This window comes from Heloderma suspectum, chromosome 5, assembly GCF_057233095.1.
Source record: "Heloderma suspectum isolate Gila_16-S chromosome 5, 16-S_ref, whole genome shotgun sequence".
Classification (NCBI taxonomy): domain Eukaryota; kingdom Metazoa; phylum Chordata; class Lepidosauria; order Squamata; family Helodermatidae; genus Heloderma; species Heloderma suspectum.
Genome location: NC_139462.1, coordinates 50,457,884 through 50,602,062, shown reverse-complemented (window position 1 = coordinate 50,602,062; position 144,179 = coordinate 50,457,884). Strand labels below are relative to the sequence as shown.

At 43.6% G+C, this 144,179-nt stretch overlaps 1 long non-coding RNA gene across 1 annotated transcript; it reads left to right on the top strand.

Annotated features, from left to right (window-relative positions):
• Positions 1–32,056: 32,056 nt before the first annotated feature.
• On the top strand, positions 32,057–77,079 carry LOC146343870 (uncharacterized). The gene is made up of 5 exons (XR_014792570.1): positions 32,057–32,209; positions 54,591–55,315; positions 69,505–69,555; positions 70,516–70,550; positions 76,475–77,079. It is a non-coding gene; the product is annotated as an uncharacterized LOC146343870 (long non-coding RNA).
• The last annotated feature ends 67,100 nt before the right edge of the window (positions 77,080–144,179 follow it).

The following is a 144,179-nucleotide window of genomic DNA, read 5'->3' as shown; positions in this document are numbered from 1 at the left end:
TCTACTCAGTAGAGGTTAAAAGCAGAGTCCCACTGGTGTGAAAGTGTGAGTTACAAGACAAATAAATGGAAAAAAGTTAGTTAATAATAATAATAATAATAATAAAATGTTAGGGGCCTCCCCCTTGACCTCCCCTGCTGAACTCCCCTGGCCAACTCCTGTTTGCTCCCCCTGTTTGCTCGCTCTGTTTGCTCGCTCTCTGGGAGCTTGCTTGCTTCTGTAGTCCCTGGACCAGCTGGAGCATCTTGCTGTGCTCTGCTCTGCTCAGCTGGGAGGCGGGAAACAGACTTCACAACAGACACAACAGAAACAGACATAAGAAACAGGTTCTTATGCTCGTACAGATGTACACGTGTAGGTGTGCCATGCAGCTGGGAACCCTAGTTGCACAAGGTTCCCAACTGTGTAGAACACTAACACACATCCAGCTGTATGTAAGTAGACATAGGTGCCCCTTTTAGATCTTTATCTCTATATGCAGGACCAGTCGAGTCTGAGGACATCAGGAGCAAAGCAATGTTGGAAGTGGGGACAGCAGCAGGGGATCCCGCTCCCCCCTTTACACATGAAGTGAATGCCTGGAAGAGAGGATCTGAAAGAGGCTGAAACCAATGTGCACATGCGTCTGCTTCCATCAGCAATCTGTGCACATTATTTGTGCTGGGACCACAATGTTTACATGGTTTTGCCACCAACACTAGGCCATGCCTCAATTCAGACAACCCTCCATTTGTGCCCCTTATCTTTCTCTGCTGGCATTATCCTTTCCATGGCTTTTAATGGTTGACGTTAGAGCACATCAGTTTGATTCCTAAAACAACTTCTTGCAGCATTAAGCAAATAGGTGCTTTCTCTAGGAAAGAGATAGAAGTGAGTTTCATACAATGTCAGTGAAGCTTTAATGTATGGTCAAAGTTGTCACTATATTCAGACAAATTAAAACAAACAGGAATACAAACTGTCTGGACCATTGTAAATCAAAGCAATTCATCAGTTTTCAGTGAACAGATTTAAATCTATAACACCTTAGCTGATCTTAGGGCTCAATCCAATCTGATCCACCCTGAGTGCTTGTACGCATCTGAACTCAGAGGCTTATGAATATCCAATGAAGAGCGGGAGGCGCCTTGTGTCTCCCACTTTGCGTTAGCTAGACGGCTGTTTCTACCTGTCTAGCGGAGGCTTTGGGGAGGGGGAGGGAAGGAGGCTGGGGACAGCTGGGGATACCTCCTATCTTCACATCCCCAGGCTCCTTCCCTCCCCTCCACTAGGAATGCCCCCTTTCACCCCCTACAAGCTCACATTTGTGAGGTTGTAGCAGCAGCCAGCACAGTTCTCTCCACCCTGGCTGTGAGGGGGTGAGGGAGGAGGTGGGGAGCACGGTTTCCTGGCACTGAGCTCAGAGCCCTGTGTCTGAGCTCAGAGCCAGGAAACCAAAATACTAGACACTGTCTAGGGAGCATAGGATTGCTCTCTTAGCAGCTTTTAAAGCAAACTGCACAACCTTAAAACTAGCACATCTATCACCATCATTTCAGGGAAAAAAAGTTCAAACATCCGGTGAGGTGGCCAGCTCTGCATCCTGTCAAACGAAGGGCCTAACAACTCACTTCTAGGGTTTTATACACAGTGGTGCCACTAAGGCTGGTCCTTGGGGCCAAAGTCCATGACCTCCAGCCCAGAGGGCCCCCAAATGACCACCCAGAGAGCAGCGGATGCAAAAGTAAACTCCATTTATTCCTGTAGTCATAATGGTTCTACAATTGAAGTGAGTTTAGAATGCACAAGCTCCGAGTTGTTGTTGTTTTTGTAAAATCAGGTTTGGCGAACAGTTTTCTTGTTCTTGTTCTAACATAACAGAAATGTAGAAGTTAGTCTCTTCCAGCTGGGTGAGCAGGGAGGACTTAGTCTCCCCCAGCTATGCCCATTGGGTATTTGGTATGGTCAGGGCTTGCTGTGGTCTATAGGAATTCCATCTCTCTCTCCAGGCTCCCTGTCCATCTGACTGCTGGTCTGGAATGTTAGCTCCTTGTGTTGGGCCAGCGGGACTGGGGATACTGTTGATGACTGGGTACTGATACCCAGTCAACAGACTGGGGATACTGTTGGTGTACCACCCACCCTACTGCCCAACAGTATCCCTACCTGAGGTGGCGTAGGTGGCGTCAGATATCCTGTTGAGATCCTCCAGACTGTTTGTTCTGGGAAATGTCAACTTTCATGCCAAGGGCACCTTGTCTGGGGGTGGTTCAGAATTTCATGGTCTTCATGATCCCTGGGACTATGCCAACATGTAGCAGGGCATACTCCAATTGTTGTTGTTTTGGCTGACCATGGAGATAGTGAACTGTAGGTGAGAGACTTTGAATCAGTCCCTTTGTCATGATCAGATCATTTCCTGCTGAGGTTTAGACTTTTGGCAGCTCTTCCCCTCTCCAAGGGTGGGGAATCTTTTAAAATGATCTGCCCCAAGAGGCTAACAGATCTGGATGTTTTCCAGAGGGTTATAGGTCCCCCCCCCCTGCTGATATGGCTGACTCTGTTGAAACCATGGTCAATCAGTGGAATGTAGAAATGACCTGAGCAGTTGACATGATTGCTTCTGAGCACCCTCTCTGGAGAACAGCTTGTATGGCTCCATGGTATACCCTGAGCTGAGAATGATGAAAAAAATGGTAGATGGCTTGAGCATAGATGATTGAATCTTGTAGAAAGGGAACAGCCAGTTTGGCCAGAGAGGTGATCAATGTCTCCTTGTGAAAGTGAGTGTTTCCAGGTTGCCTGAAAGAGGGGGCAGTGAGATGACTCCTAAAGAAATCCTCCCTGGACCTGGAAGATCTCAATAACTTTAAGCTGGTGGCAACTGTTCCTCTTCTGGCAAGGTCCTTGAGTGGGTGGTTGCCAATCCATTCCAGATGCTCTTGATGACACCAGTTATTGGATCTATTTCATTTGGGGTTCAGGCTGGTTTTTTTCAGGAAACAGCCTTGGCTATTGTATGTAATGACCTGTGTCAAGACAGAGGTGTGTGTGTGTGTGTGTGACCCTGTTGATTCTCCTTGATCTCTCAGCAGCTTTTAATACCATCGACTATAGTATCCTTCTGGGGCCATTGCCTGAGTTGGGAGTGGGAGGTACTTCAGTACAGTGGTTTCACTCCTACCTGGATGGTCGGGTCCAGCAGGTGGGGCTTGGGGGATATTGCTCAGCCTGTGAATTCTCCAGTATGTGGTTCTGCAGGGGGCAGTTTTGTCCCCCATGCTATTTAACATCTAGAATGAAATGGTTGATGGCTTCACTCAACAATTTCATGCAGACCCTACATGAAACCGTTGAATGGGGTCTTCAGGAGTTTGGGAGTTTTTTGTCCTAGCTGGTGTAAATGTATTGGGGTAAAAATGTCCTATGAGGTTTTTTTCAAATAAAATCTGATCCAGAAAACCAGACTTAAGTGCCTTCTTTTGATAGAACACACATGGCTTTGTTCTGGGAAATTTATAGCCCCAAGATATATTGGAATTTGGCTTGGGGTAGAAAAATGTCTCCCAAATCATCTGTGCAATTTTTTTATTCCTGTTTAATAATTAAAAAGGGGGTAAATAAAAAAGTCCCGTGAGGGTCCCCCCTCAAAAAAAAGCTGATCCGGGGAACCAGATATAAGTGTCCTTCTTTTGATATCACACACATGGGTTTGTTTTGGGATATTTTATAGCCCCAAGATATATTGGAATTTGGCTTGGGGTAGAAAAATGTCCCGGAAAGCATTTGTGTATATTTTTAAATAGTTTTGGTTTATAATTAAACATATATAGTAATTTTATAGAGCCATAAAGCAATCTTAGCCCCCCAAAGTATTTTTCTGCCCTATGCCATCAAGGCATAACATTCTTCCTCTCCAGAGAACTGATGTAGAGACAAAAGTAATGGAGTTGGTGCATGATGAGGGAAACAGAGCAAGGCTGGCTTCTCCAGAGAGCCCCACGGGCCACTCTTACTGTGGCAAATGCCACTGCAAGGATAATGGCTGGCAGGATTCTCTAGAGCACCCACTGGAGGTGGCGGGGCAGCATGGGTGGGTGGGAGTGGTGCAATTCACCACTCCTCCCACTCTGCCATCTGACACGGGCACCTCACCCTGCTTTGTAGCTAGCAGCACATTTTATGCTGATAAAACTATCTAATTAAGAGCATTTCTGTGCACTATGCAAATAACTAGAAAGAATTTGAGATGGATATCAGCTTCTGACCTTGGATACCTGTTACTCTATTGGCATGGTTCAGATAAGTATGTCTGAAAAAGGAAAACAAACAAACAAATCTCAGTACCCAATGTTCCTGAACTTTCCCATTGAACTCCCCAGAAAGTAAGATAAAGTAAACTATGTCAGTCAATACCTGAAATAAGGGCCTTGCTAATTTGCCCAGAGTTTACTTACTTTGCTAGTTTACCTTGGTAAACTATCTTGATCGCAAGACAAAGACAAAACTATCAGAAATCTCTGCTAGGTGCTGTTATCATGCAGCTTGTGTCTAGATGTATGTCTGCTGCTGAGGTGGTAAGGAGGAGCCCTAAGTGGTATCTGGCAAGCTCCCCACACACAAACATATTACAGTGGGGCATTAGTTCCACCCATCAGCAGGGTTTGAGCAAAGGACATTCTCAGCCTGTTCTAAAATTTAATAAAGATGGAGGTGGGTGTTTTATTGGTCTTATGTTACACAAGCAATTACAACAGCAAACTGCTTCAATTTGCTGAGGAGAGGGTTGGTGGGTGGGGAAATAATGAAAGATGAGACTGAACTTCTTCCAGAATTAAATAATCTCTAATAATTTACTCTTCAGACCTCTCTCTCTCTCTCTCTCTTTCTTTCTTCCTAGAACTCCAACTACTTTGACCCGGAGTAACAATTTTGAAAGGGTAAAATGCGATGTAGTTGAGGAGGAAAATAAATAATTGAATGTTCATGCGGTACATTTGGGATGACGAAGTAAAATGTTATAAGAGGAAGAAAAAGTGGCTTTAACAAGTGAAGCCCCCATGGGTAGAATCTTCCTGAAAGGCTAACTGATAAATATTTTCCATTTTCCAGTAATATGTTAGACTGTGGCTTGGAAAGTTTTATGGTAGTGTTGGCCCATCTAGTCTATGGATGTTCAAAACTGAAGTCATGAACTCTTTTCATTTTTTAATGGCTAAACAGGAGAGTGGTCCCTCTGGATTTTACTATTATGGAACTGGTGAGTAGGACAAAAAACATACAAATTAATCCATCTCTCTAAACTAAGTTGAAATTACTCACGTCTATTCATTCATCCCTCTGACATTGCACTAGTTGTTATAGAGATCTACTTTTCCAAGGGGGGATTCCAGGAGAGCAAAGAGGGTTGGAAGAAACCAGGCACCTCAGGTTTACTTGTGCGATTCCCTTTTGTCAACACCCACTACACCCAACCTACAGCCCTCCAGGTGTGTTGGATCGCAATGATGGGAGTTGCATCCAAACACATCTGGAGTAGGGATGTGTGAATCAGCAAAACTAGAGCTCACCAAAGTTCTCCGAATTCAGTCTTGAATCTTGTTCTGACTCAAGTCCATATTAGATTGCAAATTTTGTTTTTTCTTTATGTGTGAAAATCCATGTGTATTTTCATGCGTATTTTTCCAAATGTACACATCAGTTGTGCACATTTTAAAATGTACTCATTCTTCTCCCATTGATTGAAGTGTACTTGTGTGCATTTTCCAAAAGTACACATTTTTTCATGCACATTTTCACAGAATCATAGAATGGTAGGGTTGGAAGGGGCCTACAAGGCCATCACGTCCAACACCCTGCTCAGTGCAGGAATCCAAGTTAGAGCATCCTTGACAGATGGCTGTCCAGCCTCATCTTGAACGCCACCAGTGTGGGAGATCCCGCTACCTCCCTAGGTAATTGGTTCCATTGTCGTATTGCTCTAACAATCAGGAAGTTTCTCCTGATGTTCAGCTGGAATCTGGCTCCGGTAACTGGAGCCCATTCTTCCGTGTCCTGCACTCTGGGATGATCGAGAAGAGATTCTGGCCTTCCTCTCTGTGACAACCTTTCAAGTACTTGAAGAGCGCTATCATATCTCCCCTCAGTCTTCTCTTCTCAAGGCTAAACATGCCCAGTTCTTTCAGTCTCTTCTCATAGGGCTTTGTTTCCAGTCCCCTGATCATCTTTGTTGCCCTCCTCTGAACCCTCTCCAGTTTGTCTGCGTCCTTCTTAAAATGTGGTGCCCAGAACTGGACACAGTACTCCAGATGAGGCGTAACTAGTGCGGAGTAGAGGGGAACTAGTACTTCCCTGGATTTGGAAGCTATGCTTCTATTAATGCAGCCCAAAAGAGCATTGGCCTTTTTTGCAGCCACATCACATTGTTGGCTCATATTCAGCATGTGATCGACAACAATTCCAAGATCCTTCTCGTTTGTAGTGTTGTTGAGCCACGTAGCCCCCATCTTGTAACTGTGCATTTTGTTTCTTTTTCCTAGGTGTAGAACTTGGCATTTATCCCTATTAAATGTCATTCTGTCGTTTTCTGCCCAGCGCTCCAGTCTATCAAGATCACTTTGAATTTTGTTTCTGTCTTCCAAAGTATTAGCTATTCTGCCCAATTTTGTGTTATTTGCAAATTTGATCAGCGTTCCCTGCACCTCCTCCTCAAGTCATTAATCAAAAGGTTGAAGAGCACTGGGCCCAGGACTGAACCCTGCAGTACCCCACTCGTTACCTCTCCCCAGTTTGAGAAGGTCCTATTGATAAGCACTCTTGGAGTCCGATTCTGTAGCCAACTGTGGATCCACCGGATCGTTGTTTCATCTAGCCCACTTTGAGCTACTTTGCTTATCAGGACATCATGGGGCACTTTGTCGAAAGCTTTGCTGAAGTTGAGATATATTATGTCTACAGCATTCCCACGGTCCACAAGGGAGGTTACTTGATCAAAAAATGAGATCAGATTCGTCTGGCAGGATTTGTTCTTGACAAATCCATGTTGGCTTCGAGTAATCACTGCATTGTTTTCAAGGTGCTTCCAGATGGATTGCTTTATCATCTGCTCCAGAATTTTCCCTGGGATTGATGTCAGACTGACTGGTCTGTAGTTCCCAGGTTCCTCCTTTTTATCCTTTTTGAAGATAGGGACAACATCAGCCCTCCTCCAGTCATCTGGCACTTCACCCGTCCTCCATGATTTCTCAAAGAGAATAGACAGTGGTTCTGAGAGTTCTTCTGCCAGTTCCTTTATTACTCTAGGATGCAATTCATCTGGCCTTGGAGATTTGAACTCATTCAAAGTAATTAGGTGTTCCTTGACCATATGCCTATCCATCTCAAGCTGCAATCCTGCCCCTTCAGCCTGTACTTCGCCTTTGCCAGAGGGGTCATAGACCCTCTTTTGGGAGAAGACTGAACCAAAGTAGGAATTGAGCATCGCTGCCTTTTCTTTGTCATCTGTTATCATTTTGCCATCCTTATTTAATAGCTGAACCACCATTTCTTTCCTCTGCCTTTTACTATGCACGTAGCTGAAGAAAGCCTTTTTTTTTTTTTAGCATCCCTTGCTAACCTCAGCTCGTTCTCAGCTTTAGCCTTCCCAACGCCATCCCTGCAATTCTGTGCTACCTGCCTGTACTCTTCCTTTGTTACTTGGCCTTCTTTCCACTTCCTATATGTGTGCTTTTTTGTTTTGAGGTCATCTCTAAGCTTTTTGTGAAGCCACATTGGCTTCTTCTGTTGTCTTCTACTTTTTCTTCTTGTTGGAATTGTTTGTGATTGTGCCTTGAGAATTTCCTTTTTTAAAAGCTCCCACGCATCTTGGACTCCTTTTCTCGTTAGAGTCGCATTGATTAAATTGTACCTGTGTGCAATTTCCAAAAGTACGCATTTTTTCATGCACATTTTCAAGTGTACGCCTGTTGTGGAATGGATTTTTTTGTGGTCTGCAAATCACATTGCAAGCTCAGAAATGTACAGACTTTGACTGCAGATTGTGTCTGCATCCATGTCCAGTCTGGAGCATATGAACTAGGTAAAATCCTGGCCAACAATGAACTGAAACGAATTTCTCAGACATCCTTAATCTGGAGGTCACTAGGCTGGGGACAGATGCACTATAATATCACCACCAACACCCTGTTATGACTTAACAGGTGCATTGCCTTTTCGTCTATTCTCCTGCTGTGATTTTATGTTTTGCTTAGGGGCTTTTTCCTGAGCAAAAAAATATTAGCACTGCTAATTAAGTCCTAATTAGCTTCTATCAATTTGTTATCCCGCTAATTGCTAGGTACAGAGCTACAGAGAACCTGATCTTCTCTTTTCTTCTAGTATTATATAGCAATGAACAGATTGAGAAAATGTTGTAAAAATAAATACTAAAACATCACAGAAGGTTGCATACCCCCATCTCAATGCCTACTTTTCCCTGGCTGGCCTATTTTCACCCTTTCACTGGCATGCACCCTCCCTCTGTCTAAACAACAGTGTAAGGCAGGGGTGGGCAAGTTGTGGCCCTCGAGATATTTTGGCCTATGACTGCCATCAACCCTCATCATGGATTATGCTGGCTAGGGCTGATTGGAGTTGTAGGCCAAAACATTTCAGCGGGCACAATTTGTCCACCCCTGGTATAAGGCTTCTGGATTGCTTTTGGCTGAGCAGGATTTTTTTGCTCAGCAAACAGGGTGAATTTGCAGGGTTTTATGCCTACTCTACACTGTGGTTGGAGTGGTGACTCATTGGGCAGTTACGATAGCATGCTAGGTTAAATAGGAAAAGGTTGGTCACAATTGGCAGGGCTGTGTGAGGTAAGACATGACAGGTAAGCTGGTAATGGTTCTAGAGGAACCATTAAGGTGAAGGGGGATGGACTCATACTCACCACTCGGGGTCATGGGACCCAGGGGTGCTGGTATGGGTTCCCTTTGAAGCTGATCTGTTTTCACCTACCCAAAGCTGTGGGGCCTAGTGAGGAGGAATGAGGCAGGAAGGCCATCTTCAACACCTGAAAAGGTGGGGCAAGTGGGAAAGGTGTAGAGAACTACTACATCCAACGTAGGCCTGTGTAGGTTGCCTTAACTGCAAGTTGTTCTGTGGCTCCAGAGTTGGAACAAATTCCCCACAGATATCAGAGTTGCAGATCTTGCTTTGAATAAGTTAAAAAACCTGTGGCTCTGATTTACCCATATCTCTATGTCTCATCTCATTATTTCTGGTGTGTGAATGCAATCAACCTCTCTCTCCCCACCCCCTGCCCATATCTAATGTTAGCACCTCTTATGTTGGGTGCCTTTCAGAGTCTTCCCTTACCAACATATCTTGATTTAGATCGGAGATGTCAAACTCGGATCCCTAAGGTTTTGGGACTGCAAATACAAGGGATTTATCAAGCATCTGGCAGACTGCAGTGCATTACTTTACTAGTGTGCCACATATGGGCCCTGGTCTGCATGTTTGATTGGCACAAATTACTATCATAGTATTTGCATGACACAAGGAAATTGTGTAAGAAAGAATTATCCATTTTCCCTGCCAGCAAGAACCTTTTGGTTATTTAAGGAACTGAGAAATCAGAAAGCAAACCTGTTGTGACCTCATATGCCTAATCTTTTGTTTCTTTTGCCTTACTCTTTTTCTCTATAGAAACTTGTAATTTTGTTTGTGGTATCTGTGGCTTCCTAAGAATGCAATATATACTATATACATACATCCTGGAGAAGCAGTTTAAAACCTTCTTGTTCCACAAGTGTCAGTTTAATGGTCTCAAGCCTACAGTTATACAAATGTGTCAAGCACACTTGCGTTTTGGTATACTTCTATTCACAAAAAGGTTTTATATTGGCATAAATAAAATGCACCTTTTGGGATGGAAAATACACTGTTCATTATGTAGACATCTGGCCTCTGGACGTGGTTTTGAACGGTGGGATTTTCGTACTCTAGAAAAGGGTGTGACTGTGTATCCCATCTTAATATTGGAGAAGCAAATTGTAAACATATGTTTGTCAAGGTGTGAGCTGAGAGATCGTCTGAGGGGGCACAGGAAGTTTCTTGGAGCGGAACAAGTAGAAGCAAAGAGAAGAGAATGTAAGAAAGGGATCCAGAAAGACATCAGGAATAAAAAGAAAAGGGAAGTCATGGTTAAGAACATAAGAAGAGCCCTCCTGGTTTAGAACATAGGACAATCTAGTCCAGCTTCCTGTGGCCAACTAGATACCTCTTGGGAAGCTGAGAGGCATTGCCATAGCTTGTGACTACAAATTCGATAGGCTACCCATGCACTAAATAACCCCCTTTTTTGATGATACAAGAATATCGTTAAGTATCTTTCAGTATTCAGGCCTGCTGCCCAGCTGTCAAAATTATATTTGCTGGATATTTGATATTTGAGAGAGGGCCACAGGCAAAAGGTAGTGGGGGCAAAGACAAAAGAGGTGGGGCTGAAATTCTGGGATATTTTAGCTGAAAGCTCTCACTGCAAGTAACTAAGCCTTAGGAAAGGCAACTTTTCAGAATGGGGGTAAAATGTGCAAAAGTTGGGAAGCCACCACAGTATTGGTGGGAGCAGGGAGGTGGCATGGCCATCTGGTGAATCTCAGAGGGCCAAGTTAGGACCCTAGGTGGGCTGGATTTGGTCCATCGGTCTGAAGTTCAACACCCTGGGGTTAAAGCCTAGTATGCTTCCTTACATCTACATGTTGGTTTTGCTAAGAGAAGGTGAGCCATCTTTCTGCTGAATGTTGATGGCAACCTTGCTCTAACAGTGTACAGAAGAGAATTATGGGAGAAGCAAAGAAGTAGTTTCCCCCCTGTACAGCCTACTAAGTCATAAAAGATGATTTCACCAAATGGGTTTGTTTTTAGAACATTTGCCTTGATTCAAACTTTAAGCTGTATAACAGACTGTTTTGCTTATAAGGTGCCAAACTTGTTTTTAGCTGACATGCAGGGTTTTATGATGTGATTGATTGCATCTGCCAATTGTCAAGGTCCAAGGCATGTTCCAAGTTGGCAGTCCCCAAAGAACATGAATAGATCAGCCTGAACAGAAGGAGGGGATCAGGCAATGGGAAGAGCCAGATTCAGCTCAATTAATGGGTTTAAATTTTTTTTTAAAAAAACCTTGAATAAAGAAATGTTTGTTCTTTGAAAACAGAACCAAGAGTGGCTTTGTGGGTTGATCATACTTCCTTTCTTTTAGTATTTTGGTTTTTATCTAATTTACTAAGAAATATTTATTTATGGTAAAATAAAGAAAAATAAAAGTGCTCAGATGTATTTCCATCATTACTCCTAATAGCTATAAGAAACACACATTCATGTATAAGAACCCTTGCACAAATCGGTCATCATGATCCAGTCTTATCCTAGGCCTCAATAAATCCCTGTTTTCCCCTACCCCCTTCTGTATGTGTGCAAACCCTCCTGTGCAGGCAACCTGCCAGGACATTATGTGGAACGACAGGTCTGTGCATGTACATAGAGTAGTCAGAGGACAGTCCTCTATTTGAAGGCATCCTCTGTTTGAATGGCTGTCCAGTCCAATTCCAGTACAAATATAAAGAAGAACGATCAGGAGGAATAGCTGGGCGTTGAAGTTGCCCATCAACAGCACCTGGCCAGCAAGGCACCCAGGTCAGCTTGTTACAGTCTTCCACACCATGGTGAGATGTACTGTATTTCTATTTAAATTATAATAATCTCTACATTTGCATCTATACAAATTATGCAAATCACAGTCCTCTTTTGTCCTCTTTTTTGGTGATGGTTTCGTCATTTTGGTTTCTTCTGTTTTGGTGATTTTTTGGTTTCTTCTGTTTTGGCGATTCATAAGTGGCCACTGTATATCCCACAACAAACAAGAGGTCAAGTACAGTGGTTATCAGCCAAAGGCTTGAGCAGAAGAGATTTGCATGCACACTTCAAACTTTGGCCATAGTGTTATACATTAGAAGCTCTCCAGCCATCAAACAGACAAAATGCCTCCACAAACAGCACCTTGTTAGTGGTCATACCTGACCCCTGCTGTCCTCTAAGACAAAACCTTCAAGGTTCACATAGATTTCTATGTGTAGAATTGGGGTCTTAGGTTCAAAGCCAATATGTTCACAAGTTCTACTAAAATGCTGTAAATCTCTGATGTGTTTATGACGAAGTTCATTTTACCGCTTGCCAGCAGTTCCTTTCAAATGATATGTGACTCATCTCTCAAAACCGGTTTGTATGCCTCCTCTGCATTTGCCAGCACTAAATGGGTTGAGTATATAGTACTTGTTTTATATGTTTTGCTGTGCCGCTGCTCTTTATTGTCATAAAACAGTTAATATAACTCAAAGCTAGAGAACATCCCCTCACCATAATTCACAAGTGTAGGACAGAAAGCCATTTGGAAATTATTTCAAAACCCATATGCTTGAAGTGTCCAGATGAATGTAATTGGAGAATGCGGCATGCAGGCACTTCGTGTGAAGGCAGAGGCAGGCCAGATAAGCATATATTCAGGGTCCAACTGAAGCTCAAAGAAACAGGCCTGTAAGAGCTTAAGACACATGTTGTGCTTTGGCCTGGGAAGCAGGGAAGCAGTTCAAAGGAGTAGGAGACCCCTAAATAATGATTACAGGTATGAGGCCTTCATAAGTCATTCAAAGGCAAATATTTCCCAGATACGTTCTCAATGAAAAATGCTTCTTACTGTGTGATCATATTCAAAAGTGAAGTACAAAGCAAGGCCTCTTCCCACAAGGATCAATTATGTCCAGGAAGATGTGAACAGATGTTGTATGCACTGTGTACAATTTATAAATGCTTGTTGCCTTTTTCTCTTCATCCTAGGCTGCTGATGTAGACTGCTTGGGATTTGATAGTATTATTGTAAATGCCCCTTTATAGGTAGTCACTCAGATCCAGCAATTGCTTAATAGCAGGGGAGTTCAAAGCATTCACAGCTATCTTATGGCCAAAGTAAACTCTTCTAATCATGGAGAGCAGAGTTATGCACGATTGTTTTATTTACTTCAGAGTAAGTACGCCCCCCCCCTCCCCGATTCAGATCAGGACCATGGTGCTCTGGGAGGTTTTTTTTTTTTAAACAAAACTTTCCCCCACATGTGTTCTCATCTTGAAATTCCACTCCCCTCGTTGGGGGGGGGGAGTTTAAAAAAGAAAAGAAAAATGCCTCCATTGAAATAATGCCTGCATAGCTCTGCAGTGCATGATCAGAAGAATGTTTAGTTTGGCCCTTAATCCATATTTATTTATTATCTTCAGAGCCCGAGACAGTACTTGCTAAACTCTGATTCACACATTATAGAGATGTATAAAATAGTATTTGATGGGGACAAAGTTGATAGGGAGATTTTTTTCTCCCTCATAATACTAGAACCTGGGGTCATCTAATGAGATTGAATGCTGGGAGATTCAGGGCAGATGAAAGGAAGTACTCCCTTCACAGAGCACATAGTTAAACTGTGGAACACACAACAGCAAGATGTAGTAATGATGACCACCAATTTGGATGGCTTTAAAATAGTAGACAAATTCGTGGAGGATAAGCCTATCAAAGGCTATATATTGAAGGCTATATATTGCACGCGCATGCACACACACACACATACATATACGGGGATATATCTATCATCTGTCTGTCTGTCTGTCTGTCTGTCATCATCATCATCATCTCTCTCTCTCTCTCTCTCTCTCTCGGGTGGGAGGCAGTATGCCTCTCAATACCAGTTGCTAGGGAACATGAGCAGGAAGGTGGTATTGTACTCATGTCCTGCTTGCGGGCTTCCCAGAGCCATCTGGTTGGCCACTGTGGGAACAGAATCCTGGATTTAATAGGCCTTTGGTCTGATCCAATACGGCTATTCTCATGAGAGCCCCAAATTCTTGTGTGACTTTTCAACTGGTACCGAAACATCTACCTAGATTCAAGCATCTCCCTCTTCTTCCTTTTTTGTTTACCTGGAAACCATCATCCCATTTGGTTGGCTATTGTGTGAACAGAATGTTAGGCTAGGTGGGCCTTTAGTCTTTTTATGGTCTTACATTCTTAACATAGACACCGAAGAAGAGACAGGTGCATAGTGCAAATGAATGGAGTATAGTTACTGATGTATGAGTTGGGTCAGATGCTGGGTTAATGCTGTGCCAAATCCTGCATCCGGTTTTCATGAATTTTCTCTCCCCCTGTGTTAGAGGCATTATTTTTTCTGCATATTTCTTAGGGAGGGGGAGAATTTCAAATAATTTTCTCCATTGGGAGAGGGTAGGGTTTCTGCTGACCCTTTTAAGTGTAGAAGGTGACTGAGGGTCTTCTTTCTGTTTGATTTTTAACTTTAAAAATGCATGATGCCCTGTCACAGCATTGTGGGCCTCTTTGCACAAAGACTTTCAGCCTGGCAGTTCTTTCTGAACTCCCATGAGACCACGTGACATCACATGCTCTCATAGGCATCCCGGAAGAGTTGCCGGGGTGGAGAAGCCTCTCTGTAAAGTTCTCAGGGCATTTTCAATGTTTAAAATAAAATGGAAGGAAGACCCCTCAGCCACCTCCTACACTTAAAAAGGCAATCAGAGCTTCTGCTCCCTTTCCCTGAGAAAATTATTCAAAATTCTCACCTCCTCAGCCTCTTTTGCCAGAGTTTTTCTTTTGTCCCCACCCCCCAAGAATTGCTGAAAATGGAAGCATCAAAATATTCAGCACAGCACTCCTGTGGTTAGCCTCCAGCCCCTAGTAAAGAAATTAGCCCATAGTCAAGGAAACAAAATTCAGTTTGACTTTCCAGCTTTTATTTTTCACTTAACCCTTGATATATATGTATTTTTCCAGTGTGAAAAGTCAAATTTCCCTGACAGTCTGTTCATCTCAGATAATTATCTTTGGCATTTGATATGAATTAACCTGTTTAAGTTAGGTTAATGATCACCAGGTTAATGATCAACATTGTTTTGCCATTTAAAAATGAAATTAATTTTACTATTTTTTAAAGGGAGCTGAAAGATGATTCAAGAAATGCACTCACAAAAATCAGAGGCAGCAGCTGAATGTCAGGGATTGTTTTAGAACTGGCCCCAAATATAGACTCTGTCCTCTTCACAAGGGAACAAGAGTGAAATTCGGTTTGAATGCTAAAGCTGTTGGATCATCCACAAACGTTACTGAAAATGAACTTGTTCAGTATTATGGAGGAAACAAGACATCACATTTGCTGAAGGAAAAAGCTATGATCTGTGCTCAAGTTATGTACAACATCATTCATGAGGTTCATACAAAATAGAAAATGGAGCTTTAAAAAAACACGCACTGTCGAGCTAATGAGAAAGATGTTTCTTCTGGGCTTTTAAAAAAATCCATAGGAAAAAACAGTTTTAAAGCCCCCTTCCCCTTTACACAATAATGTTCTAAGCAAATCATTCTTTTGATGCCTTGATTTGAAACTCATGTTTCTCATTATCACAAGCTGCGGGGCGCCTGAATATCTGACACTGAAAAAGGATCTGCTTTAACTGGAAGAACAGTGTGAATCCACCGCATGGCTATGTATGCAGGCCAAAAGTTAACCAGTGAGAGAGGCAAACAACTGATATTATGTGCTGTTCATGATTCACATGGCTTAAAAACAGAGCTGCAATGCACTCATCTTCAGGAAGCTAGCAATCTTAAAAGATTGCCCAATGCTGTAGTATTTTGTCTTTACTTTTAAAATGTTTCTGTTATTATTTTTCTCCAGTGTTTAAATTTTGATTTATTAACATGTTACATATAAAAACTAGTAATATACAAATATTAACTAGAATATAGTCATAGTTAACATGCCACACAACTCAATTATTATTTCATTGCTTATACTCTAGATAAAAGATGATGGGAGAACTCTGCACAGCATTTACTGTTCCAGAGATTTTTCTCCAGGTTGTTGAGAAAACAGAGAACATAGCTAACCATGTCAAACTAGTGAGTGATCCATCTGTCACTTTTGGTTTCTCTCAGTTTCTCATTTTCTCAGTCTTCAGTTTAGTTTGTCTCAAATGTTGAGAAATTTTTTAAAAAGTTTTAATGAAAATTCATAAGCCTTTTTGTGGACATTTCGTCTAATTCATGCATTTTTGTATATATTGTTGCCTAATATATACATTTTCTCAAGTGGTTGTCCTAAATGCATATTTGAACATTGTTTTCTTTAACATACACATTTTGGTATGCATTTTTTGATAGAACTCCATTGCAAAATTCAGAAAAGTGCAAATTTCAAAGGATAACTTGAGGTTTGGTTCAAAATTGATATTGCAAAATTAGATAGCATTAAAATGTGAACAGAATGACCCCTCCGCCCAATTCCTATTTGAACATGAAAATTCTCCAGATTGGAAGCTTAGTATTGTGCATGTCTCTGTAAGGGTTACTAGAGGCTTGTTAATATTGGCACTGATCATGCTTAGTCTGACAATCATGACACTGGCTTCAGCTGGAAGCAGATGGTATAGGTGTGTATGGAGGAAAGAAAAGTTAATATTAAGATCACAGAGCTGGTGGTTACTTTAACTCCCATGTCTATTCCAGCTGTTGTTTTCTAGGCAATCTGCATGTGTTGCAATTGTACTTGTTTCTTTTAACTAACTATAACTGACTATAAGCCAACCACAAGATTGGTTTAAAGGATCAATGACGTTTAAAGTTGTAACAACAAAAAACACTGGTGTAACCATGTCCTTGACCAGCTAAAGTGTGACTGTGGCATCATAAGCCATACACAAGGTAGTCAACCCTGCAATGTCACAATCATTTAGTATGAAGAATGTTTTTTTCAGTGGTGGCATTGTTACTCTGGTTCAAACTTCAGGCATAATAGCTAAGAGAACTTGTGAATATATGCTATTTCACAGTTGCAGCTGAGACAATAGGGATATTTGGAGAAGGGAAGAGATAGATCAATGGTGGGTTAAAGCAGCTTTCGATGTTCCTATATCTGAAAGCACCATGTTCACAGAAATTTTCAAAGAACAGAACAGCCTTTTGGGACAATGGAGAATAAATGATAAAACTTTTTCTTTGCCAAATCTGTTTTGGGTATTGCATTGCCATCTCTTTCTGGTGGCAAGTCAATTAATTTATCACTGCATGCCTGCCAGCTGGGGCCAATGAAGCAAGAAGTATGTTACTCAGCTAATGAGGGTTTTATTTTATGAGTTTCTGCAGCTTGTTCTCTTCTTTTCCAGCTCTAATTGCCTTCAATTTTTCTTTAATTCTAATTACTGGCATAATTATTATACTTGATGCTAATTTACACTCCTTTGATCTCTTGTAAGATCAGACTGCAATCCCAAGAAGACTTTACCCGCTCATTTAAAATCTTGTAAATTAAGACTAGCTTTAAACCAATATAATTAATAATAATAATAAATAATAATAATCACTACATACTATGTCTTTGTTTCTTCTGTTACTGCTCATGTTATTCCAAAAGATGCTGTAAAGATTTGTTTAAACATTTTTGCAAGTGGTAAAAAGAACAAGGCTTGCTTTCTTCTGAATATTAGATGAGTTTCTTATTTCTGACTTGTTTAAATCATAAGCATACATTTGTTTTCATTATTATACAATGCAAATTAGGGTACTGAGTTCTCCCTGGGAGAAGGGATATTTTACCAGGTTTGATGGAGAAAGAGAAGGTGCAGTTTCATTAAAACCAACACCAAGAAAATAGGGTAGGGGCTTAGTATGGTCAAAGTCTCAAGTTTGAACACGTATTTTTTGCAGCCAGGTCTGTCCCTTCCTTCAGCTTTCAGGACTGATGGTAATTGTCTGGAAAATCTAAGAAAGGATAGGGCAAAGGCTTTGTTCAGGATGAGGCAGGAGCTCTGATGGTGTCCTAAACAAGATGGGAGACCACAAACCCAGTGACACTCTCCGTCAGATAGAGGTACAGTTCTGTGTCTACCTAGGGCCCCCAAAGAGTCTGGGAGGTGGAAGTAATTTGGGGGAGAAGATCAGAGTACATTGTCCTCATGGAGCTTCCTAGGACTGCCTTCAGGTTGACAAGTTGTTGCTTGGCCCTCTTCAAAGCTGAGTAGGAACTGAAGCTGGGAGGTGTATCATAACTGAAAAGCAAGAGATGCATTGCCAACTCTTTTTCTGTTGGACTCTCCACAAAATGCCCCAATGGAGACAAACATTGGAGAGGGCACTCTGCAATCAGTTTAATGTGGATATACAAGGGTCTGAGTTTCAGCATAATGCTCCTGTGCCTTTTATAGCTGCTTAGAATTTCAGCAGGTAGTCTTGTTATGTCACAGATTTCCAGGGGTTAGAAAAGTAGCACCTGATGGGATCCTTCTTTAAAAGAACAGAACCCTAATGTCAAAGGTTGGCCAGCTGGTGGTTGCTTAGCTGGAATATGGCTGAATGAATCTTGAAATAAAGCTATGTTTTGAATGAACTGAAAGTGTTTACATTTCTGCCTGCCAGGTTTCTGCTAAAGGTGGAAAGTCTCTGTTAGAAGAAAGGTAGCAACCCAGAAGGAGGGCCACCCCTACCACTAGGCAGAGTTGAGGCAGCTGATTTGGGGTGTCATGAAAGGACTGTCAAATTGTTAGTTATTTAATTCATTATTTTCATACTTTTTCTGCAGGAAGAGGCACTTTTTGCCTCAGGTGCAAAAATGCCTTGGCCAGTCTTGGTTACTATGCACCTTGACTAGGTGTGTGTGTGCCATTTGCTTCTCTACCTCAAGTAGCAAAATGTCTTGACCCTGACTCAAAGTAAACACTGCAGTTTAGGTTGCTGTCCTAATCACATTTGCTCAGAATTCTCATTGATACCTATCAATGGGATTTATTTCCAAAGAAATAGGATGAGTTGGTAGGTGAAATGGAGCTTCTGAAAAGGGATTAATTAAACAATGAGTTGAAGAAAGATAAACAGAGAAATGACTGGCTTTATTTTACCTAACTCCTGCAACATTACCTCAAATTTCTCTTGTATGTTGCCAAACATGCTAGTGGACTAAATAGTCCATAGCTGAGAGGTTTTGATTTTGTAGATCTTAAAATCAATCAACATTGGCTAACAAATCACCATATTAAGTTCAACCTCAGGCTTTGACAATTGTTCAAAAGACCGATATATGTGAATATGTGGTCAGCAGCACCTCAGAACGTAGTGTCCCAAGCTAGTCTTCAGATATATTCCTTTCTGTTTTCTACTATTGAGCAATTTTTAAAGGTTTGGCCAGCTGTGTTATAGAAGGAAGGAGAAAAATGAGTGAGAGCAGTGTCTTGGCTACTCTGCCATTCTCTCTGGCCTACTAACCAAGACAGGCAATATTCCAAAGATAAGGTAGAGTAATTATCCAGCAGTGTGGTATAGCAGGTTAACTGAGGCAAATAATCCCTTGTTGTTTATGAAACCACTGAGATTAACATTGAGAATACAAAGCAAAATCACTTAGACCACTCTCTCAAACACAATATATATAGCAATAGGAAGTAGAATGTTATTGATTTGATTGAACAAAGAACAGAAGTAGAAGGCTCACAATGAACCATGCTGTTTGTTTAAGAGGCTTCTCTTGTTTCATTCTTGTTTAGCCAAAATGGCTGGGTTATTCTGCAAAGTTATCTGTTGTGATATGTGATTATTAGCAGACTCTTCCCTTACTAATGCAAGGCGTTGGCTAAAGAGGTATGACATATACTTGTCTGTAGTTATTTTCCTTGTTAGTTAGCATGCAGTCAAGTCTGAATTCTGCATATCCAATGGAGCTTTAGCATAGAATCTCTGTAATAATGTGCTACATGTCTTCTCCTCCTCGTTGCAACTTTGTTAGAATAGGTTGGAAGGGAGCAATGCCGTTAGAAAAATGACAAACATTGTTTGACCAATAATTCAATGTATAATAAAAGAATACAAGGTCTTTGATTAGAAGTTTTAACAATGAACCCACATTAAATATAGGCCCATAGTTTAAAGATGATAGATCACAGATACTTTTAAAGGAAGAAAAGGTTAGGAAAAGATGCAAACACTTAACAATCTGTTTTAGAGCAAACTTCAAGAATGCTGAGTCTAAGGAACTAGCCGTTGTACCAATAAAATAATTTTATTTCAGCTACTTTTCTAAAAAGAAAAGAATTTCCTTTAAAAGCTTTCTTTAATTGAAAAAAGGTCTTCTGTCTTCAATAAAACCATGTCATTAACATGTTTTAAATGGGTACTATATACAATTATTATGTTTCAGTTGGTCAAAGCCATTTCAGCACATTCTTTTTTTAACATCTCCGTATGCTCTGGAGAGGGGCAGAGTGCACAAGACCACATCACACATTCACTCAAGAAGTGGGGGAGTCACAGGACTGTACCAACTAGCCCTACCACCACTACTGACACATTACTAATTACTTTGAATGAGTTCAAATCCCCAGGGCCAGATGAACTGCACCCTAGAGTAATAAAGGAACTGGCAGAAGAACTCTCAGAGCCACTGTCTATTATCTTTGAGAAATCATGGAGGACGGGTGAAGTGCCAGATACTGGAGGAGGGCTAATGTTGTCGCTATCTTCAAAAAGGGTAAAAAGAGCTTCTGCCGTGCATTAAAAACGTGGTTGTTCAGGCAGGCATTTGGGGTGGGTTAGGGTATTTTAGAAAACATTTTTAATGTAGAATTTTATTGTCTTAAACTGTTTTATTATATGTTGTACATCGCCCAGAGTGGCTGGGTGACCAGCCAGATGGGCGATTAATACATTTAATAAATAAATAAATAAATAATAAATAAAAGGAGGAACCTGGGAACTACAGATCAGTCAGTCTGACATCAATTCCTGGGAAAATTCTGGAGCAGATGATAAAGCAATCCATCTGGAAGCACCTTGAAAACAATGCAGTGATTCCTTGAAGCCAACATAGATTTGTCAAGAACAAATCCTGCCAGATGAATTTGATCTCCTTTTTTGATCAAGTAACCTCCTTTGTGGACTGTGGGAATGCTGTGGACATAATATACCTCAACTTCAGCAAAGCTTTCGACAAGGTGCCCCATGATATCCTGATGAGCAAAGCACCTCAAAGTGGGCTAGATGAAACAACAATCAGGTGGATCCACAGTTGGCTACAGAATCGGACTCAGAGAGTGCTTATCAATGGGAGCTTCTCAAACTGGGGAGAGGTAACGATCAGGGTACCGCAGGGCTCAGTTCTGGGCCCAGTGCTCTTCAACATTTTGATTAATGACTTGGAGGAGGAGGTGCAGGGAATGCTGATCAAATTTGCAGCTGACACAAAATTGGGCGGGATAGCTAATACCCTGGAAGACAGAAACAAAATTCAAAGTGATCTGGATAGACTGGAGCGCTGGGCAGAAAACAACAGAATGACATATAATAGGGATAAATGCCAAGTCCTGCACCTAGGAAAAAGAAACTGAATGCACAGTTACAAGATGGGGGATACGTGGCTCAACAACACTACAAGCGAGAAGGATCTTGGAATTGTTGTCGATCACAAGCTGAATATGAGCCAACATTATAATGTGGCTGCAAAAAAGGCCAATGCTCTTTTGGGCTGCATTAATAGAAGCATAGCTTCTAAAACCCGGGAAGTACGCTTCCTGTCTACTCAGCACTGGTTAGGCCTCATCTGGAGTACTGTGTCCAGTTCTGGGCACCACACTTTAAGAAGGATGCAGACAAGCTGGATTGGGTTCAGAGGAGGGCAACAAAGATGATCAGGGGACTGGAAACAAAGCCCTATGAAGAGCGACTGAAAGAACTGGGCATGTTTAACCTTGAGAAGAGAAGACTGAGGGGAGATAGGATAGCACTCTTCAAATACTTGAAAGGTTGTCACAGAGGGGAAGGCCAGGATCTCTTCTCGATCATGCCAGGATGCAGGACACAGAATAATGGGCTCAAGTTACAGGAAGCCAGATTTTGGCTGAACATCAGGAGAAACTTCCTGACTGTTAGAGCAACACAACAACGGAACCAATTACCTAGGGAGGTGGTGGGCTCTCCCTCACTGGAGGCATTCAAGACGAGGCTGGACAGCCATCTGTCAGGGATGCTCTGACTTGGATTCCTGCATTGAGCTGGCGGTTGGACTCGATGGCCTGTAGGCCCCTTCCAACCCTACTATTCTATGATTCTATGCCCTACTAACTGGCCACATGCCCCACCAGCCATGCATTCAGCTGCAGTGAGAATGGGCTCTACATGTGTACTCCTTCTCCATGCAAGGGGGAATCCTGTGCCAACTGTATAGGAACGCTACATGTATGCTTCTGTATGAGTACAGGCCACCTTCACATGCAGACATGATGAGTAACAGTACATGTCTACTCAGACATAAGCCCCATTGATTTCAATGAGACTTATTCCCAGATTCTATACAGATATGTATAGAATTGCAGCCAAATAGTATTAATAAACTTAACCTCCATGAATGTATCTAATGTCTCTTTAAAGCCATCTAAGCTATCTCCACATCTTGTGGCACTGAATTGCATAAACTGATTATGTGTTGCATGAAGAAGTACTCTACTTTAGCCCCATGCAGGCCTTGTCAGAGTTTCTGATCATGGGAGCTCCGTATGTGCATTCAGCCAAACATGCTTATAGAATCCTTTACAGATCATCTAAACAGTAGGCAAGGAAAGAAGAGTGTTGAGGGGTTGGTGCTTATGTGCTCAGCAACACCCCTTTCCCACTTTGGCCCTATGCATTTGCAGGCAAATGCCTGCGTTGGGCTTTTGTCTTTCCTGAATCTACTGCCAATCAATTTAATTAGATGAACCGAAATTCTGATGTAATGAGAAAAGTGTCAGGAGCGCTCTGGTGGCCTCTCCCAGTAGATTCCAATAGCCAACTCAAGATACAGATGAAAGGATTTATTTTCAAAGCTTTAATCCTTTTACAACTTAATGACTCCTTCAGATGCTAATCACCAGCGACTAAAGCAAGGAACAGCAGGGTGGCCTAAGCTTCAAGTAGTCAGTTGATCCCCGTTTGAAAGAGAGTCACTTGAAGATCCAGAACTTATGGGCTAGGGAGAGATCCTCCCTCTTTCCCTTGGGTCCATGGGAGGCGGCCATTGCTTGCGCACCAAACGGGCGTTACACCTCCTTTCCGCGCCCTCCATTGCTTGTCGCTCTTTGCGTCTGCGTCGAGCATCTAAGAAGCCCCCCTCCCGCATTCCCTCACTGCCAGGGTCGCTATCTTAGGAATGATGGCAGGAGGAATCTCTGCCAGGTGCTGAGCCTGGGAGGGATGAGCTGGCCCCTCTCCCACGGATAGCTGTTCCTCCTCAGAATCTGAACTGCTCTGAGGCTCTCTGGGCTCAGTTTCCACCCTGACAAAAAGGAGAAAAACTTCCCACTCTCCACTTTCTCTACACCATACGTAATTATATAAATCTTTTGAATGTTTCCCCTTGTCTCATTGTGTGGCACAGCATCTCATTGTGTCCATGTGGTGGATGAAAGGAACAAACCAGAGACATCAACTTAAATGGGTTATTAGATTGGCCACAACTTTATTAATTTTGAATAGGATTGGCAGAGGCATAGGGCGTGGATCCTGCCATCGGGCAGCCTGACTGCTGTCTGATTTTCCTTCCTGGCCTGCCTGCCAGGAGCGTTGGTGGTGGGTGGAAGGGTCAGAGGCCCACCACAGTGCAGACCGCTAACGTGAACCCTTTCCCTCCACCCTGGATGTGGCATGCTTGCAACCACCATACTGGCCTGGTCTTAGTGCCACACCCACCCAGATCCCTTAAGGGGATCCCACCGCAGGGAAGTGGGCAGCCCAATCCCACTCTTCCTCCCAAATTGATCCAGCCTAACGACTATCATACCACCAGAGGCAGGTCTTACCATTCCCCCACCTCGCCACCAACCTATTCCAGCTGTAGCCCATTTTTGATGCCATATCAGATATCATCTAATCAGAGCTGATTGCCCATGTTGGAGAGGTACATGCTATCTGGCCTGTACAGCTTTTCCTGGCTAAATGTGACGCTGCGGTGCCTTATGACCCACCCACCTTGGGCTTACATGAACCGCAGCATGGCCTTGTTCATTTTCTTTCTGGCCACATCTACCTTTGCCGAGTCTTCAGCCCACCTCCAGATGTGTCTCCTCAGCAGTTCTGACCATAATATGGTCACACCTGGTAGATGCTGCTGTACCTCCAGGATGTCTCTCCAAGCTGCGTTGACCAAATCTAGCCCTTCACGTGCTTCCAGATCATTTTCACCCAATTGTATGATGATGGCATCAGGATGGCTATGTGTTGTGGCGTGTCCTAGCACCATTGGCTTCAGTTTGTCCCAGAGCATGCCCCTCCTGCACAGCCAGGTCAGCCTTATCCCTTGATGTAGACCTAAGCTGATGCCAATCCATTCCATAATGCGTGCTGCTGCGCCCAATGTACAATACTGTGCCCACAGATCCAGATTATGGATCTGCAGCTATAAAACAGATAAAATCAATGATGAGAGGCCCTTACTTGAATGTATGATCTGAAGGCCAATGACTTCCAACCACCAACTGCCTGTATTCTAGTCTCTGGCATTCCCCATTTGGCTGCAGTTGTGCTCTGCAGCTATAAAACAGATAAAATCAATGATGAGAGGCCCTTACTTGAATGTATGATCTGAAGGCCAATGACTTCCAACCACCAACTGCCTGTATTCTAGTCTCCGGCATTCCCCATTTGGCTGCAGTTGTGGCTGCTCCAATCTTGAAGGAATGTGAGCTGAACTCATGGGGTGGGAAGCCCAAGGCGCTGATACCAGCCTGTATTATGTATGCTCACTAGTTGGTAACTGGTGAGTGGAGTTAGGTTCTGATGTATTAAGAATGGACCTGGGCTCCTAGGCCGCACATCTAGAAAGGTCCTAGCTGCCCTTAGGGGTCAAGGGCCCTATGATGGGGATTCCCCCAGGTGAGCTAGCCAGCCCTTCCCCTTTTGATCAGTCTTTGAATGGCTGATCTTAAGGCGTATGCCCTGTGACAGTATTGTCACATCCTGAACATCCAGGGCCCGTCCTGAGCTGGTGAAGGCTGCCCTGAATAACTTGGTTGCATATCCAGACCAGCACAGCTTGTCAGCCTTATGGCACAGCTGGGCTAGCAGATTAAATGTTATGGACCTCCTCCCATCAGGAGTTGCTGGTCTCTCTCGGCACCAGCCCTCTAATGCCCTTCTAGCCCCAAAAGAAGTGCAGGGATCTGGTCCCCCATATGCCACACTGAAGAAGATGGCTGCTAAATGGATGGACATGATTTTGGGTCCAAGGCCCTGATCCCGTAGGGATGCCAGATACTGTAGGACCATTTTTTTTGAACGGGGGCCAGCTGCCCTGTTCTCCCCTGCTGATGGCAAAGGCACTAAATGTGTTGGATGCTGATGTGTAGGAGCACGGTGCAGATTTTGAGAATGAGTTAAATACTCCCTGCATTATTGCTTGCTCCCAAGTGCCCACAGCTCCTCCTGGAATGGGTTTGGACAGATTCTCGCATCTGGTGCCAATAACCGGAATCTTTCCTCCTGGAACCAAGACAGGGTGTTTGCAATCTTGTTATCCACACCCGGGACATGTCATGCTGAAAACAGGATATTGACCAACAAGCATGCCAACACAAATTTTCTGAAGAGTCGCATGACTCTGTCTGAGTGTGATGTCTGGCTGTTAATGACTCTGACTACTGCTTGATTGTCACACCAGAACTGCACTCACTTGTCCCTGAATTTTCCTCTCCAGATATACACTGCCACCAGGATGGGGAAAAATTCCAGGAAAGTTAGGTCTCGTGTCATGCCTGCATCATGCCAGTGGGTTGGCCACCTTCTTGCACACTAATGTGCTTGGAAGAAGACCACGAACCGCATGGTCCCTGAAGCATCTGATTGAATTTGTAACTGCGCTCCTGCCTCAAGATGATCTTGCCAGAATGATATGCCATTGTACCCAGTCAAGAAGCTCAGCCATACCCTCAAGTCCTCTTTCATGCCTTTTGTTATTGTAAGATGATGGAGCTGTGACGGGATTCTGGCTGGTAACCTTGCCAGGTGGGCACAGAAGGCTCTACATGCAAAACTGAGGTGGCCCAAGAGGGCCTGCATTTCCCTCAAGGCGCATTTCTGGCACTGAAGCTGCAGCTCTATCATGTGCGGCAGGGCAGCTGGCTTGTCTGGTGGCAGCCAGGAAGAGCCTATTGCTGCATCCAGCTGTATGCCTAAGCAGACCAGTTTTGTGGCCAGTCCTTCAGTTTTATCCCGTTAGGGACCCCTAACTTGTGGGCCAGGCTCTGAAAGGCTTGTAAGAGAACGTGGCATTCACATGTGTTTGTAGCCCCGGCACAGAGGAAATAATCCAGACAGTGTGTGACCTGAGGGCGACCTACCACGACTCTAACTGCCCATTCCAGGAAAGTACTAAATGTTTCAAATGCTGCACAGGCTACTCAGCATCCCATTGGCATGGCCTTATCCACATACCAGCTGCCATCAAAGTTGAAACCTAGCAGATTGAAGTCCTGTAGGTGCACTGGTAGCAGCCTGAAGGCCGACTGTATGTCGTACTTGGCCATCAAGGTGCCCCGACCACAAGATTTCACTATGCTTACCACCTGTTCAAATGAGGCATGCTGAACCAAGCAGAACTCTGGTGGTCTGGCATCATTGACCGAGGCCCCTTTTGGGTATGATAGGTGATGGATAAGTCTAAACTCTCCTGGGGACTTCTTGGGCACAATTCCTAGTGGTGAAACCCTGAGATTCGGTCCTGGAGGTGCAGAGAAGGGGCTGGCCACCCTGCTGGCCTTGTGCTCCTTCTCTATCTTGGTTGCCACCACTTCTGGCATGTCCCTAGCAGTCCTAAGATTTGGCGCATCTGTGGCTATATGTTCCCCTGCCAATGGGATGCGGAAACCCTGTGTGAAGTCCTCCCATAGATAACGTGCTTCCTCCCTGTTCGGATAGCAGTCTAGGAGGGGGCGAAGGGCATCTAGAAAAATCGGTGTGCCTGCCATCCCCAATGCCCCTGCCTCCATCCCTGGCTCACTCTTCTTGGGGGTGTGGCCAAATTGAGGGTGAGCACAGGTAGCTGGGCACCATCCCTTTCCCCATAGCTACCCCCTGAACCTCTGGAACCCCAAAAGGAGCCCTGGCCCCATCAGGTCTGTGGGCAAGAGGCCTGAGGGTGGGAGCCCAAGCAGATTTCACAGTCATTGTTAGGGATGTCAGAGAATTCCGCCACAGATCTCGGTGAGGCCGAATGCCACTGCATTCAGCCCCCCGAACTCCATGGCGGAATGGCCTGCCACCCCCCCAGCCTCCCGCGGATCTCCCCTGGGACGAGACTTACCTGGGGAGAATGTTCCGGATGGCGGCGGTTCCAGCGGTGGCTTTGGCGGAGGCTGGTCTTCCGACCGGCTGCCGCCGCCGCCGCCATTTGCAGTCTTTCCCCCCCACATTCGTGATAGGCTACATAAAGACTTATGTAGGTTAAAAAAAACAACAACACGTACGCAAATGGCGGCAGCTACGGCCGCCGCCATTTGCGTTCCCTATTTTTGGTTGTCTTAGTCTACGTAAATATTTACATAGACTAAGACGGTGAAACTAAGGGGGAACGCAAATAGCGTAGCGGATGCTATTTGCATTCCCCCTTAGTTTTGCCGTCTTAGTCTACGTAAATATTTATGTAGACTAAGACGGTGAAAATAAAGGGGAACGCAAATAGCGTCCGCTACGCTATTCGCGTTCCCCCTTGGTTTCGCCGTCTTAGTCTACATAAATATTTACGTAGACTAAGATGGCCAAAAATAAGGAACGCAAATGGCGGCAGCCATAGCCGCCGCCATTTGTGTATGCGTTGTTGTTGTTGCTGTTGTTTTTTAACCCAGACGTGATAGGCTACGTAAGTCTTTACACAGCCTATCACGGCTGAATACAGGGCTGCAAATGGTGGCGGCTATGGCCGCCGCCATTTGTGTCCCTGCTAGCCAGCGGCCGGATGACCGGCTGCTGGTGGAGCCAGCCGGCGGCTCCGCGGAATCCCTGCAGAGCGGAGCGGGCCAGCCAAGATTCCGGGGGGGAGGGACGGAGTGCCTCTCCCCCCAAGCGGAACCTGGCGGAGCCAGGTAAGGGGGGTTTCGTACATCCCTATTTATTGTGGAATTTGCACTGTGCTCTTTGACACTTGCCCTGATTTAACTCCTCGCACACGATACACTCTAGGTAAACAACCCCCCCCAAAAGCGTATGCAAATGGCGGCGGCTATGGCCGCCGCCATTTGCATTCCTTATTTTTCACTGTCTTAGTCTACGTAAATATTTACGTAGACTAAGACTAAGACAAAGACAAGAAAGGGGAACGCAAATAGCATACTGGGTGCTATTTGCATTCCCCTTTCTTGTCTTCGTCTTAGTCTACGTAAATATTTATGTAGACTAAGACAGCGAAAAATAAGGAACGCAAATGGCGGCAGTCATAGCCGCCGCCATTTGCGTACGCAGGTTTTTTTTTTTTTACCCAGACGTGATAGGCTACGTTAAGTCTTTACATAGCCTATCACGTCTATGGGGAAAAAAAAGAGAAAAAAACACAGACTGCAAATGGCGCCGCTGCCACTGGAGCCGCCGCCGTCCGAAACATCTGCCCCAGGCAAGTCTCGTCCCGGGGGGGATCCACGGGGGGCAGGGGGGTGGCAGGCCGTTCCGCGATGGATTTCTGTGACATCCCTACTGGTCGTATTCAGTGGCTGCACTGTCACCCGCTAATGCTTGAGCCTTCAGCACTGTGCAGTAATGATTAATTAAGTGCCATGCCCTCTCTGAATAGGCAGATACTACTACCCCCATGTATACACTGTAGCCTGAAAGCCAGTTAAAGAACAACCCGTCCACCTCATTTCTCCCTCCCCGGCTTGCTGCCCTTCTTCCCTTTTGTCTCACCTTTCCCTTTCTCCATCTCTGGTTTTAAGTCTAGGGATGGCAGAGGATTCCGCCATGGATTCCAGTGAGACCAGATTCTGTAAAATCCGCCCCCCCGGAATTCGTGGCGGAATGGCCTCCTGCCCCCCCGCCCCCCTGCGGAATCCCCCAGGACAGCACTTACCTGGGGCGGATGCGGCGGCGGCGGGTGCGGCGGCGGGTGCGGGTGCAGCAGTGGCAGCGGCGGATGTGGCGGCGGCGGCGGGTGCGACGGCGGCAGGTGCAGAGGTGGTGGCGGGTGTGGCAGCGGCGGCTGGTCTCCTGGCTGGCTGCGGCTGGGCGCAGCATACGCAGCCGCCATTTGCGTTCGCTATTTTTTGCTGTTCTAGCCTACGTAAATATTTACGTAGGCTAGAACGGCGAAAAATAGCGGACGCAAATGGCAGCCGCTGTAGCTGCTGCCATTTGCGTATCCATTTTTTTTTACTTTGCCATGATTAGGGTACGTAAATATTTATGTAGTCTATCATGGTTAAGTACAGGGATGCAAACGGCGGCGGCTATGGCCACCGCCATTTGTGTCCCTGCTGCCCAGTGGCTGGATGTCCGGCTGTGGGCGGATCCGGCCGGTGGCTCTGTGGAATCCCCGCGGAGCGGAGCCGGCCGGGCAGGACTCTGGGGGGAGGGACGGAGCGCCTCCCCCCCATCATGAAGCAGATCCGCGAAACGGTAAGTGACTTTCGTACATCCCTAGTTTTAACAGCGAGAACATATCTACATAATCCCCATCCAAGATGTGTTCCCACATCTTTCACAAGAGGTGAATGTTGGGGCGGGGATCTTCATTGTCTCCGTATGTAGGGGTGATGAGCTCTTCTCTTGGAGCTGTTCTCTCCTGTTGCCCACCCCTCTCCAGGCTTTTCCCTTTCCCTTGCATTCTTTGACCTGTGGTGCAATGCTCACCTGGAAAGGCCAGGAGTACGAGCTCCCATTGCCCAGTAATCCCTGGCTGGTGTTGGGAGTCCCTTCTCCCGCAAGGAGGACTCACTTGATGTTCCCCTGCTATCTGTCTCCCCTCTATGTTTCCTGGGTGGTCTCTTGACTTTTCGACTCTTCTGGGTTTTCCTGACCTTAGCCCTGCCTGCCCTGGAGGTGGTGGGGGCCTCCTCCTTGCTTGAATCTCCTGCTGTTCCCTATTGTTCCCCCTTGGCCTATTCACACGGGGCTGTGCTGTTGTGCTGCATGTTGCAGAACAGAAGCCTGTGTTCCCCTTGGTAGGAACCCTTGGAATGGATGTTGCCATCAGTTCCATGCGCTCATTGAAACGATTCAGTGCCTGTGTTAGGCCTTCCATCAGTGCACTGTTGTCCTGTCCCTCCTTATTATTACAAACCTTGCTCGCCCTGTCCCTCTTTGGGTTCACTGCTGCTGGGAGCTTGAAACTGGGCCTTCTGCTGCTTATGCCCCTGGTGTGAGGAAGAGAGTATGGTGCCACTCTAGCCCCCACAGCTTGCTTTCTTTGGTGGCATTCTGTTGAATAAATACTAAGAGAGAGCACAACATGAGCGACCTGTGCCCTCACCTTTGCTGTTTATCCCTTTGCCCTCAATCCTTGCTGTCCTTGCCCTGTACTGGGGGAGGTGTGTGTTTGATGGGAATGTTATAGAAGTCTCATGGTGGCCACCATTGCCTCACGATTGCCATCCCCCGGGGTGGGGTGGGGAAAAATGCTACCCCTCACTAGGGATGGCAGAGAATTCCGCCACGGACTCCAATGAGGCTGAATTCCAGGGAATTTGGCCTCTGGAATCTGTGGTGGAATGTTCCCACTCATCTCCGCCTCCCACCAGATCATCGCGGAGCCGAATCCTCCTCGCTGGCGGCTCCATTCCGCAAGCGATACGGCCGCCATTGCCACCTGTATCACTGCTGATGAGAAACAGGAAGTGATCTGGACGCAAATGACGTCCGCTATGCCATTTGCGTCCGGATCACATCCTGTTTCTCATCAGCAGTGATACAGCATGGCAATGGCGGCCATATTGCTTGTGGAACGGAGCCGGCTGGTGGCTCCGCAGACTCGCTGCGGAGCGGAGCCAGCCAGTGAGGATTCTGGGGGGAGGAACAGATCACCCCCCCCCGCCCACCTCCCTCCGGAGCCCAGGTAAGGGGATTTGTACATCCCTACCCCTCACCCTGCTCAGTCTAACTGCTGCCACTCGCTTTCTCCCCCAGTGTGTGGGTGGAAGCTGCCTTCCCCCTGGGCCACCACCAACATGCTCCCCCTTGCAGTTCCCCACGGGGGAGGGAACATGCGTCTTCTGCTCCCCCATCCCAGATCCTGCTGCCACACTACCAGCCTCCCTAGGCCACCAGAAGGAGCAAACAACAGCACGAGAGTCAAGGCAGCTCTCGGAGCTTTATTGAGATGTCTGCTGCTGTTGCCCTTGCTGTTGCCCTTGCTGTTGCCGCTCCTTCCCAGCTTTTGCCTTTGTTGGGCCTCAGCTGCTTGCTGGTCTTCCCTACTACAGTCTTCGCCTTTGCTGCTTCTTCCTTCTCTGCATGGTGTCCTCTGAAGCCGGCAATGGTAATGGTGCCAGCCAACACATGAGGCCCTGCTCTCTTATGAGCCAGGAGGAACCAGAGAGGGAAATGCTTGCTGCTGTTCCTATTTAGGTCATTTCTTCATGGCCACACCCCAGCCACTTTCCCGCTACAGGACCTGCGCACACTCACACTGGCAGCTCCCCGGTAAGTGGGGAACTCGATTTTTAGGCATTTCCCCCACTAGTCGCAAAAGCTCCAATTACCACATAGAAGAGATTTATATAAACTGCTTCCCCAGAATGTTCAAGTATTTTTGTACTGTGTCCCTTTGACTCATTTGCCCCACCAAAGTGTATGCCACAGTATATTTATTAGTCTATCAGTTGCCTCAGGGCTCTGGAGTCCATTGTATCTCATTGAGTTTAGCGTTGCTTACTCTCTTGAAGCTGTGTATTGGATTGCAGCCTTATAGTACAATCCTATCCACGTTTACACTGAAAAAGTTCTGCAACTTCCAGCATTTCCCAGCCAGTCATGCTGGCTAGGGAATGCTGGGAGTTGTAGGCCTTTTGTGTATCTAAACTTGCATAGGATTGCTCCCTTAATTGCTTTTGCTACTACAGGCCCACACGGCTATTTCTTTGGCAGTTTTCAGATGTGCAAATACGTTGACTTAACTGGAATTTGTGCAGTACAAAGGTGAGTGAGTTGACTTAACTGTATTTAGAAAATTTCCCCCTAATTTTGCTTTTCTAACTATTATGTGTGTATAGCACCAGTCATCGAAAAGCACTGTACATAAAAGAAAGGGCAGCTGTTTCTCTTTTCCCCCCATAAGAGCAAGCAGGTTTTATTTATTTTTAGACATGGAAAACAAATATTTGGTATGTGGCTGGCAGCTTTCAAAAATCTTACTTGAGAAAGGCATTGAAATGGTGATGGTGAATAAGTGCAAAGTAATAAACAGGTTTACAGTGTTTTGTTTTGTTTTGGAAAGAAGCTGAAAGTAAACATCCCAAGGCTTGCAATATAGAGAAAGACCTCAAATGGCAGAAACGACAAGTAGCAGTATTACCTTGTAGGGCACGGCCCCTATCATTTGGTATCATGCATGCTCTCAGTGTACATTTTTCAAGTTAGAAATGCAAAAATAACATGTTATGATAGCATAAATCCAGGATGAAGTCATGGAGCCATTTAATCTGCTTTCATTGCCAGTGAAAACAAGAGCCACTAAATTACTTTCTCCAACCTACACTGTTTCACAGACAGTATAACACTCATTTACACAGCTTATTCCAGAATAAAGCAATTATGGCTAGCTAATCACATTGGTTGAGGCCCCTCAAGATCCCCATTCATTATTCACTCACTCTGACACTTTCTTCTGTTAATTGTCCACTTTGCCCTACCACTCCTTTCCAACATGCAAACCTCTCCCCCTCCCCGCCCAACAATTTGATTAGCTTGCTCCAGCTGGCTATAATAATACATTTTTAAAAATAACACCCCCACCCCAATAATAGTAAAACACCCAAACAAACCCCATCTAAGAATTTGCTTGATAGAATGGTAGAACTTTACATGTCTTAGGGAGGCCTAAGTAGCAGTATAATAATGCCAAGGTATTTGCTGACAGAGGTGACAAGTAGCAGTCTCTTGGGCTCGTATAGCAACAACAATGCCACAGTTATTAAGAGTAAGATCTTTAGATTTAAGCTTTTACCTCATTGCCAAGGAGGAACGTGCCAGTTGCAATATTTGGAGCTTTTCTTTGTCAAATTTAAGGTAAAGTAATGAAACAGTTGCATGTGTAAGGCTGATAAAGTAATCCATTAAATAAATCAGGGTTATTATCTATCAATCTTTGTATTTCATAGCTAAAACTATGAAAACTTAACTTAAAAGACTGTAGTTTTTGTGTTCATTCTTTCTCTGCGTATATTGCATGCGGCTTTAGGTGTGTGTGTGTGTCCCCGCTGAGGACTGCATTCCCATGGGGGAAAGTGGTTGGAGCTCACAGTGACGGTGGGCAGGGCTGATGCCTGTGGTGTGCAGGACCAAAGCCAAAAGTGCATACACATAAACAAATATACATATAGCTCCCCCACCACACACACCCATTCACAGACACACAGCCCTCGCCACCTTCTCTCTCTCTCTCTCTCTCTCTCTCTCACACACACACACACACACACACTCCCCTGTGCTGCTCAGCTGTTTTCCAGCCATCAGTGGAGCAGTGTGGGAGGGGAAAGGCCACAGAAAAGTTGAGGTTTAAATCTCACCTTCCCCCCATGGTCTCTCCACCCCCACTGCTCAGCATGCTGCTCAGGTGGTCACTGGGAAACAGCTGGGCGGTGGGGGAAGGGGCCTGCAGAATCCCACTGCTCAGCTGACCAAACACTGTCCCACAGACCCATTTTTTCCACAGCTCAGCTGTTTCATGCCACTCAGGTGAGCAGCACAGAAAGAGCTGAGCAGCTGGGAAGAGGGGGGATTGGGGGAGGGCCCATAGAAGGGAGCTGGGGCTAGGCAGGAATGGCTGGTAGGCTGGATGGGGATGCTGTGTTTGCCACATCCAGCTCATGGACCAGAGGTTCCCCACTCCCAGGCCCTCTTTCCACGACAATGGAAGGAGAAGGGAGGAGTGACTCACCCACATTTTTGTAGGAGCCGCTTTTGGTCCGGTCAGGGCTCCATGAGGGTGTACATTGCACCATTCTAAGTGGCGTCACATAATTTATGTCTGGGTGGGGTGGGGGGTTGGAGTGAATGTAATCTGAGTGGCAGGGCTGCTCAAGCAATACAATCATAGAATCATAGAATAGTAGGGATGGAAGGGGCCTACAAGGCCATCGGGTCCAACCCCCTGCTCAATGCAAGAATTCAAGTCAGAGCATCCCTGACAGATGGCTGACCAGCCTCGTCTTGAACGTCTCCAGTGTGGGAGAGCCTACTACCCCCCTAGGTAATTGGTTCCATTGTTGTATTGCTCTAACAGTCAGAAACTTTTTCCTGATGTTCAGCTGGAATCTGGCTTCCTGTAACTTGAGCCCATTATTCCATGTCCTGTACTCTGGGATGATCGAGAGGAGATCCTGGCCTTCCTCTCTGTGACAACCTTTCAAGTACTTGAAGAGCGCTATCATATCTCCCCTCAGTCTTCTCTTCTCAAGGCTAAACATGCCCAGTTCTTTCAGTCTCTCCTCATAGGGCTTTGTTTCCAGTCCCCTGATCATCTTTGTTGCCCTCCTCTGAACCCTCTCCAGTTTGTCTGCGTCCTTCTTAAAATGTGGTGCCCAGAACTGGACACAGTACTCCAGATGAGGCCTAACCAGTGCGGAGTAGAGGGGAACTAGTACTTCCCTGGATTTGGAAGCTATGCTTCTATTAATGCAGCCCAAAAGAGCATTGGCCTTTTTTGCAGCCACATCACACTGTTGGCTCATATTCAGCTTGTGATCGACAACAGTTCCAAGATCCTTCTCGCTTGTAGTGTTGTTGAGCCACATATCCCCCATCTTGTAACTGTGCATGTGGTTTCTTTTTCCTAGGTGCAGAACTTGGCATTTATCCCTATTAAATGTCATTCTGTTGTTTTCTGCCCAGCGCTCCAGTCTATCAAGATCACTTTGAATTTTGTTTCTGTCTTCCAAAGTATTAGCTATCCTGCCTAATTTTGTGTTATCTGCAAATTTGATCAGCATTCCCTGTACCTCCTCCTCCAAGTCATTAATAAAAATGTTGAAGAGCACTGGGCCCAAGACTGAGCCCTGCAGTACCCCAGTCGTTACTTCTCCCCAGTTTGAGAAGGTCCCATTGAGAAGCACTCTTTGAGTCCGATTCTGTAGCCAACTGTGGATCCACCGGATCGTTGTTTCATCTAGCCCACTTAGAGCTACTTTGCTCATCAGGATATCATGGGGCACTTTGTCGAAAGCTTTGCTGAAGTTGAGGTATATTATGTCCACAGTAGTAGACTCCAACCATCAGGTTTCTTTTATTCTTTGCTCCATTTATTTTGATCCAGATGCTCTCGATGGGGCTACCAAGCTCATCCTCCTGTATTTCTGTGCAGATATATGTATTTTTCACATACAGTGCAACCCCACCCCCCTTTCTGTTCCTCCTGTTCTTTTTGAACAAGTTATATCCTTCAATTGCTGTATTCCAGTCATAAGAGTCATCCCGCCAAGTCTCAGTTATACCTATCAAGTCATAATTTCCCTCTTGTATTAAGAGTTCAAGTTCGTTCTGTTTGTTTCCCATACTCTGGGCATTAGTATATAGACATCGAAGACCATGTGCTTCATAGTCTGGCTTTCTTCCTACATGTTTGTGAAGACTATTATTGGGTGCTATTAGACCTGTTCACTCCGTTGCGGTGCATGTGCCTACGTCTACTGTCACCCCCAACTTTACATCTCCCTTCCCCGTAGGATTCAGTTTAGAGCCTTCCTGATGAAGTTCTTCATGCTGTGGCCAAACACATTCTTCCCATCCTTTGTGAGGTGCAACCCGTCCCTTGCCAACAGCCCATCTTCCAGGAAGTATAGGAGAGTCTTCCCCCCACCCCTCTAGGCTCTAAAGGGAAGGTGAGAAGAAATTACTTCCCCTTATACACATTTGTAAAACAAGCCTCCCAATGAGCCCCAAGCCTCATTAAACACAATGGGAGTTACTTCTGAGTAGACACACATATGCTTGTGCTGGGAAGGCGGGGGGAGAACACAGGGATGGGAAAACAGCCCCCTTTCTAACCAAACTGATACTGCACAGGATCTCTATAACGAAGCTGTGAATTAGTTACTTCCTAAGGCAATAAAGCAAACAATGGAGAATCAGAGCCCTGAGATTGCGCTTAACTGCACTTAGGGAATTGGGCTTTAAACTGTGCCATGTCAATGGAGGGGGATCTCTCTAAGTACTGATGTGGGCATTCAGAGGACAAGCTCATGGACCACAATGGGAGTTACTTCTGAGTGGACACTAATTGGTTTGTGCAGGGACAGGAAACACACAGGAAACACCCCTTGACCAGGGTCATGGTGAAAGGCACACCCCTGGGCAGGGCTAGCATACCAGAGGTAAATGCCGGGGTTGGGGCATACAGCAACTATACCAAGGAGAACCCAACTTAAAGAAAAGAATCGGACTTTAAGCAGTCTCAGGAAATCTGGTTTTTCATGTATCCCTAACGACCACAATACTTAGCCAGCTCGGAGTAAATCACTGGTGGAAACACCCCCATGGTCTGCAGCAGGGGTGGGCATAAGATAGATCTCCCGATGTTTTGCATTTCAGCTCCCGGAAGGCCTGGCCAGCATGGCCAATGATCAGGAATGCTAGAAACTGTCCAAAACATCTAGAGAGTTACTTTCTGCCCACCCCTGGTCTACAACATAACTACAGTGGAAAGATTTTCCCCATTTAATAGGCTTGGGGGGATCTTCATATGCAGTCCTGTATATCAGCAGACATGACAGGATAGCACATATGGTAAACTGTAAATGCAAATTGGTTGCTTCAGTTTATGATGGTCTTAGCATAGTTCCATTATCATGACTTCTTCTTCTTCTTCTTCTTCTTCTTCTTCTTCTTCTTTCATGTTCCCATCTCCAAAGACCAGGACTAAAATAAGTGTGATAAAATCAACTATGAACATGTTATGGAAACAAACCCTTATATTCTTTGGGAGCGACATTATGACACATGATTGTTGTTCAGTCGTTAAGTCGTGTCCGACTTTTCGTGACCCCATGGACCATACCACGCCAGGCTTTCCTGTCCTCCGCTCTCTCCCGGAGTGTGCTCAAGTTCATATTCATTGCATCGGTGATGCTATCTAGCCATCTCATCCTCTGCCGTCCCCTTCTCCTTTTGCCTTCAATCTTTCCCAGCATCAGGGTCTTTTCCAGTGACTTTTCTCTTCGCATTAGGTGGCCAAAATATTTGAGTTTCAGCTTCAGTATCTGTCCTTCCAATGAGCAGTCAGGGTTGATTTCCTTTAGGATTGACTGATTTGACAACTTTGCAGTCCAGGGGACTCGTAAGAGTCTTCCCCAGCACCACAGTTCGAAAGCATCAATTCTTCGGCGCTCAGCCTTCCTTATAGTCCAGCTCTCACAGCCATACGTTACTACTGGGAAAACCATAGCTTTGATTAGACGGACCTTTGTCGGCAAGGTGATGTCTCTGCTTCTTACTATGCTGTCTAGGTTTGCCATAGCTTTCCTCCCAAGGAGCAAGCGTCTTTTAATTTCATGGCTACAGTCACCGTCTGTGGTGATCTTGGAGCCCAAGAAAATAAAATCTGTCACTGCTTCCAATTCTTCTCCTTCTATATGCCAGGAAGTGATGGGGCCACATGCCATGATCTTAGTTTTTTTAATGTTGAGTTTCAAACCAGCTTTTGCACTCTCCACTTTCACCTTCAACAAGAGGCTCTTTAGATCCTCTTCACTTTCTGCCATTAGGGTGGTATCGTCCGCGTATCTGAGGTTGTTGATTATTCTCCCGGCAATCTTAATTCCGACCTGTGATTTATCCAACCCGGCGTTTCTCATGATGTACTCTGCATATAAGTTAAATAAGCAGGGCGACAATACACAGCCTTGTCATACTCCTTTCCCAATTTTGAACCAGTTGGTTGTTCCATGTCTGGTTCTTACTATTGCTTCTTGACCCTCGTACAGGTTTCTCAGGAGACAGGTCAGGTGGTCTGGTACTCCCATCTCTTTAAGAATTTGCTACAGTTTGTTGTGATCCACACAATCAAAGGCTTTAGCGTAGTCAATGGAGCAGAAATAGACGTTTTTCTGGAATTCTCTTGCTTTCTCCGTGATCCAGTGAATGATGGCGATTTGATCTCTAGTTCCTCTGCCTCTTTGAAACCCAGTTTGTACTTCCGGTAGTTCTCGGTTCGCCTACTGCTGAAGCCTAGCTTGTAGGATTTTGAGCATCACCTTGCTGGCATGTGAAATGAGCGCAATTGTGCGGTAGTTTGAACACTCCTTGGCATTGCCCTTCTTTGGAACTGGAATGTAAACTGAACTTTTCCAGTCTTGAGTGCTCCAAATGTGTTGGCATATTGAGTGCAGCACTTTAACAGCATCATCTTTTAGGATTTTAAATAGCTCAGCTGGAATACTGTCATCTCCACTAGCTTTGTTGTTAGTAAGGCTTCCTAAGGCCCACTTGACTTCACTCTCTAGGATGTCCGGCTCAAGTCAAGGCTAAAGGAAGAGAGAAACAATATTAATGCTCATGTTAATTAAAAAAACCTTGAATCAATTTTAAAAATTCTAAGAAAACTGCATCTCCACGCATGTCTAAAGGAAGCTCTTTTTCTAAGCAAATAAACTACAGATGGCACATGTTATTTTTGTATAATTTGGACCTCCTTGGAAAAATTAGCGTTATACTTTGCATACTTACACTTTTCTTCTTAGGACAATGGAACAAAATTATACAAGAGCACAGCAATAAGAATTCTATATTCTTGCAATATCTGTATCATAATATTTTCACCATTTCATCCCAAAGAACTCTAGAATTCCAGTCGTACCGTGTAAGTTGTTGAAATTTACAAGGCCTATTTAAAATTTGAATATTGCCTCTCCAGTTCATCTTTATTCTATTTCCAGAAAAGAACACAAGCTTTAAGACTACAGAACCCAAACTGCAGTGCTGCTTTGAAATATATCTCTGAGAACTCTGAAATGTTTGCATAACCTCAGGAGTATAAAATCTATAACACCATGTGTTTGCGAGTAAGAATATATGTATGAGAACAGCTGGGTCCTAAATTAAACCACAGGATGCTTCCAGATGGATGACTCCTTGTGCTACCAGTCAAAAGACATTGACTGGTTTTGGACAACACATTAACTCATGATGGTTTATTTAATCCATGGTGGGTTAAGCATGTCGTCTGTGAGCTGTTTCCAACTCACAGTTGTTTATTTACCCCAAATAAGACCCCCTGGTAACCCACAGTCTGCAGTAAGGGTTATTTTACCCATTGTGGGTTAGCATGTCATCCAGCATGGGTTAAAGAGATCACCTACAGAGTCGCTTGGCAAGAGCACTCAAAAGCTCTGCTCCTCTCTGCCGATCTCTGTTTCTGAGATCTGCCTAGCAACAGATTACGAAGCCAACTACGCCCTCCTCCCCTCCATTGGAGAAGTACTCTGCAAACTTCCAGAGTGTCTTTTCATCACCGTGCCTACCCAATGCCTCCACATTTGGTACAATCTCCACGTTTCCCATGGAGAGGCATAGCTATGCAGGGTTTTAGCTGTGCATCTGGTGCCTCCCCATGAGCGGAACCTGTGCATGAAATTTCTTCCCATTCCTGCAAACTTTCAAATGTTTAGAGCCCCCACCCCCTTTTGGGAGCACATGGCTGGGGATAAAGGAAGGGATAAAGGAATTCGGACACTATATGAAAACTTGGCCATTTCAGAACCCTTCCTGTATAAAGAGGCAGAGCTGTAGCTGAGGAACAGGTGCTGTAGTAAATGGGAAATTAAAAGGGCAGAGGTAGGCCCCATAAGGGGGCAGCTTTGGCAGAAATGTTATATAGCTCTTCCACTACCTGTTCCAAGCCCTGACAACAGGCACAGACAAGATTTTACAGGGGAAGTAGAGCCTCATAATAGTTTGCTCAAAGATCAGCTTTAGCTATTCATTCTTATTAATGTGAACTCCTTTGCCAAGGCTCTCCTGCCCACCCAGAGAGTGGGAAAGGCTGAAACAATTTTTCAGACAAATCTGCTTATTTTTCTTCTTTTCCATCAAGCACACATATCATTGGACTTCACAAAGGGCTGTGTGCTATTCCTTAATGAATTAAAAGGTTTAGCTATCAAGTGCATCACTTTATTTTTGCCTGTGTCACACCTGATCCAGAATCCTGAAATGGTTTTTGAGGTCTCGGCAAGGATGGCTTTCTTCTAGATGCTAAAATCATATTTCTCTTTTGACTTCACAACTTTGCCAAATTGCAATATTGAGGGACTGATAACTAATTTGAGGATGTATAACTCTAGGACATGCCAATGGACTCCTATGGTTTATATATGCATAAAGTTTGATAGGGTCTGATGGAAGTAACTCATTAGAAACACACACACACACACTGAGTAAAACCATATTTATGGTCTCTCTCAGGATTCTGCTTGGGTCACTGAAAATGTGTAACTCTTGAGCCATGTACTTTTATAAAGATAAGAGGAAAATTTGCATTTGGGATTTTTCCAAAACAGCCTTATGGGTTGTATCCAATATGAGTCTAACTTAAGACCCATTTATCTGAATGGGTCCACTCTAAGTAGGACTAACTTTGGATAGAACCGTATGCTTTGAATTTAGGGTGATTCTCAATGTATGCATCTTTCCCAGCACTGTTTAGTTATTCACAAAATGTTCTATATTTACTGTGCCTTTGTACATTAAAAAAATTAGGACATGGTGTTGTTGAGCTAAACTTTCCACGTAGAACACAAAAGCGATATCCATGGACATGATTGCGTTGGGTCCTTTTGCTTCTTTATCCAGACTGTTGACATAGTGGTGGGTGCCAAAGTTAGAGCGAGGCACTTCCTGAGCCAAGTCAGACAGCCAGATGAGGCAGAATTGCGCCAGCAGGTTCTGCTTAGTAGGACATCGTAATAAATTCCACTATTCATTGGCTTTGAGACTTGAGTTTGTTCTCCATTTCCTGGTGCTGCCCATGATACAACTGCAAATTGTGACAAAAGTTCATCTTTGATAGGATTGTAGATATTGGTTATAATGCCACACATGCGGGCGACAAATTTTGGAGTACATTATTTTGTAAGGAGTTCTTACTTTCCTTCACATTGCCAAGGACACTTGTGGGACTGCACAGGCAAGCAATAAGTCATTTAAGAATGAATAAGCTGTCACTGCAAGTTTGTTATGTATTATGTATTTTATCGTTGGTAGCCCTCTTGGGCATTTTGTATGAAAAGGTGGGGTATAAATTTAACAAACAAACACAAACATAGCTTGTGGGGATGAAAGTGATGCCGATGCTGTAATAGACTGATAGATATCCATCCATATAATCCATTCGGATTTTGTTTCCTTTCCCGCTGAACATTGAAACACTACTGTGCCCTGTGGAGGACTAGAAACTTAACAAAGCTTCCAACTTCCCTATAGTTTCAGCAAAACCAGGTGTTGTTTTTTCCCCACCCATTCCAAACATTATCAAAAATTTATGTAGACCAATAAAAATAGGTAGGCTACATAGTAAGGCAACTACACCAGTATCCAACTGTGTGTGGATTGAAATATTTTTATACCATATGCTTTCTACTAGGTCCCTTAGGTGAACAATTGTCCTGCTATCTGCTTCTTGATGCTGTTCTGTACAAGTTCCCCCATCAGTGAAGTCTCTGCATTACTGCAACCTTGACCACAATCATCCTCAGTAATTACAACCAGAATATGTATAAAATGATGTACAGCAAAGGTCCCAAGCAGGAAATCGCTCCTCTTTGTTTGTGGAATAAGATCCTGCCAGTTCAGTGGAACAGCATAGTCTGAAAGAACCACCTGCCCCGTTTCCAGCATAGCATCTTTTTGATTTTTTGCATTTTGCTTAATACTCAGGACAGTGTATCTGTTCCATGTGTCCATTCACTGAAGAGACTTTTCCATGACATCTTTGTACTGCTGTTCCAATACAATTCAGAGCAGTGCTTAAATTACAAATGGGGCAGAGGACAGAAACATAAAAGAAACATAAAAGTTAGATGCTAAGAATAAATGATTAATTCTAAAATTAGGTATGATTAAAATTATTTAGTGTCAACAAATACATTCCTCAACCTAAAGAGCTACAGAAAAAACACAATATACTTATCTGATATGGAAAGGTTTTAAAAAAAGAAAAAGAAAAGCTTCCATTTTTAAATGGCTTTTGTAGTGGAAACTATGAATTTGCCAAGATGGCTCTGCATCTGAATTAGACTACAAACCGGTATCTACAATCCTGCAAAAGCAGATCTTTTTATCACAACATACAAGTTCTTTTTTGTTTTTTTACCATCTAGTTTTGCACCTCAACTATTATACATAGCCAGTAGCTACTGACAGCCCATGGATTAATCAATCATTTTAATGGCCCATTTAGGAACATGCTTCATTTTCAACCATTGTAGTATTCAGAAAATTGTTAGATTATATTCAGTTGAAAGTGAAGTGTTTATCTTGTCTAAAGCACAGATATATAAGAGGATATCAAATTAAATTAATACAAATTAGCCATTAAATATGGTCGGCAGGAAAGCTGTCCCCCCACCGCTTTAAAAAAGTTCTTAGTCTACTCCCCAGGAACTGCTCAAACAGGTCTCCTGTTCTACTGATGAGATTTTCTCTTTGACAGGATATTGCCTTGGCAACTTGGTACTGTATTAAGAACAGTAGCCTTCAAAATTGACATAGCTCCCTGCTGTGTATTATTGCTTATACAAGAAATTGTAGCGGCTGCTGTATCTGCTTTGCCTGTTCCATTTATTTACTGTAACTGCTGCAGGGGAAATGGTTTCTTCTGTAAAGGTTTGCTATTCAGTGCTAGAATCACCTGGCTTTGAAAATAAGAAGTTAAATGATACAGATATAGTAGAGTGAATGGTGTGTGGGAATCATGCTTGTGAATTGTGCTTTAATACACACATTTCTGAAGCAGCAAATTCCATCTGGAAATCTAAGATGTGAAACATTCCTCCTGATTCATTATAGAGAGGTTCATCAACTAATCTTCTCACATCTCTTTTCATATATTTAGATTTATTCCATTATTAATTTATTAAGATGAACCCAAAGGGGAGCATGCCACTAGATGCATGGATAGCTTCTTATGATGTTGTAAGAGCTTATCTCATCAGAATATTATCAAACTGTAGTAAGCATGGTGTGGTAGGTAGTATGATATTTTTAATTCTCAGAATAATGCTGCTTAGCTTGCTATTTTAAAATCCAAGCTCTTGAACTAGTTATTTTGCATAGAAATCCAGTGCAATCTCCTTTACCCAAATGACGGTGCCTGGGAAATGGAATCAAAATGTATGTACAGAGGTAGTATTCTATTCACACAATGTTATGTCCACAGCAAGCCACATTGAATTCAGATAATCACCACATTTATAGAGCCAAGTATGGATAATGGGTTTCTGCTTCACTAGAGTTGAAACAAATTTCAGTTACGGAGCAAAATTTGGAAAATGAGTCTTGGAAACTCAAAAACCAGAAATTAGACACCACTAGAAAATAAGCATAGAACAATAAACAACTCTAGTGCAAATGAAGATTTTCTTACCCTGAGAAAGAAAGAGATGAAAAGAAAGCCAGACAATTTTTTAGTCGACTTGGCAAGATATTTGTAGCTACTATTTCAATAACGGTATTAAAATTGTCTCGTTGATGTTGAGTTGAACCCAAAGTATTTCAATAACCGCCAGGTTGAAAGAACTATGAAAAAGTGCATAGACCATTTGGCATTTGATACATGAAAAATGAATATGGTATGCAATCTTAAGATAATGTTTTTTATAGCAAGGCAGCGGGAGTGCTGTAGATCAGTAGTAGAGCACATATGTTGCATGTTAAAGGTCCTAGGTTCAAGGAAAGACCTCTGTCTGAAACCCTAGAGAACTGCTACCAGTCAGAGTAGACAGTACTAAGCTAGATGGACCAATGGTTTGATTTGATATATGACAGCTACCTATGTCTTGTGTTAGAAGAGCTATAGATGGTGATCAAAGACCTGACCCAGGAACAGCGTTTTGCCAATGTCCATGAGAGGTGTGGAATATTGCTTGGAGCCAACACTGGGCGTTTGGTACAGTTTTTTAATTATTACTTAATTTTCACAAAGTGATCCTGCAGATACCTTCCTAGATGATCTTCAGTGACAATATTATACCTGGCATACTATTTGCACTATATAGAATCAAACTCCAGAAACAGATGTCAGTACATACTTTGGTTGGTACTATGAAGAATGGCAAACAGGGGGATTAGTTCATGGGTCACTTGTCTTTTTTCAAATACGTATTGGTGAGATTATATGCTGTGATAAACTGGTGGATGAGACCCAATTTACATGGAAACAGAATGAGAAGCGCTTTCTGGTTATATCAAGATTTTCATGAAATCCCTTTGGTTCATCAGGGGCTCACAAAGCAAGAAAAGCAGAGAATACACTACCTAAAACCCCACTTTCACAGGTCACATAGCGCTTGAAATCCCCATACTTTGGGGTTGGGTGGGCAGAGTAGAACTGAACATCATCAGCCCTGTAGGTGCTGCTCAGCAAATAAAATAGACTTGTTCTCCATCCCTGTCCATGTTCCCCTGCTCAGGGAAGTTTACTGGGAGCACTGAATAAAGCCCCTGTAGTTTCCCCCACACCTCTCCCCTCTCATCCACCATTGGGATATTATGAAAGATTAAAAGATACTGTGCTATTGTGAATGGGAAAAACAGGCTGCATACTGTGAAAGGGGGAAGCAGCTACTCCACTATTGGGCATGAATGAAACAGCACTACTGCGCTATTCTGAATGGGAAAAAAGATGCTAGGTATTGTGAATGGGAAAGCAGCCCTACTGAGAATGGGGAAAAAGAGGGAATGGGGGGAAAATGGGTGGTCACAGACAGGTCACATAAATAGGCATTGTTGTTGTTGTTCAGTCGTTCAGTCGTGTCCGGCTCTTCGTGACCCCATGGACCATAGCACGCCAGGCCCTCCTGTCCTGCGCTCTCTCCCAGAGCGTGCTCAAGTTCATATTCATTGCATCCGTGATGCTATCTAGCCATCTCATCCTCTGCCGTCCCCTTCTCCTTCTGCCTTCAGTCTTTCCCAGCATCAGGGTCTTTTCCAGGGAGTTTTCTCTTCGCATTAGGTGGCCAAAATATTGGAGCTTCAGCTTCAGTATCTGTCCTTCCAATGAGCACTCAGGGTTGATTTCCTTTAGGATGGACTGATTTGACCTCCTTGCAGTCCAGGGCACTCGTAAGAGTCTTCTCCAGCACCACAGTTCGAAAGCATCAATTCTTCGGCGCTCAGCCTTCCTTATAGTCCAGCTCTCACAGCCATACATTACTACTGGGAAAACCATAGCTTTGATTAGACGGACCTTTGTCGGCAAGGTGATGTCTCTGCTTCTTACTATGCTGTCTAGGTTGGCCATAGCTTTCCTCCCAAGGAGCAAGCGTCTTTTAATTTCATGGCTACAGTCACCGTCTGTGGTGATCTTGGAGCCCAAGAAAGTAAAATCTGTCACTACTTCCATTTCTTCCCCTTCTATATGCCAGGAAGTGATGGGGCCAGATGCCATGATCTTCGTTTTTTTAATGTTGAGTTTCAAACCAGCTTTTGCACTCTCCTCTTTCACCCTCAACAAGAGGCTCTTTAGATCCTCTTCGCTTTCTGCCATTAGGGTGGTATCGTCTGCATATCGGAGGTTGTTGATAATTCTCCCAGCAATCTTAATTCCGACCTGTGATTCATCCAACCCGGCATTTCTCATGATGTACTCTGCATATAAGTTAAATAAGCAGGGTGACAATATGCAGCCTTGTCGTACTCCTTTCCCAATTTTGAACCAATCGGTTGTTCCATGTCTGGTTCTTACTGTTGCTTCTTGACCCTCGTACAGGTTTCTCAGGAGGAGAAATAGGCATACCCAGGATTTAATATGGGGAGATGGGGCACACTGTAGCAGAACTACTTGGGAGCTGCGTATTAGGAAAAAAGATGCACTAAAAGGACTTCCTGAAAATGTGCCTTTTCCAGAGGGAAGTTGCAGATTGACAACAGCATCATCTGTTGTGAACAGCCCTGATGTGCTGTTGCTCTGCACTAAAATGGCCATGTAGACTGGGCCCAAGTTGCTGTTTGGCATCTCTCTCTTCAGCTGACATTAATGGGTATTTGTGCACTATCCGTGCTGCTGTTCACTAACATTTTAGCTACCCAGGAAAAAGGAAAGAGAACAGTGGGTTTAGTATTCCAGCAACCCTTTCCCTTTACAACTGTATTCTTGAGGTCAGATGAAAACATATTCTTTCTTTCTTTCTTTCTTTCTTTCTTTCTTTCAAGCCTTTTTATCCTGCTTCTCAGCCGAAAAGGCTCCTGGAGAGGCTTATGTATAATTGAGAAAAATCAGTATTTTATGGCAAGATGAGACAGCTAAAACAGCTGTGGTTAAATAAGAAACTTCTTTCCCTAGGTTTGTCAATCATATACTTGTCACTAGCACAAAACAGTCAATGACATTTTCCAACTTATTTTTCTTTTTCACTTTTGTATCCCAGCCTTCTACTAAGATGCTCAGGGTAGGATCCGTGAGTTATCTCACTTTATCTCCACAGCAATCCTTTATGGTAATTTAGGAAGAAACAGTGATGTACTCAAAGGCCACCCAGTTAGCCTCCTGGTGGAGCAAAGATCTAAAGCTAGGTCTGCAATGCCAATATTTGGTATTCTATCCACTACATTACACAAGCTATATGTATATACCTAAAGATAAAATACAGTTAGGGCCAGAAATATTGGAACAAGGATAACTGTTTTGGCAGTTGGCCTCTGTACACCACCACATTGAAGTTGAAAGGAAACACACCCAAATGGGAGCGAAGTCAGGACTTTCAGCTGTAATTCAAGGGGTTTGACAAAAGTGGGGCACTAACCATTCAGGAAGTATAGCCAGTGGCATACACCCCCCCCCCATCGTTGGTGGCTCATAAGTAATGGAACGAATGGCTGACAAGCAGCTGCATGGCCAGGTGTGGCCTGTTTCCTGGGCACCCCATGACCAATCAAGCAGATAAAAGGCCTGGAGGTGGTTCTGAGTGTCACATTTGCATTTGGTAGCTGTTCACTGGAACTCCCCACATGAGGGCCAAAGAGGTGTCCATGCGAGTGAAGGAGGCCATCATTAGGCTGAGGAAACAAAATAAACCCATCAGAGAGATAGCAAAAACAGTGGGAGTAGCCAATACAACAGTTTGGAACATCCTGAAAAAGAAGGAATTAACTGGCAAGCTCAGCAACAGCAAAAGGCCTGGAAGACCACGGAAGACAACTAAAGTGGATGACCGCAGAATTCTGCTCATGGTGAAGAGGAACCCTTTCACAACATCTAGCCAGGTCAAGAACGCTCTTGTGGAGGTAGGCATGTCATTGTCAACATCTACAGTCAAGAGATGGCTTTATGAATGTAAATACAGAGGCTTCACAACAAGGTGCAAACCACTGGTAACACTCAAGAACAGACAGGCCAGATTAGCCTTTGCCAGCAAACACCTAAAAAGCCTGCCCAGTTCTGGAATAAGATTCTTTGGATTGATGAAACCAAGATTAACTTGTACCAGAATGATGGGAAGAGAAAAGTATGGAGAAGGAAAGGAACAGCTCATGATCCAAAGCATACCACATCATCTGTCAAACATGGTGGAGGCAGTGTTATGGCATGGGCATGTATGGCTGCCAATGGAACTGGGTCACTGGTGTTTACTGATGACCTGACTGCTGATCAAAGCAGCAGGATGAATTCTGAAGTGTATAGGGCTATACTTTCTGCTCAGATTCAGCCGAATGCTGCCAAACTGATAGGATGCCGCTTCATATTGCAGATGGATAATGACCCAAAACATACAGCAAAAGCTACCCAAGAGTTTCTGAAGGCAAAGAAGTGGGATGTTCTTCAATGGCCAAGTCAGTCACCTGATCTCCACCCAATAGAGCATGCTTTTCACTTACTGAAGACAAGACTGAAGGCAGAAAGACCCACAAACAAGCAGCAGCTGAAGGCAGCTGCAGTGAAGGCCTGGCAAAGCATCTTGAGGGAGGAAACTCAGCATTTGGTCATGTCCATGGGTTCCAGACTTCAGGCAGTCATTGACTGCAAAGGATTTTCATCCAGGTATTAAAAGTGATCCTTAAGTTTGAAATGATGTTGGTTTGTCCCATTACTTATGAGCCACCAACGATGGGTGTGTGTGTATGTCACTGGCTGTACTTCCTGAATGGTTGGTGCCCCACTTTTGTCAAACTCCTTGAATTACAGCTGAAAGTCCTGACTTCGCTCCCATCTGGGTGTGTTTCCTTTCAACTTCAATGTGGTGGTGTACAGAGGCCAACTGCCAAAACAGTTATCCTTGTTCCAGTATTTCTGGCCCTGACTGTACATTGTAGTCACACTAGTGCAGCTGCTCAAGGTATTTCACATCATCCTTCTCTCTCAGTACTGTAAGGTGCTGGTATCCATGAGGTCAGAACTTGAGCTATGGGCAGAGGTCTCAACCACTCATCTGGGAAATGACTGAACCTTCCAAAATTCTCCTGTGAATACAAGCTGCTTGACAATGCTGCCAACAATCCCACAGATATCCAGTTTGATCCCTGGGGTTTCTGATTAGCTGGCCTGCCTTAGTAAATATGACAACAGTCAGCCAAGGAGGCCAGCTGTAAAGAAGGTTAGCTTGGAGATGGTTCACACACTTCTTTGGAGCCCACACTGTAGTGGGATATGTTAGGCTGGCCAGCTCCCTGTGATTTGTCTGGTGGTTGACATGTAAAATGGTTGGGTAGCAGAAGCTCAAGATGGGGCTATTATAGTCACATACCTGCAATGTTTTTTTTTTTTTTTTTTAAGAACATAAGAATAACATGAGAACAGCCATGCTGGATCTGACCAAGGGCCTATCTAGACCAGCATTCTGTTCAGGCAAACCAGAGGCCTGTGGAAAGCCCACAAGTATGACATAAGTGCAGTAGTACCCTCCCACTTATGTTCTCCTGCAACTGATATTGAGAGGCATATTGTGTTCCATATATAGCCTAGATATTACCAATATATAGGTAATATATGGCTATCAGGACTAGTAGCCATTCACAGCCTTAACCTTCATAAATTTGTCTAATCCACTTTTAAAACCATCAAAGTCAGCGGCCATCACTACGTTTTGAGGTAGTGAATTCTGTAGTTTCACTATGCATGGTATGAAGATGTAGTCCTTTTATCTGTCCCGAATCTCCCACCATTCCACTTCATGGGATGACCCTGAGTTCTAGTATTATGGAAATGGGAGAAAAACCTCTCCTTATCCACTTTCTCCACACTGTGCATGATTTTGTACACCTCTATCATGTCTCCCCATAATTGCCTTTTTTCTAAGCTAAGTAAGAGTGTTTGCAGACATTTTAGAACACTTTATTTATATGCATTTGACTTGGATGAAAATTGCCTTGTGAAGACAGGAAGCTGGCTTGATTCAGTAATGGAGTATTCTATTCCTTAAACTCTGAGAGGGTTGTGAAATGGATTCCACCTTGAGCAGTAGTCAGTGAATTTGTCAGTGAAATTCTCTTTTCTTCATTTCCTGTTTTATGTTTAATATCTCCATTCTCACATTTCTTTAGGGATGATACTAGACATGTATTTAAATAAAGCTTGTCTTATGACAGACACAAATAAGACTATTCACATTTGCTTGAATGGAGTTTTAGCAGCCTCAATTGGTTTCTTTTCTCCCAGCTTCCAAAAGTGTTCATTGTTGGAAACCATTTTAATTGGAGAATTATATAATCCAAGATGGTGGTTTCATTGTGTAGAGTCTAATTATGCTGGTAAAAAGCCCATGAAAACATACCCAGATACTAAAAGATCTATTCTTTTACTGAGATGCAAGGATGTGGGGAATAAAGCAATAAATCATGATGTGTTAACTACACTATTTTATTGTCAACATCTCCATTAAACGCTCTTGTCACCAGTAGGACTGGCAAATTAGGGACTATGTAAACTGGAAAAAAGGATGCAATCTAAGGCCAATTTGGCATTAGTAGCACATTACACCTCATGCAACATTAATTATAACAGTCTTGGCTCTGATTTTTTTTTTATAAAGGCATTCAGTCCGAGCTGTCAGTGTTTAGCAATTTCTGCTTGATATGCATTATTTGACAAAGTATAATGCTGGAACACAAAGTGAATGTGATAGACGATCAAAGAGTTCATTACTTTTCTTTCTGTTAGACTGGTATAAGATCTTCCAGCCCTGTAATTGTGTAGATATAACAGGCTCAAATCTGTCTACTTGTGATCTGCATGTCTGTGAATCTCCTCTCCCTATAGCTGCTAGATGAGGACACCAATTGTTGCCCAAATGCTTTAGTTAGCTACAAGCAATGAGGGCCAATGAGCCCCAGTAAGCTAACCAAATGGCATCTAAATGGACTGAGACTGCATTCCTGTAGTCACTTATAAAGGAGTAAGTTCCATTGAACTCGATGGCATTTACTTCTGAATAGACATGTATAGGATTGTGCTGCACCATAGTAGTTGAATAGTCTGTGTACACCTAAATACTGTAACCATAATTCCACAAGCATATGAATGAGGGGATCAGGGCAGTGGTGAATGCCTCCCTTGAGGAGGGAGTGATGCCATCAGCCCTCAAGGAGGCCGTGATAAGACCGCCCTTAAAGAAGCCCTCCTTGGATCCTCAAGTTCTGAACAACTTTCGCCCAGTCTCAAATCTGCCATTTTTGGGCAAGGTGATTGAGTGGGTGGTGGCGATGCAGTCGAAGGCACACTTGGAAGAAACTGATTATCTAGACCCATTTCAGTCGGGCTTCAGGCTTGGGCATGGGACAGAAACGGCCTTGGTTGCCTTGGTAGATGATATGAGGAGGGCTGTGGATAGGGGTGAATGCTCCTTCCTTGTTCTCCTCGACTTCTCAGCGGCTTTTGATATCGTTGACCATGGTATCCTCCTGGACCGCCTGGAGGGGTTGGGCATTGGAGACACCGTATTGCGGTGGTTCCGGTCCTTCCTCTCCAGCAGGTACCAGAGGGTAGCACTGGGAGAAGAGGTTTCGGACCCATGGCCACTCACTTGTGGGGTGCCACAGGGTTCCATCCTCTCCCCGATGCTATTTAATATCTATGTGAAACCGCTGGGGGCTATCATCAGGAGGTTTGGGGTGCGGTGTCATCAATATGCGGATGACACGCAGCTCAACCTCTCGTTCAAATCTTCACCAAGGTTGGCCATAAAATCCCTGTCCAAATGTCTGGAGATGGTGAGTGGCTGGATGGGGAGGAATAAGCTGAAGCTGAACCCTGACAAGACTGAGGTACTTTTGGTGGGAGACAAGAGGAGGCTGGGGGATGTTGACCTGGTGTTGAATGGGGTACGGCTACCCTTGAAAGACCAGGTCTGCAGCCTGGAGGTCATTTTGGACTCCCAGCTGTCCATGGAGGCTCAGGTGTCAGCTGTGAGCCAGACAGCACTGTATCAACTCCATCTGATAGGGCGGCTGCACCCCTTCCTTCCCGACCATCTGCTCCCATCGGTAGTACATGCCCTGGTCTCCTCTCGTTTAGACTACTGTAATGCGCTCTACGTGGGGTTACCCTTGAAGACAGTTCGGAAGCTGCAGCTGGTACAGAACGCGGCAGCTCGCCTGATTAAAGGCAGCCGCTGGCAAGATCACATCACTCCAGTGCTGAAGGAGTTGCACTGGTTACCAGTTGTTTTCCGGGCCAAATTCAAGGTGTTGGTTTTGACCTTTAAAACCCTATATGGTTCTGGCCCAGCCTATCTTAAGGAGCGCCTCCAGCAGCACCAGACAGGCTGCTTAACAAGATCAGCCTCGGATGGCCTTCTCTCTGTCCCATCAGCCAGGACAGCTAGACTGGTGGGGATGAGGGAGAGGGCCTTTTCTGTGGTGGCCCCCTCTCTGTGGAACTCCCTCCCTAGGGAACTCTGCCATGCCCTGTCTTTAATGAGCTTCCGTCGTGCATTAAAAACGTGGTTGTTCAGGCAGGCATTTGGGATGGGTTAGGGTATTTTAGAAAATGTTTTTATTGTAGAATTTTATTGTTTTAAACTGTTTTATTGTACACTGTACATCGCCCAGAGTGGCTGGGTGACCAGCCAGATGGGCGATTAATAAATTTAATAATAAATAAATAAATAAATAAATGATTTTGAAATTGAGTCAACAAAAGGGAGTCAGCCAAAGGAGAAAATGTTATAATTTTGGGTGACTTCAATTACCCTACATTGAGTGGGGAAATGTACATTCAAATTATACACAATTTTTACATATGATAAATGACTGTGCCTTAGAACATTGCACATGGAATATGAAGTCATGGAACTAACTTGAGGGAACATGATCACAGACTGTGCAGTCTTATTCATGTCTATTCAGAAGTAAGTCCCATTGATTTCAATGGGGCTTACTCTCAGCTAAATGGCCATAGGCTTGCAGCCTAAATTTTGAGTGGTGTCTAGGATCTAATGCAAAATGTAGGTGTTGAGCTGATTGGGAACAGTGACCAAAGTACTATCGAATTCAACATAGATGTGAGAAGAAATTTGCCTAGGAAGTCCAACAAAATCGCATTTTATTTCAAAAGATAAAAGTTTTTTTTTTTTTAAGGGGGGGGGATAGTTAAAAGGAAGTTTAGGGGGAGAATCAAAAGAGTCAAATCTCTCCAAGATGCTTGGAGAACATTTAAAACCACAATAATATAAACCCTTATGGAATGTATACCATAGATTAGGAAATAGATTAACAAATAAAGGGCTGGATGTGCCCAATCTCGTCTGATCTCGGAAGCTAAGCAGAGGCCAGCCCCTGTTAGTACTTGGATGGGAGACCGCCTGGGAATCAGGCTTCCTGCATTGAGCAGGGGGTTGGACTCGATGGTCTTGTAGGCCCCTTCCAACCCTCTGATTCTGATTCTATGAAATCCAAGAAGATGCCAGCATGATTAGTGAGCAGAGTCAAGGAAGCTATAAAAGGCAAGAAGGCTTCTTTCAGAAAATGGAAGCTTTGCCCAAATATGGAGAACAACAAGGAATACAAACTCTTGTAAAACAAATGCAGATTAATGATAAAGCCAAAGAAAAAAGAAAGAAAAAAGGAGCATATTGCTACAAAAGAGAGAGAAAAAGACCAACAGTAAAGACATTTTAAATACACCAGAAGCAGGAAATTAGCCAGAGAGGTGGTTAAATCATAGATGACAATGTAATTAAAAGTGTTTTACAGGAGAACAAGGACATTGTAAAGATGATCTATAAGGATGCTACATGAAGATGCTGCAGGAGACATAAAATAGATACCATGCCTAAGTTGGCCTTCTTGAGGAGGGAGCCTGATGAACTCAAGTCAAACAAAAAAGATGAAATTCTAAGGTTTATTAACAAATTACCGGGCCTGGATGGCATCTGCCTTCTTAAACAATTTACACATGTAATTGCTGGTCTTAAGATCATAAGATCCCTGCTGGATCAGACCAAGGTTCCATCTAGTCCACCATTCTGTTCTCACAGGGGCCAACCAGCTGTCGACCAGGAACCCACAAACAGGACATGAGCGCAACCGCAGCCTCCTGCCCATGTTCCCCAGCAACTGGTGTACATAGGCATACTGCCTCTGATACTAGAGATAGCACATAGCCATCAGGACTAGTAGCCACTAATAGCCTTCTCTTCCAGGAATTTGTCTAGCCCCCTTCTAAAGCCATCCAAATTGGTGGCCATCACTATATCCTGTGGTAGCGAATTCCATAGTGCACTGTGTGAAGAAGTACTTCCTTTTATCTGTCCTGAATCTCCCACCAATCAGCTTCATAGGATGACCCCGGGCTCTAGTATTATGAGAGAGGGAGAAAAATGTCTCCCTACCCACATTCTCCACACCATGCATCATTTTGTACACCTCTATCATTTATGTCTCCCCTTTCCCTCCATTTTTCCAAGCTAAACAATCCCAGCTGTTGTAACCTTCCCTTATGGGGGAGATGCTCCGGGCTCTTGATCATTCTAGTTGCCTTTTTCTGCTCTTTTTCCAGCTCTACAATATCTTTTTTTAGGCGTGGTGACCAGAACTGTACACAGTATTCAAAGTGTGGTTGCACCATAGATTTGTAAAGCAATATGATATTGGCAGTCTTATTCTCAATTCCTTTTCTAATTATGCCTAACATGGAGCTTGCCTTTTTTGTTTTTTACAGCGGCTGCACGCTGGGTTGACGTCTTCATCGAGCTGTCCACCGCAACCCCAAGATCTCTTTCTTGGTTGGTCATCGCTAGCTCAGATCCCATCAGGCTATACTTGAAGCTGGGATTTTTTGCCCCAACGTGCATCTAGCAAAAATCACCAAACACAGGGGACAGAGAGGTGAAGATCACCTTTGCTGCTCCTCCCACCCTGTTCGCTTCAGTATGGCAGAGCATAGGAAACATGGAAGCCCCTGAGTTCAGAGGCTTCCAAGCAGTTGATAAGATTGTGCCCTAAAAGGGTGGTGAGGTGAGATGTGCATTTGGGCCAAAGCCACTCATCCAAAGCTCCTCAATAAACTTAGCAGTCATAGGTTAAAAGGATGTTTTTTTAATAGATTGGTACATGGTGAAGAACAGGAAGCGGAAGGAAGGAATAAACAGGCATTTTATTTATTTTAAATTATTTTTAGGCCATTTTTTAAGGAACCTTCTACTTTCCTCCATTTCTTACATTGGAAGAAGGAAAGTAAGAAAAGGGTGCCTCCCCCCAAATACTTGATTTAGGGCTAGTCCTATTTTATTTGTTCATAAGTGATCTGGAATCAGGACTAAGCAGTGAGGTAACCACACTTGCAGATGACATCCACTTATTCAATATGGTAAAACCCCAAGCAGACTGCGAAGAACTCCAAAAGGATCTCTCCAAACTGAGTGAACAAAACAGCCAAGCTTTAATGTAAGTAGGGGAGGTAAAAACTCCAAGTTAAAAAGGACTGCTGTACAATAGGATTAGAAGCTAGGCCCATTGCCATGGATCCCAAGACCAACTGTGCAGTTGTTAATCTGTGTGTTTGCGCTGAGCAAGCACAAAGGTGTCTGGCTTACGGTGGCACAGGGACAGAGCCACAGGGATTTAGCCAGGGTCAGTTTCAAAACCAAGGTCAGTCCAAGGTCCAAACACAGGGAGGCCAGATAGGTGCAAAGGCATGGTTGGCAGGGTAAAGACAAACATCTGGGAACTGGTGCACAGGCACTGTTACAGCATCCATCATCTGGCACTCAAGACTACTTTGCCTGAGCCTTCAGAGCCCCACCCAGAGCACAGCTGCAGGCCATTAGTGAAACCTGAGGAAAGGCCTACTCATGAGCACAGACTCCTCATGAGTATACCCTTACTCACAAGGAGTCCCTATCCCTCAGGTGGGCACTTCTACATCTGGCAGCTGCCTGAGACTTCTTAGATGCCTAAGCTCCCTGAGGTATGCTCAGTAGGACCTTCCTTGTTTTATGGCTTTCTGGTTTCTGTCTTGTACATGTGGTTGGTGGAGTTTCAGCCCTATTTCCTGAGAGACAACCTAGACAGAACAAGGAATAATATCTCTTCTTAGGCGAGATATTTTAAACCCTGAACCGCTTGGTTCAGTTAAGACAAAGTTAAGAAACCCAAAGGGGCTCTACAATATTTTTGCCTCTTTTATTTGATGCATTGGCAGGAGCTGCTGCTGGGGCTCTTGGTTTGTGTGTGGCTGCCCCATGTGGTGAGCCATGGATCTGCAAGCCACAGACGTTGCATAAACAGTTTCGTATCCTTAGGCCATGGATTAACCTTGCCCACTAGGCTGTTCCTCCTAGACAGGAAGAGAGCTTCCTGTTCTAGTCAGTGGAGGCTGGTGGCTCCAATGGCAGTGGGGTGTGAATCTCCTGTGGGTTTCAGTCAGAACTCCAGAGGTGCTATCCAGGATATCCCCTTTAGAGTTCTGACTGGTTCTGACGGAAACCCAGCACGGATTCACCGCCCCACTGACTTTGGAGCTACGAGCCTTCAGTGGTTCCAGTTAAACTCTTCTTGAACAACCAGTTCTTCCTGAGCTCTGGTGTGTTCAAGTATCTCTTGGTTGTCTTTTAATCCTGACTTCTGGCATGTGTCTTGATCCTGCCTCCTGATTTGGCCCTTGGCTCTGTCTTACTCTTGGGCCTGGCTCCTGGTTTCTCACTCATCTGAGATTTCTGCCCTCCCAGAAATCACCCAACCCTGATTTGTGCACACAGTCAAACATATGGTTAATTGTTCCTGGTGTGTGTGTGGGCTCCATCTTCTTCAAATTTCTTGGGCTGTTTGGTCTAAGAATATGTATGGACTATATTTGCAACTGGAACTTTTGAAGAGCTTGCCAGAGGGCTCCTTCACACTAGGCTTTTATCCTGCTATGGAGATTGTTTACTCACAGAAGTTTGCGGGTCCTGTACATGACACAGCTTCTCTAGGGAACCTCCTGCTCTTTGTGAGCTCTATTGCGTTGTTTTCCATGACCACAAAAGTCTGGCATTTTCCCTCCTCCCACCATGGAGGCGATGTAAATGAGGGTGTACTGTTTAAAGTCGCTTTTATTGCAAATAAAAAAACAGTGCCACCTAGTGGTTTTGTAATGAACCACATGGAAGTTTAGTTTTTTAAAAAAGCCATGTGGAAAGGCCTGGATCTAATCCCACAAAGATTCTGGAAGCAGAAGCTCCAGTAAATTGCAGGATTTTTAGCCTTGTGTGATGAAGTCCAGAGACTCATATCCTCCTAAGCAGCAATCTGCGAAGAGCCGTACACAATCTTTGCTGATACCAAGAGAAGAGGACTGATTCAGGTGCTAAGTTTCAGGTCTTGCAAGTAAAGCTGTGTCCTGTAGCTTCTGATATGTTCTTCCATTTTGAAGGAGAACATATAATGTAAAGAGTGTCTAGCTGTTGATTATATAAAGCTGCATAGGGATCATTTGGAAAACATTTCTACCTGAGTCTACCCTTCTGTTAGTCCCTAACTTACTCTGGAGGTATAGAAAATACAAGAGAAGGTTACATGTACAAACAGCTAAAAACAGGGTTCCCAATCATTCATACGGAACCAATGTATGTATAATTTGTAGATGTGTGTGCTCTATTGAGACCGTATCCTGAATGTTAAGGGGGGGGGGATTGGACATGATCCTGCTTCCATCCCATATGTATTCACTGTATATGTATATAACATCTGCCCAGGTCTACACTTTTACATATGACACAGAGAAGTCTGTGGGAAAGCTGAGGATTTACTTGGGATTTTGGCTCAAAACAGAAACTTTATTTAAGGATTAGGTTTGAGTCTGAAGGCCTAGTGTGAAACCCATACCAAGAAAGAGAAACCGTCAGCTGTAGAAACTAGCAAATGTACTATCGAGAACAGTTAAAACAGTCTGCAATGCAATCTCTATAGATATGAATTAAAGTTTAAACTCCTGTGCATATAGAAACCTCTGTCCATACTGGTTACTTCTGGCAGCTTTGAATGCGGTTAGTGAATACCTAGTGTCACCATTGTGCAAGGCTATTGGTGACATTGTGGTCAGATAGCTATTGGAAAAAGGCACATATGTGCTAGATTAGATATGGGAACTCTCCAAGCCTCCTGCAGCCAATTAGAGTGCAGCTTGTTCCAAAGTATTCTAATCCCCACCTCAGGCACCAGGAAATGATATCTACTTAGAAAGTCTCACTTCAGGAAGTGACTGCATGTATATTGTACTGTATTCCAGTTTGCGTAGGATTCAGTCTCTGTAGAGTCAGTCACCTACTTGTATGAAGTTGGATGAGGGTCCGTTGGTAGATGATGAATCTGTAATCAGTGGGACTAATTTGACTTGTAATTGGGATGAATGAAACCACACACAACATCTGCAACTGAAAAGAATACAGGAAGCATCCAAAACCTAAGTCTTACATGGGAGGTTGATAAAATAAATGGATGGGGAGGGTAGATTGATTATGTGATTAATGTAGGCCTTGGGAGGGGTGAAACTGAATTCTGGGTTAATTTTAAGCTTTTAGAAAAGCTCAGCATACTGATTGGCTCGATCTGCTATGGACAGCCAATCTGTGTTTCTCCTAGAGTATTTAGCAAAGAAAGTCACAAAAATGTGTAAAGCCTGAATGCATCCTTTGGTTAGCATGTGGGGAATCCTGTATCTGCACTTCCAGGGGGAAATGGAAGCTCCAAGTTTAGAAGAGAAGAATGAACTTTAAGAAAAACAAATCCCTCACTCTATATATTTTCCAAAAGAATGAAAATTAGAATAGTTGTATGAAACCTTACCAAAGCTTCTCACATGTCTGTTTGTTTCAGATTCTCCAAACTTGTGTGGTTTTAGTAGAACAACAATAAAAAAGAATCCATTTTTAAAAGTTTAATTTGGCTAAGGATTACATTGGCCATCTGATGGGTCAGGGGAGAAAACCATAAAAAAAAAATAAACTTCTGGGAGGCTTGGAAAGTGATCTGAAGTTATGGGGTAGGGGCTTTCAGTTTCAGACTATACTGTGTCTTTCCGTGCAATGAACAAATATTATGGACTTTACATGGGGTTATTAACCATCACAGCATAACCATGTGTTTCAGGACTAGAGATGGCAGAACTCTGTGCATCAGGAGCCCTTTCCAGATATTCTAAACAAATGCATCAATTGGGTTCGCACATAAAGCTAGCCCATGCCATGGTATGAGTTGTAGAATTCCTGGTTGTCATAATGTATGAATGCAGCTGTGCTAACAATCCATGGTTTATTAACCACAAACAACCCAGAAAGAGGATCCATAGTTTGTTGCGGGATTGTGAACTCTGGGTTGTTTAAACCATGGGTTGTTGTTATGTGTGAATACAGAACCATAAATTGGTGGAGGGCGAGCACAGCTGAAAAACCCAGCTGTTCTACATGACAGTACTACTGCATCACAAAGGTATTTTGGATATAGGCAGGAAGCAGGTCATGGAGGAGGGAGACAAACAATGCAGGGGTTGAGAAAACAAACTGCAGTTTGTTTGATCATCTGCCAGAAAACCCCAGTTAGGACAACAAACCATGGGTTGACCCTGGGTTAAATAAACCATGGGTTTGCATTATGTGTGAACCAGACCAATGAGTTGGATCCAGATTTCGGCATAGGCAACTGGGCTAGCTACCAAAAATCCTGGAGGACTCATTCTGAATTGGGTAGGCTGTGGTGTGTGTGATCCTTGAAAATTGGGTGGAGGCCCCTTCTGTGAGTGGAATTCTAAATCTGGATGCAAACCAATGAATGCCCATGGTGGACGATCATCGTACATATTAGTAGGGTGCCCTCTACAGGTATTCTAGTGAACATGCACATGGGTCAGAGACAGAGCCTGTAGCTTCCTCCTTCACACATGTTTATTCTACTCACTTAGAACATGTAAAAAGGGCTTACATTACTGGTGTTTCAGAAGTTGCTAGACCATCAAGAACTGTTACCTTAGAAAATGGGAGAGAAACTGTGATGTAATAGCATAGTCTTTGCCTTCCACAAAGTGATTTAAAATAAATAAAGCATTTATACCAATGTAACAAATGGCATTGTGTCAATGCTATACAAATAACTGAATGTCAGCTAACAATAACTGTTTGTATTGCTCTTGATTGTCATACTGAATGCAGTGATTGTAACTTTTAAAAGTTCCTTATTGATTGGTTACATTTATATCCTACCTTTCCTCCAGGAAGCCCAAGTACATGATCCTCCTCATTTTATCCCCACACAATGTCCATATGAGGTAGAAAGTCCAGTTTGCGCAATGACAGGGTGGTTAACCAGCCACAGAGGGTGGTTAACCACCCTGCATGTGCAAATTGTGTGCCAGCTGATTTGCATAATTACCTTCACTGGGTATGGCTTCTCATGTCATCTGAACCCAGTAAGGGTGGCTTGATGGGGTGGTTAATAAACCACCCAGAACTCATGCCCTGTTGTAGGGTTGTGGAATGGTTTGTTAACCACCCCAACAAGCCACCCCTGCCAGGTTTGGCCGATGTGAGAAGTCAAGGTGGTGGGGACTTGCCCCAAAGTGATCCATTTGTTTTAACTTCCCCTCTGTGAATGGAACAGGTTTCTGTTCATGGAATGAACAGGGCTTTCCTCCCTTCTCCCTGTGCACCCTGAAAATCTGCTCCTATGGGTTGGGGGACCCTTAGGAATGGTGTGGGATATGGCATGCATGAGAGGTGCAGATGGAGGGGCTGTCAGCAGAAATCTTCACCCCTTGCTTGAGCAGAAGAGCAACTTAGGATCCAAGCCAATATGTGCGTGCGGGTGTTCACACAATAGGTGTAACACTTTTCCATATGGTGTCGGGGTGAGAAAAGGGTTTCCTAAGGGTTTTGCATGGGATGAATACATTTTTAATCAGCTCTGCTCATATCTTCATGTGCATTTTTGGATTTCTAAAAAGATTACATTTGCTTCTACCAGATATTGAAAAATGTAACTTTGTAATTTAGATGCAAGAACTCTCATTTTATACAGGCTCTTCCTGATCATGTTCCTGAATAGGGGAAGGAGGCAGCAAAGTGAAGGGGTTTCTTTTAGGCCAGATTGGCTAGTGAGTCTGCGTTTTCGTTGGCTGTCCCCTTCAGCTTATGGCTGGGCTTGCTTTGTTGAATCATCATCAGCTCTCTACTCTGCTGACATGAATTGCAGTGCGTCTACTTTAGTATTTTGACATAGTGATTTGGATTGTGTAGGTGGACCTGTGTGTAACTGAGCTCTATTGGTCTCTTCATACATTTTTCCAGAGGAGCTGATCATGAATTAGGCCTACACTGTCTGATAATAAATGCCAATATTGTACTACAAAAGATATTTGGTGTAACTTCTCATGTGAAAACACCATATTTCTGCTTCACAGAAAGAATGTAATGCACAGTGTTCTCCTTTTGTTTATTTGTAATGGCCCCAGATCATTCTCTAGAGGTGTGAAAGACTAAACATCGTAACAGACTAAGAAGGAATGCACTGATACATTCTTTAGCTGCATCTTAGTGGTAGTGGATGTGCTGTCAAAACCATCCGATGCAGTTCTTGATTGGTTCCATTTGTGAACATGAATTCAGTCATTGTCTGTTCAGTGGCTACGGAAAGATAAATTAAACTGTGATGTCAGTTTGTGTGGTGCAGCACATAATTGGGTCCAGGCAATGAATGGGAGGGAACAAATTACACACACAGTCTTATGAGGCATAATAAATTGGCCACAACTTTATTGAAACAGGATTGGTGAAGGCAAAGGGTGCAGATCCTGTCATCAGACAGCCTGCCTGCTGTCTGATTTCCCCTTTCTGGCCCACATGCCAGGAGCAGGGGCTCACTATGGTGCAGACCGCTAATGCAATCCCCTTTTCCACCACCCAGGATGAGGCCCTCTTGCTGCCCCCATGCTGGGTCGGTTTTGGTGCCGCGTCCCCACAATTCCTTATGTGGATCCCCACCGTGGGGGAACAGGGAATGCAATCCTATTCTGCCTCACAAGGGATCCAGCCCAATGCCTACATAGCTGTGATGTAACCATTAATACTGAGGCAACCACAAGAATGTGCAGACATTACAGAACAACTTACTTACTACTGAGATAACTTTGGAACCAGGAAGGCAAAAATCCTGCACCATTTTTTGCCCATTTTTAACACTGGTAAAAATTCCTTCCCAGCCTCGTTAACCGGTGACTAACTTCTGCCTGCTGCAAGATTTATTGCTACCAGGCGTGGGTGGGTGGGGAAAGTGGGTGGCGGCAACGCTGAAGCTGCGTCGGAGGCTAGCTTACATTAGGCCTCAGGCGGACCAGGGTGAGAACGAAGGGGAATGTCCTCACTCTGGTCCACCCTTTTGGCCCCGCCTCCTTCAAGCCTGCCACAGCCCTGATTGGCTTGGTAGGTCTCTCCCTCACAAGTGGCTGGGTGCTGCGGCTGAGCAGCAGCATCCTTGCCAGCCTCCTGCCTCCTCCGCTGCTGGAGCTGCATGCCCCCACAACCCTCAGCTCCCTGGTAAGTGGGGAACGTGGCATACAAACACATGAAGCTACGAAGACTTAACCAGATCATTGGTTCAGATAGTCCAGGATGATCTGTTGCCAACTGGCAGTGGAAACCTCTCCCAGATTTCAGACGAAGGTCTTTCTTTACCTATATGGTTTCCCTTGTGGGGAACAAACATCTGGGTGGGGAACATTTTAGTGGAAAAATGGCACAAGTGGTGTTGGTTTTCTGCTTTAAATTGCAGCCTCCATGGCTGCACTTTGTAAAAAGAAATGAAACAAAATAATGTTGGAAACAAACTCCACACGACTGGCATTTGTAGTTTGGTCCTGAAGAGGGGCAGAAAGAAGCTTTCTTAGATAAGAGGGAGAGAGATCTAAAGACAGCCAACTCCTCGTGGACTATGGGACAGTTCATTCATGCATTCATTACTTTTCTATACTGCTGAATAGCTGAAGCTCTCTGGGCAGTTTACAAAGATTAAACCCTTAAAAATACATTATATGTAGTATAAAAACCATTTACGTACAAACATATAAACAGGATGCACAGAGACACACATATATTTAAACAATTTTAAACAATCAGCAATAAGAAAAATCCAGGACCTGATTAAAAGCTCATCATATGCTGCCAAATGCCTGGGAGAAGAGGAAGGTCTTAGCCTGATGCTGAAAAGGAAACAAGGTTGACACCAGGTGGGCCTTGTTGGGGAGATCATTCCATAACTGGGGGCCACCGCCAACAAGGCCCCCTTCCTTGTTGCTACCTTCTGAGCCTTCCTCGGAGGAGGCACCTGGAGGAGAGCCTCACATAATGAATGTAGTGTAGGTGTAGGTTCATGCTGGGAGAGGTGCTCCATCTGGTATTGGAGTCCTGAGCTGTGTAAGGCTTTATAGGTCAAAACCAGCACCTTGAATGTTCATACGCTCATTTTGCCAGCAATCAAGATTGCATGGTGTGTGTTTCCACTCCACTGTCCAAGGACCCTATATAATTTGGGTCCTGAGTAGGGATTTCAGAGAAATCTGCAACAGAACCAAATGAGTTTGGATTTTTATGAATCTGACCTGCGGATTCTGCAGTGGACTGGCTTTTCTTGTCGGGTGGACTTGCAGACCGTTTTTCTAAACTTTGGGAATTTTGCACAAATTTCGTTATAGAAAAATAGGCAAAAAAACAAACCAAAAAACCCACCTGAAAATGCACACTTGCCCCATAGGCTAAAGCATGAAAATGCACATTTTGGGGTGGGATTTGCACATTTTGTGGGAATTTGCACATTTTTGCATATGCAAATTTGTGCAAATTCAGATTTTTTCCCTGAATTTTAAAAAGTCCAGTTCCATCGATGGGTGGACAATGGAACAAAAGGCTCCTGACAACCAGCGAAACACAGGCGGAACGGATTTCACACAGTCCATACATCCCTTGTCCTGAGTATCTCCTGTTTGACCTCCCCATTACTTAAGGTCTTTTGATGAGCTCCTGCTCTGAGTTCCATCTTATCTGGAAGCTTGATTGGCCTCCACTGGAGCAGGGCCTTCTCAGTAGCAGCCCAATACTTTGGAACTGACTTCTGAGGGCCAGGGTACACGTTACTTTGAAGACGTAGTTAGCAGCTATGTCTTTCTTTCTTACACAAGGAAGTAAGTGCAGGCACCCCTAATTGGATCAGGATCCTAGATCCAGGCTAGGGGGCTTTAAGCCATTGTCTCCTGCTGTGGTCCTAATCTGGATCATGTTTCCCCCCCCCCCCGCCTGTAATTTTCAATGTCAAAAGTGATCCATTTGTTTTAATTAATCACGTTTGGGCAATGAAAATTACAACTGCAAGGCCCTGATTTGTATTGGGACTATAGCAGGGGCAAACGGTTTAAGCCCCCTACACCCATGCAAGGCTCCCAATCCAGATTAGGCCCTATGCACTAACTTTATAGTAAAAAGAAAGAAAGAAACACATCGCTACTAGCTACGTAGTCTACGTAGTCTACGTAGCTATGTAGTCGGTGGCTGAAAGAGCTCTGCATAGCCTACTCTCCATTGAATTGCTTCAGGAGCTTAAAAATGTGTGTGTGTTTTTTTAAAAAAAATCAGAATAGCTTTGAAAGCTGTTGATTGATATCTGCTGACTGACGATCACTGTCCCTTACCATACTGCAGATTTTTTTAAAAAATGTGCTGCTTTTTGACTCGTTGCTGTTTTATTCTTTGAGTTTTCAGTTCTGTTTTTGTTTTGGTGATGTTGTGAATGGCTACAAAAGCTTTTCGATCAGCTGCGGTAGCAATATATTTTAAAACCAATAAGAGCAAGACTGCCATGCGCATTCTCTGTGTGCTGCCATATGCATGTAGGTGCTATTAGTCCTGTTACCTTCCCTCTCATTTTGGAGGGGAAAGCACTGCATGGATCAGGCCTCCAAACACCACACATATGGTAGTACCTGTGAAGTTTTTGTCCCAGTCGTTTGCTTATATGCATCCTGGGCTATACCACCACACTCTTCCGCCATGCAGTCGGGATTAATGGCTGGGTGAGTGTAAGAACCAGCCCTATGATTAGTCCATGATATGCTCTATCTTGGTTCACCTGCCTTTCCCCATTCAGACATATGGACTGGCTTTAAAATTTTGTGAGCATTATGCTCTATAAAGCTTACGCCTAATAGGACCTAATTATTCGCTTATGCAACCTCGCTACGACAGTGGCCCGCAGGCTCCAGTTTAAAGTCTAAAGCTTTTACAGATTTGACTGTGTAAGTGCTGTTCTGTGCTCTCATTACTCAGATTCTCCTTTTGAGTATTGTTTTTGTTTCTCTGCCTAGCCTGTCTGTTTAGAAGAGGGTGGATTGGCCCATTGACTTTAAAATTTTCAGTAGCAACTTGGAAACGCTAGATGGCACCAGACAGGTAAAAATGAAAGATAGGTAGGACTTCTGTGTATGTGTCTTTAAGCTGCTTGAGACTACAAATAAGCAAATTTAGAAGACTGTTATCTAGTCTCTGGAGTGGCTGTTTCTGATTAACTTGACCTTTTCCTTTGACAATTAGAATCCTTCCAGCGCCAAATGTAATACCTTTCCATATTTGCACAATGCAGTGATTTCTCCTTTACTCTCTGCCTATATTATCTGTGTATACCTTTTGTGGTATAAATAAAATTGGTGAATGTATATGGATATAATAAAATTAACTGCTAGTACAATATCCAGCTGTCATGATGATCCTGTCATGGGTACGGAAAGCTTGGATGTTGTGTGGGTAGATCACAGGAATGTTCAATTTTATACTGTTTTTGAATCTATCATTCTAAAGATAATGATCAAAAGCATTTCTCAGCTTATGCTATGTGTTCCAAAAATGTTTCATGTATTTGCCAAATCAATATGCCATTTTATTATTGTTCCCTGAACTGTGGACTAAAAAAATGCAGCATGAACAAGACAGAAAGACATTTAAAAAACAACAACACTTACCCCATCCTCTGCTTTAGAACAGTCTGTCTGTCTGTCTGTCTGTCCATCCATCCATCCAAATCAGACACTGTCATAGATATAGATATAAAATTATTTGTAGAAGACAGGTGTTTAGAAAGGACAGACTGCACATAAACTTTAACACAACGAGCATTTAGTGCTAGACAGTAATATGTTTCTACAATGATAGAAGAAAACATTACATGTGCCATTCGGTGACCATGTACTTTCATGAAGCACATTGGGGCTGGGGGGTGGGGACAGCTTTAGCAATGGAGTTTACCCTTACTGGTGCTTTATGTAGACTAATCTGTAAATAGTGTCTGTTTTCCATTAATTGTTCCTGTTTTGCAATTGCTGCCTCCCACTAGGATTTCCATTTAAGCATGATGCTATTGGCTAAACAGAATTCTATGGGAAACAAAGTAAACAGGGTGGAGTCCTGTTATTTAGAAGAATGTAAACAGTATAGAAAACAATGTCTTAAAATAAAGTATGGGGGGAAGGCTTTTACCAAGCCAAGGAATGGGTTGTGACTTTGTGCAGTAATCCATGTACCATGGAACTAAACCTAAAGAAGTGAAATTCACCGTAAGCCTAAAGACAGCAGTGAGCAAAAGGGTTTTCTTGAGGGCTGCCAGAGGCACAACTGAACAAAGGGCAACCCCAGCTGGTAGCTGATGATACTTTACACCATTGCTTATTCAGTGGAGCTTAAGCAAGGCATGGGGCACTATTGTGGCTGCATTCTGATGTTTCCTGATGCTGGAGAATGCACAGTGGCTTAAATAAAGCAATTGTTTTTTTGAATCTGGTGAAAACACAGGGGAAACTTCTAGCCAGATTAATATCTAAATGATATGAGAAATTGACCCCTCCCACCCTATGATTTAATCCTGTAATAGGAGTTGACCTGAAGCCAAGCTGTTTACATTTGTAGAGGCTGGAATTTCATTTTAGAGAAGTGCTGAAATAACTTCCCCCACCCTCCGGCCCTTTGCTGAAAAGTAAATATAAAGAGAGAAGAGAATGAGGACTTTGACTCCATCTATCAAATGTATTAAATGTCAATAATAATTTGTTTTAAAAATATTTGCTTACTGCAGAAATCAGAACTAAGTTGTAGACCTTTCTTGGGCCTTCATTCTTAAATGGAATCATAGAGTTGGATGATACCTTAGAGATCATTTAGTCCAGTCCAGCACAGGATCTGTTATGCAGGATGCAGCTACAGCATCCCTGCTAGGTGGCCATCCAGCTTCTGCTTAAAAGCCTCCAGCAAAGGAGATCCCACCACCTCCCAAGGCAGTCTGTTCCACTGCTGAACAGCTTTCACTGTTAGGAAGTTTTTCCTAATATTCTCCCATTGGTTCTAGTCCTGTCCTCTGGAGCAACAATCTGAGATAGAGGTAGACCAGCAGCAGGCAACCTTTTTGGGCCCATGGCCATATTTGGCAATTTGAAAAACATAAAATGGCTGCCACGGGAAGTGTGGCTAGTCACAATGGAGAAGTAACTTGCCCAGAGGACTGAGTACAAGGCAGAGGTTGGGTCTGAGGCCCAACAAACTAAACAACTCCTTTGAACCCACAGTTTTCAGCACCAACAGAAACCTGTTTCACAGAAGGCAAACTCTTTTTCTCTCCCTGCCCCTCTACTAGCTAACTCATTTCCCCTATCTCTTTTTCTCTCTCACTCTGGATCACTACCTATACACTCTCTTTCACATACTGGCTCATCAGTCATAGATATTCATTCATTCATTCATTCATTCATTCATTCAATTTCTATTTCACCCCTAACTGAAGCTCTCTGGGCAGTTCACAAAGATTTAAACCATTAAAAATACATTATACAAAGTGCAAAACCATTTAATAAAAAACATATAATCAGACAGCACAACATATATATAAAAACAATGTTTAAACCATTAACCAAAGACAATCCAGGACCTGGTTAAGAACTCATTATATGCTGCCAAATGTCTGAGAAAAGAGGGCAGTTTAAACCTGGCTCCAAAAAGATAACAATGTGGGCTCCAGGCGGGCCTTGTCAGGAAGATCATTCCATTGGGGGCCACCACTGAGATATTTCTCCCTCTCCCTCACAAACTACTTTTTGCCTTTGTTCCCCCCGCCACTGGAATGTGGCTCCTGAGAGCTTCTCTGAAATTGAATTCAGTTGTCAAGCTGAAAGAGGTTCAACACTCCTGTGATCAACCTTCTCTATAACTTGTATTCTGTAGTAAGATAGTCCCCCATAGGACTGTACACTGAGCCTTTTCTGAACTTGTAGATTGGCCTAATAATGGTGTGTTTGGGATTACATCTTGCAGCTGCAGCCTTACTATGAATCCTCACAAGGTTGTTCAGGCAAGCTTAGGTGTAAGTTGTTGACATCTGAATGAGACAACAATAGCTAAAGTAATGCAACTCTCCTAGCAACTTCAGCTGGAATCTTGTAGATACGTATTTTGTATATTTTGTGCACAAGAACACTGCTGCCCACAAGACTTTAGTTTGCGTAGTTGCTACTTACAAAGCAGGGCAGTTTTCAAAACTTTAAAAAAGCTCACAGCTTGAATCATTTGGTGCCGATTGAGGAGATAAGACACGTGTAGGCATGCCAAATTTTTAGTGCTTGTGGTTTATGGGAAATGGAATTTGGAGAGTAGCTTTCTCCGCCATCCCTGCTTCTTATGGTCTGAGACGTTCAAGGCGACTATGTGTGAAATAGCTCTGTTTTCCATGGCTGGCTTGAAGGCTATTTTTAGAAATGGCTAGACTTATTTAGTTACTTATTTTCACTTCGTCAATGTGCCTATCCCATGCTCTTGGGCTTTTTACAAAAATAACAAATGGATGGCTTCTTCCTATAATGCTGGGCACACAAACTATTTTAATTTGAACTCATTTTAAAAGTTGAAATGTATACAATCAAGTCAACAGAGGTCCCCATCCATGACACTTGACTTGGAAGGAAGAAATGGCCCCCTTTCCTCCTCTGATGGTCCCATTGCAACTGCCTTTTTTGTGTTCTTTTAGAAGCTTAATCACAGCCATTTCACTTTTTGGTCATGCTCTGTTTTCTTCTCATCTACATACGCTTTCTTTAAAATTGATATCTCCCACTTCGTTGATTACAGAGCTCCAACGCACGCATGCACGTGCGCAAACACACACACACACACACACACACACACAGCAGCTGATACAGGAGATGACTTGGGATGCATTATCCCAAACCTGGGAATGAAATATAGGCTGGGATCCTAAGTGTACTGTTGATAAAAGAGTCTTTGTGGGAATGGAGCATTTAGGACTGCAGCTGTACAATAAATGACTGGTTATGGGATGCCTGCATAATATTTATGTATGTATTTATTTATTTCTATACTGCCCAAAAGCTGAAGTGGTCTGGGCGATTCACAAAAATTAAAACCACAAGATGCAGCATAAAACAATATAAAATGTGAAAGCTTAAAAACACAATATAACAGTGGAACCAGAATAAAAACCTAACATTATTAATCTGTACATAGCACTGATAATGTACAAAGTACTTTATAACATTTACCTCATTTAACCCCCAAACACTCGTATAGGTTACATTTTTATAGAAGGTGAATGGATACCAAGAGAATAACTTGTGCAAGGTGAGTGGGGATTTGAATTTATGTTTCCTTAGTCCTAGCCTGGCAGACTGGACTAGACTTAAAAATCTGCTTCACTGCTAGCCTAGACTAGGCTATGAAAGCTCAATTATGCTAGCCCAGTCTTGTTTGAACCTCCATGAAGATATTTTATGGAAAAATGGGAAATGAGAAAAGTTCCCAAGATGGCCAGCATTCAAGATAGGTAAGAATAATCTAGAAACAGCAGCAAAGCAGCACTGTATTATAGTTCAGATTCGTGAACAGCAGGAATAGGGACAGAGGCCTGAACTGAGAGCTAGTAGAGATAGCTGAATGTAGCCCACCAGCCCTGTAGACTAGCCTGCCAGTGCTTGGTAGTCCTCCTAGTTTTGAAGTCCCAGATGGGCAGCTAAAACAGGTATGTTGAGCCCTTGGCAGGCTGCAACGCATGACTGGTGGACCATGTCAGGCCTGGCATCAGGAGACAACATATTTGAGCAGATACTAAGGCTCCAGTGGGGGCCATAAATTATACTTCTGTTGTTCTACCCTTCAAAAAGTGTCTGGGTCCAAGAGTTGCCATTTTAATTTCCCACAATGCCCTGGAGTGATGGTACATTGGAGGTGCTTGGGGAAATTAAAATGGTGGTGCCTGGACCCAGCTGTCTGGTGCTGCCATCAAGTAAGGCAGAGGAAGCTCACCGACATAAGAGAAGGCCAACCATAGGGTACTTTGCCCAGCCCTACCACGCAAATCGGGAGCTAGCCCTGAACTACATTCATCTTGATGAGTTTAGTACAGTGATTCAACTGTGTATCAGTGAGAGAGGCAGAAATATCAGCAACAAGAATGATTATAATGAAACATCTGCTCAACTTATAGTATGCTTTGGTGGGCTCATAAAACAAGTTATAATGTGTATCTTTCTTCACAAAAAGCTCTTAATAACATGTAAATATTTTGCTGGTTTCTCTCCGCAGAGATAACAGAGTTGTCCATTAAGGAAGTTGTGCAGGTAAGGTTGCTCTATGTCTTGCTGAGCCTTGCCTTATATAGCCAGGAAGGAAACTAGAAGCAATTTGACTAATTTTCGTATGCTCAGGATTAACATTTTATAAAGTGATTATCAGTCAGCTGGCATATTCTATCAGCAGCTTCTAGACTGTAGAGGAGGCATAATGTTTCTATATTTCAATCAACATCCTTCTTCACAGCCTTCTTGTCTCCAGCACAACAAATGTCAGGCTGGTTTAACTTTTAATGACTTCAGGAGTGACGGGTTGTTTTCCTGTCATGCAAAAAGGAATCAAACATGTTGAGTTTGAAGGGTTTTGCCCAACTGAGGAGAAATGTTTTGATGGGCCACTTATGTAAAGATGTAATCTTATGTCTTTATATTTTTATCCCAATTCATCTTGAAGGTTCATAGCAGGTAAACAAAACACACCTTAATAAAATCTATAGAAATATTGAGAACATAGGCCTAGACCTGGCTCTGGACCCAAATGCTTATGATTTCATTCACCTTTATCCATCTTTAGACAATTGATAGTGCACCTATACATGTTTACTCAGAAGTAAGTCCCATTGAATACAATCAATGGGACTTACTCCCATATAAGTGTCTAGGAAGGGTATGATCCTATAACCATGTTAATCCAACAGTTATTGCTGTGACATAGAATGTTTTCATGTTTATTTCTTAAAAACATGTTTACTGATTTATTTAGAAATGGCTACCCTAAAAGTCCACCCCGACACAAGGCAGCTTCCAAAGTGAAACACAAAAATACAATAAAAATAATGGTAATAAAACAAATGCAACCAAGAGCATAAAATTGCCATGACTAGTACATACAACAGGAGTGGGCAACTTGTGGTCCTCCAGACATTATAACTCCCATGATCGCTCACCATTAGCTATGTTGGCTAGTGCTGATGGGAGTTGTAGGCCAAAACATCTAGAGGGCAAGTTGTCCACTTCTAATATACACACACAGTACATTAATGATTCCTAGCCTGGTAATGACGATGGTAGTGGTAATGGTTATTACTAGAACCCCGAGATCCACAAGTGGGTGCCAGATGCAAAGTAGTTGGACATATCCTAGGAATGAAGGGACAGAGTGACTCAGAGCATATATTCAGTCCAGGAATTGTGATCAGTACCAGAACCAAACTCACAAGTCCTTTCACACAAAAATCCACACCTGGTTTTCTCTGTAGCGTTCTTTTTCAGCAACCCACTTTAAGGTGGGGCAGGGGAAGCTTTGAAGTTATTGCTGTTGTTAGACAATGGGGAGTCAGAAATCCTGAAGATCTACCAATAGGTCCCAGTCTATCTTCTTTCCACCCCTACTTTAAAGAAATCATCTTCCCTGTCTGTGACTAAGTGAAGAACTGTGCAACTCACCAACTATTTTAACACGGAGCTCTGCAATAACTTACAACTGTGTCTCAGTATTGGGAAAAAGGCGGGATATAAATAAACATAATAATAACAACAACAATAACAACAACAACAACAACTGTGTGAAAAGTGAGAACTTTTCCACATTGGCACATTCTGTGATGCTGATCTTCAATTTTGCAAAGTTTAGCCTCACTCGTGTATGTATGTATATATGCATGTATGTATCTTCCATGTAATTTCCCCGCAGGTTGACACAGGATTTGGGTAGAGTAGAAAAGCATTTCCAGAATTTTCTTGGCAAGGATAGACTATAGCTCTATAGTCCCTTGCCCAGCAGATGTTCCTAGCAGATGGTAATACCTTCTTATGCCTGCATTATAAGGAATCGCCAAGATTTCTTACTAACTCATTAATTATGTTTCGCAAGCCATGTTTTGGCATCTTAAGTACAGCTAATTATGTGCAGATTCTAATCTTATTCTATTTTTTCCCTTGTAATTAATTATTTCTTCATTATCTACAAGCAGCTTTCTTCACTTCCCCAACAGATGTCTTTTTAGAGAGCAGATGTTGCCACTTTCCTGAAAGACTTCACATCTGACTCACTGAGTGGAGATTGCCTTGCAGTTAGATGTGAGAGTATTTTTAAAAAATGAAGGAACAAATGTACTGAATGTTCCTTTAGATCATTAAGCAAATGTCCAGCATGACAAATGGAATCTTTTCTGCCACCTTTGCCATTAAAACTGTGCTTGGCAGAGTTAAGTGAAAATCACACAAAGAATGAATAGAAGCTATTGCAGCTTTCCCCCACCTGGTGCCCCCCAGCTGTGGCAGATTACAGTTCCCATCATCCCCAGACACACTAACTGGGGACGATGGGAGCTCTAGTCCTCGGCACTCAGGGATGGGAAAAGTTTAAATATCCCCTCCCTGCCCTCTGAGATCAGGGGATGGGATGGGAGTCTGTGTTCAGGTGATGTTTTCTTCACTGGTGTTAGCAGGAAGGAAATATAAATCTGTACCACATTCGCTGAGAGGAGGGTGAGGTTCAAGTCTCTTCCACCACAGTTATCCTGATATAGACCACTTATACCTCCCCACTGCAGCAATCCTGGTACAGATCTCGGTTTCCTCACTGCTATTAGCCTCAGGGTAACAGAGACCATGCCCCCAGCAGGTAATGGCTTATCAGCTGGATGGTTGGGGAATGTGAGCAGGATATCCTGTGGCTCTGCAGGCCAGACAGAGAGTGGCCAAGGGCAGTGGCTTGCCCATATGTGTCCTAAGGTTTTGCTGTCTGTTTAAGCTACAATCTGCCAACACATTCTGGATGGCAGTGTGCTGAAAGAGACATTTCAAAGAACTCAAGTGTAAGAATAAATTTTCGTAGACTACAGCCAGAAGACTTTTTGTTGTTTTTGCTGCAATAGACTAACACAGCTACCCTCTTGAAGATGTAAGGGTTAATTTCTTAAAGCCAGAACTTGAAAACCTCTTGCCTGGAAATAAGTTTAGATCTCATTATTTAAAGACTGCTTGAGATTACCTTCTGGGGACACATGAAAACAAAAATTAGACTTTAGTAGATATAACTACTTAATCTGATTCAATTAAGATTTATTAATCCTTCATTTAGAGCCTGTTATAACCGTTATTAGTGATAGACATAATTACATTAGAGTTAATCACTGTGTAAGCCTTTAAACTGATTAGCAGGACTAGAAAGAGACAATGGCAATTTAAACTGATTAAGGAGCAAAGGATTGTCTGTTCTTGTACATGAACATTCCCACATATTCGGGTGATATTCTGAATGAAATCCTTCTGTGCCTTAGGTTTAGGCCAAACTGCAAGGAACAAACTAGACTGGCCTGTATTTTCTATGACAGCCTTCCCCAACCTGGTACCTTCCATTTGTTTCAGACTTCAATTCCCATCAGCCCCAGCCAGCATGGGCAATGGTCAGGAATGCTGGGAGTTGTAGTGCAAAACTGCTGGAGAGCACTGAATTGGGGAAGATTGTTCTATGGGCTGTAGCTTAGCAGCAGAGCACAGGCACTGTATGCAAAAGGACCCAGGCCCAGTTTTCTGGCATCTCCAGATAGGACTGGGGAAACCCCTGTCTGAAATCCTGAAGACCTGCTGCCAGTCAGTGCAGACAATGTTAAGATGGATGGAACAGCAATCTGACTGAGTTAAAGTCAGCTTCCTATGTTCCTCTACTGTTTGTCAGGCCTAGGCTAAGCTCAAAGACAGACTATGGCTGGGGGTTTGTCCTGCACAGGCAGATTGACATCCAAAGTGTCAGAGACAGATGACATGGTTTAAAATGGACCAATGGTTGGGTTCTGGAGCAAGCAAACAGGGAGGGGACAAGGGTTGGGGCAAAGTGAGTCTGTTCAGCAGCTTGTCCCAATGACCAGGTGCTCAGACTGAGGAGCACCTTGTCATTTATACAGTCTGGTGGGTTCTGATGGCCTGTGGGGTCAGCTGACAATATTTAGGCCAGTACTGAAGCCTAAAGGACACTTTTGACCCCAACTCTGGAGAGTTTATTACGCTGGGATTAAAACTGGATACTATCATCCATTAACAACCCCAGGAAAAAATAAATACATCTATAAATAATTTTAAACAGGCTCTTAATGTGAATGCAAATGTTTCTTTGGTATACATTTGATTTTCTTGCTTGCTTTAATAGCATTCACATGTGACACAAAAAGAGAGACGCTCAAATGCACCGCTTAAAGACCCTTGGCATGTTACGCAGAAAGTGTGTAGAGGGGGGAGTGGGATAGCAGCTACCAGAGGCATGAGTGCCGGTGCTTATTCAGGATTTGGCCTGCACACCCATCTCTCCCTCTGTCAGTTTTATCCAGCAGCAGAAGGCTGTGAGCTACACCACATTGAAGCAGTGTGGGGAATGTAAATTGACACTCATTCTGCCCACTGCCCACTGACTGGGGTGGGTGCGGGTGGGGAGGGTACATAGACATCAAGAGAGGCTACCAGAGGACACATCTCCTGGGAAAACATGTTCTAGTTCTAAATAGAAGCTCTTCTAGTTCTAAATCAGTGTCTGATGTCGGTAATGGACTGGATGAAGGTGAACAAATTGAAGCTTAATCTAGATAAGACAGTGGTGCTCCTGGTCAGTTGAAAGGCAGATCAGGGAATTGTGTTGGATGGGGTTATACTCCCCTTGATGACACAGGTTTGCTGTTTGGGTGTGCTCCCTGGATTCAGGCCTTGAACCTGGATGCCCAAGTTTTGGTGGTGGCATTTGCACAGCTGAGGCTAGTGTGCCAGTTGTGCCTATTCCTAGAGATGTCTGATCTGGCCATAGTCACTCATGCCTTAGTTTCATCCCATTTGGACTGCTGAAACATGCTCTATGTGGGGCTGCCTTTGAAAAGTGTTCAGAAACCGGAGCTGGTCCAGAATGCTATGGCCAGACTGGGGCCGGCTACAGGACTTCCTTGTTAAAACAGCTTCACTGGCTGCTGGTCTGTTTCTGGGCACAATTCAAAGTGCTGGTTATGACCTATAAAGCCCAATATGGCTTGGGACCAAGCTGCTTAAAAGATTGCCTTCTCCCATATGAGTCCCAGGCATGGTCTCTGAAGGCACATGAGGCAGCTACCTTGCTGAAGCTAAGCAGGTCTGGGTTTGGTCAGTGCTTGGAGGGGAGACCACCTGGGAACCACACGTAGCCACCTTGAGTTCCATGATGGAAGAAAGGTGGGATATAAATGAAATAAGTAAATAAATAAATATGAGCCTGCCTGGGTTTTAAGATGTTCAGAGAAAGCCCTTCTCTTGGTCCTGCCACCATCAGAGGCCCGTTTGGGGGGTGGGGTGGGCAGAGAGGGTCTCCACAGTGGCTGCTCCCAGTCTCTGCAACTCCATGCCAAGAGAGGCTAGGTTGCCCCCCTCTGTTGTCCTTCTGCCAGCAGACAATGATGGTTTTATTCAGGCAGGCCTTTGGCATGTAAGCTGGACTGTTGCTGAGGAGATTTTAATTTGTCTATTCATTTTATTGTTGTGTTTTTAAAAGCATATTAATGGATCTGTTTTTATGTTGTGTTTCAATTAAGAGTTTGTTTTTAACCTGTAGTTTCTTATTGTTAGCTGCCTTGAGCTCCGTTTTTAGTGGGAAGGTGGGATGTAATTAAATAAATAAACAATACATAATAAAATAAACCTGAGGCTGGCCTTGTACCTGGTACCAACATTATGATCTTTTAGACACTAATGGAACAATCTCATGCATATCTCACTGAATTCATTGGGGCTTATTCTGAGGAAGGTTTGCATGGGATTGAAGCCTAGGCTGAGTCCATCCTGTTCACCTGAATTTTTATTTTTAACTAGCTGTAACTTTTATTGGTATTTCAGCTGTTCATTTCAGTCTATACTTTAGTGGTTTTTCTGATCCGCTTTTTATTCTGAATGTTAAAATATGCTTTCATGTTATTTTTGTGTGTGGAATTATTTTGCTGATATTTTATATTTTCATTTAGAGTTTCTTCAACACCTTGATACACTATTTCCAGTGGAGATCTGGGATAGAAACATTCCAATAAATCAATAAAATGATGGGCAACAGACATACTGGGCAGGCCTGCGCTAAACAGGTGAAAAGAGTCTGCTTAGAATGGAGCAGAGAGAAATAATGGCATAAAAATGGGGAAATTAGTGATGCTTGACTCTGTTCTGTGAAACATTTATGGCTGTGGACAAAGTTGAAAGAGAATCCCACTGAAGTGACTGGAACTGCTCCTACACCCAAAGTGGTTTGCTGGATGAGAGCGGACAGCTGGAAGGTACCAATGAGAATCTGGAACTACATAACCTGACATTCATGGTGGAGTATTTTTGTGGAAGAGAACAAAAGCCAGGTTACGCCATGTGTTCTCCAAAAGAGCATGAGAGTGAACACTGCAGTTGAGAGGAGAGGGTTTCTCCAAAGGAATGTACAAATACAGATGTTTGGCTCTACTGAAACTTCATTTGGCCTTGTATTAAAATATGGTGTTAATCAAGAGTGTCTTATAAATTGAGATGAGTGCTGCAGCTGCCTCTTGGGTCTGCCAAGTGGTGGCCAGACATTAAAGAGGTCTTAACCAATTAGCAGAGTCCCCTGTCTGGTGGGTGTGGCTGGACTTTGGCCCTGTGCATCCTCAGCCAAGATGCGAAAGGAAACCCTTGTGGTTCAAAGGCATAACTTCTATCGAGAGAGCCAGGAAAGATTCCCCCTCTGGCTGAACCTGTAGGAAATGTGCTAAGCTTGTCTCAGCTGCAAACTGTTTCCTGCATATCTGTGGCATTTGTTAGTGTTCTCCATAAGGAACAGGGGGAGAAATTTGCACGTAAATGTGTATGGAACTTTACTAGTGGAACAGCATTCTGGGGAATGTGTATTTGTTTCCGCTAAACAACTGTTACCAATGTGTTTCAGGAATACTCTTTAAATATTTTTAGTTTAAAAGACATATTACATCCATAGGATGCATCAGACAACCATGGCCCTCCCCCTGCCCTGAATGCTGGTTTTTGTACTCATTTAATTTGGGAAAGAAAAAAACCTTTAAGCAGTGGTGTAGTGGTAAATTTTGAAGTGCAGGCACTCATCCTGACAGTCCCCATAGGCACCCCCCCCCCCCGGAAGGTCCAAAACTTCAGGCTGCTGTGTTGCTCAATATCAACAAATCAATTCTAGCAGGTTTCATCCCTGCCAGGAGCAGGTGTTATTTTTGGTAAAGCTAATAGATCTGAATTGCCCTTTCAAGACCAAGCCATCCCCAAATACTTTGCATTACAACAGGGAACAATATATTGTTGCAGGAAAAATTCATTCTGTGAGGATTGTAGCTAAGCTCAGATAGAACAGGGAATTCTGGGGTGGGGTGTGGGGTGGATAGATGATGCCAGTGTCCCTGCTAATAAAAAAGTAGTGGTGGTGTGTTCCCTGAGAGCCCTGGCTCCTCTACACCACTGATATACACAGAGACAGTTCCCACACATGCAAGAAAGCTTCCTGTTGTTTTCAAGGTTCAGGGCAATGCCATTTTTGCACATGGAACTGCCTCCAACTCTGCTCAGTAGAGAAGTCCAATCACATAGAAATTTGTGCGCACACAGGACTGCAGAGGGAGCTTTGGATCAGAGCCCCTGAACACACGATTTCACCCTTTCTTAACTGTTCATTATTATTCCTTATCAAATGTTTGTTGAGGAAGGCTGAATCTACACATAGGAGTTATACCGTTATCATATCGTTATCATAACTATTGGTGCCCACTGGTGTCATGTGTACCAATAGTTATGATAATGGATAATGGTATAACTGCTATGTGTAGATTCAGCCGAAGACTGAGTGACAGTGACTACATTGCTGGGATTTAAGCCTTGGTCTCCAAGGTTCAAATATAGCACTTTTTCCTAGACTGAGGCTGGATCTACACTTACCACCTTTTTTCGCTTCCAATGAGGTTTCACTGCTCGCCTTTCACACTACGCAGTACCCGCCTTGAATTGGAACCGGAATTTCCCACTTCCGTGCTCCCACTTTCAATACCCTAATATCTCGGTATTTCCCCTTAATGTGCTCTGATTTTCTGCCTTCGCTACCATATCCGGTCGTAGTCCCCTCCCCTGCCTGTCCATATACAGCAGTGTTTATATTTCCCTCCTGTCCAATCACAGCTCTCGACAGCCCCACGCGTCCTTCCGGCTACTGATCACATAGCTTCCTCAGCAGCCCCCATTTCCTCAGCAACAAGCAAAGGGCTGGATGTGCGCGCACTTGTCTGATCTCGGAAGCTAAGCGGGGTCGGCCCCAGTCAGTAGTTGGATGGGCGACCACCTGGGAATCAGGCTTCCTGCACTGAGCAGGGGGTTATTCTATCCCTTCAAATAAGATTAAGTTTTACCCCCTCCTATCCCCTGCCCCAGATGTTTTTTTTAAAAATTAAGGCGTTATCCTCGCAGAATCGGGTCTTCTCCGCAATTTTTTTTTCTAATTCAGGCATGATCCTCGAAGATTCAAAGTTGTGAAGCTTCACAACCTTGAATCTTCGAAGATCATGCATGAATTAGAAAGAAAAAAAAATCGCGGAGAAGCCCCGATTCTGCGAGTGTGAACTGAGCTCGCACATTCGATGAAGCACTGCAATGGGGAAAATGGGTGAGTGTGAATAGTCACGTTTTAATGCGAGAGCGTTTAACCAGATGGGACACCGAATTCGTTGTGATGGCAGGCGCAATGTAGATCGGCCCTGAGTGGCTCCAAGCTATATGGTTATAATGTACATTGTAATGTGCAAGGGGATTTGGTGGTGAACTTTTTACAGTGAATGGATGAGCTGCTCTGATGTCATAGAAGGGTTTCTGGCTGCTATTGGCTCAGCTGCTTCGACTTTACAGAAAGCTAGGCTAGGAATTTGGAGATGCTTAAGATTAAGCATGAAGCAGGTTTAGGGATGCAGGGCAGGGAGTAAGATAGGAGATTTGAAACAGGGAGTGATCCAGAGGAACAAGGGCAAAAGGAGAAAGCCAGAGATGAAGGCAAACTGGAGAAAATGCCAGGAAAATATGGCCAGGAAGTGTGCAGATATAAAAGCCTAAGGATCACATATACTGCTTTAAATATCTGGACAGCCATTAGGAGTGTTTCTACATAAAACTTTTATTGTGTGTTCGTGATTGCTCACTCATGGTAGTTTGTGGGTCCTTTACACGATGTCTACATCCTCCAGTGCCTCTCCCATGCTTTGTAACCATTATTATGTCCCCCCCCCCCCAATGAAGAAACTGGCATGTTTTTCTGAATGGCGTTATAAAGCCCTATGTAATCACACAATTCCACTATACCACAGCACCAACTAATGGTTGTGTAATGGAACATATAGAAAGGCAGAGAAAGAAACCCCCCAGAAAAAAAGAAACATAAAGGAGCCAATCTTAATCCTGCAAAGAATCTGGAAGCAGAAGCCCTGGTAAAGGTGCGGGATGAGGCCCCATGTAGAAATGCCTTTAGTGTCAATGACATGTACTGGTGCTGTTGGGATAACATTTGGTTTCCAACAACTGAAATGGCATGGAAATGAATTGGGTCTTGGACTTAATTTGTGCCAGAGCACACACTCTTGCTGAGATCCTTTTTCACCACCTGGTCTGACACTAATGCTGAAATCTATGCAATAGTCATTGCACTAAGCTATTTTGAGTATACCCAGAGGGTCAGATCCAAAGGTGCCTTGCATGAGTGGAAAGGCACTTCTGCTTGTACAAGGTGCCTCTAGAATCCTGTTGATTTCCCCCTCCCACTGCAGCCTCCATGTCCCATCCCACATCATTCTGGAGGGTCCCTGAGCAGATTTTCTTGTGGTGCAGGAGTGCAGAGGGGGAGGAGACAGTGGGGAAGCCTGCTGCAGCTCCCACTCCCAGTCACCACCAATACAGTCAGGGTTAAGGTGTACATCAGGACAGGTGGCAGAACATGCAGGTGCCATGGCTTTCAAGAAAACCTGAGAAAGCTACCGCTTTCTTTAGAAATCAAGCACTGGATACGCTCCATCCTAAGCACATCTTTATTGAATCTGCACATCTTTCCATGGCACTGTAAATCTATGTTGGCAGATGTTTCAAGAGAGAACAGTTTGAAGGGAAATGCTCCAACATTTTGACCCCACCTCCCGCAAGTCAGATTTTAGTAATGAGATCGATCGTTTAGAGCTACTGTGGTTTTTGTTTGGGTTGTTGTTGTTTTAAACCTATTTAAAGATTCTGAGGATTTACAAAGGTTATATATTCCCAATAGAACAGTAAAAAAGAAACCTGTCTCTTGCTTCCCTCCTCCTCGTTTGCCCTTTTGTTGTCATACACAGTAAAACATTGGATGTGGTATGCACATTATTGGGGATTCTCAGCAACATGTGCTTTACTAATTATCCTAATTTGGCTTCAAAAGTCATTAATACTTCATTAGCCAGACCATGCTCGTTGATCCAGTTGTTGTTTTTTGAAAAAGCAACTTGAACAGAATACTCAGCCACAGACCAAACCTCTGGGGGAATTAAAACACGATCTTATTATATATACTTCGACAACTTTTTTTCCCCAACATAAGCTGTGTCTGTGCTCAAGTCAAAACCATCCATTACTACTAAAGAGGGAGAATGAGGGAAGATGAGCTTTGTTTTGGTGGGTATGTAGTATTATGATATGCCTTTTAATAAAAGTTATGATATAGGTGACTGATCAGGTCCTTTCACCAGTTGGCATGATATAATAGTATTCATAATTCTTTATTGAAAATGTTGCCAGTTTTATAGAATAGGGATCCCCAACCTTTTTGGACCTGTGGGCACATTTGGGAATTTGAGACCATGCTGTGGGCACCACCACAAAATGCCTAATCAGCAGATCACCACTTTAGCACCTACCTGTTGCATCTATGGATCTTAGAATCCTGTTCAGCAAAAACTTTTGCTTCATGATTATTGGACACAGCAACATCTCTTTAATAAGAGGTTGTCTAATTTGTCTAATTGCTGGTGGTACAGTACAGCTAATGTTTCTTTTAAATTATGTCTAGTAGTTGCTTCTTTTTTGGGAGGAGGTTTTTACACAGATAAATTTTATACTGGAACAGTCTTTAATAATCACTGATGTACATACTCTTTTAAATGATTTACCTGCATCATGGAAATTAACACATGGTCAGCTTAAATGGATTCTCTGCATCCTTTTGACAGCTCAAAGACTGATCTTAAAACATTGGAAGGATAAACACTTACCTCCTATAATGCAATGGATTGAGGGCCATACAGTGCTATCAGTATTTGAAAGGGTGGCATATAGATACCCTTTCCATGTATGGATAGTAACAAAATGGAAAATAAATAAATAATTTTCAGGTGTCTGCCAACATCATGTTGGGGACCCATTCACGGGCCCCATTGGAGGTGCTCATGGATGCTATGGCACCCATTGTCAGTTCTTGCCAGCTGATTGCAGCTGGAGGTGAAAACTCATTAGCTGATAACAGGGTTGTAAACCTGTCCAAGGCTGAGAGAGGAGAAAGGAGGCTAGAGAGGGGAACTTTACCAGTTCAGTCAAATCCAAGGTGATGCGGTGAAGAGAAGCCCATTTGCCAGTCCAAAGTCCAAAACACAAGGGAATACGAGCAAGTCTGAGGTTCAGGGTTGGGGTTGAGGCAAGGCTGACGAGATCCGGCATGTGAAAATGACGTTGTTCTCCAACAGCCTTGCCCCTGCCTGCTTCCTGCTTTTAACTGCTGTGTCCTGAAGCAGCTGCTTGCAATCAGTCCTCTGGCCTCTTGGAGCCTCTGTGTCTTAAATGGAAAGAGGCTTGCCTACGTTGTTCTTTTTACATGCAGCCGCCTTCGCTCTGTTGGGGTTGGTGGAACTTTGCCCTCCGATTCCTCTGGGGAGGCTGCAGCCAGGCATGGGGAGGGGTCAGGCTCCTTCTGTGCTAGTCCCTTCCTCTGGGTCTGGAGCCTGCCATTCCCCTTCATCCTCAGAGGAGTCTGAGGGAGGCATGACACCTGCTGGTTCCACATTGGGGGCCATTGCTATAGAAGTTTCCTGTGCTCAGAATATTCATGAACATTCTAATAACTAAGGGATAAGATGCACATTAGGGATGCAGAACCTAAGGCCCGACAGACAAATCCAGCCCACTTGGAGTCCCAATCCAGCTCCCTGGGGTTCTCCAGATGGCCAGGTCTCTTCCCCTGGCCCCACCCACATTGCCCCACCCACCAATCGGTCAGTAGTTTCCTGTTTTTGTGCAGTCCCCCTGCTTTCTAAGAGGTTGAAATGCCTCTCCCAAGGCTTAGTTGCTGGCAGGAAGAGCTTTAGGCTACCATATTCAACTTTTACTTTCAGCCCTGCCCCCTGAAGCTTCTCTGAAATGGAATTCAGCCCTCAGACTGACGGAGGTTTAGGTCTCCTGACATACGCATAGAACGTTAAACAACAAAGAGGTTCTGTGAGGAAATGAAGGTTCATTTTAGCTGGAAGAAAGCCAAATCCTGCCATGCACAGGAGTATGCCCCCCCTCTAGGACTTCTCGGAGTGAGAGAAGATCTACATCTCAGTAAGACTGGGTTTTCCTCAGAGTGCAGGTTGGGCTGAGGAGTCCTACTGAGGAGGAGTCTTAGTTGCAAACCAGATCATAAGTTGTAGAGGTTAGTTTCCAAAAGGTATTCCACACAGGTAACATGGGTATGGAGAGAAGATGAGGTAATGCTATTGGCGGAGCTGAAGAACCAGGTAAAGGCTAGCAGGGTCAAACAGGGGCAGGGCAGTGCAAGGAGTGGAGCCATGAGCTGCTTAGATAGAGCTCAGTAAGCATGCTAAAGGGAGGACTTTTAAAACTCCTGGCACTTACGAGCAAAGCCAAGGGAACTCTGCAACCTTGGGGACAAAGGAGCAATGCGGTCCCTGAGGGTGCCTGACCAAGTGCTGGGAGGCTTCCCAACCCAAACAGCTTTTGCAAAGGCTTGTAAACAGATTCTCTACCAGCTTATCCCCCAGAACTTTACTGGGGGTCATGGCAAGCTCAAAAAGCTTTCCTCCCAGAAGTCTCAGTGTTGTTAGGAGCGCAAATGGTTTCTGTTGTCCCAAGGCTCAAGAGCAGCTTCCCCCAACTTGCTGTCCTCCAGATGTGTTGGATAGCTACTCACATCATCCACAGCCAGCCATGATGACTGATGATGGGAGTTGTAGTCTAATACATCTGGAGGGTGGCTGGTTGGATAAGGTTGCCTAGAGTCCAGAGCTTCTTGGGTTACATGGAGTCTTAAAAAATCTCACCTTTGGGGGTGTTTGCGTAGCTGTGTCTGAGCTGCAAGTAGCGTCCAGTACTTTCATAAGAAACAGAACTACACATTCTGTGCACTTGCAGACCCATGTATTACATTCTGAGCTATAGAAGAACTTCAAAATGGGGTAACATTTGATTCGGATTGCATCCAAATGTTCCAAGCCAAGCAAATTCGCATTCTGAACCAGGGAAATATGGCTTAAGTGACATCACTATTTTCAGTGAGATGTGTATGCTCTATGGTGTGTGTGTGATTAAAAAAAAAACAATTTTAGACTATTCTAAATGCTGGCATTATACATTTTCATGGTTTTCTAGTTTGCTTTAGTTGGACTGCATGAGTGTGTTGATGGTTGCACTTTGTGTGATTGTAAGCCACGTTGGGCATTCCGTTAATTTAGCGAGATATATGTTGATGAGGCAGAAGAAGATATATATCAAGTAAAAAACTAAACTCAAAAGGTCAAGTGGTCGAGCCCACTCCAGGTTACAATTTTACATGCGCCCCCAAACTGTATAACAAATGTCTTTGCATTCTCACTTTCCAGGAGCATCAGCAAAGAGCCAATAGGATGTATCTGTCTTTTTCCAGCTCCCATCAGCTGCAAACACTCTAGATACAATGTCATACATTCTGGCTGAAATCTTAATTTAAACAAACAGAGTCCACATGCTAAGGAAACAGACGTCCACAGATGATTGTGTGACAGGGGTTTTGTGTTAAAAAAAGAAGAAGAAAAAAGCGGCTCCACTTCAAATGCTGTTTAGCTTCACATGTGCACAGTGAAATGCAGTAAAGGCCTGTCATGTGCTTCACCCTGTCTTAACATTAAGCAGAGATACCATGTAGTTCATAGGGTAATAAAAAGTAAAGATGGAAAAGCCCTATTAGATCATCTAGTTCTGCAGTCTGCCAATGCAAGGTCATTCCCTCTAAAATATTCTTAATGGCCCTGTCCAGTGGGCATTTCAATGTTTATGACATCTGTGAGGGGTACAACCTTTGACTTTATAAACTGGCTTTATCTGCACAGTTTGCTTTCACAACGATTGTGGGAGAGATGATTTTACATCAAGATCTCTGTCCCCATCTTCTTCGTGCAGTATTTTCTGTTCTGCTTCTCTTTACAGCCTCAGAACTGGGATATAAAGGCCAAAAAATATGCATGGTGTGGAGAATGTGGATAGGAAGACATTTTTTCTTCCTCTCTCAAAATACTAGAACCCAAAGGGATCATCCCATGAAGCTGATTGGTGGGAGATTCAAGACAGATCAAAGGAAGTACTTCTTCACATAAGTGCATAGTCCAACTATGGAATTCACTACCACAAGTGAAGGCCACCAATTTAGATGGTTTAAAAAGTGGATTAGACAAATTCATGGAGGATAAGACTATCAATGGCTACTAGTCCTGATGGCTATGTGCTACCTCCAGGACCAGAGGCAGTATGCCTATGTATACTAGTTGCTGGGGAACATGGGCGGGAGGGTGCTGTTTTGTTCAGCTTGTGGGTTCCCAGTCAACAGCTGGTTGGCCACTGTGTGAACATAATGCTGGACTAGATGGACCCTCGGTCTGATCCAGCATGGCTCTTCTTATGTTCTTACAAACAGAGTTCGTCAGGGATCTGGATGATTGTAGGGCTATCTCTCATATCAGACCATATCCTTGTTGAAAATATTGCAACCTTGTCTGCAACTTACAGGAAGAGAGCAGTGTTGCAGATAGTTAATGCATGGGAATTTAGACCACAGGTAGCCTTAGGATCTCTATAGCCTCCAGTGTGGTTTCCTTTAATTTTTCTTTCCCCTTCCCTCTCCCCACTCCCTTCCTCTCTCTCTGACCTCCTCCATTGCTGGGAGCACATATGTGTTTGCTCTCTTGCTCCTGCCTGTTTAATGGAACACAAAATGGACTGAACAAACTCCTTTTGAACCTCTGCGCTGTACCTCCATCTTATATGCAAGAATATTGTGAGTAAACGATATTATGTTTTTTCACTAAAGAAGAGTGTGGTCTCCTAAGATAGCCTTATGTGCATGCTGGACTGGTAAATGCTCATTTTGATTTGCCTTTTTGTTTTTCTTTGTTAAACTGCCTTTCTAACCAGAGGCATCTGCTAAATAATCCCATCAATCCTTTGGTCTTCCTCTTTCCTGTACCTGTTCTTCCAACTTCATTTCTCCATATTATCAGGAGCAAGATACGGGGTGGAGCGAATGCAATTTTAGTACATTCCCTTCTGCAACCCTCTATGCCTCCTTACTTTGGACAGTTGGGATGCTCTGTGTGAGGCTTTGTCCCAGTTCGGGGGGAGCTATAGCCTTCGACACCAATTCTGAGTCAGAAGGGGATGCTGTAGAATCCCACCCAGCTGTGGGAAGCCAGGAGGCTGAGAACTCAGTTCTACCAGGCCTCCCACTGGCTTGCCAACTGGGAGGGTGGAGATGCAGAACATTGATCTGGCCTATCTATCTTCATAGCCAGGGACCTTACCTTGGCAGAGGCCCTGCTTCTCGAACAGGGGGGCCTTCCATGGGAACAGGGCAGCAGAAGGAGGTCTCTCCAGGAGAGGGCAGTTCAGGGGTGGCTCTTTTATGGCATCATCAATTAAAGAGGGTGGAGCTCAGGGCATCCCATGAGGTGCAGCAGTCACCTAAGAGGCAGGTTTCCCTGCCAGGATCGAACGTCCGATACTGGTCCTTAGTGGCGACTCCCCTGTATTTAATCCAGAGCCTTTAGCAGTAGACTTTCCTAGAAACAATGCCTGGATAGTCTGCAAAGCTTCCCTATGTTGTATTGGACTTTCTGAAGTTATTGGGATTTATTCTGCCAGCTTGAACCAGGGCTGCTTGGGGTTTTGTTCTGGTGCTCATGAACTGAACATGTTCTAAGTCTTATGTTGTGAACTGTTATCTGTGGACCTTTATTGGGGCTGTCAAGGCTTAAACCTATTTACTGGAATTTCTGAAATAAAAAGTTTTACTGTGAATTGGGCCTCGTCTTGGGAAGTCAGGTCCTGATGTTCTGGAACAGTGTGGGAGGTGGCACTGGGGGCTACAGAGGAAGGGGGAAATTGCCCAAACACCCCCCCCTTTACCACCAGTGGGAGCATTCTGAGTGGAATTCCACTTGGATTTCATTGCCAATGGAAGCAAACTCTGGAGCCAACCCATTAAAGTTGATGCTTGATTTTTCTATTTGTTTAAATTGAGAAAGTAAGATTATCCACAAAGGAACTTGTAAAGATATGACTTGGCTTCTTTGGTCCAGAACATGGAGGAGTTTCTTTAGGTTGCTAATTGACTGACCTCAGAAGAATTGGAGTTGAAAACAAGCACATGCCAGGAGAGAGGAGCTGATTCACACATTACCTTTTTTTATTTGCCCAAATTTGCCCAAATTTGTCCTTATCTTTCTCTGTCATCATGTCTCCAGAATATGGATATGAATTTGTCCCAGATGTGTGCATTTTTTATTCACCCAACTTTGTCCCAGTTATTACTGGCTATCACATATCCCAACTTTTAATATGAATGTGTCTCATATTTGGGTGGTTTCACGTTGATTACCCTAATAGGTGTGCACTACACACTACTGCCTACGGATGACTTCAGGTATCTACGACTTAAAATAAATATCCAACTGGTAATCACTTGGTTTACAGAGAGCATAGTAACAATGCAACAAAATATTTGCCTGTTTCTTCTAACATCAGGCTTTTTGCAGGTGGAGCACTTCATGAATGGAACGGAGGACTAAATAATACATTTGTGTGTAATGGTTTGTCTCAAAAAGAAATCCATTCTGTCATGCAGATTCTGGCTGATGTTGAATTTATACTTACACTGAAAGACTATTAAATGTTCAAGCTGCCAAACCCACTATTTTTCCCCTGTTGACCATTTTTATCAGACTTTCACACTCTTTAGACCTTCAGAATAATCACGAGAGAAGTTAATGATGTAATACTTAAGTACTTGGCTAACATTGTTATTTTACTCCATGTTCCATTTAATTGATTAAAAGATAGCAAAAACGTAATAATGAAATGGATCTGCAAAGAGATATCCCCCCACCCTGGCTTAACTTTTCTTTAAATGGAGCTCCATCTCATCTAATATGCTGAGGTTTACAATATATGAAGTAACCAGCCTCCCCCCCACATGTGAAACTAAGTATTTGGGATTCAGCCCCAAATATTTCAGATCATTTGGCCTGCATATCAGACTACCAGCCAGTCTCATAGATGTCAAAATAATGGGTCTCATGAATCCTTACATCATAATTTTATGCTGTGCATGTACTCCATCTAACACTTACTCCTGCTTGGCTTATTGTCAAGTACTGCAGGATCTTGGATTATTCTTGTTTCAGCCACTCACCCTTACTTAGCATCAAACTTTACACTTAATAACATTAATATACTGACCTGATTCACACATAACACTAAGCCATGGTTTATTTAACCCATGGTTAACCTATTGTTTCTTGCCCTACCCAAAGTTTGTCTGGCAGACAGTTGAACCAACTGTGGTTTGTTTTCTCAAACTCTTGAGTTCTTCGTTTTCCTCCTCCTTCACCCATTCTCTGTAGCTGAAATGCTTTTGCAGTGCTGTAGTACTGGCATACAGAGTGGCTGTTTTTATTTTTTTAAACCACTCTTTCCCTCTGCCTTTGTAGCCTGGAGAAACAACCCACAGTTCTGGGTTCACACGTAATGACAACCCATGACTCAAACAACCCACAGCTCACAATCTTGGGTTGTTTGTGGTTAACAAACCATGGTTTGTTAGTGCAGCTGTCTTTGCACAACACTAGAACCCTGAATTTAACAGCTCACACCGTGTGTTAACATTATGAGCCTGACAAACCTAGCCAGTGTCTCATTGGTGGAGCATATGACAATTGTGCCTGCTTACTGGGAAATGTGCCCCTTTTTAAACAGGTACAGCTTACTAGGAGATAACTTGGCAGGCACACCAATTGCTGTGTGCATTTCTACCTGCAGTGTGTGGGCAGTACCAAAGCAATGTGGGGCACCTGCATATTACAATGCTTTGGAGTGAGAATCAACCAATGCAAGAGGCTTCAACCCATGTAGCGGTTTTGAACTTCAGGCCCATGGGAACTGCTGGAATGTGATCTCTGAGAACTTCTCTGCAATGGAGTTTGTCCCTTGAGCTGAAAGAGATTCAACATCCCTGCCATATAAGTTAGGCATCCCAAATCTTTGAAATCAGTTGGATTTAAGTGGTTAGCCACATGTGTAAATTCTACCGATTTCAGTGGGGCTTAGGCATGCCTACTGCCCTTCCTCTAAGTCAGGGGTGGGGAACCTCTGGTCCACAGAATTTTCCTATCTGTCCTCCTGAGGCATCCCCTCCTTGGCCCTGCCACCCATGTAGCAATTAGGCATTTTCAAAAGCTTCCATTGATTCCCCACCCCTACTCTAGGTTTACCCTACAATATAGGTATGGTTGGAGCAGATGATTGCCCTTGGAGAAGTGCCTACCATTGGGCAGTACAATGCAAGACTGTGTAGCACCACTGCTGTTTGGTTTACTGGCCACCATAACACAACAAAACAATGAGAGAAAACAAAGCTAATGCTATACATTGTCCATGGCAAGAAAGATGATGGGATTTGTTAAGGGCACAGCAATCTCAGACTCACAAGCATGTGTCCTTAGAAGCACAGCCTGGATCCTCAGAGAAACATATATGAGATTTATGATTTGATGCGTGAGTGACTCACTCACACAACACATGGGGCTGAAATGAATTCTTTGAATGTGGGAGAGTGAGAGTTTAAACATATATTCAGATTTGACAACTGGGCCTCATCTCTACAATGAGCCAAGCCTTATTAGAAATTCTTTCTCTTAACAACTCAGATAAAACATTTCAGCTAGTGCCATATCTACTGAATCTGAAGCAGCACTGGCTGTTCTTTAGAAAAAAAAGACCGGTAATCATTCTCCCTAGGGTTGTCCTTATAGAATCCATCTATCCAAGACTTCCTGACTCAGCTTTGATTATTCTCCAGCTCATGTGACATCAAGTCTCTGTCACAACATACAGTGATGTCAGTTTTGAATTGGCTCTTGAACTTAGGATTCAGTTTTCCTATCTTGGCAAAGATGTCGAACACAAACGAGCATGTTCTAGTCCCTCCTTTCCGCACCATGTAATTGGATCTTCATTCAAGAAGAAAATAAATTGCATACGCAAAATTATCTGGCTTTTAAAGCTGGACCTGGACAGCTCCATCTTTCTACAGCCAAAAAAATCTGAGTGTACGTTCATTTTCTTGTGAATGAATTCTTTCTCACCCAAGGAGCCAGTTGTCGGTTGTCTGTCATATGAACAAGCAGAAGTAATTTTCCCTTCATTTGCATGAATTGTAAACTTTATTGCCTACTGGTACCACTACCATTGGCTAGTTCACAATCCTCTACTTCACTGGTCAAGAACCCTTTTCTGCCAACCCTGATATGATATGCTGTCAGAACCAGGGAAATAACCCATTCAATTAAAAAAGAACCTCTTGGAACATCCAGGTTGTTCTTTTGTGTCAGACAGCCTATTTCTTCCTGATGCTAGGTGCTGTCTAGAGCTGCCCAGAGCCCAGATAACATGTGGCAGACAACCTTTTGAGAGTAAAGGAACGATGTACATTTTTGAAGACCTTGACGATATAATAGCTGGAGCCAAGCAGTGTAGAGAAAATTTCCTTATGGAACCTTGCATTTTCTAGGGTTTTGTGCTTTTGTCAGTTTTGGAAACATTTTCTTCATTTTAAATGTAAAGGAATTACCATGTAAACACTGAATTTAAAAATAAATAAATTCAACGTTATTTTTAAATTATAATTCTGTGCCTTTTAAAGACACATTTACTTATTCACTGCTATAGTCATGTATGGAAAGGAAAGGTTCCTCCTGTGCAAGCACCAGGTCATTACTGACCCCTAGAGGGACGCCGCTTGCGCTGGCGTTTTCATGGCAGACTATAGCGGGGTGGTTTGCCATTGCCTTCCCCAGTCGGGACTACCTTTCCCCCAGCAAGCTGGGTCCTCATTTTACCGACCTCGGAAGGATGGAAGGCTGAGTCGACCTGAGCCGGCTACCCGAGACCCGGCTTCTGCTGGGATCAAACTCAGGTCGTGGGGAGAGTTTCGGTTGCAATACTGCCGCCTACCACTCTGCGCCACCGATATTCAGATGCTATTAGTGCAGCAGCATAGCGCAAAGGTTGTTCAAATAGTGAAATAAGCATAAAAACTGGTGGATATGTGCAGTTTTGTTTGTGGAAGAATGGAACAAGTTGCATGTGTATGGCAGTGCTTCAGGGATTCATGTATGTTACATACTTATGTATATACAAGATAAAACACTTACCTCCTGCAGTAAAAGACATAGGTAGTCTAAATTCAGTCCCCAGAGACAAATTAATTAAAAATGCTAGTATATGAGTGGGAACTAAACAAACATGAAAGAGATATGACTATATTGTACCTTCTAATTAGTACGTACAACAGGGAAGCCTCCTCGTCATACAAAAGGAAGATGAAAGGAAGTAACAGGGTTTGGCTTTTTGCCACCATGGGTGCTTAGTGCAAAAAAAAAAAAAATTAAAAATGCAGACTTCAAAAGGAAGTTTGTGCATGTTTTGGATATAGGTTTCTAACCTAAATGAATGCTAATGGGAGGCTGAGTACTTATGATAGGTTTTCCAGTCTGTCCTCCAGTGCTTCTTGTGTGGTGCTCTGTCCCTGAGGGCTGTCCCAAAGAGTTCAATGGGTGTACCTATATGGCTTGTTTAGACTGGAACAGGATAGGGAAAAGGGGGGTTACACATTATAGAGGTCCCATGCAAGCTAAATAGAGGTATGAACCACTCCTTTTTGCCCTGTCATTAGATAAGCACTGGTGTACACTTACAAAGCTATCTTGCTTTCAGCTGCAAGTAGATAAATAGGTACCGCCTCGGCGGGAAAGGAACAGCGTTCCGTGCACCTCGGTGTTCAGTCATGCCGGCCACATGACCACGGAAGCGTCTTTGGACAGCGCTGGCTCTTCAGCTTAGAAACGGGGATGAGCACCGCACCCTAGAGTCGGACACGACTGGTTGGGGACACCTTTACCTTTACCTTTTTACTTGGGAGACACTTGCAAATGGTGGCAAGGCTTACTCCTTGGTAATACTCAGTTTGCAGCCCAGAATGAAATGAAGTAGTTGTTGTAATGAATACATCAATGTCAACTTCTCTATGAGTAAGTGGTTCAGTCCTCAATGAATAGGAACAAGATTATATAGAAACAGCCTTGTACGTGTGCAAGGTTTCTAGTCATGCTATCTTACTGATTTGGCTGGCTGTTAATACATTGGTCTTGGCAATGTTTGTTATGGCTATAACCATCTATTTAATCAGATATTGATAATGCTCCTCCTCCTTACTCACTCAGAGCAGCGGGATAGAATGAATGGAAGTATATGTCACCTGACATCAGACTCTCTTTTCTTTCTCACTACTGCTTTTAGACTTCTCTAAGTAAGGATCCCATACTACATCCAACTGCTTAACTGTTCAAGTTGTGTTACTATTGGGAGGAAGTCTTCGAAATTCCATGTTACAAAAACTGCACCACTGCTGGTCATCATCCAGTGAAACATTTATGGAGATGAGACATGACAACCACAGCGTTACACATTTTTGAAGTAACCAAGGTGATCAGACTTCATTCCAAACTGGATTTTCCCATTTCCTGCAAGAGATATTTGGAATGGCTAGTTTTTATGTGCAAAAAAAGTTATTCAGGTTTCCTGGGCTTATGAGACAGTTGATCTACAGCTGTGAAAAGAGGGTGCAGTCATTCCTAAAGGAGGCAAGATGAGCTTTAGCCTTTGTATGTGATCCAGCTTTTTGTGTTTTGAACAGAGAAAGTTTGTGTTTACTGAGTGTTTCCCGTAGTGGTTTGCAATAATGTCTACCAGTCTGTCTTTCACAAATCACTGATATATACCTTCTCATTGATGTTATGAACAGACCGTCTTGATGACAAACTCATTAGCTTTGCTTATAATCTCTAAAGCAACCAGAGCACTTCAGTCTTCCCTCAGTGGGTTTCCCATCTCATTCACAGCATTACAAAACATCTGAATGGCTGTATCATAGGATCAATTGGTGGATGGCAATGATTGATGGCATTTCAGATCCTTATTGAGAGAGGAATAGGCCACATACTCTTCAGACACTTTCCCAATGTGACCAACTTCAGGCCCAGAAACACTCCAGTGCTGATATTCTCTAGGATTTAATGCATTATCTGTCTTTTTGATGAGCCAGTTGTTTCATTCATACTCCTGATCTAGGACCATAGCAGAAAAATACCATTTTGTTCTCTGAGCAGCCAATTTTCCTTGCTAAAAGCTCTTTGTTAGATCAGAGTGAACTACTTTCAGAGTCACCAGGTGAAGTGTAGAGAACATTGAGTTTAGAGAACATGGTGGAATGTGTGGAACCATAGAACCATTCACTTCAAGGCACTTATATGTTGGAAGTTCTCTATACTCTCATAAAAATGAGAAGTTCCAGTTCAAAAGCAAAGCCCCAGCACAGAAATCGAGGGGATATTTGCATTTAATATAATGATGTGCAGCATAATATTGTAATTTCATTCCTACCATAAGTAGGGACGGGTGAGAATTTTGTTTGGTTTGCAGTTTTGCAAACTTACGACATTTGCACTCCTCTAACCTCTATGTGAACAGTTGCACTCTAAACTTTTCTGAATGTTGTGAACAAGTTCATTGATTAAAAAATGCACACAAAATGCACATATTAGGAACAAATATGCATGGATCACTGCATACTATGGGGAAATGTGCACATTTGAAAAACTGCACACAAAATGTGTGCATTAGATAATGCACATTCAAAACTGTATGCAGTGCTGTGTGAACTTTAAAAGGCAAAATTAGCAAATTGCAGTGGAAACAGAGAGGAACAAATGTAATTGTGGAAATCTAATGAGCGGAGTGAAAGCAAACTTGACCGAATTACCCAATCCTAATATGTCTACGTAATATTAATCATACATCATTGCTAATATTTATTATGCTGATGTTGTTAGTATTTATTATTTGATGTGCTTAACACAGGGGTAAGCAGGAGGTAGACCTCCAGATGTTTTGGACTTCAGTACCCAGCATTCCTACCCATTGGCCATGCTGGCAGGGGCTTCTGGGAGTCAAAGTCCAAAACATCTGGAGTTCTACCTACTGCCCATCCCTGGTTAACACATGATAGGGTAAATGCCACTACAATTCAGTTGGGGATATAGAAATTTCAGGGATTGGAAGGAGCTTTTGGGGTGAAAAACATATTTTTCAATGGAACAATGGCACTTTGAGGCCTTTGTACTAAAGGAAGAAAGACCTAGTAACATCTATTTCCTACCAAATTAAAAATGAACTTAATAGGAGCTTTGTTGTCTAGTTACGTGCACTGGACAGAAACATGCCCATTCATGACCAGGGAGAGGGTCTTCTCAGTGGCTCCAGAACTCCCACCCAAGGGGGTGGGGGCTCACCTTGCTCCTCTTCTGCTGCAAAGCTAAAAACCTTCCTGTTTAGCAAGGCATTTAGGCATTTAAGCTCCTCAACTGATGTGTGCTTTAACTTGATGCATTGAATTGTTTTTATTGCTGGAGGATATTTAATTTTTCAGTTGTTTCTTTCTGCACTTTCCTGCTTTCAGTAATTTAGTATTTTTGTTCCATTTGTTTTTAACTTACTGCTGTTAGCTGCCATTCAAGGAAAGGTGGGATATAATGCACACACAAATTCATATTTACATTACAGTTTAATGTTAGCTCTATATGGTTCAGATTTTATGGTTCCATGGTAGAATCTGTGAAGCAAGTATGCAGGTCACTGTGCATCCCTTGGTATGCTTCCCCCCACAACCCCACTGTAGCATGTGAACAATTCCTCACATTTTGTACACTCTGCTGCTCTATTCTTTTGGGCTTCTTTTTATAAGAAGATTTTAAAGCTATTCTAAGGACTAGAACAGATAGGTGGCGGTAGAGCACCCAAGGTTGGGGGATGTTTATGTTTTAGAGCTTAAGAAAAAAAACTCTGCATGTCTCCCCCCGCCCAAACACCTCAGTGTGATGATTACCTGTCTTTATAATTCCTCCAGGGCAATAATAGAATTGTCATCTGTAAATCTAAGAACACTGTGATGAGAGGAAGGCCCTACTGTCTCTCAACAGGTCCTACTTGCTGGTTATAGTAGTGCTGCTATCTTGCTGCAGCCATGGTATTTAGTTACATCATTGTAGTCTTATTGCCTTTTCTTACCTACCTGCTGTGGCGCCTGATGATCTGTTCAGCATTATTGACCATCTCTATATTTATCTGATTGGCTGACAAGCTGATAACTGGCATTTCCTCATGGGCCATGTGCACAGACTCACTTCTGGCAAACAAAGCCACAATGTGGGTGGGAAAGGATGGTGGCCATGGAGTCCCTTGCGCATTGAATCCCTTCATAAAATCCATTTCCACATGGAATCCATTACAGAGCAACAATTACCACATAATTGGGGGAGGGGGGAGAATGGTCATCTGGATATACTTGGAGAGCGTCTGTGAAACTTCTTCTGGAGTTTATGGTAAAATATGCAGCCCAGTGTCTTCTGGCTCTAGGTTTTGTGAATAGTTTGGATCTTAGACAAAGCCACATGCGTCTCTTGAATCTGGGGATTATATACAGTATGCATTCTCACTGAGCAGCACCACTTCGGATTCTTTCACCTCTTACCCTCTCCCCAGCAAAAGGACCACCATCTCATTCTTGTTGTCCCAGGATACATAGGCTTTGTCACTGTGTGTCCCTCTTTCTGCTACGTATCTTGTGAAAAAGTACAGTCAAGTTAATCATTACATTCTATTTTCCACAGCATGATCAATAAACAGGAATGCTGTTTAAGGAAGATGGAGTAGGTGGGGTTTGCTTCATAATACATGCAATTATTCTTCAGAAGCACATATAACTCCAGTTGTTGTGAGATATGAGAACCAGTGTGGTGTAGTGGTTAGAGTGTTGGACTGGGACATGGGAACCCCAGGTTCTAGTCCCCACTCGACCATGAAGCTGTCTGGGAAATTTTGCTCCAGTCACTGACTCTCACCCTAACTTACCTCACTGGGTTTGTTGAGAAGATAAAACAGAGAGGAGGAGGATCATGTGTGCCACCTTGGACTCCTTGGAGGAAAGGCGGGGTATAAATGTAACAAGTAAATAATAAATACATAGGAAAAAATTAACCACAGCAACTGTTTTAAAAATATGTTGCTTGTGTACACTTTTAATCTTGAATCTATCTATCTATCTATCTATCTATCTATCTATCTATCTATCTGTGTGATCCTCACTGTGAATTCACCATGACATCTGTAAATAAGAAAGATTGTTTCATAATATGCATACATTGTAGCACTGTTCCTCAGTTCACTGGAACAGGCCATTTTGACCATTTGGGGAGGGGGAGAATCTGGGGGTATGATCTTAGGGCGTGAGGGAAGTATTAACAGTATTATCGGGAGGCTGCACATCTGGGTGGGGCAGGGGGAGAACAACATACTGTATGGTCTTGGATGACTAGGCTCACTCCAGAGAAAGCTGCCATGGTAAAGTTAAGGTAATGTCTATTTCTTTTTTTAAATAAGCAAATCATATACGCTTAGAAACTAGAGCAGATACACATTAGCACAAGGGTAGGCAGCATGGCACCTGTGGGAACCACTGCAGGTTGCGCCCCTTCTGGAAATGCACATTTTTGCTCAGGTCAGAGCTTGCCCCTGGAAGCGTGATATCATGGTGTCATGTGGATAGGGGCTGTTGGGGCTGGCCATGCACACACAGCCCCTATAGACTACCTTTAGACATTTGTATGGATATACAGCAGGGGTGCAGAACCTCTTTCAGGCTGGGGGCGGCCAGTGGTGGATGGGGCAGAAGGTAAAAGGGGTGGGGCCTACTCAGTTGAGTCACGTCAAGCAACCACTGATGGCTTTTGAAATGTGAAATTTTTATCTTGGCTTATTTATGCTAGTAAGGGAGCAATCCTATGGGGATAGGCAGCTGTCTCCGAAGCTGGAGGCGACTGCCTATCCAATGCAGGGTGGGAGGAGTGCAGAGGGGTTCCTCTCCTCCATGCTCCAGTTGCCCTGTTTTCGCAGCTAGATGGCTGATTTCGTTTGTCTAGCCGTGGGACTTTGGAGTGGGGGGCAGGAGGTTGGATGACACATAGGAAGTGTTGTACCAGGAATTCTGCGCTCCCTGCCCCCGTGAATGCCTCCTTTTGCCCTGTTCTGCACTGCTCATCTAAGTGCAGAGCCCAGGGATAATCCACACCTCCTACAAGGTGGCAGGGGAGGGGGTGGAGAGGCGGTTTTCCAGAACCGAACAATCCTGTTGCCATCTAACCGCTATCTAGCAGTCATAGGATTGCGCCCTTAATGGCTTAATGGTTAGATTATCAAAATAATTGGATATTAATCCAACTAAACCAAAGTCATGAGTATGGAAAGCAATGGGACGTAAGATAATATTGAGTAACTTATTCTATTGGTTTCAACAGCACTTGGTCATGACTAACTTTAGCCCTATTGGGACAATTCTGAACTATATTAGAGAAAGGAAGAATGCACGTTTCTTCCAGTGACCACAAATTTGTGAAGTAAAAAATAAAAATAAGAATTAATGTGGAAATCAGCATGGCACAGTCTTGCTTAAATAATGTATCTGTATATTATGTAAATAATGTCTGTTCCAAGAAAGCTGTTATAGTGAACTTCACCTTGGTCATGGTAATGAAATTCTAAAGAGCCAATTCTTACAGTTGTCTGCCTTTTCAGATAAAATATAGCTAGAATATCTAGCTGTGCATTCCAGATATCTAAGGCTTGGAACAGTTCTGACATTTGATTGGGATAGATACATTGAATTTATTGCATTAAATCTATTATTTATTGCATTAAATTTAATGGGAGGCATGGCAAAAGATAAGTAACCTGCCCAAAAGACTGAGTAGAAGGCAGAGGAGGGGGTCTGAGTCCCAGCATAACAAACAACTCCTTTGAATCCATAATTTTCAGTCCTAGCAGAAACCTATTTTACAGTATCCCAGCTGCCAGTAAGAAAATGTGATAATGTTTTGGTTTTTTTAAAGTGTAGGGCACAGGGGTGAGCACCAAGAAAGGTGTCTGGGAGTGCACTGGTGCCCACAGGCACCACATTGCCTTCCCCTGGAGTAAACAATACTGTCCTAGATCAACAAATAGTCTGGCCTGGTATAGCAGCTTCCTGTATTCCATAAATGTAGCTTCAGAAATATTGAAGCTTTTTTTTTAAACCATGAGGACCGGTAACTTACCTTTTGTTTTTACAGAAAGTGAAACATGGAATTAAAATCACATGATTCCACAGAAACTAAATGATTGCCTTGCGCCGATAATGAGAAAATGGAGAGACTATGACTAGTTGCAGAGTTGTGTGTTATGGGTAATCCAGTCCTAGTCTTATGAAGAGATCATAAAGTTGACACATTGGACTCAAGGGATTTGAATGTAAAGAAAAACACAACAAAACTTCTATTTGTAATAGTGAATAAATAGCAAATTATATTACATTCATAGAATAAAACTCCAACATTCTTCTTATATGGAAAAAAAGTTAAAACTCTAGTAGCATCTCCAGATTTAATCTTTGACCTTGATGATTGCTGCATATTTCATTTCTTTATCTCTTTTCTCATATTTATTCAGAGGGTGTAACAGGTCAAAAAATTATTTGTGTAAAGAAGCTGTCTGATATTGCTTTAGTCATTTGGATTACTTATGACTCAAGACAACATCTGGCTTTCAGAAGCAGCAGTCATTGTGGTTTTGTAATGAATGCTTCACTGCTCCTTTGTATGTATACGATTCTCATTCGGAAGTACGGTAGAAAATACAACCCTGAAATCTTATTCAGTAGCTGTTCTGCTGCGAGGGCCGCTGTTATTGCTTGAATCCCTCGACTTCCGCAGACGTCTCAACAGGATGCCGGGGTGCCCTGCCAGTTGCACTGTAGCCACAAGCATATTGTCTGTATCTTTAGCAGGCAAAGAATCTGTAGCTGGACACAGTTTGAATGTTCTTATTGACTTTCAAGGTCATTGTAGTTATTTTCGAAATAGCAATTAACTCAAACCAGTAGTAATTTCTTCCCAAAAATGTACCGAAGATGGCTCATGTCCATTGCTTTGGTTTTAAGGGATGTCTTGTTTGTCCAAATGAAGATAAAATGGGGTTATTGGTCATCATTTGGTGTTATCATTTTCCCAGCTATGCTGACATGTGACCTCAGTAAATGTTTACACACACACACACACACACACTATGGGCAGTATCTAGCACTGCTGGTCTGCTTATGCTATTGACACACCACTAGCATAAGCAACCTCCCTGGAAAACTATTGCCATACTGCTAGAGGTCGCTTACGCCAGTGGTACGTCAAAAGCATAAGCAGACTGAGAGTGTGGATATTGCGATATCTGTTCTATATCCATTAAAGAGAAAAGGTTATAGTCTTGTCCTGAGTAAAGCCAATGGTCATAAATAAGACTGCGCTCTTATATACAGTTACCTAGAGTAAGTCTAATTGAACCCAGTGGGATTTACATTTGAGTAGACATGTATACTGGGACCGTGGTGGCTTAGTGGTTAAGACACTGAACTGCAGACCGGAAGGTCGGCAGGACAGCAGTTCGAGACCCGAGTGCCGCGTGATGGAGTGAGCTCCCGTCTTCAGTCCCAGCTCCTGCCAACCTAGCAGTTCGAAAGCAAGAAATTGCAAGTAGATAAATAGGTACCGCTTTGGCGGGAAAGGTAACAGCGTTCTGTGCACCTCGGTGTTCAGTCATGCCGGCCACATGACCATGGAAGCGTCTTCGGACAGCACTGGCTCTTTGGCTTAGAAATGGAGATGAGCACCACACCCTAGAGTTGGACACCACTGGCTGGGGACACCTTTACCTTTAGACATGTATAGGATCATGCCAGTCTAGAACCCTGTCATATATTGCTTCAAAGGTTAAAATTAGGGATGGCAGAGAATTCCGCCACGGATTTCAGTGAGGCCGAATGCACTGGCATTCCACCCCCCTGTCCCCCCGCGGATCCCCCCCGGGACGAGACTTACCTGGGGCGGATGTTCCGGACAGCGGCGGCTCCAGTGGCGGCTTCGGCGGCAGCAGCTGGTCTTTCGACCGGCTGCTGTGGCCGCCATTTGCATTCTGGCCTTTGCCGTGATAGGCTACGTAAGTCTTTATGTAGCCTATCACGGCAAGCCAATCAAAAAAAAAAAAAAAGGCATACGCAAATGGCGGCGGCTACGGCGGCCGCCATTTGCGTTCCTTATTTTTCGCCGTTTTAGTCTACATAAATATTTACATAGGCTAAAACGACGAATAAAAAAGGAACGCAAATAGCGCCCACTACGCTATTTGTGTTCCCCCTTTTTTTTTTTGCCGTAATAGTCTACGTAAATATTTACGTAGACTAAAATGGTGAAAAATAAGGAACGCAAATGGCGGCTGCCGTAGCTGCTGCCATTTGTGTATGCCGTTCCCCCCCCCCCCAGAAGTGATAGGCTATGTAAAGACTTACGTAGCCTATCACGGCTCCCTGGTTGGATGCAAATGGCGGCCGCTACGGTGGCTGCCATTTGCGTCTGCACCAGCCATTCCGCGGCCGGAAATCCGGCTGCGGATAGCCCTGGCCTGGCCGGCTGCTCTGCGGAGCTGCTGCGGAACAGAGCTGGCCGTCGAGGATTTTGGGGGGGAGGACCGGATTGCCTCCCCCCCGTCGATGATTCCGGGGGGAGGGACGGAGTGCCTCCCTCCTTCAGCGGACGCTGCCACCGGAACAAGGTAAGGGATTCGTACATCCCTAGTTAAAATCTGATGAAACCCCAATGGAAATTTAGTTAGACAATTCACTTACAGTTCTCATTTGTTGGTGGTCCTAGCGCCTGGTGAATGGACACCATTATGCACATAGACTGCATAATGCTCTAAAATGGTGGTATGCATGAAACTCCACAGACTAGTAATGATAGGATTTCTGTCACATTCAGTGGAGGCTGGTGGCTCCGATTTTGGTGGGGCTGTGCATCCATTCTGGGTTTCAGTCAGAACCTCTAAAGGAGCTACCCAAGGTGCTGAACTCTATCCTCCAAATAGGTTCAGCACATTGGATACTTCCTTTAGAGTTCTGGCTGGCTCTGACTGAAAACCAGAATGGATTCACAGTCGCGCCGAAATCATAGCCTCTAGCCTCTGCTGGTCACACTTCCATGCTTTGGACTAGTGTTTCAACCTTTCAGTACACCAGAGAGAGGGAGAGCATAATGGATACATGTGGGATAGAAGAAATGATGTGAATGTTAGAAAGAAATGTTAGGAAGGAAAATTTTAGGAAGAAAATAAATACAGCAGAGCATAAGAAAGAACGAAATAATGCTCGGGCACATGGCTAAAAGAGGAAATAAATGAAAGACAAATCTGTTCAATGAATATAAAGCTGTGCTTTCATTGTTATAATCTTTGTTAATGAAAACTGTCTCCTTCCTTCTCTTGACGCCACCAAGTGAAATTTTCTACATCTGGTTTGATATTTCACAGTTGGAATCAACAAAAGATGTTCCATGAAACGCTATGTCAGGAACAATTCCAAGAAGAATTCCAGAAACAACATGATACTAACTAGATGCTTTATTTATTTTAATTATTCGACATGATGTTGGACACTTTAGAGGTGCAATCTGTCTGTCTGTGTACAGAGGGAAGGGTATACAGGCTCCTAGCACACTGCATGTACAGCAGAACCAAGCACCAGTGTTGCAACTGAAGCCCTCTACTCCTCCCATTGGGGCGTACAGCATCTCAGGCTCCCAAGAAGATTCATAGGAGCAGAAGCTGGTTTACTGGAAAGTTGGAAGAATGGGGTATTTCCCCTGCTTCCTGCATCTTATCTTTAACTGCCTCTAAGGCTGTACGTGGAGTTTGTTTTGCTATGTTTTTAACTTGAATTTGCCGCATTCGCAACCCCAAACATGAAGGGCAGTGCAGTCTTCAGGAAAAGCTCACACAGTCCCGGGCTTATGATCACATCCACAAAGTGTACCTTAGAAAAAAAATATGCACTTTAAAAATGCGCATTAAGCTTTTCCATGCTTTAGTCTACAGAGGAGAAGTGTCAATTTAGTGCACACTTTCAAAAAGTGCAACAAAATGGGTATTTTCAGCATTTGAATGAAAAGGAAAACAGATTGCAATAGAAAATGAGAGTGAGGTGTTCTGCGATTCAAGGTGAAGCTTGGAGAATTGTGGCCAGCTTGTTCATCACTGATACTTCCATCCCTACCTGCCATTCAGTAGCAATGGCCACATGGTCACAATACTGTTGCTGTGTGGCTGATGTGGGGAGGAGGGGAGGAAAGAGAGGCATAGGCTGGCCTATCCTACTGTTTCTTCACAGCTCTGTACCACACAACTCTGCCTTGTGCTTTTCTCTGAACATCATATTCTCTGAACATCATCATACCTCATCTATAGTATCCTTCCCCAACCTGGAAGCCTCCAGATATGTTGGACTACAACTCCCATCACCTCCAGTGAGCAGCCATGCTGGAGGGTATCCGGTTGGGGTGGGGGAAGCTGATTTATAGCTTATCTTTAGGGTTTTTATACAATCCGCTAATCAGTTTTCACAACTCAATATACTTGGAAGAATACCCAACTTGCACTCAACTTGCTGATTAAGTGCATTTCAGTAGTTGCAATGGAGAAGGTCCATTCCACCGAATGGCATGTTTTATCTGAGCCAGTGCCTGTACGAGAGCCACCATCCAGGAAGAGAGAATGCCTGCTGCCGCCGCTGCCGCCACTGCCACTGCCACCACCGCTCTTTCTGTGGGCTTCTGCCTGGCAGACCGCTACTTCCTGCAGGACCAGGCCCCCATGTACTGAGCCACCTGCTGCTGACTGTCACCACCTGTTCCTTCTGGAGGGACCATATAGCTGGCTGGCTGAGGTGGCTTGGGAGAGGGGTATTGGTAAAGGGGATGCATTGTTTTGATTTTTGTTTAACTGTTGGTGGGGGATGGGTTTGTGTGGGGGGGTTGTTGTGTTTTTAGGGGTGGGTAGCCTGCCTGATAGGCGGGAGCGAGGGGGCATGTGTCCACCTGACGGAGGCAGTGGGGGGAGTATTGGGGGCCAGACTATACAGAGGCTGGGTGGCAGGCACTGGCAGAGCGCTAGGGGCAGGCCATGCCAGGTAAGGGGAACAAGGGAGAGATGTGTGATATCTGTCTGCTGTTCTGGGCCTGTTCAGAGCCAAAGGATGGCTGGGGGAGGTGTGACTTCATCTTCTGGCCCTCGTTTGCTGCCTCTGCAATGCCAGGTCTGTTACCCAGAAAACATCCCTCATCCATGACATGATCCTGGACGAGGGTACAGACCTGGCATGTATTACGGAGACCTGGCTGGCCGAGGCCACTGCTCCAAATCTTGTGGCCATGTGTCCAGCTGGATTTTCGTATGCACAGCAGCCGAGGGCTGGGGATCAGGGAGGGGGAGTGGCTGTTATCTACCAGGAGTCCTTGGTCTTCACCAGACCCCCTCTCTGGGAGACCAAGGTTGCTGAGTGCATGTACTAGAGGTTGGGCCCGAAGGGCAGTCTGGGGATTCTGCTTGTGTACCGTCCACTCCGCTGCACGACTGACTCCCTGGCTGAGGTGCTTGAGGTAGTCTCTGATGTGCGTGTGCAGTCCCCTAACTTATTGGTGTTGGGGGACTTCATTGTACATTCAGAGTCCATCCTCACAGGGGCAGCTCAGGACTTCATGGAGACCATGGCTTCCTGGGAGCTGTACCCTATTGTAACTGGGTCCACCCATGTTGCCGGTCATGCACTAGACCTTGTGTTTGTTTCTGGAGAAGCAGTGAGTGATCTGGAAGTTGGGGGTATATCCACCACCCCCTTGTCATGGTCAGATCACTATCTGGTGATATTGGACTTCTCGGTTCCACAACCCCTCTGTAGGGATGGAGGACCCATTAAAATGGTCCTCCCCAGGTGTCTTATGGATCTGACTGGATTCCTGAACATGCTTGGGGATTCTCTGGAGTGGTAAACGGCCACTCGGTCGAGAACGTGGTGGGTGGCTGGAATGCTGCAATTACTGGGGCATTAGATCGGGTGGCTCCGAAATGCCCGCTCCCCCTGAACAGGGTTCAAACTGCACCATGGTTCAATCTGCGGTTATGAGCCCTGAAACAGGAGCTGAGACAGCTAGAGCACCGGTGGCGGAAGTACGGATGGCGGAGAATTCTGCCACAAACTCCAGTGAGGGCGGATTCTTTAGAATCTGGCCCCCCGGAGTCTGTGGTGGAACAGAACAATCCCCCCCGAAACCTCCCCGGGATGGAACCTACCTTTTGTCAGCTGTCTGTGGGTGCGAATGGCGGCCCCGTTCTGCAGCAGCCATTTCCCTCGCTCCATTAGCCGTGATAGGCTACGTAAGTATTTACGTAGCCTATCACGGCAAAGAGCAGGGACGCAAATAGCATCCACTACGTCATTTGCGTCCCTGCTCTTTTTGTGATAGGCTATGTAAATATATACGTAGCCTATCATGGCTAATGCAGGGACGCAAATGGCGGCCACTACGCCATTTGTGTCCCTGCGTTGCCATGATAGGTTGTGTATATATTTACGTAGCCTATCTTGGCAAAGATCAGGGACGCAAATGGCGGCCACTAGAGATGTACGAAAGTCACTTACCTTTTCGCAGAATTGATTCGCGGTGGGGGGGGAGGTGTTCCGTCCCTCCCCCCGGAATCCTTGATGGGGGGGGAGGCGATCCGGTCCTCCCCCCCGGAATCCTGCCCGGCTGGCTCCGCTCTGCGGTGGCTCTGCGGAGCAGCCGGCCAGGCCTGTCCGCAGCCGGAGTTCCAGCCGCGGACGAGCTGCTGCGGACTCAAATGGCGGCCCCCATTTGCGTCCAGCCATGCTGCCGTGATAGGCTACATAAGTATTTACATAGCCTATCACAGCAGGGCAAACAACAACAACAACAGTGTACGCAAATGGCGGCGGCTACGGTGGCCACCATTTGCGTTCCCTATTTTTTGCTGTTTTAGCTTACGTAAATATTTACGTAGGCTATTACGACAAAAAAAAAAGGGGAATGCAAATAGCGTAGTGGGCTCTATTTGCGTTCCTTTTTTTCCCGCCGTAATAGCTTACATAAATATTTATGTAGGCTAAAACGGTGGGAAAAAAGGAATGCAAATAGCACCCACTATGCTATTTGCGTTCCCCCTTTATTTTTGCCATATGCTATTTGCGTTCCCTTTTTTTTTTGCTTGCCGTGATAGGCTACGTAAATACTTATGTAGCCTATCACGGCCTCTGCAGGGACGCAAATGGCGTCCCTGCATTAGCCGTGATAGGCTATGTAATTATTTACATAGCCTATCACAGCTATGATGAAGAAGCGAATGGTGGCCGCAGCACAGCTGCCATTCGCAAGTCAGCATGGATAGCAGCAGGTAAGTGCGCCGTTTCGCACGCCTTTCCTGTGGTGGGGGGGTGGGGGGCTTCGTTCTGCCATGGATTTTGGGGGGTTGAATGCACTGGCATTCGGCCTCACCGAGATCTGTGGTGGAATTCTTTGACATTCCTAAATTGATCGGATCAGGAGTGTTATTCCGTGCGCCGTAGAGACAGTTAGTGAGCGAGAGGCAGCCTGTGGCAAACCGGTTTTGTGGGATTGGTTCCAGCTTCTTCCTTCTGATGAAGTGGACAAGGTGCTTTCATCTGTAAAGCCAACTACCTGCTTACTTGATCCTTGCCCATCTTGGCTCATTATGAGCTGCAGAGAGAGATTGGGTGAGGGGATCAGGGCGGTGGTGAATGCCTCCCTTGAGGAGGGAGTGATGCCATAAGCCCTCAAGGAGGCAGTGATAAGACCACTCTTAAAGAAGCCCTCCTTGGATCCCCAAGTTTTGAACCACTTTTGCCCAGTCTCCAATCTGCCATTTTTGGGCAAGATCATTGAGCGGGTGCTGGTGATGCAGTTGAAGACACACTTGTTGTTGTTGTTCAGTCGTTAAGTCATGTCCAACTTGGAAGAAGCCAATTATCTAGATCCATTTCAGTTGGGCTTCAGGCCTGGGCATGGGATAGAAATGGCCTTGGTTACTTTGGTGGGTGATATGAGGAGGGCTTTGGATAGGGGTGAATGCTCCTTCCTTGTTCTCCTCGACCTCTCAGCGGCTTTTGATACTGTTGACCATGGTATCCTTCTGGACTGCCTGGAGAGGATGGGCATTGGAGACATTGTATTACAGTGGTTCCAGTCCTTCCTCTTTGGCAGGCACCAGAGGGTAGCACTGGGAGAGGAGGTGTTGGACTCGTGGCCGTTCACGTGTGGGGTGCCATAGTGTCCCATCCTCTCCCCGATGCTATTTAACATCTATGTGAAGCCACTGGGGGCTATCATCAGGAGGTTGGGGGTGTGGTGTCCTGAATATGCGGATGACACGCAGCTCTACTCTCGTTCAAATCTTCACCACGGTTGGCCATGGAATCCCTGTCTAAATGTCTGGAGATGGTGAGTGGCTGGATGGGGAGGAATAAGCTGAAGCTGAACCCTGACAAGACTGAGGTACTTTTGGTGGGAGACAAGAGGAGGCTGGGGGATGTTGACCTGGTGTTGAATGGGGTACGGCTACCCTTGAAAGACCAGGTCCGCAGCCTGGGGGTCATTTTAGACTCCCAGCTGTCCATGGAGGCTCAGGTGTCAGCCGTGAGCCTGACAGCGTTGTACCAACTCCATCTGATACGGCAGCTATGCCCCTACCTTCCTGACCATCTGCTCCCATTGGTAGAACATGCCCTGGTCTCCTCTCACCTAGACTACTGTAATGCTCTCTATGTGGGGTTACCCTTGAAGATGGTTTGGAAGCTGCAGCTGGTGCAGAACACGGCGGCTCACCTGATTAAAGGCAGCCGCCAGCATGATCACATCACTCCAGTGCTGAAGGAGTTGTACTGGTTACCAGTTGTTTTCTGGGCCACATTCAAGGTGTTGGTTTTGACCTATACAGTTCTGGCCCAGTCTATCTCAAGGAGCGCCTCCAGCAACACCAGACAGGCCAGTTAACAAGATCGGCCTTGGATGTCCCATCAGCCAGGACAGCTAGGCTGATGAGGATGAGGGAGAGGGCTTTCTCTGTGGTGGCCCCCACTCTGTGGAATTCCCTCCGTAGGGAACTCTGCCATGCCCCCTCTTTAATGAGCTTCCACCACACACTGAAAACATGGTTATTCAGGCAGGCATTTGGGGTGATTTAGGGTATTTTTAAATAATGTTTTAATGTATAATTTTACTGTTTTAAATTGTACTGTTGTACATTGCCCAGAGTGGCCAGGTGACTGGCCAGATGGGCGATTAAGAAATTTAATAAATAAAAAATAAAATAAATCTGTTAGAGATCAAAATTTGTTCAAAATACAATTGACAGTTTCTGATATCTGATCTTGAGATTGCCCAGGATTAAACCAGACCACCATGTAACCAAATCGTACCTCTGCATGGGTTAAACTGGTCCAAAGTAAGGATGTATTGTAGTAGCAATTTACATACCATGCATGTTCATGAATCATATGACAAACACATGGTAAGTTGACAAACGGGTAGATGGTTTTGATTTGCGCCAGATTTTGCTTACATTCACCAGGTTTGTATATGTTAGAGACAGTACTTGGTACAAAAATGGGTCAATCTAGGTCCTATTTCCTCAGCGTGAAAGTACCAGAGGTTTCCAACCAAGACTGGATGGGCCAGGGTGTTTACGATGAAAGCTTTCTAGATTCTTTGGCAAAGAGTTTGTATTTTTCCTGGCTGGATGCAAATAGGATTGGTGCCAACCCAACCCTGCACAGTTTATATTTAACACAACAAATGTTATATATTAAAAAGTGGAAATTATAATAGATTTATATTAGTGGTGCTCTGTTGGAGACATTTGCAAATACTTGTGGTCTGATTGCCCTACAGGTCAGATCTTTGGGGAACAATCAATGATGCAAAGTATACAAGTATATATCCATTGTCGTACTGACGCTCAGCTAAGAGCATCCAACAGCTTGTGCACACATAAACAAGGATGTTGTGCTTTCTCTTAAAGGCGTGGTCTGAGTGTGATCTTGCTGATCATTGTCAGGCACTCAGCTGCAGACCCAATGCCATAATCATGTCTTTATGAGGTAGTTGATATAGAATATGGCTGTTATTATAAAAAAAATACTGGAACAAAATCTGGCAAAAAATTGTTATGCTTCCTGTTTTGAGAGCAGGTGACTGGCCCTAGTGTTTATCTATTACAGATATAACTGTTTTCTAGGATGAGTCTATTGGATTGTTTAAGAAGCTATCATTCCCTTTCTCCACCATCTGCAGGCTGTATATCTTCCTCCACTCTAGCCCTGCGGATATCAACTAATTAGAGTCTAAAGTCAGACCATTGACCAGACCTCCTGAGTTATATGAGAACCATATTTGTTTGTTTTTACCAGATGCTTTTAAGAACCTGGATGGAATTGGGAATCCCCCTTTAAAGTGTGGACACCATGATATAAAAAACTGGCACTGCCCATGTCCCTGCTCATGCCAGTACTGGACTATCCCTGGTTTGTATTTTTCAATGCAGATTTATTTTATTTCTATCCCGTCCTATATCATTAATATTTCAATAAATACAAACAGTTTAGAGAGTAGGAAGGACAAGGATTGTACAGACTCAAGGGTTTTGGTAAGTAGGGATGGTGCTTTCTGATCCAAATATGTGAGCTGATGTAAAACAAAAGGGGCAGCTAACTTCAAGTCCATCAGTTGTACACTATGGGTTGGATCCAGCCATCATGAGAGCAGAAGCTGTCTGGCGCAGTGTGATTTCTGCTGGCACATTGGGGCTTCTCTCTCCTGCTAGCAGAATGGATTTCCCCTCCCCCTTGCAACCCTCCATGTACCCTCTAATATGCTCTGAGGAATTGGGGGACCCTACAGAGCAGATTTGGGGTGCATGTGGGGGGCTGCAGGGGAGAGGGTAAACCCTTTCTGCTAGCAGTTTCCCTTCCATTAGTGGATAGCTAGTGTTGGATCCAATTCTTTAGCACGAACCCCTAATGCAGTTAAGAACCAACCGAATAGAGCCTTAACAAACTTTGAGAATTTAATATGCTTCTTTGATTATGAATCTAAAGGTTTAGAATTCCACAGGAATTATGGATGGTCTGAACATAATATGGAAGAATGATCAAGAAAAAAAAAGACCCTGAAGCTTGGAAAACAATGTGATAAAAGAATCTGTGCAAATCAGTGTCAGCATGTATATGAGAGCTTCCTCAAAGCTGTGAATAGAAGGCACTGCACCCTACTTATCCTAAATCATATCAGTTAGAAGAGCCTTCTTCTCACATTCTCCTGAACACGTGAGGGCTTAAACTGGCATGGCTGTGCAGGCTGCCCCTATTCCCAATGTCAGGGGATTGATGCCAGCACCACCCTCTCAGTACTCTGACCTTGGCAAGGCATTCAGGCCAGTTGAATGAATGCATTTCGAACTCTCAGCATGATAAGGAATCCTTATGAAACAGGATGAGAGCAGGGCCGCACCTGATAACCCCATCCCCCACTGTTACATTACCACTAGCCCTGGCTCCACCATACCTATGTTGATGTGTGTGGGAAAAAACATTTGTAGGGGGGAGCCTACTCCAATTGCCCAAGGTTCTACATCATGATGGAACCTATACATGCATAGAATAGGCTCCTTTCTACAGATGTGCCCCAATCCATGAACAGATGGTAGAGACCTGCTCTCATCATCCACTGTGTAGATGCCTAAATAGAGTGGCACTTTCAACCTAATCGACTTAACAGGAAAGGATAAACTATTGTTCCAATTTCCTTGGAGGAAGAATAGGTTACCAGTGAAATAAATACAATAGCCAGACCCAGCAATAATGGCAATAATTTCTATATTTCAATTTTCAGGAGATTTGTTCTCCCTAGGGATGTATGGATTTTGTAAAATCCATTCTGTCTGCGTTTTGTGGATTGTCAGGTGCCTTTCATTCCATTGTCAGCTCATTGGCAGACTCAGTTCCCCCCCACCATTTCCTGAATTTGTGCAAATTCGCACTTGCGAAAATGCAAAAATCCCCCTCCAAATGCGCAAATCCCCCTTCTGTGCATTTCATGCTTTAGCCTATGGGGGAAGTGAGCATGTTGGCTGGTGTTTTTTAATTTCACATATTTTTCAATGACTAAATTTGCGAAAATTCCAGAAAGTAAAAAAACTGGTCTGCAAGTGTGTAGAATCCATGTGACTTGAGAAAAGGCACAAGTGAACTCAGTGGCACGGAGCACCTTTTATCAGCTTAAGCTGCTATAACAACTATGCCCTTATCTGGACAGAGATAGCCTAGCTACAGTTATCCATGCTCTGATAACCTCTCATCTGGATCAGTGCAATGCGCTATACGTGGGGCTGCCTTTGAAAATGGTCCGGAAACTTCAGCTAGTCCAAAATAGGGCAGCAAGATTGTTAACAGGGACTGGCCAATACGATAACATTACACCAGTACTTTTTCAGCTGCACTGGCTGCTAGTCCATTTCCAGGCCTAATTCAAAGTGCTAGTATTAACCTTCAAAGCCCTAAATGGCTTGCGGCTAGGTTATCTGAAGGATCACCTCCTCCCATTTTTGCCTGCTCAGACCCTAAGCTCATCCTCAGCACTCCTCCTCCATAAGCCCTTGCCAAAGGAAGTGAGGTGGGTGGCTACCTGGAGGAGGGCCTTTTCTGCTGTGCCCCCCTGGCTGTGGAATGAGCTGGCACCCACGTCGCCTGGCACCCACGTTGTTCTCCTTCTGGCACCAGGTAAAGACCTTTTTATTCTCCCAATATTTTACCATTTTAGCTTCCTAATCTTTTAGCTCTGATGTTTTAAATCTGTATTTTAAATCTCTACATTGCGGCTAGGTTTTATTCTGGCTGTACTGTTATATTGTGGTTTTAAGCTTTCATATTGTATATTGTTTTATGCTGCACTCTGTGGTTTTAATTTTTGTGAACCGCCCAGAGAGCTTTGGCTATTGGGTGGTACAGAAACAACCAAACAACCAAATAAATGTTGGTCCACTGCGGAATCTGCAGGTTGGATTCATGGAAATCTGAACCCATTTGATTCTGTTGCAGATTTCTCTGACATCCCTTTTGATGTTTTGATAGTTTGTTTCATGTGTTTTATTTTACTTCTCTATCATGTGCTAAATAAATGTATTGTTTTTTGCATTACCCAGCGTCTACACATGGTTACTCAGGAGTTATTCAATGCATATAATATTCCAGTCTTAATTTTCAAGTAGGGAAGCAAAAAGGAAATAAAATGCTGATTGTGTTAAATCAATGGCCTAAAAGACTTTATGATTTGATTATTTGTATATAAATATGTGCTTACTTACTTACTTAGACCATTTAATTTGTAGTGGTTTTCTGGCAAGGCATTCTAGGCAGTTTACAGTTTAAAATACGTACAGGATGATCCTATACACAACTATTCAGTCCCATTGAGTTCAATGGAGCTTACTCCCAGGTGAATAGGATTGCAACATCCAACAACCATAAAGAAAGATACAAAGGACAAAACAATATCAAACACGGTTTATTTAATTTAATTAATTTTCAGCAAACTTTTGAAAACCCATAAATAATGGAGCTATTTACAGCCAGAGACAAAAAGTCTAAATCTGACTAAACACATGCTGACTGGAAAGAATTCAATCATCTCAGCCCATGAATTCCTCTATAATCTACTTTTTAACATATTACACGGCAATTGCATATTTAGGATATTTGCCTAAATGAGACCCATTAGTCATTCATACTCTGTTCCACCCCAGGTTGCTTTTCAATTGTTTGTGAATGAGACCAGTGTTTTTACCTGAACAACTTTGCTTCCTTGTCTATTCAAAACAGTCGTGTTTCTGTGCATGAAAATGAGCTTCCTAACATCTGTTTCTAATCAGATTTTCTTTAATTTTCATGTATACCCTCTTGTTCCATCATCTTTGTTAAACTGAAAATAGCTCTTGAGCAGACATTATCCATATCATGTAGGGGTTTATGCACTTTTTATAAACTCCATCTGGACTTGATCCTATTGCAGAGCCAGCCTGTCTGGGGTGCATCCATTCTTTGACAAAACAACTCACTGCACAAACCAATATGAAGAAGTCAATTGCCTTTATCCTTTTATTTAGCGCTTTACCGGTCCCCTTGACTCTTGTCCTTCAGAGTTCTGAACAGCTTGGTTATGCTTTCTGTATCTTTATTTGTTAGTTTCCCTTTAAAATCCTATGCAATATCCCAACAGCAAGGCACGCAATTATCAGTTCATCATAGGGAAGACTTTTAAAGGAATGAGGATGCATTTTAAAAAATCAGCCACAAGGTGCCTTTCTTGAACAATACATTAACATCAGTTAGATTGTCCAAAATGTTAATTAGGCTTGTTTTAAGCTTCCAAACAGGCCTGAACGTATTCTTTGCTCTCTTGTCTAAACATGTTTTTGGCCATGACGTAAGTGTTCCTAAATAGCCCCAGCTCTGATAATGTCACTTTAACAAGCTGTGCAAAAGTTGGATGGCATTGGTTTCCTTGGCGTCATGAAAAAATGTTGCAGTTTTAATCAGTGTGGTTCTGTATTGCTGGATTTTGAACTAGGCATATATGTCCAGCTAAATAGATTTTGAAAGTGCTGTATTTTTGTCTCCTAAACTGGTTCTGGTTCTGTCTTAAAATGTATGAACCTCTCCTCCCCCCCAATTATAATTAATTCCATATTGTAATTCCATTTTGAATAGTTCCATTGTTGGCATTTTTGCAGGTGTGGTCCGAACTGCTTTTTGTTATCGTTGTTGTTGGCATTTTGATTACCATTTCTCCAAATGATTTCTATTAAATCCTGTGTGCAATTTTGTTGAAGAATTGTATCATATTTGGATACTGAGCAACAATAAACACACAGAACATCATATGCTCTTGGGCTATATCCAGTGTTACATGAGTGGACTTCTACTTGTACAGTGGGATTTTCCATTCCCCTTCTTCCCCACAAATCTGCACTGGAGGGTTCCCAACCATTCTGATGGTGAACAGAGCCAATGGATACAATCCAGTTATCCATATTTCTCATGGGAGCATGTGAAAATGTAGTCCTAGTCCTTACCCAGCAAAAGCTCAAGGTTTGAAATGAAATCTTTGATGTGTGCATAGTTCTCAATTGAAAAGCAATCAAGGACTTTCACTGGAAGCAATTAATTTCAGTGTTTTTCATGGAGCATGTGCCAAAGTGGTTTTACTAAATTGGGCATGTGGGAATGTGTCATGCACTGGAGGAGACTTGCGCCACCAAACTTAAAGCAGCCTCCAGGCAACAAATATTTGGTATGATGTGGGCTTCAGTCCATTCCATGAGGATTATCCAAGGCAGCCCTAAACTGAGGGGTAATTGTTTATTTAGAAGGTGATGCTTTGCACTGCTGGAGTATTCTTAATGGGAAAATTAATTGTATTGCAGTTTTGGAAGCCAAGACCTTTGCTCACAATACGACATGGGACTGAAGATCTCTCAAGCTTTCTCCAGATATTGTTAGTGCATGGAATGGGAGAGCCTGACCTCTATGCATTCATTATGATGTCTGAAAGACCCCCCTGTGCATACAACTGTATGTGCAGAGGGCTGCCCCATAGGGATCTACATGCATGAAGGTGGAATTGGTCACACCACTGGGCAGACACATGTTTGGCATCAGTGAGAACTGGCCCTATGCATGTAGGGAAGCACATATGTAGAGCGCCTTCATTTAAGGGGGAATCCTGAATGGCCAGGATTCTCCTTTGCATGGAGGACCCCTATGCACATTTATCGCTATGTGCATAGGGCTCTCTCTTACTGAGAATGAATGCACAGCTGCTGTGGAGCGGGAGGTACCAGGAGATGTTTCCCCGTCATACACTGGGTGAACAGCTGTCATGTCTACCCCACTCTACCCAGTCATGTGACGGAACGGGAACTTGCTTTTTTTGAAGCTGGGCTCTGAGGAATGCCCCAAAGGATGTGCTTCCTTGGGATCTCCTTTCAGAATTCTTTCCCAAGTGAAGGTGAGTTCTTTTCTGCCTTGCTGATGCAAAGATCTTTACAGGAGGTAGAGACAATGGAGGCGGGTGGCTCTGATGTCAGTGGGGTAGTGGATCTGCTCCGGGTTTCATTTAGAAGCAGTCAGAACTCTAAAGGAGCTATCCAAAGTGCTTCAGTCAGAACTCTAAAGTTCTGCAAAACTGACTGAAACCTGGAGCAGATTCACCACCTCACTGACATCAAAGCCACCAGCCTCCGCTTTGGGGAGGATATTGAGCTCCAAGGACATGCACCACGAGATATGCTTCCTTGAACTGCAATTCCCCCCCCCCCATTGGGATCCCTTTGGCAGGAAAGGTGGTTCGAAGTCCACAGGAATTATGGATCCTTTGAAAATAGTATGGGAGGGAGATGACCCAGTGTCACCCCACCAAATAGCTTCTTATGTTGGCTGAGTGGAAAGTGAACAATGCCAACACAATTCCCCATCCTCTCTAGGCTGAGGGCTAGTGCCTGTTCACTGCAGTCTGCTGCCAGGGATATTCACCATTGGCATGCGGGAAGTGTGCATGCATGTACAATCCAAAGCTGAGGCATTTGTTGGACTTTCGGCTATTGGACGGTATAGAAATGAAATGAATGAATGAATGAATGAATAAATAAATAGAATAAATTTTCCCTCCAAGGTTAATGGGTCTCTACCACTGACAAAGACCCTCTCCTACCCTACCCTCTGTGCTATTTAGGCCTCAAGTATGTCCACATATGGGCTTCCCATTTCACTAATATCGGGAGTGATATATGCTTGATAGTTTAATCCTATACGGCTGCAATCCTATACTCACCTACCTGGGAATAAGTGCCAGTGAACTCAGTGGGGCTTACTCCTGAGTAGACATGTATAGGTTTGCACTGTAAGTCCTCTAACTGAAAAAGCAAGAAATAGTAGCTTGATTTAAAATATGAAGTTTCACCTTATTTTACATCTTGTTGGTAAGATTTTCAGGGAACTCTTACAGTATCTAGTTGCCAACTGATGCTAGTCCTGAAACGTTGCACCATATGTTTCAGCTGGAACTCAGTTACTTTACCATGGAACACAATACTTTGTCCTCTTTTTAATCTCCCCACCCCTGCCCCCTGAGCACATTTTAAAGAAAAATTACAAAAAGTGGTGTCCTGGTCACCACTATTTTGTTTCCTTCTTATTAATGCTTTAGCGCTAGGAACAAAGTAATTCATAAGTGTTATTTATTTTCGTCATGTACTTAATATTTGATAAAATGATTAGTTCTGGTAGTAGCTGATTTGTGTGAAAATGATAGGGCCAATCAATCTGGAAACTAGTGCTAATGGAACAAGGAGTATTCATAAGCAGTACTTTTGAGAAGGATGAGCGTTCAAGTTCTGGTAATGAAATGGCTATTGTTGACTTTTTTCCAGTAAGTTTTGTCAGTGCAATTTCTTGGCTCAGGCTGCTTCACTGGACAAATAATAAGTTCTGCTGTTTCCCCTGATGGACATGATAAACACATTTCTCTCAAGCATGAAGCGTCCCAGTCTGAAGGCGTTGTGGCAAAACAAGAATGTGCACCTCATTCTTTTGGGCACTGAACGTGTCCAAGACACCTGCAGAAAATTAAAGCCTCTCATTCCTCTCGTATGCAAAATTCTCATGAGGTAATTACTCCCAGTGTCAAACATAATAAGGTTCCCATTAGGCAGAATACATTGGGTGAAGACTGAATAGTCATTCTGTCAGGAGTTCTCCTACAGATTAATAGAACTGCCTCGAGCAGTAATTGGAGGCGGATTTTTTTGTTTCCTTTACAGGCCGCTCTCCGTGGTCAGGTCTTTCTTGGTTTATGATTACTCTGTCACTGTTCTCCATCGCAAACATAGCACAAGCCTCTTCCTTGTCACTCTCTCTTGCCAGCTGCTTTGTCTCGGCAGAGTTGGCTGCAGCCTTCAACAGCTTCCCCTTTTGTCCTCAGGCTGACCGACTCCCTTTCTTTCAGTGCAGGCTCCTCATGCCAAGGGCTGGCACGGAAGTCTGGTCTCTTCTGTGTATTGCTAAGATGAAAGTGACAAAGCAGGACTGATGATCAGTTAAGCATCCTACTTTGTTAAAGTGCTCTTTTATCCTTCAAGGGACTTCCTCAGTGGTGTCTGAGCTGAAAGTTAAAGCTTTATTTCTTTTTCTTTTTTTGGTGTTTTTCTGACATCTGAGCCACAAATATCTAGTTTCCTTTTTTATCCTTTGGTGTGTTGTTTATTTCTCCCTGTTACTGAAATAGAGCAAAATGTCCTTTGTGTTCATATTTTATGCTGGCCTTCAACTCTTGAATGATGATCAAGTTCCATGGTAGAAAGCCTACTTATATTTCCTCTCTTCAGGCTGATAAATGCCCCCAAAGCTTTCCCGCATCTCCTGAATGAATGGTAATGAGTGTATTGGGAAATTAGCATGTGGGTTCTCTTGCTGTTAATCAGATGGGTCTGCAGAGTTCTGGTATTCTCTTTATATAAGTGAAGATGTGAAATGCTGATGCGATGATAAATGAGTCCAGTGTTATATCAACACAAGCATCCAGATAGGCAGGACAATTTTCAGGTCCCAACCACTTGCAAGAGTCTATAAAGGAATTCCTTAACTCTCATTGACTTCTACTGAAAAAGAATGGTTGCTTGAACTGAGTTGAATCTGGAGGCTGACTCAAGCTGAATCAGGAGGTGGAAAAATATAATATAGCTTGTAAACCCCAGTCAGGAGTGAGAAATGCTAGGCAGTTAGTGATCTGGACCATTATAAATATGTCTGTGTTAGAGCACAGGAACTGCCAATGGAAAATCCCCATGTTAGACATATATCTGGAATAACATAGTTCTAACACAGAAAGTTCCTGCATAAGATATAGTGGCAATTGCTAATCATACTGTTTTTTGGGAGGATTAGTTAATCTGTTTTGAATGGAGTTTGTTCTAGTTTCTGCCTGAATTGATGCAGATATCATCACTGGTTCAAATCTTGCCTCTGCTTACCAGGTAGCCTTAGGCCTCTAGTACCATTCTCAGCCCACCCCCAACATTTGCAGTGTGGGGAATAAGAATAATGATTTACCTTACAGGGTTGTTGAAAGGATTTCAACTTTATTATCTATGCGAAGCACTTTTTGAACACTTGAAGATGCTATACCAGGGGTGCAGAACCTCTTTTCACTTGAGGACCAAATTCCATTTTGGAGAAGCTCTCGGGGACTGCAGTTCAGTGATGAAAAAGCAAAAACAGGAAGGGCCAAAGGCTAATGGGGTGTAGCCAAACTGTAAAAAAATACCACCATATTTTAGTTTAAAGCACTTATGGCTTGGAACTAAGGCTTAGGAGAGGCACATCATAAGAACATAAGAACAGCCCTGCTGGATCAGACCAAGGGTCCATCTAGTCCCGCATTGTGTTCACACAGTGGCCAGCCAGTTGCCCATGGGCAACACACAAGCAAGACACAAGGGCAACAGCATCCTCCCACCCATGTTCCCCAGCAACTACAGGACTAGTAGCCATTGATAACCTTCTCCTCCAGGAATTTGGCCAATCCCCTTTTAAAGCCATCCAAATTGGTGACTATCACCATGTCCATCATTTAACTATATAGCGTGTGAAGAAGCATTTCTTTTTATCCATCAAGTCTTTTAGAATGGGGAAACTACACAAATCACCAATCAGTGAAAAGGGAACTCCAGAGGGCTCGATTGGGATCCCAGGCAGGCCAGATTTAGCTCTGGGTCTGAGGTTCCCCACCCCTGTGCTATACAAAATTTGTATTATTATTATTATTATTATTAATCTGTGACAAGTTTTATACACTTTAATACGGTATTAGAAAGAAGCCTTGGTGTTAATTTTTGAAATAGGCTTAAGTTTTCTAAATTTACAAATATATTTGTGTGATCATTGAGAGACAATTAAAGCATTTTATGTAACTGCAAATTTCAAACTTCTCTGGTTTCATTTTCCAATTTTGTCAGAAATGCTTTTGTGGGTATACTCTGGCTATCTTCCATAACTTTAATTGGCTGCAAAGAACTGTGCAACTGGATTCATGTGCCCAAGGGCACACGTGTTTCTGGAATCTGGAGCAACAGCCCCCTGCGAAACAAGACAGACCTTTTTTGAAGCTGAGCAGCACTTTCCAAAGCACCAGTTTATGACATGATTTTTTGGGGTGGTACGTGGTGGGGGGGTGTTGGGTCTGCCCTTCAAAAGGAAAAAAAACACCCTTCATTGGGCCTGCACAAGTCTTTAGGTTCATCTGGAGTAGCTGTTTGTATCCTGGATGTTGGTTCCAAGAAATCAGAATGGTATTCATGGCATTTTAACATGGCATTCCCAGGTGGCAACAGCCAAAACTTTTTGGATTTTGAGGATAGCAGTTTAGGGTTTTACAAGCATGTGAGCTGTGGTTTTCTGGCAACAGGGTTTATAATAAAAAATGGCATTCAAAAGGAATTGTGCTTTCTTGTTTCAGATTTCATTTATAATTACTTCGTTGTAATTGAATGTTCAGTGTCCAAGGGGTTTTTGAACTCTTATGGCTAGGTTTTAAGTTAGCTTGTAATAAAGATCTGAGCATGCAGAATTGTTGAGGACTTGAAAGTATTTCTTCATCAAGCATATTTGTGTTTCCCCAGACATGTATTTCATCTTTAAATGGTGATTCTTGCTTACACGCATGGGATGCTGCTATGCTGGTATGTTTTCCACTTATTAGAAAGAAGCTTTTGTTTTAAATTTACTTAGTAAACTTTTTGTTTTTCTAATAGCTCACTGTTCTTCATCTGCATTCTCTTGGTATGTACAATGAACACTTTGCCTTCCATGCAACATCAATGATATTGCACCTTCTCATAGCTCAGGGGATCTAAAGGCTTTTATGTGAGGTTTTTGGTCAAAGGAAATCCTACATCAAGCGCCATTGCACTGCGACTTGCTTATCTCTGCTTCTGCCTACCCAAGAATATGTATTTGGTTCAGCCCTCCACTATTTTCTTTCACAGATGTTTTATTTTGCCAGTATTGTTAAATGATACAACTGTCTTAAAGAGGCATGCTGGCTGAGGTGAACTGTGGTCTTATTACAAGAAGTACAAAAGCAGCAGTCACACGTGCAAAGAAGGATGTGATGGGTAGTCTGTGGAGGTGCATGTGTGTGCATGGGTGCGCATGTCAAAAAATTATCAAAGAAAACCCTGGTATAGGTAGCTGAGAGTCAGCTGTTATTAAAATCCCATTGTTATAGGTCCAAGAGAAGTCAGCGACCATTCTCCCAGTTAAACACTAGACTTATTTATTTTTAATTGTGGGCCAGTCAGTGTGACATCCCTGAATCCTGTTGGGCATTTCTTACCCATCTCCTTCCTGTGGAACTCCAGGATGTTGCTTTGTAAATCTAATTAGATGGAACTCTAATTGATCCGGTTTTACTGTGAATAAATCTATCCTAAAATGCTAAAAAAAGAAAAAAAAGTGCCATCACCAATGGTGTTAAAGAACATGGTGAGATCTAACTGGAATACTGAGTGAAACTCTGCTAGCTTCCATTCTCTAACTGCCCAACTTCCCTAGGGACTTGGCATAATTTTCTGTGCTTAGACCACAAAATCAGGCCACTCCCCATATTTAACCTTAGCAAGTAGACTTGAATTGAGCAATTTACAGTCAGGTCTATCTCCCGACTCCACCTACACAAGGCTATTAATCCGCTGCATCTACTTTAAGTCTCACCAAGCTGAGATCTGAGCACTACACAAGCTTTTCCTTTCCTGCTTTTCTGCTACATAACCTCTAGGTGGCACTGTGGAATAGTGCAAATACACAATTAGAAACAGCATTTTCTTTTTACCATCAGAAGTAATATCCCATTTTCCTTGCTCTAAAGAAGCTTACCGAAAGTGCTGTTTACAAACAGAAATGAAACTGGAGGGTCATGATGTCATCTAAAGAACCTGTAAACAACTGTGAGTAGGGAATGATGGGCACACAATAAATGCCTCATGTAGAAGAGCTCCAAGTCAACACCACTTGCAGTAACTGCAGGGGTCAGGAAGCTACTATTGAAATTGGAGGGAGTGCCATGGCCCAGGCAGAATGTAGAGTGCCTCAAGCCCTCTTCATGCAAGCTCTGCCCTCTCTGACATCACCTTCCTTTTACTGCCCTCCATGAATTGAAGGGCAAACTTCTCAGGCTCTGGGCACAATTTTGAACCTTGATTATGCAGGGTTCTAAATGCAAAGGAGGGGAAGGTGATGCATGGGATGGATGGTGTGGGGTTTGGCAGCACCCCCATGCTCTTCCTCAGTTGCATGTAGAAACAGAAAGCTTGCAGAGGGCTTCAGTGCCCTCAAACAAATAATGCCCCTTTCCCTCCCCATTCCTGTCCCCACTGAAAGTGGGAGCTTCCATTTCCTGCAACAAGAAATGGACCTGGGAATCTGTGACCCTCAAACCAGTTGCTACTAACAATTCTAATGAAGCCAATTGGACTATTTTAGGAAAGAGGTTATGGTCTGCTTTGTAACCTGCCTTTTTAGCTCATGTTATTCTGTTGGGTTAAAAAAAGTGTTCCATTAAATATTAAAACTTTTCCAAAGGAAGTTTGTTTTTTTTTCAAGCAGTACTTTCTGATCTAGTTAATTTCTGTCTGATTGGCAAGGTTACCCCATTGAATGAAAGAATTCTTTCTTAGTAGAGCTCAGTATCTTGAAGATTTTGCTGGAAATTAGTGATAGGATCTACTACCATACACTGCTGCTTAACAACAACCACCTAATTTTATTTATGGCTCCAGTTTTCCTAATTAAGTGGGACAGTCATTTATTTAGAAATCCAGTAAAAGATTTGGGTCATAATTTTGGCATTCCCACAGGGACAAAAAACACATTGTGTAAAAATCTGTGCATTATGTTTGATCATACTGTAGGATGGAGGAAAGGGGTTTTGCAGCCACTTGATATGCAATATAACCCTGGCTAAAACAGTGCCAAAGAAAAAGAAAATCTGTCATGTCTGTTGCTATTGAGAGCCATACTGTCTCTGATCCTGGATATAATATTAGTAGGGGTGGGCGGATCACTTACCTGGCTCTGTTCTGGGGATCCGCGGTGTGGGGGAGGCGATCCGACCCTCCCCCCAGAATCCTCCCTGGCTGGCTCTGCTCCGTGGTGAGTCTGCAGAGCCGCTGGCTGGGGCCGCCCGCAGCCGGACCTCCATCCACTGCTGGGCCGTGGCTGCAAATGGCAGCTGCTGTGGTGGCCACCATTTGCATCCCTGTGTTGCCGTGGTAGGTGACGTATATATTTACATAGCCTATCACGGCAAAGAGCAGGGACGCAAATGGCGTAGCAGATGCTATTTACGTCCCTGCTCTTTGCCGTGATAGGCTATGTAGTAAATACTTATGTAGCCTATCACGGCTAATGGAGTGAGGGTAATGGCGGCTGCAGACCGGGGCCGCCATTTGCACCTGCGGATGACCAACAAAAGGTAGGTTCTGTCCCGGGGAGGTTTTGTGGGGTGGTGGTGGGGATTGTTCTGTTCCGCCATGCACTCTGGGGGGGCTGGATTCTAAAGAATCCGGCCTCCCTGGAGTCCATGGCGGAATTCTCTGCCATCCCTAAATATTAGTCATTGTGACTAGTATCCATTGATAGCCTTATCTTCCATGACTTTGTCTGTTGTTGTTGTTCAGTCGTTCAGTCGTGTCCGACTCTTCGTGACCCCATGGACCACAGCACGCCAGGCCTTCTTGTCCTGCGCTCTCTCCCGGAGCGTGCTCAAGTTCATATTCATTGCATTGGTGATGCTATCTAGCCATCTCATCCTCTGCCGTCCCCTTCTCCTTTTGCCTTCAGTCTTTCCCAGCATCAGGGTCTTTTCCAGAGAGTTTTCTCTTCGCATTAGGTGGCCAAAATATTTGCGCTTCAGCTTCAGAATCTGTCCTTCCATTGAGCACTCAGGGTTGATTTCCTTTAGGATGGACTGATTTGACCTCCTTGCAGTCCAGGGGCCTCGTAAGAGTCTTCTCCAGCACCACAGTTCGAAAGCATCAATTCTTTGGCGCTCAGCCTTCCTTATAGTCCAGCTCTCACAGCCATACGTTACTACTGGGAAAACCATAGCTTTGATTAGACGGACCTTGTCGGCAAGGTGATGTCTCTGCTTCTTACTATGCTGTCTAGGTTGGCCATAGCTTTCCTCCCAAGGAGCAAGCGTCTTTTAATTTCATGGCTACAGTCACCGTCTGCGGTGATCTTGGAGCCCAAGAAGGTAAAATCTGTCACTGCTTCCATTTCTTCCCCTTCTATATGCCAGGAAGTGATAGGGCCAGATGCCATGATCTTAGTTTTTTTAATGTTGAGTTTCAAACCAGCTTTTGCACTCTCCTCTTTCACCCTCAACAAGAGGCTCATTAGATCCTCTTCGCTTTCTGCCATTAGGGTGGTATTGTCTGCATATCGGAGGTTGTTGATAATTCTCCCAGCAATCTTAATTCCGACCTCTGATTCATCCAACCCGGCATTTCTCATGATGTACTCTGCATATAAGTTAAATAAGCAGGGTGACAATATGCAGCCTTGTCGTACTCCTTTCCCAATTTTGAACCACTCGGTTGTTCCATGTCTGGTTCTTACTGTTGATTCTTGACCCTCGTACAGGTTTCTCAGGAGACAGGTAAGGTGGTCTGGTACTCCCATCACTTTAAGAATTTGCCACAGTTTGTTGTGATCCATACAATCAAAGGCTTTAGCATAGTCAATGAAGCAGAAATAGACGTTTTTCTGGAATTCTCTTGCTTTCTCCATGATGCAGCGAATGTTGGCGATTTGATCTCTAGTTCCTCTGCCTCTTCGAAACCCAGCTTGTACTTCCGGTAGTTCTCGGTTCACATACTGCTGAACCCTAGCTTGTAGGATTTTGAGCATCACTTTGCTGGCATGTGAAATGAGCGCAATTGTGTGGTAGTTTGAACACTCTTTGGCGTTGCCCTTCTTTGGAATTGGAATGTAAACTGACCTTTTCCAGTCTTGCGGCCATTGTTGAGTGTTCCAAATTTGTTGGCATATTGAATGCAGCACTTTAACAGCGTCATCTTTTAGGATTTTAAATAGCTCAGCTGGAATACTGTCATCTCCGCTAGCTTTGTTGTTAGTAATGCTTCCTAAGGCCCACTTGACTTCACTCTTGAGGATGTCCGGCTCAAGTTCAGTGACCGCGCTATCATGGCTATCAGGGACATTAAGATCTTTCCTGTATAGTTCTTCTGTGTATTCTTTCCATCTCTTCTTAATCTCATCTGCATCTGTTAGGTCCCTGCCTTCTTTGTCCTTTATCATGCCCGTCTTTGCACAAAACGTTCCCTTGAGATCTCCGATTTTCTTGAAGAGATCTCTAGTCTTTCCCATTCTGTTGTTTTCCTTGATTTCTTTGCATTGTTCATTTAAGAAGGTCTTCTTGTCTCTCCTTGCTATTCTCTGGAACTCTGCATTCAGTTGGATATATCTTCCCCTTTCTCCCTTGCTTTTCGCTTCCCTTCTTTCGTGAGCTACTTGTAAAACCTCATCAGACAGCCACTTGGCTTTCTTGCATTTCTTTTTCTTTGGGATGGTTTTCGTTGCTGCCTCCTGAACAATGTTACGGACCTCCGTCCATAGTTCCTCAGGCACTCTGTCTATCAGGTCTAATCCCTGAAATCTATTCCTCACCTCCGCTGTATATTCATAAGGGATATGATTTAGGTCATACCTGAATGGTTTAGTGGTGTTCCCTACGTTCTTCAATTTAAGCCAAAATTTTGCAACAAGAAGCTCATGATCTGAGCCACAGTCAGCTCCAGTCAGTTGTTTTGACTGACTGTACAGAGCTTCTCCATCTTTGGCTGCAAAGGACATAATCCATCTGATTTCGATATTGACCATCTGGTGATGTCCATGTGTAGAGTCGTCTCTTGTGCTGTTGGAAAAGAGTGTTTGCTATGATCAGCGTGTTCTCTTGGCAAAACTCTATTAGCTTTTGTCCTGCTTCATTTTGTACACCAAGGCCATGCCTGCCTGTTATCCCGGTGATTTCTTGACTTCCTACTTTAGCATTCCAATCCCCTATGATGAAGAGGACATCTTTTTTTGGTGTTAATTCTAGAAGGTGTTGTAGGTCTTCATAGAACCGATCCACATCAGCTTCTTCGGCCTCAGTGGTTGGGGCATAGACTTGAATTACTGTGATGTTGAATGGTTTGCCTTGGATTCATACTGAGATCATTCTATCATTTTTAAGATTGTACCCCAGTACTGCTTTTCCCACCCTTTTGTTGACTATGAGTGCTACTCCATTTCTTCTAAGGGATTCTTGCCCACAATAGTAGATATGATGGTCACCTGAATTAAATTTGCCCATGCCTGTCCATTTTAGTTCACTGATTCCCAAGATGTCGATGTTCAATCTTGCCATCTGATGTTTGACCACCTCCAGCTTACCTTGATTCATTGATCTGACATTCCAGGTTCCTAAACAATATTGTTCTTTACAGCATCGGATTTTCTTTTCACCACCAGACACATCCACAGCTGAGTGTCCTTTCGGCTTTGGCCCAGCCGCTTCACTCTTTCTGGCGCTACTTGGAAATACCCTCTGCTCTTCCCCAGTAGTATATTGGACACCTTCCGACCTGAGGGGGTCATCTTCTGGCGTCATCTCTTTTAGCCTTGTGATACGTTCCATGGGGTTTTCTTGGCAAGAATACTGGAGTGGGTTGCCATTTCCTTCTCCAGTGGACCACATTTTGTCAGAACTCTCTGCCATGACCTGTCCGTCTTGGGTGGCCCTGCACAGCATAGCTTATGGCTTCACTGAGTTACGCAAGCCCCTTCACCACAACAAGGCAGTGATCCATGAAGGGGATGACTTTGTCTAATCCCCTTTTAAAGCTGGCCAAGTTGGCCGCCATCACTATATGGGGGTATGAATTCCATAGTTTAACTATGCGCTGTGTGAAGAAGTACTTCCTTTTATCGGACTTGAATCTCCCACCAATCAGCTTCATGGGATGACCCCAGTTCTAGTATTATGAGAAAGGGAGAAAACACAAGTGCAACAGCACCCTCCCACCCATGTTCCCCAGGAACTGGTGTACATAGGCATACTGGCTTTGATACTGGAGGTAGCACATGTCCATCAGGACTAGTAGCCATTGATAGCCTTCTCCTTCGGGAATTTGTCTAACCCCCTTTTCAAGCCATCCAAATCACTACATGTTGTGGTAGTGAATTCCATAGATTGACGATACACTATGTGAAGAAGTACATTCATTCATTCATTCATTCAGTTTCTTAATCACCCATCTGGCCAGTCACCTGGCCACTCTGGGCAATGTACAACCATCAAAAAACAATAAACTTAAACATCAAAACATCCTGTTCTAAAATTACCCTAACCCACCCCAAATGCCTGCCTGAACAACCACGTACTTCCTTTGAACTGTCTTGAATCTCCCACTGATCAGCTTCATGGGATGATCCCTTTGGGTTCTAGTATTTTGAGAGCAGGAGAAAAAATGTCTTCCTATCCACATTCTCCACACCATGCTTATTTTTTTTTTTTGGGGGGGTCTTTATATCCCAGTTCTGAGGCTGTAAAGAGAAGCAGAACAGAGAATGCTGCATGAAGAAGATGGGGCAGAGATCTTGATCTAAAAATCATCTCTCTCCCACAATCCTTATGAAAGCAAACTGTGCAGATAAAGCCAGTTTATAAAGTCAAAGGTTGTACCCCTCACAGATGTCATAAACAGTGGCATTGTTTTGTACCTGTCATGTCTCTCATGTGGATGTGTGTGTGTTGTGTGCATGTGCTTGTGTGTGTACAGTCAGGGTCAGAAATATTGGAACAAGGATAACTGTTGTGGCAGTTGGCCTCTGTACACTGCCACATTGAAGTTGAAAGGAAACACACCCAGATGGGAGTGAAGTCAGGACTTTCAGCTGTGATTCAAGGGGTTTGACAAAAGCGGGGCACTAACCATTCAGGAAGGACAGCCAGTGGCATACACCCCCCCCCCCATCGTTGGTGGCTCTAATGGAACGAATGGCTGACAAGCCGCTGCATGGCCAGGTGTGGCCTGTTTCCTGGGTACACCATGACCAATCAAGCAGAGAAAAGGCCTGGAGGTGGTTCTGAGTGTTACACTTGCATTTGGTAGCTGTTCACTGGAACTCCCCACAAGAGGTCCAAAGAGGTGTCCATGCAAGTGAAGGAGGCCATCATTAGGCCGAGGAAACAAAATAAACCCATCAGAGAGATAGCAAACACAGTGGGAGTGGCCAACACAACAGTTTGGAACATCCTGAAAAGGAAAGAATTAACTGGCAAGCTCAGCAACAGGCCTGGCAGATCACAGAAGAAACTAAAGTGGGTGACTGCAGAATTCTGCTCATGGTGTAGAGGAACCCTTTCACAACATCTAGCCAGGTCAAGAATGCTCTTGCAGAGATAGGCATGTCATTGTCAACATCTACAGTCAAGAGATGGTTTTATGAATGTAAATACAGAGGCTTTACAACAAGCTGCAAACCACTGGTAACGCTCAAGAACCGAAAGGCCAGATTAGCCTTTGCCAGCAAACACCTAAAAAAGCCTGCCCAGTTCTGGAATAAGATTCTTTGGTTTGATGAAACCAAGATTAACTTGTACCAGAATGATGGGAAGAGAAAAGTATGGAGAAGGAAAGGAACAGCTCATGATCCAAAGCATACCACATCATCTGTCAAACATGGTGGAGGCAGTGTGATGGCATGGGCATGTATGGCTGCCAATGGAACCGGGTCACTGGTGTTTACTGGTGACCTGACTGCTGATAAAAGCAGCAGGATGAATTCTGAAGTATATAGGGCTATACTTTCTGCTCAGATTCAGCCGAATGCTGCCAAACTGATAGGATGCCGCTTCATATTGCAGATGGATAATGACCCCAAACATACAGCAAAAGCTACCCAAGAGTTTCTGAAGGCAAAGAAGTGGGATGTTCTTCAATGGCCAAGTCAGTCACCTCAACCCAATAGAGCATGCTTTTCACTTACTGAAGACCAGACTGAAGGCAGAAAGACCCATAAACGAGCAGCAGCTGAAGGCAGCTGCACTGAAGGCCTGGCAAAGCATCTTGAGGGAGGAAACTCAGCATTTGGTCATGTCCATGGGTTCCAGACTTCAGGCAGTCATTGACTGCAAAGGATTTTCATCCAGGATTCCAGGTATTAAAGGTGATTCTGAAGTTTGAAACGATGTTGGTTTGTTCCATTACTTATGAGCCATCAATGATGGGGTTGTGTGTATGCCACTGGCTGTCCTTCCTGAATGGTTAGTGCCCCATTTTTGTCAAACCCCTTGAATTACAGCTGAAAGTCCTGACTTCGCTCCCATCTGGGTGTGTTTCCTTTCAACTTCAATGTGGTGGTGTACTGATTGGCCAACTGCCAAAACAGTTATCCTTGTTCCAATATTTCTGGCCCTGACTATATGTACACCCCCCCCCCCAGCAGCAGATGTTCAACCCACACATGCCCTAATAAAGGCTTTTTACTATACTATAAACACAAGAGCAGCATTTGCTAGGCAGTGCATCCTCTCCAGTCAGACTCTTGTCAAACAGACCCCCATCTTCTATAGAGGCCTCAGCCTTCAGTCTTGTCTAAGGCTGCAATTCTGGATCCACTTCCCAGGAGTAAGATCCACTGAACCCAATGGGATGTCCTTTTCAGTAGACATGTATAGATATACACTGTACATTACTATAGAGGTTATTTTCCCCACATGGCCTGTAGAAAAAGCTATTTCATTGTATTGCACATATTGGCTTCACTAAAATATGCATAGCTTTGCTTTTACAAAAGTGTTTTTTAATTGCCTAGAGTTTTTTTTTTCTTTGTCTGCTTGTTTGATTTGTATTGCAAGTTTTAGCACACAGCATCTGGAAAACAGTGACTGAACCATGTGCTCTAATTTAATTTGATTTTGGAAAATAACTGGAAATTAATGTACCTTTCACAGAACACTGGGCCTCTTACAATCCCAGGTGTTGTTCATATAATGACACTACAGCTCTGGGAAAAATATCTCTTGGATCCTTCCTTGTTTGTCTTTACTTGAAGAGAAGAGAATGCTTGATGAACTCCATTGCCTGGTTCTAGTTATATACTTTTGCAGAGGGCAAAAATAATTATTGATATTGAGCCAGACTTGAACGTTTATATGTTGCTTTTTATTTACTGATATAAAAGCAGAGGGGATTAGTGAGTTAATCTATAAATAATTATGACTACGCAGTCTAGGGGCAATTATGATGTCATATACCAAACACTAAATATGTGACTTACAGATCAAGCAGGACAAAGGCTGAGATGCTCAAATCAACATTCTAATATTTTAAAGTCTGATGCATTGAACTGGGGTCTACATCATCACAGTTCTTTGAAGATCAGGATCCCATCTTTTAATAGTAAAACAATTCCAGAATCGCTTCCTTCTTGAACCTTCAGTAATGCTAATTGTTACACTAAGAGGAAGATTGGAAAGGATTTCTCAAATAAGTTTTCAGATATGGGAATGATTACCTTCCAAAGAGAAGGATGTAGGCAGGTTAAGACTTCTGCAGTGGCTTAGGAGAAGTTGGCAGAATGGAAGAAATTGCAGTTTCCTGGCTCTTCTACAGCACTGCAAGCTGGCTGAAAGTATGAGTTTAGCAGGCAGTTTAGACGGAGATGGAAGACAGGTGAACCTACTATCCAGGCCATATGCACAGAGTGCTCTGCAGGAGATGATGATGATAATGATGATGGATTTCCATCTCTTGTGGTTGAGGAGAAGGTGAAATGGTAACTATAGGAGGCAGCTTTATACTGACTCAGACCATTGGTCCATCTAGCCCGGTATTGTCGTCACTGACTGGTAGCAGCTGTCCAGGGTTTCAGGCCGGATTCATTCCTTGCCCTACTGAAGTTGCCAGGGATTGAACCTGGGACCTTCTGCATGCAAAGCAGGGGCTCTACCACTGAGCCTTGGCCCCCTAAAAGAGGGCAATGCACAACTTCTGTGAAACTCAGGAAAATAAGAGTTGCTATAACTGATCTCTTTCTAAGAAATCATCATCTGTTCCTGTATTTGTGTTCATGCTAAGTGCTTCCTAAAAAACAACAAGCTAATGAACTTCGTCACTATTCCTTTTTCTCCTGCCCTCATGCATATTCACTTGACTTTTTTTACCCCCCCCCCCCAATAACTGCTGTGACTTGAATACCGATGCACGTGTGTAGCAAGGATGGCTCAGAATAAGAACCCAATGGCAAGAGATGGTCAGGATGGAATTATGCTTCCTGAAAATTGCCACTCTTGATATCATTGGTGGGAAATTCATTTGTTTCATGAGAGAGAGTGCGCGATTTGAACTTTCACATGTATAGACACCCGAGGAAGGCCTGTACTACCCAAGGGGTGAGGAGTATTGTGGAGAGGGAAGTACTAGCCTGATCTTCTACCACAGAAACAGTGTCTTCTGCCTCAGTCAGCATGTGAATTGGGCCATACTGCATCATGTTCCTAGCATGAAGACTCAAAAGAGCATCCAGAGGACCATAATCTTTAACTGAGAACAGGCGATGTCATATACTATGTGTCTGCACAGAGGAAAGAAGTGACATGGTCTTCATCACAATTTTTTTGAACTGCCCAGAGAGCTTCAGCTATGGGGTGGTATAGAAATGTAATAAATAATGAAATAATAAATTATACTGGCAGCTTACAGTAGTTTCGGCAGTCACTGAGAACACTGCGGTAGGTGTAGGAGCCATGCAAATTGGGTTCCTGTCACTTGGTGAGTGAAGGTTATGCCAGCAGATCAACTGGGGAAGCAGTGTGAATTAAAATCTTGGGGCAAAATGCCTCCCCTTAAGTCTTCTTCCCATCTCTGAGGAAAAAAAGGAACCTGTGCCTACAGTCCTTTGTTCTGTAAGCTGCAGCAGCAGAGTTGGCCTTTTGGTTTTGCTGACCATGTTGTACAAAGAAGCAGTCAGGGGCAACACAGTCAGATTCTCCACATGTTTTAGAGCTATTTGTTGACCTGTGCTGGCTCTTCCTTTCAGAAATGAAATATAGATAACTACATGGTCCAGAACACATTCCAGAAGATGTATATAAGATTGAGCCAATTTGCACTTAAACCTTGGCAGAAAGGCATGCGATGATTATGAGGAATTACTGATTTGTGCACATTAAGTAGACTTGGAACAGAACAAAGCTCCTGAACAGCATTCTTTGCATCTTCCTTGACACCTGAGGGGGACGTATGGGTGAGTGCCTTGACATGAGGCACCTTCCAAACCATCTGCTGCCATTTCTCATCCAGATCACAATCATTGCTCCCTTCTCTTCTTTCCAACATGGTTTCCCCTTGTCCCAGAGCAGTGTGGTGGGGACTGAAGGGGAGGGATGGAAAATAAAACATTAAATAATAATAAGAAATAGAATTTAGGGTTGTAAGGAATCCTGTTCAGAAGTAGACAAACTAATGGAGAATACGTCAGTTTGGCAAGTCATGATTGTATTTATTTATTATTTTGTTTATTTTATTATTTTGTTTAAAAATCGTATATTGCATACCTTCACCCAAAAGAGGATTTCAGGGCAGTATATATAAAAATCAAATCCAATAAGCACAACATAAAACCTAATAGAATAAACAAAAAACCTAGAGTTTCCAAAAAAAGAAAGAAAGAAAAAAAGCACAGGGGGAGGAAACACAGTCTCTGCCACCTGCAATTATAGCAACAATGGTAACCTTCTGTTGGGTTTCCCGATCCCTCCAGCACACACGCTCAGTCAATCTGACATTGGACACCCAAATCAGTGAGATTTCTTTTCTGCAGGGAATCCCACTGCAAAAGCTTAATGGTTACACTCTTCAGAAATCATATAGCTGATGGTCAGTAGCTATAGGCTCTATGTAATTCCAGAACAGTCCAAAGCTAAACACTACTACCGTGACTGAGATCCTCATCAACATGGTTTCTCCGTTGCCATCTCAACAGTTCTGAACACAAGGGAAGGGACTCTGGATTCTTGGGTACTTAACCCAGACAATCCTTTCACAAGGTTCCAACCCCAGACATGGAAAAGGAATGATTCCTGGAATGAACCCATCATGCAGTCAAGGGATAACTTCTTGAAAGGCCTAAGCAACCCACACCCACAGAGAGTCCAACTTCGAATCTTCTGTTGATAACAATAGGCTACATGGTCATGGCCCATCAGGATCAAGGGAAGGGAATACTCACATATGCAAGGAGTTCCAGGCCACCACTTATGCACTGGCAACTCCATGCTGCATGAGTTCTGGTAGAGGGAAGTCCAAAAGTCATAGATCAAACCCAGCCTGCCATACACTGAGCTGACTACAAACACAGACACACAATCCACAGCAACAACAGTTCAAGTCTATGAAAAGCCTCACAGTACTTTTCATGGCAAATCCTTAACAATCCAAAGTTCCAGCCCATGTGCAGAGTGCCTCCAAAAGCCAATGGGCAATGAAGATGAGATGTTCCTAGCAAAGGCTCTTTGCCTTTGCATCAGCTTAAAAGGAAAGGTGTGACTGTAAGATACCCCCTATGGATCACTTGACAGACACTGGCCTTTAGATTTTTAGCAATGCCCCTGTCTAAACAGGGTGTCTTTGCTGAGCCCTCCAGCAATGACGCTTCAACAGGGCAACCCTTCTGCAAACCTCCCCCCACCTCTGTGAGGTTCTTAGGGACAGCTTCCAGCCTCCCTGCCTGCCAAGGCCAGACCAGCAGGTGGAGAGGGAGTTGGGTGACTCCCCCTGGCTCTGCTCTGAGAACACTGACAGAGATAAGCTCACGCCAGTTCTGACATTCCAGAAACTGAATAGGCCCAAGCACATCCAGGCTACTTCTAATCAAATCCTGGCTATAACCTACAAGGCCCACAGCAGTACTGAAGCTGGGCCCTGACACCTTCCTTTAAGCTTGTGCCCTCCAGATATATGGGACCATAGATGGTTATTCCAAAGTTGGGGTGCCACCACAGAGAAGTCCCTCTCTTTTGTAGATGGACACAATATTTCTCTTATAAATGGTATGCCCTCCTCTGATCTTAATCCATGGACAGGCTGATGTGGGAAGAGGTGTTTTTTCAGATATTTGGGCCCCAAGCTATTTAGGGCTTTAAAGGTAAGCACTAGCACCTTGAATTGGGTTTGGTAGTGAACAGGCAGTGAATATAACACCTGCAGAATTATGTAACATGGCTGCAACTAGGCAAGCCATCAAGAATTCTAGCAGCCAAATTTTTCTATTAGTTGGAGCTTCTAAACTGTTTTCAAGGGTTATATGCAATGACAAGGCTCAGGGACAGTATGCAACTGAATACTAGTGGCTGGGAACAACAACAGAAAAATACTGTTGTGCTTATGCCCTGCTTGTGGGTTCCTGGTCAACAGTTGGTTGGCCACTGTGTCGACAGAATGCTGGACTAGATGGACCCTTAGTCTGATCCAGCATGGCTCTTCCTATGTTCTTAAGACTGCAGCCTTCATTTACTGCTTCTGGGCTTCACAGAGGCATCTGGTTGACCAAAGTGGGAAACAAGATGCTAGTCTAGATGGACCATTGGTCTGATACAGTGGAGCTCTTCTTACGTTCTTATGAACAACATGCAAGTATTTCATATGATTTTTAACTAAATGGGTGGGAAGATATAAGGATCCTGTTGATGGTTTTAAATCAGAGGTGGGCAACTTGTGGCCCCCCAGATGTTGTTGGACTAAAATTCCCATCAGGCCTAGCCAGCACAGCCAATGGTGAGGGATGATGGGAATTGCTATCCAATAACATCTGGAAGGCCACATGTTGCCCACCCCTGGTTTAGATGTTTGGAAAGATTTAATATTGCACTGCAGACTTCACATAAGACAAGAGGCCAGATACTTTGGCATACTCGTAATATAAATCAGGGTCTTGGATCACTTCTTCCCTTATTCTAATTACATTAAAAAGAAGGAAGTCACTTACCTCTATTGTCTGCAGTTGAGTAGACTTTATTAGCAGATATATTTATTTTTAGCTGTAGTTGTCGTACAGGAGAAATTCCAGCTTGGTGGTTTGAGCCCTGGTGTATCCTCCCACAGGATTCTGCTTATGTTCTTTGGGCTGCAGGTGTCTGTCATGATGGACAGAAACTGGGGCTTCAGAGTTCATGATGCTTCTTGACCACAACATAGGTGAATGTATTTGAACTGGTAAAGGCATAAGTGATATTTAATATATGGTAAAGTTTGGATGGTTTTGGGTTACATAGGTCATATTATAAATTTAGAATTCTCTTTTCTTGAAATCTAAAACTCAATTTGTTTTTCTTTTCCTTCTGTATAAATGTCTTTTTTAAAAAATCAGAAGCTACCCTGAGGCAGGGAAGAATTAATATTATTTTAGGTGTGGATGGTGACACATGCAAAGTTTAAAATGCGGTGAATTTCAGTTTCTGTTAAGAAATTCTGACAGGCTAAATCCTGAAAAGTTAAAGAAAAGAAAACATATTCAACGATATAGCGCGAGTATGATTTTCTTGTTTATGTAGATGCTATAGTGACAATGGTTCAGAGTACCATATCATAACAAGAATGACTTGTGTTCATCATTTTTGCTCATCACGTTATTCCCTTTATGTCCTATTTTAGAAACATTCTTGAAGGGTGCAATCCTATGCATCTTTAGACAATCCAAGGCATCTTTATGCATCTTTTTTATGTTGAAACATGCATAGGGTTGCACTCTAAAATGTTTAACTGTGGGTGGAGCCAAGGGCGGGTGTGAAGCTGCTGAATATCACTGGAGGGGTGTGTGGATGCACTGCAGCCCTCCCAGCTCCAGGTGTGGGCTAGGACGAGGAGCTGTGGGTCTGCCACTGCTGCCCCCACCACACAACTGCCACTACCATCACCACCACATTCAGGGAGTCATTGGGCACCCCAGAATTGGGCACCCCAGGCAACTGCCCCATTCGCCCCCTTGAGGTGGCCCGGCCTAGGCCAGGAACTGCTCCGCTTTCCCTTAATAGGTGGAGCAGTATCCTCCAAGATGTCTTTGGGCCTTGCTGGCGATTACACAGCTTCTTAGCTGAGGCTAGAGGACTTGTCCTTTTAAGGCTCTGCATGGATTTCATGGCTCCCTTAACAGTGCAATTTTATGCACAGATATTTGGAAGGAAGTCCCACTGAGTATAATGGGACTTTCTTCCAGGTAAGTGTGTATAGGAACACAGCCTAACTGAGCCTGTAGAGCTTCCTTAGTGCCCCCCCCCCAATATGGCTTGCCTTGGGAACTTCAAAGTTCGAAGGTGGGGAGGCCCATTCCCTTGAAACTGCCTGTAAAGCACTGATTTTTGCATATGTTGCCTCCATTTTTGATAAGCTGTATGTTGTTGAAAGGGAAATGTTCAGTGTAAAACAGACAAATATTCAGCTCAGCCCTAATGAAACTGAATTTGCTTAAGTTTCAGCATTTCTTCTTCTTCTTTGCTCACCATCTGGTACACCAGCCTCTAAAAATAGACTCTGCCTTACTCTGTCAGTGACTTGCTAAGCTGTTGACTTCCCTGCTTGATTGAGGGCATTGAGGGGTGGGGGTGGGGTGGTATGGTTGCAGGGTTTATTCACCCATGGAGCCAATAAAAGAGCCATGTATGGTTTGTATTGCACTGTGCAAAAGTGTGTGTGTTCTTCCTTCTAATTAGAAGGTATATATTGATTTTCTTATACCATATGGTAAAGAGGAATTACTTTTTTCTATTGTATACTTTACCTGATTTCCCCCTAGTCATAACACTCCCCCCATTTCTCTACCTTTAAAAGAAAGAACATTTTTTAAAATTAATTATATTACAAAATTGGAATGAGGAGCATTTTAATTTGAATTAATCCTTGCAAGTTGACATGAGCAAAACTGAGCATTTTCTCTCACACATTTGGGAGAGAATACAGACACAACAGCAGGTTCTAAGAAGAGAAAAATGTTTGCTCTATAGGGACCTACAAAGCTAAGATATTTATGTATAACTCTCTCCAGCATTTGGTGACTATGTAACCCTGATGTTCTGATCACCCATTTTTAGCACAGGTGAGTTCACATGTCACTCTGAGTCATCCTGAGAATAAGCCATGGTGGGTTGGTAGTTTGCTCATTTCTCCTGACAGGCAGTTGGGTTCACATGTCACTCTGAGTCATCCTGAGAATAAGCCATGGTGGGTTGGTGGCTTGCCATGGCTTGTTTCCCTCTAAGTCCTCCCACCCACTCCTGGCATGTATCCCAGGTGCCTTTGTGGCAGAAATCCTTGTTTCCTCATTCCCCACATCAGCATCCTTTCTACAATTGGTCTGGTGGGCTCACAAGGGATATTCACTCTCTCTTTCTCCCCCCCCCCCAGATCAGGTTGCCAAATGCATATAATTTTCTGAGCCCTTATGAATGTGGTGATGTGTTCGCAACTTTTTTTTTTAAAATTGGGTCTTGTGCAAGTGCGCAAGAGTGCAAGACTGCCTGTCCTCTATTCAGCCCACCATACCAATGTTCCCCTCTTGTCAATGTCCTTGTCAATTTCATCCTCCAAGTCTGGGCTTGCCCTGCCAGTGAACACCTTTGAAAAATAAAAATAAAAACAAGGCTGCTTCATGTACTATCAAGGTATTATACCTACCTGAGAAGCTCCTTCTCCTGAAGCCACAAGCAGCTTTTGGCTTCCCCCTTTCATGCTTGTTGCTTTTCTCCACTGCTCTCCATTATCACATATACATATGGATTGTATGGGACTGGAATCGATAAAGATATGCAAATTTCAAGGCAGAGCACTGAGTGGGATCGGTGGGATCCCACTCAGTTGAAGTTGTGGGATCACAACTTTCATGGCAGAGCAGTAAAGCAGAGGGGAAAATTATGTACATTTTATATCAGCAGACTTTTGAATGTGCGCACTTAGCAGGATCGATTTTTTTTAAAGGTTGTGAATGCATTTGGGGCACGCTCCAGCGTTCTTGGTTTTTAGGAGTACCGGGTGAAGGGTACTGACAATGGATGAAGGAGGATGGAGGGGGCACTAGTGAGATCATGAGGAGTGGCAGCGTTTTTCGTTGCGCTAGCTGGGCGGCTCTCTAGCCGTTCCCAACAACCCATGATGAAGTTACCCTGCCAGGTTCAGATGTCACAACAAGCTACTCTGAAACAACCCATGGTGACAACCCACTGTGGCTTATCATGCCGTGCAAACCAGGTCATTATGTACATTTGTAACAATTTAGAGCTGTGTGTAAATAACTTCTCAAAATTCTCCATCCTATTTGTCAGCAGAGAAATTGGGGTGGGGATCATTTCACCGACTTTCTCCTGCAGGAGGAGACATTCTCCAACAGTCTCTCTAGGGTGAAGTTCACCATTAGCACAGGCAGTTGCACAGCCTCTTCTTCTTTCCCTAAGCTTTTTGTTTTTGTTTTTTTGTTTTTACTGCTGCTCACCATTTTGCATTGTCCACAATGCCCCAGCATTGTTCTGAGGCATTGTGTGGTGGATGTGGCAGCTCCCATTAAAAATTATTAATATTTGGAGAAAATTCAGCAAAGTGGCCTTTTCCCCCGGGGGCAAAAAAATAAAAATAAAATCCTTTTTCACCCTGCGGGTGAGACAAAGAAAAACATTTTTTGGAGAAATCTAGGGTCAGCTCTAGTCATTACTGGACACTAGCTGTATGGTACAGTTCCTACACAGATGCATATCACTCAATTTCCAGTACTCATCACCTGCTTACTCAGCACAGGACAATAATCTCATTTGAAAATTTTGTCTATCTCGGGGAAGGCCGTGACTGCAGCCATCAAGATATAAACATGTATGTGAATGAGCCTTAAAGTATCACTTTCTCTGCTGAAGCAGTTCATATGAATTCTGTTTATGGAAGATCCTTTCAGCCTTTTTAAACAAAGGGGTGTATCCAATTCACAAACTGAGGATTTAGGGTTTGGAGAATATTTACAGGAAAATATTTGCTCAATGAGAAAGTCAAAGCAGCCACTCTGAACATGTATAGAATCCCAGCTAGCAGCAGTTTAGTGAATGCCTTTCAAATTTTGAAGAATATGTAAATTCAGCAGGAGCAGGACACCCAAGAGGTTTTTTAAAACCCTCCAATATTATGTTACTATGACTTTCTTTAATGTGAGGCAATATGTCATATCTTGGAAAGAAATCTAGTTATTTGCAAGAATCCTAGCTAAAATCTGACTGGGGGATTTTTCCCCATCACCTGTATCTTACTCCATGAGTTTTGCTTAGAAATGATGCATACAATTGATCAAATGCTTTACTGAAGCATTCTTATAAGATCTTGCTAGGTCACATTACACGTTGACAAGCGCCTGGTTCAGACAATGAGACAGAACAGTGTACACTTTGGCTTCCTCTACTGAAATTTTTTCAGCATCAGATTACAGCATTGCAAATGAACAGCATTTTTTTCCTGTGGTCTTGTGGTCTAATATTAATACATTTTCAAAATGGAAACCTGATGGATTAGATCATTTTCCCTCGGTTTCCATCCCAAGGGACATCCAACCTATGTTACTTGTTTTTAATTAAATTACCACATTTTCCATATGATTAGATGCCAGAATAATGAAGACTTTTGGGGATGAATTTTAAATCACCATATATGAATATGAGCAAATTTGGGGGAGGGGAGGAACATATGATTTTACTTTATTTGAATGTCATTTGTAGAAAATTTCACCCTTTATTTTCAGATCAGCTGAAAGTTGTATAACAGTTGAGTCTGAAAGAGGATATGAGCCGTGATATTCGATCAGTAAAAACAAATATGTTGGAAGGAAGTGTTAAATATACAAAAATACAAAATGGTTGCATTTAGATGGTTTTCCTTAGAGGCATATTAAAATTAAAGGATTGTGTAGTCTGGATGTTTGAACGGAAAGGATGACTTTTTGTTCTTACACACCAGACATATCTTGGGGCAGTTATATCTTTTGATTTCTTTGGGGCTGAATTGGATATACATCTCAATACTGTTTATTCTTAAATTTATTTATTTGCTACATTTATGTCCGACCTTTCCTCTAATCAGCTGAAGGCACTGTGCATGATCCTCCTTCTATTTTAACCTCTCAATAATCCTGTGAGGTAGGTAAGGCTAAGTGTCAGTGACTGGCCCAAACACTCAGTGAGCTTCATGGCAGAGTGGGGCCTCAAAACTGGATCTCCCCCATCCTAGTCCTACACCACACTAGCTTTCATCTCAAAATAATAAATTTGAAACTACTAAACTCCATGGCATTAAAAAAAAGAAAAATATAACCCCATTTGTAATACTTTCTGTATGATCCATCTATGGAAGAAGAGCTATGACAGGAGAATATGGTAGGCTATCTATTACATTATTTGAGTCTGCAGTTATGGAAATAAATAAATAATTGTGTTCATGTTCAGCTTTCTGACAGCGCCTTATGCATTTTGTTCTTTAGTTCTCACCTAGATTACTTGCTTTGTCCACACATCTACTTCAACCTCTTTGTATGTATATAATCCAATCACCTTCTTAGACCCCTTGCATCAGATGAAGTACCTATGAAGGTGCATGCCCTAACAAACCAGTTTAGGCCAGGTCTGATCCATAAAAGTTTGGCTCTGTATTTGCAAGGTAACCCTCCTCTTATGCATTGAGCGCCCTGCGAACTGCCTATAATGTTGTGACTCAGATATTGCAGCCACGGACGTATGGCCAATTCCCGTTTACTTCTGGCTGGGAAGATTTTTAGCTTCTCTGAGGGAATGAAATCATTGGCTTATGCATGCAGTCACAATGGACAGATAACTGGAAAAGCAGGATCTAAATAAAAATGAGCAACCCATTGTCATTATTCACAAAGCACAACTGAGGTTCATGTTCAAGATCTTTGGACATGATACAGGATAAATTAGCTCCTCCAAAGTGTACTGCTTAAAAAAAATCCCCGTGGTTTATGACACCTGAGTCTATGCTTCTTTTTTAAAATGTAGCATGAGGACAGCTACATTAGTATACCTTGATTGACTTGGGTTTCACAGAAACTCAGTTAATGTAAAACAACTCTTAACAAACAGCATTCTGCTTAACAAATATCTTTAATCAAATGACATTTATTTTATTGGTGGCCATTTTATTTTGTTTGATGCAAATACATGTTTGGGAGCATATAGGAGGTCAGAGGGCAGCCTCTGCATTTGGGGAACTGCCTCCAAAAAGAATGTTGGCTTCTGATATTACCAAGGGGAGCCCTCCTAGACTGGCTTTATCTTCTGCAAGGTCAGATATTGTATTTTCGTCCTTCTGTAGAGCTTTTCTAAACTCTATTTATGATTTTTAAAGATTATTTATTCTTCTCTTCACCTATTCTGCCTCCACCTTTTCTTCCCTTGGGGCTTTGGAACAAGGAGACAGGATTTGGAGGGAAAGAAGAGAATGATCATGGAGACATCTCTCTCATCTCCCCTAATTCTGGATGAGAAATGGCAGTTAGAAGGACAGGACACAATCTGAGCGGGTGAGAAGAAAGCTGCACAGAAACCTTTTCCAGGCATTTTGTACCTAAGCTGATCTCCACTTCCAGCAGTGCAGCTAATATAGGTCCTGCACTCAGTGGTTGCTTGGGTGTTGGTGGCATTGGTGGCGTTGGCAGGGGGTTTTAGACAGACATGTTGTATTGCTTCAGTTGTGACACACACAACTAACATTTCATTGTTTTCTCTCCCACTAAACACATCTGCTTGGGAATAAGCACCATTTTATTGATGAAAGGGATAATATCTTTTTAAAGCAAAAACAATAAAATGAGCATGCCTAGGCAGCCACATGCTTAGCTAGCTACCCTCCAAATTTAAAATGTTTTTTTAGGAGAAGAAAAATAAAGGATACTTTACTTGTGGCGAGCAGCATCAGGCCTGGTGGACTCTGGCATGCCCATGCTGGCCCAGGTGCCGACACCAGGATTGTTTGCTGCTGCCTCCATCACCTGCTGTTCTCTGGGTAGTCATTTTGGGGTGGGGGACAACTGGGTGGGCTCCTGGATTTTGGCCCCAAGGTCCAGCCCTAACTGCATGACTGCCCAGTTCAGACAAACAAGAGAAACAAAGTTCATAAAGGCAGCTAGAGCTGGAGAAGTCACCCTACGCCCCAAACCACAAGGTGGGAGAGCACCAGCATGAGAGGTGAATATAGGCCTTTCCCAAATGCCAAACCCTTCATTTACCCACAGTGGAGAATAGTATACAAAAGAGACAGGCATTTTAGTCTCAGGCTTTTTCACACTTTGAGCTTTTCTACACACCACTGTTAATCAGCTGTTAATCTGATGTATCTACTTTCAGTGTCATTGCAGAACTGAGATCCAAGCACTACATGAGGAGCATTTCCTTTCCTGCTTTTCTGCTACATAACCTCTAGGTGGCACTTTGGTATAGTGGAATAATGCAAATACACGATGAAAAAAGTTTTCTTTCAGTTTTATGATTAAAAACCACACTTCCCCTGTTGTAAAAACAAACAAACAACTTCCTGAAAGTGCTCTTTAGACACAGAAGCAAAACTGGAGGGTCATGTCATCTAAATAACCCGCAAACAACCATGAGTAGAGAATAATGAGCTCATAATACATGCCTTGTGTAGAAAAGCCCCATGTTCCAGAACTTTATTTCTTGTTACCTTCACCAATTAATTGGGGTGGGAGTGAAGGGGAAACAAATTTTAATCTGTGATAATAGATCTAGTCAATAAGTCAACAATAATTAATCAACTAACCAGCTCCTAGTGTGCAGAATCAGAGGTGCAGAATCTCATGCAGAAAAACTTTCCAGAATATGTTTGCATATTTTCTGAACTTGAAGAACTCTTGCATTTTGTAGGGAATCCAGTGAAATGTATGTACCCACTATGAGGGCCAGGTTGGGAGGAGGGAGCTGAGGAAGGCTTGGGCAAACCTGTCAGTTTCACTTTTCCAATATTTGAATTAGTTACATCTCAAGTTCTTTCTCTCCCACATATGAACTTTGCAAATTTTGGTAAGTTCTTTATCAAAAATGATCTGAAACAAAATTCTCACCTGTCTGCCATGGCCAAATCCAACAGGTACATTTTTTGCCAGCATAGGGAGCTTCATGATGTACCTTCCTGTACCTTCCTGTTAAAGATGAGCCTGTCATAAAGAGAGGTAGCAGCCCTAATTCAGCACTAACACAGCTGGAAGCATGGGGATTTAGACTTTTAAGAGCAATGCACTCAAAGCCTGGATGGCTGAATCTGTCAGTACTGGCTTTTCTCACATTCAAATCTTTTAAATCTCAACTTCTTTTCATCCTAAATATGGGGAATTTTGTGAATGTTGGTAAATTCTTATCAAACCTGAACTGAAACGAAGTGCTTACCCATCCCTGAGCCATACCTGTACCCAGGTCTGGGACATAGAACATAGATAGGAGCATTGGAAGCTGCCTTATACTGAGACAGACCATTGGTAGTGTTGACACTGACAGCAGCTCTCCAGGTTTCAGGCACGTGTTTTCCCCATCCTAGATGCTAGAAACTGAACCTAGCTGGGATCTTCTGCATGCAAAGGCTAGCATGTAATGTACTACTGAGCTACCGCTGGTCCCCAAGATTAGTTGTCTAGCTCAGGGTTTCTGAGTTCAGCTGCTAGAGCTGGGCGCTTGAGGAGGAGGCTGGATATAGAAAAAGGAAGGAAGGCAGGGCCAGAAGTGCAGAAAAAAGTACTGATCTGTTGACCAGGCAAGGGCAGACAGCCAGGCTCTTAGTAGTTATACTAGTTCGGTCTAATCTGGAAGTGTCATACTGCCTATTGAATGCAGATGTTGTGCACTCCTGTTCCCTTTTGTGTCTTAAGAACACTATAAGACAGCCTTTCCCACCTTGGTGCCCTCCAGGTGTTTTGGACTACAAGTCCCATTAGCAAACAAGCCAGCATGACAGGGTTGATGGGAGCTGCCGTTCCAAACACCCTGAGGGCACCAGGTTGGGACAGACTGCTCTAAGGACTGAACATACAGTCAGGGCCAAAAATATTGGAACAAGGATAACGGTTTTGGCAGTTGGCCTCTGTACACCACCACATTGAAGTTGAAAGGAAACACACCCAGATGGAAGTGAAGTCAGGACTTTCAGCTGTAATTCAAGGGGTCTGACAAAAGTGGGGCACTAACCATGCAGGAAGTACAGCCAGTGGTACACACACACCCATCATTGGTGGCTCATAAGTAATGGAATGAATGGCTGACAAGCAGCTGCATGGCCAGGTGTGGCCTGTTTCCTGGGTACCCCATGACCAGTCAAGCAGATAAAAGGCCTGGAGGTGGTTCTGAGTGTTACATTTGCATTTGGTAGCTGTTCACTGAAACTCCCAACATGAGGGCCAAAGAAGTGTCCATGTGAGTGAAGGAGGCCATCATTAGGCTGAGGAAACAAAATAAACCCATCAGAGCGATAGCAAAAACATTGGGAGTGGACCACACAACAGTTTGGAACATCCTGAAAAAGAAGGAATTAACTGGCAAGCTCAGCAACAGCAAAAGGCCTGGCAGACCACGGAAGACAACTAAAGTGGATGACTGCTAAGGATGGACGAAAGTCCCTTACCTGGTCCCGCAGCTTGCTTCGCGGTGGGGGGGAGGCGCTTCAGTTCTCCCCCCGAAATTCTTGGCGGGGGGGCGCCCCATCCCTCGCCGCTGAAAAGGGGAAAAGCGCCCCGTCTCCCCAGCCGCGAAATAAAAAAGTTATGGGGGAAAAAAAACCCACATGATAGGCTACGTAACGATTTACGTAGCCTATCATAGCTAGATTTTCAAAGTCAGCCATGATAGGCTACGTAAATCGTTACGTAGCCTATCACTGCTGACTTTGAAAAAAAAAACGCGTACGCAAATGGCGGCACCCATGGGCGCTGCCATTTGCGTTCCTTATTTAGGCACGGGTAGTCTGCGTAAAGATTTACGTAGACTACGGCGAAAATAAGGGCAACACAAATAGCGTTGCCCTTATTTTCGCCGTAGTCTACGTAAATCTTTACGTAGACTACCCGTGCCCAAATAAGGAACGCAAATGGCGGCGCCCATGGGCGCCGCCATTTGCATACGCGCTTTTTTTTTTTCAAAGTCAGCAGTGATAGGCTACGTAACGATTTACGTAGCCTATCATGGCTGACTTTGAAAATCTAGCCGTGATAGGCTACGTAATGATTTACGTAGCCTATCATGGCTGACTTTGAAAATCTAGCCGTGATAGGCTACGTAAATCGTTACATAGCCTATCACGTTTTTTTAAAAAATTTAATTTACTGGGAAATGGTGGCGGTGGCAGCCGGTCGGAAGCCCGGCTGCCGCCGCCCCTCCCGCTGAAACGCTGCCGAAACGCCGTCGGGACCTGCTGCTGAGAGGGACATTCGACAGAGGTAAGTCCCATCCCGAGGGGTGGTGGTGGCGGGGGGGTGGCGGAGAATTTCCCCACCGATTTTGGGGGGCCGAATGCGTTGGCCTCCCAGAGATTCATGGAGAAATTCTCCACCATTCCTAATGACCACAGAATTCTGATCATGGTAAAGAGGAATCCTTACACAACATCTAGCCGGGTCAAGAACACTCTTGAGGAGGTAGGCATGTCACTGTCAGCATCTACAGTCAAGAGATGGCTTTATGAATGTAAATACAGAGGCTTTATAACAAGGTGCAAATCACTGTAATGCTCAAGAACCAAAAGGCCAGATTAGCCTTTGCCAGCAGACACCTAAAAAAGCCTGCCCAGTTCTGGAATAAGATTCTTTGGACTGATGAAACCAAGATTAACTTGTACCAGAATGATGGGAAGAGAGAAGTGTGG